We start from the raw sequence: 144,179 nt of genomic DNA on the forward strand, positions 1-144,179 counted from the left end.
GGAGAATGGCCTGTTACTCGTTCAATGATATTCAGAGTAAGAGCTTCTTCCAATTTTAATGTTAATTTATCCTCCAGTGCAATTGGTATTCGCCTCATTGGTTGCTGAATTGGCTTAACGTTCGAATTTATCGATAACTTCACCGGTAATGCTTTCCACTTTGGAAACAGCGCAAATTTTTCTATTTGCCTGACTATGAGCCCGAGACTTAAAACATTTAGTTTGAATGCTGAGACCTTTCCAAGTAGTAATAGCGTTCCGTTTTTCATTACGAAAAATTGAGCAAACACCTCAGGATTCTGATTTATTGATATAAGATCTTCGAAAACGCAAATTACAATTAAATTAAATTGCAGCAACTCACGTGAAGCATATCCTCTGAACTGATTCGTTGAATTTGGCCGAACATTGAGTACGGTTGCTTTATTCATCTGAAGATGTGACCATTCTTTTGGGCTTATTAGGTTATAACGGGATCGCGCCCACCCACTCGACATTTAATAAACTCATTCTCATCATCGCTTTGGATTTTACACCAATTTTACTTACATTACCTGATTTGTTGATCCTGCAGATCCACAGCTTATATGGCCCAGCACCCCAGCACTATATTGCCCCAGAAACATTTTCCAGCGCCGCCGGAGCATTACCTGCTCAGTTGATCCTGCAGATCCACAGCTTTTTCACTGTAATAAAGTTAACCAATAGTAGTAGTACCGAATCTTCTCGAGAGTCGTTTGGACTCCACCGTATGTTGCCAAGGGGTCATTATGTGAGCTCCTCAGAAAAAACATTACTAGCCCGCAAGACCTTTCAACAGAAGGTGTCTTGTAGTCTTTTACCAACTCGTGGCTCATTCCACGTTAAACCAAGTTATCTACCACTTTCAAATCCGATATTTTATCTTGGTTAGCTTTGACAGTTTATCCATTTGTCAACTGGACATAGAAAGACCTTGGCTAGCGCCCACATATAGTCTTCCACTACGGTGCTTCCACTATCTTAAACTGAAAGACTTTTATATTAACGGCCTACCGAGCTAACCGGGAAAGACAATCTGTTTGGGACATGAGCCGTGACCGTGAATTCATGCCCCACAATGTACGGCCCAAATAATTGCCGCTTACGAATAATTGCCGCTTACGAATAATTGCCGCTTACGAATAATTGCCGCTTACGAATAGTTGCATGCATCACATTGCACCAAAAATGGCTTTAAGAAATCGGAACTTACTTCTTTTCCAACTATGTGATCCAAATACCGGATGGACCTTATCATCATGGGATATAGGTTTAGTTTATCCCAGACCTGATACTACAATGGAAGAAAACCCTGATATCCTCACCTCCGTGAAGAAAATCTTCACTCAAATCCAAAACTGCCAACTTCGAAGCAGCGCATTATCAGGAGAGACCGATTTCCATCCATAATTCAAACACTGGCTCGCCTAATTTCTCCATACACTCCAGCAAAGGCTTCCTCCACGACGCTTTTCCACCAGTCTTGACGAGGTACAGCAGGGTCACAAAACGAAGGCCCATCGACGAATTGACTCCTGTCTGCGGCACCAGTATTCCAGTAACAGTATTCTCCGGCTCTATCAGGAAACTCTCAAAGACGTGCTCTTTCGTCGCCACTTCCTTCACTGTGTGACAGAGCAACCTCTTCACGCCCTGCACCTTTTGCTCCCAGACTCCGCCCTCTGATAGATTCGATGGGCAATTAAAGATCTATACAATCGAACACCTTCGGAAATATCTTCGCCTTCCTGTCCTGTGCCTTCCTTCCTGCAACGAAGTTCTTGCCGTTGTCGCTGCACAGTCTATGTACTGGCCCTCGACGGCAGATGAAATTCCTGATCACAATAATACAGGACAGGATAGGTCTGGCTTATAATCAGATGAATCACCCTGATCGTCAGATACGTAAACCCATCGCTTCTCCTGGTGCCTGGCTACGGTGACTAGGTCGCCACAAAGGTCGCTTCCTTTAGGGAGTTCTATTCTTTCCATTCCGTTTTTTGTGGACCGCATCTCATTTGGGAAATCTTCACATTGCGCTCTGCGGATCAACAAACTCTCTGCTGATCTGTTTCGTCGCGGGTACAGATCCTGGCCAGCTGATTTCTGGACTCCTTAGGAATGCCGGTCCTCCTAACTAGCGTGACTCCTCACTTAGGTCCATTTTGCATTGCGACCAAGTCGCATCATCCGCTACGTTGTCGGTGGACTGTAGCCATCTTTATTAGGCCACCTTCGTTGAATCCAAAATTTCGGCTACCTACGAACTGTTTAAAGCGCCTATGCGTGCTGCCAATCCAACACTGCACTGCCTTCGAGTCTGTGCATAACACGACTTCTCCAAGCGGCACTGGGTAGTGGTGTCCATAAATCTTATTTCTAGAATGCTAATAACTTTTCTGTTATCATTAGGCAACATAGGACTCCCAATGAATCAAACGTCAAAAAAACCGTGGTCATGAATTCCGCTTACATGTACTCTATTCTCATCTAGCATGATTATAGCCCCTTTATGGTACTTAACTCCAAACCTGTATTCGCCAAAATCTTCTGCTCGGCCTCGCCCCATCCAATACTCTGGGCGGGTTCACAGGGTCCAAGCCTCTTCTCTACAGTGGGCGAACTAGACGAAAACTTTCACAGCTCGATTCTGCCTTCCACATTTATCTCACCTACTCTGGTAGATACTTTAATCGCCTCGATCTCCGTGGCGAAACTGTCCACAACGTCGTCTACCTAGTGGTAATCCGCGATGCCCTTGAACGCTCTTGGGTCTGATTCTAAAAATCGCCTGATATTGTCATCAAGCACATCTCATAAACTTTGGGATATCGTTGGTCATCTGCGTTTCTCCACAAGAATCGTTGCGCATATCTATCTTCAGGTCGGATCAGTACCGGATCAGAACATCTCCTTGATGTTAGTTTAAAATCGGACAGCACTTTCCGTAAAATGGAAGGGAATATATGCCAAGGGCCCTTAGTGTTGTGGCCGTTTGGCCCTCAGCGCCGAATTCAATGAAACTTCTCCAACTCGTGCCACCTCCCGGCTTGTTGGCATTCTCCACTACAAAATGAGGCAAGTAAAAAGACTTATAGCGATCTCTAGTCGTTTAAAAAGCATAGCGAATCTTTTGACGACGTAGCTTCATTTTCAATCAATATTGATCAGCCCATTGTACGCCACATCATGGCTATGTGGCATTACAATGTCATCCGATGTCAAAATTCTCGATCTCTAAGTACTCCTCGTCGTTCCACGTTATCATCCAACGACGTGGCTAGCAGGCTTGTTTTCGTCGGTTGATCATCCATAGATGACAATGCTTCTTCTTTTACTGGGCCGCTGTGTTGGTCTCACAGCTTGCTTCATGAAGAAGTCATTAATGCTTCCTCCTGCATCCACTGACAGGGCATTCTCTCAACACAGCGCAGGATCCAGTCATATGCCCACTTCGCAAGCACATAAAGCATAATCGTGTTCTCATAAGCCTCCCCCTCTCTGTAGGTGTGACTCCGAGGAAGCGTTGGCGGTCCCAAACGGTATGCTGTCCCAATCTGGTGGCTGAATGGTAGGCTGAATCGCTGCAGCATGATTTGCCTATTCCACTCGTTTGCTTATGGCTTGGCCACCAGCTCCTCCGTAATGGTGGATTTACCCAAATGCTGTTCTGCCTTTGCTGAGTGCGACGAGCTTTCCCAACATGCTTCATTATTGAAGACACATCTCGGATGCTGCTGAGCTGGAGCCATTTAAGTTGTTCCGGTTGGCCGTATCTGAAACGCAGCTGCTTCATTACTGCATTCGCATTGCTGGGGTGAATTAACAGCGACTTCACCGTCTCACGCGCGTCATCCTTCAACGCTTTCAGTAACTTCTGGAAGTTCTCTAGATCCGTACAACCATACGCTTGCGTCGTCTCCGTAAGAGCACAGTAGAAGATTTCCTAGTCTTCCGGCTTCCCTCTTTTTTTTTTTTTTAACGTTGCTTTAATTTCTTGAATCTTCTCTTTGTGAGACTAACAAGAGGTGTATCATATTGACTAATACGGAGTTAGACGGCCCTAAAAATCGATTGCTGAGTTGGGTCGTTGCGTCTAAGGGGGGATACGCTAGAAACCCGAGTCAATCCCCGAGCGAGAAAATTTGGGTGCGAAGACAGTTTTTCTTTGCATGACTCTTTTTGCTTCTGGATTTCGTCTTTCACTGCGAAGATGCCCAGATCCCGGTGGATGTTTTCGTTGCGAACATACCAAGGTGCCCCTGTGATAGTTCTCATGATTTTTGATTGTGCGCGCTGTATGATGTCTATGTTGCTGCTGCTCGCGTTCCCCCACAGCTGGGAGCCATACGTCCAGATTGGCTTTAGGACTGAATTGTACAGTAGTAACTTGTAGTCCAGGCACAGTGGCGATCGTGAGTTTATGATCCAGTGGAGGCTGCTGGCTTTTAGTTTTAGGTGCGTCTTTTTGCATTCGATGTGCTTGCGCCAGGTAAGTCGTCTATCAACGTGAACGCCAAGGTACATTACTTCGTTAGCTTGAGGGATCTGCATACCGTTTAGTAAAAGCAGAGGGCATGTTTGTCTATTAAGAGTAAACGTTATATGTTTACACTTTTGTTCGTTTATTTTAATGCGCCAGTCGGACAGCCACCTTTCCACTATTGTGAGATGATTAGCCAGTTGGGTTGTTCCCTGCGTTGGGCATCTGGAGCGACTAAGGATAGCGGTATCATCGGCGAACGTTGAGATTGTTAGTTGTGCGCTCGTAGGAATATCCGCAGTATATAAAACATATAGACACGGGCCGAGTGCGCTTCCTTGTGGAACTCCAGCTTCGATGGTGTAGTCGCCCGAAGTAGTTGCGTCTCACATCTCACTGAGAATACCCTATTGTAGAGGTATGATTCCAGTAGCTTGTGGGTGTATGTTGGCAAATACGTTTTAATTTTGTGCATGAGTCCGATGAGCCAAACTCGGTCGAAAGCTTGAGATACATGGAGGAAAATAGCGCTGCAGTATTCTCGCTGTTCGAAGGCTGAGCGTATTTCGGATGTTAATCTGTTTACTTGTTCGATGGTTCCATGGTTTCTTCGAAAGCCAAATTGGTTTGCCGGGATAATATTGCAAGCTTCCAGATGTGGTATTATGCGAGTTAACAAGCATTTTTCAAACAATTTAGACAAACAAGATAGAAGGCTTATTGGTCTGTATGATGACGGAATTGTGTGGTCTTTTCCAGGCTTCGGTGTCATTATAATGATGGATTTCTTCCACTTTTTTGGGAAATAGCCAAGATTAATGATTCCATTAAATAGTTTGCAGACGACCTCTATAGCGCATTTTGGAAGTTCGATCAGCATCTTTGGGGTCAATAGGTCACCACCGGGAGCCTTTTTTGGTTTTAGCCCTCTTGTGACTTTGTCGATTTCGTTCGGCCGGAATGAAGGTCCGGCTGGCTGAGGGGAGGACTCTGGCTGAATTTCTGGCAGGAGGGATGAATTTGAACCTGGGTTTGGCTGAAAGACACTTTGGAGATGTGTGGCGAATGTTTGAGCTCGGTCTTCGTCGCTGCGAGCCCTGCATCCCGAAGAGTTTCTTATCGGGGTGGTCGTTTCAATTGGGGCGCTAAGATTTGGGTGGGCCCTCCACAGGGGGTACTTTGTGCTTGTTGGCGAGAGATTCTGGATGTACCTCAGCTGTGCATTTTCTTCCTGTTGGTGAAGAGCCTGGTCGAGTGATCGGGTGGCTTCCTTAAGGCGTTGTTTTGAAGCTGGTGATCTGCTGTTTTGCCAATCACGACGCGGGCGCCTCTTTTCTCGCACGAGCTATTTCATTTGCTGATTTGATTTGAAGTATAATATTTGTTTCGGTCTACTTCTTTCCCATGAGGAGTAGAGATTTTAGCTGTCGCAACGAGTACTTCTTCAGGGGCGCTCATAGTGTATTCGATGTCCGATTCCAAGTTGAATTCCGAGGCGAGTTCTATGAGTGCACTCACGTACTTTTTGTATTTTAGCCAGCTAGTTTTTGGCGTCGTCAGGCTGAAGAGGTGTTCGGTTATTTCTGGGCTTTGAAGAAGCGTAAGAAGCACAGGCGAGTGGTCTGATGATAAGTCCAAGACAGCTTTGGCACTTTTTAGATTGCGAGGTGTCACTGCAAAATCAATAAGGTCTAAGAGCTTTCGTGAGTCTGTTGGCCAGGATTTGGGACTTCCAGGGGAAGGGTAGTCCAGTTTATTTTTCACATTTATAATTGCATTGTACAATTGTCTTCCTTTGGGAGTCACTAGACGTGATCACCAGTGCGTATGTTTGGCGTTGTAGTCTCCTGCGGCTATAAATCGATCCCCAAGTGAATTGTAGAAGTCCATTAATTGTCCTTCCAAGATTGAAAAACGAGGAGGGCAGAAAACTGCAGCGATTGAAAGGATTCCGTTGTTTGACTGAATTTGTATCGATGTGGCCTGCAAGAAGTTTGTTGCAAACCTTTTGTGAAAGTAGTGTTTAATGCGTTCTCTGATTAGAGCTCCAGTTCCGCCGTGGGCTTTCCCATCTGGATGATCTGTGCGGTAGATTGTGTAGCCTCTTATATGAAAGTTGTATTTGCTTGTAAGATGCGTTTCCACCAGTAGCATAACGTCAATATGGTTTTCGGTCAAGAATTGTGACAATTCTAGTTTATGCCGTGAGACACCATTGGCGTTCCACATTGATATTCGTAGCACCTGCAAAGATTATTTAGACTGTTGTTCTACGAGCAGCTGTATCACCATGTTCTGGTTTTGAACAAGCGTTTGCATGGTCGTTTTCATGAATGACATAAGCTCCATCATACTTTGTTGAAGGGTAAGCATCATAGTTTCCGTTCTGCTGTGTGGCTGTTCTGGGGCCTGTTGAGCGCTTTGAGAGTTAGGCTGAATTGGAATTTCCCTTCCAGATCGTAGAGCATCGGCATAGGAGAAGCCGTTGGTGGTGTTTAGTGGACCGAATGAGGATCTCGCAGCTTTGGCGAAGAAGACGTCTGGCGTAGTTTTTGACGCAATGTACGCATTCTGTGGATTTTGGTTGCGCGTTGCGGTCGCATGACGCATGCGACTCTTTTACTCCTTATACACCATACATCCTCTATAGTTTGCCGTATGGCTGCCTCCGTAGTTTCCACATTTCTTCACGGTACTGTCCTTGTTTGTAGTGCAGCAAGCGGACTTGTGGGCGTCTCCGCAGACTACACAGACAGCCCGAAGTGTGCAGTAAGACCTCGTGTGTCCATACTCTTGACAGTTAGTACATTGCACTGGACCGTTGCGTTTATGTGGCTGTTCAACAGTGATTTTCCGATGAAAAAGATTTTGCAGGTTGTAGATTGGGTGGACTTCGTTCTTCTTCAGCGACCTGCTTTCTGGCTCGAGCTCGACCTTGAGGAGGTGTTGTGGTGTTTTATCTTTATTTAGAATGTTAATAAAATTCTTGGCGGCGAAGCCCTTTTCTTTAAGGGCGGTTTTTATTTCCGAGGTAACATCAGGTTCTATTCCCTTTACTACCAGATATTTCAACACGATTCGGAAGTGCTCTTCAGACTTGGTTTGCAACTTTGTTTCTTGGATGTTCCCTTTGATAAGCGGAACAACATGAAAGTTGTCACCGTTCCCGATCAACGACGCAATTTTGTTGACCAGGGCACTCGAGCTTTTTTCCCTAATATAGATTGGAGGGAGCTTGGGTTTTTTTGCGGTGTCTTGGGCTGGTTGGTTTTCCTCAACCTCCGCCAGTAGGGCAAATCTGTTAGTAGTGGATCTGTCTGGTTCTTTATCGATACTCAGGACACGGTTAATTTTTGTTTTGTTGCCTGCCGGATTACTCTGCGGGCTAAGCTTGCGCTTAATTTGGATGTAGCGATCCATTCCAGTCTGTGTGGCCGTTACCGCTTTGGCACTTTCCGAGGTTGTTGTTTTTGTACTCGCTGTAGTCGTTGACGTCGCGATACTTTGAGTTGCTGTTGTTGCAGAAGTTGTAGCACTGCTAGTTGTTGGTGCGAAATTTGTTTCCGATATTGGAAGGGGGGTTTTACACTGCGAACTCCATGACGCGGGAGTCGGAGTGAGCAGAGCGGGTGAGCAAGACCGTGCCCTTTGGGTTTCAACGGTCAGTAAAGCCGGGTTGCTTATTATCGCCGATTTTTCCACTTCGGTATCGCGGGTTGAAAAGTAAGAGTAGAAGCCGTTTCTTTGGTTTACTGAACTTCTACGCTCGTTCTTTTGATCGTTGCTCAATGAGCTCATTGCGTGGCTCTTACTTTTTTTTTTGGACAATGCAATAGTTTTGGTTTAGCACATCACAACTGTTATAAAAAGCTTGTCTGTCGCTTTTAGTAAATTGTAGTTCAGCGTCTTTTCGCTTATATTGGGTTACCCCAGTTTTTTTGATTAGCTGTATTTTTCACATTTCCCGAAGCTCGGACAAAGCACGTCCGCTCAGTTCGGAAGTTCGTATACGTATCCCTCTGAACGTAGGAAGCTCGGGAAGCTTCATGGATTACTGCACTTTCGCCATTTAAGTTGTTTCGGTATGCCGTATCTGAAACGCAGCTACTTCATTGCTGCATTCTCATTGCTGGGGTGAATTAACAGCGACTTCACCGTCTCACGCGCGTCATCCTTCAACGCTTTTAGTAACTTCTGGAGGTTCTCTAGATCCGTACAACCATACGCTTGCGTCGTCTCCGTAAGAGCACAGTAGAAGATTGCCCAGTCTTCCGGCTTCCCTCTGAACGTAGCAGCTCGGGAAGCTTCGTGGATTACTGCTCCATTACTGCATGGAGTCATTAATGCTTCCTCCTGCATCCACTGACAGGGCATTCTCTCAACACAGCGCAGGATCCAGTCATATGCCCACTTCGCAAGCACATAAAGCATAATCGTCTTCTCATAAGCCTCCCCCTCTCTGTAGGTGAGACTCCGAGGAAGCGTTGGCGGTCCCAAATGGTATGCTGTCCCGATTTGGTGGCTGAATGGTAGGCTGAATCGCTGCAGCATGACTTGCCCATTCCACTCGTTTGTTTATTGCTTGGCCTTCAGCTCCTCCGTAAGGGTGGAGTTACCCAAATGCGGTTCTGCCTCTGCTGAATACGACGAGCTTCCCAAATGTTGCTCCATTATTGAAGACACATCTCGGATGCTGCTGAGCTGGCGCCATTTAAGTTGTTCCGGTTGGCCGTATCTGAAACGCAGCTGCTTCATTACTGCATTCGCATTGCTGGGGTGAATTAACAGCGACTTCACCGTCTCACGCGCGTCATCTTTCAACGCTTTCAGTAACTTCTGGAGATTCGCTAGGTCCGTACAACCATACGCTTGCGTCGTCTCCGTAAGAGCACAGTAGAAGGTTGCCCAGTCTTCCGGCTTCCCTCTGAACGTAGGAAGCTCGGGAAGCTTCGTGGATTACCGCTCCATTACTGCATTCGCATTGCTGGGGTGAATTAACAGTGACTTCACCGTCTAACGCGCGTCATCCTTGAATGCCTTCAGTAACCTCTGGTTACTCTAGTTACAACCATAAGCTTGCGTCGTCTCCGTAAACGTGAATTCTCTTCCAGCTTCCCTCCGAACGTAAGCTGCTTTTTCACCGGTCACCGGATATTCTTCATGGTACAGCTATGCGAATCTGGACGAGGTACAGGTTCACTCCAAAATGGCCGTATCTCTGACGCCAAACAAGCACTTGTTGGATTAGGTGCGGCCAGCCGCCATTGCAAATGAAGGGCGTTTCTTTGTTTCCCTAAATTCATGTCGATCTCAAGCCTTAAGAAATCAGAACTGTACAAATATATTAAAAGAATAAAAATAAAATCACGATACCCGGTACCCCGTGTACTACCCGGTACTCATCTCTTCAATTTAATTTACCTTTGAAGCTTAAACTTTAACGGTATGGATTCTGAGCAACATATTGCATATTTTTGTTGCATATTTATGCGCTTGGGCAAAACAACAACAACAAACCTACGGCCATACTACCATTCAGTAGAGAAACAGACTAAAATGTTTACAACTCCTCTAAAAATTATCCGATTTGGCTGGTTTTTATGGGCTGGAATTGTGGGTGTAGATTTGCCATTCAAACAGTCTAGCATCGAAAAATTTTCAAAAAAAACCCTTACAAACTGGGGCTTAAGGACATTTGTGTTTTCGGGTCGGGAGTGGGAGTGGCAAAATTTTGGCATAAACTTGATCTGCGAGGATATCATACAAGTTCAAGTTTCAAATCGGAATGCTCTATCTCTTATAGTCTTGAAGATCCACGCGTTAAAAATTTAAGCCCGTTTTTATGGAAAATTGTATATTTACATACATAGGTATACCTCCTCTAAAAATTGGCCAAAACCTTCCACTACTAGTTCACCAGAATTTCTGCAGAAACAAACATGAACTGCATGGAAATTGTAGAAGTTTCCATGCCAAATGGAAATTAAATGTACTTACGGACAGTCGGACGGTCCTACATACTGACATGGGTATGTTGAATCGGCTATTGATGCTGATCAAAATAAATATACTTTTTGGGGTCAGAGATAAGATTATATAAATATTGATAATTTCATGGAAACTTATTTGAATAAATTCCCAGTATAAAGATGGAACCTTTCTTTTCGTTCCTTTCCTATCTTTTGATCTTCTTTTTCCGTCGTGGCAGCTTTCTTTTTTCGGTGCTGGCCTCCTCAAGGGAGAAACTTTGCAATTCTTTTGAACTTGCCAAACCTTCTAGGAAGGAAGTCGATGGCTGGCGAGGCTCTTGGTCGATTTCCTTGCTTGTATTACGGTCATGTTCCGAAGGATTTTCCAAAATTAAAACAAGAGAGGACTGCTATATTCGAGTTTCCCGGTGCTCATCTCTTCCACCCACAATTAAAATTATCTTTAAAGTTGCACCTTTTTGTTGCATACTCTTGCGCTTGGGTATAAAAAACAAATGCATCCCCCCACACAAATCGGCCGATTTGTATGAAATTTATTATACCCTTGCAGAGGGTATTATAATTTTGGTCAAAAGTGTGCAACGCAGTGAAGGAGACATCTCCGACCCTATAAAGTATATATATTCTTGATCAGGATCACCTCCTGAGTTGATATGAGCATGTCCGTCTGTCCGTCTGTCCGTCTGTCCGTCTGTCTGTCTGTTTCTACGCGAACTAGTCTCTCAGTTTTAAAGCTATCGACTTGAAACTTTGCACACACCCTTCTTTCCTTTGCACGCAGTATATAAGTCGGAACGGCCCGGATCGGCCGACCATATCCTATAGCTGCCATATAACTGATTGATCGGAAATGGTATAACTTTGGTGTTTTTAGAGTTAGAGAGTTCAAATTTGACATGAGAGCTATTTTTGGCAAAATAATACGACATGCCAAATTTCATAAGGATCGGCCGACTATATCCTATAGCTGCCATATAACTGAACGATCGGAAATGACCCAACTTTCGTGTTTTTGAAGATAGAAAGCTGGAACTTAGTACAGATTTAATTCTTGGTCAGTTGATCCAACCTACCAAATTTCATTAGGATCGGCCGACTATATCCCATAGCTGCCATATAACTGAACGATCGGAAATGGTATTTGGTAGAAATATCAACTTTCGTAGTTTTGAAGATAGAAGTTTGGGACTTTTTTTAGATTTTGTATTGTAATAAATTGGATTATATATTCCTATTCCCATAAGGATCGGCCAACTATATCCGATGTTTGCGATATATATCCGGTTTTAACTGCAAGGGTATATAAACTTCGGCTCCGCCCGAAGTTAGCTTTCCTTTCTTGTTTTTAGATAAATATTATTTTTTTTATTTATTCATTATAATGATTATATACAATGACCTGTTATTCTAGAATATTATAACTAAAACTAAGGATAAATAAATCTAAGAGAGATTCCATCATTTTAGATTTAATTACATCTAGGGATAGTTCAGGAGATAATAAATGGTACAATGAGATGTCATTTTTACAAAAAATAAAAAAAATTTAATTTTTTCGCGCAAATAACGCGAAATGGATCGTTTTTAAGCAAAATTAGACCTAGAAATTGGTAACCAAAGTCCACCTTTGAGTCCACCTGTCTAAGTATAAACACATAAAGTAGTATAACCCCTGCAAAAGTAAGGCGCTCTTGTAATGGAGGTAGGTTTAATAGTTTTAACCGGCAACGATACGATGTAAGGCAAATGACAGTATCCCAGATTAAACTTTTTAATGCAAATAACAGAAACTGCTTTTGAACAGATTCAATCCTCCTTTGATGAGAAAAGTATTGCGGACTCCAAACGCACGAACAGTATTCCAAGATAAAACAAACCAAAAATACATATAGAGTTTTAGTTCTTAAAGTATCATCAAATTTTTTTGACCAACGTTTGATAAAAACTAGCACAACCCTGGTTTTATTAACTGTCAATGATATATGTTTATTAACCGACAGCTTATTGTCAAAAAGGAGTCCAAGATCATTTATTAAGGAAACACGATCTAAGACGTTATTCCCAAGTGACTTTGAGACGATGTGAGCAGTTAAATAAGAGATGATTGTTTGAACACCAAATGAGGTCTTTAAGGTCTTTTTGCAAACGTCTATGAAAAAATTTGTCTGAGAAAGAAACACATAACTTGCCATCAACATACATAAATGAAGGAGTGAATCGTTAACAAAAAGAACAAAAAAAAAAACAAAACAAAAAAAAAGAGGTCCAAAGTGACTGCCTTGTGGGACACCAATTAAAACGTTAAAGTATGTGATTTAATGTTTTTAAACAAAACACTCTTCATGCAGCTCGATATATAGGAGGTCAACCACTGCACGATTTTTGGAGAAAACCCCATAAGATATAGCTTTTGAAGGAAGAGATTATGGTTCAAAGAATCGAATGCTTTGCTAAAATCAGTGTATGCCACATCAGTTTGCGTGCCGCTCAGAAAACTCCTGTGAATGATCGAAGTGAATTCAAGAAGGTTGGTAGTAGAGAAGTGTAGTAAGTAGATCGATGGTTGGCAAAACCATGCTGTGAAGTGGAAATGATGTTTTTACAAAAATGGTGCAGTTGGGAAGTAACAAATTTCTCCAGAATTTTGGGAATCGCAGATAGCTTAGCCATTCCGCTGTAGTTTTCAATAAGTTCTTTTGACCCTTTCTCTTATGAAGCGGAATAATAAATGATTAATTCCATCGCTTTGGAAGACATGCAAGAAAAATTAAATAAGATAGTACGAGGATAGCAATAGAATGACGCAAATAGATTAACAATACCTAGCTCAGAAGAATATTTTAATATGATAGGGATAGGAGAAAAATAATTTGTTTTCCGTTTCATATTGACAAATGAGTAGAAGGAACTCGGATGATTACGAATGTGTACCTTACAATTCATAATAGTATACCGCTTATACAGTTGATTGTTGAGAATGATAAACTGGATGCGAATATACAGAAAGTTTGAGTAATGAAACAAGCAATGAAACGGGAAGCAACCGTTCTCAGCGTAAGTCCAGATATATTAATTACTGTTTTGGCGATACAGAAATTCCAGAATTGTTCAGCCGGTAAGGGATGAGGCCAAAATGTAGAAGAATCTTGAACTACGTGGGCATTAAAGGAGTCTTCTTGCCAAATCCTATGGCTCTATCTTTTATAGTCTCTGAGATCCACGTGTTCATACGGATAGACGGATGGACGGACACGCGTAAATGGCTATATCCACTCGGCTATTAATGCTGATAAGGAATTAACATGCTTTATGGTGTCGGAGATAATTTCTTCTCTATGTTAAATACATTCACACGACTACAATATATGTACCCTTGCATTCTATAAATACTGGAAATTAAAACTATGTCAGCTGCCACCAGCCTGCACCAAAGCATGTAAAACCGCATATGCAGAGGTTCCGCAAGAGGTCCTACCTGCTAAAGTGTCCAAGCTTTTTCCTTCCTGAGGCGGCTCGCAAACCCATCCAGCTTTCCGGATGAAGACAAAGAGTCCGCGGGGAGCGATCTCTGTGAGGTCTGTTAGGTCCGTAAGGATTTTGAGTCGACTGCGTGACTGTCTCCTCCTCTTCTACATCCCCGCAGCTCCTACAGTAATCATAGTGTGGCACCGCTAGTCTAGCCGCGTTCGTTACTATTAACCAGTGCCTCGTGATGGCCTGGACCGTTAGACTGCAATCCTGCCTATTGAGGGCGATAAGCTTCATTGATCTTTTTCTACAGCGGGTGTTCCATGTAAGGCGTGAGTTTCTGCAGCTCTGGAAACTACTGCATTTCCGTAGTGCTATGCGGTCAAAGTGATCCCTGTATTTTAGCCTTCACGTTGTTAAAGGAATTCCTACTAGTTCTTTCTCCTGGAGGAGAGGCTTGGTAGTACCTGCCCTTGCTATTTCATCAGCGGCGCACTTTTCCTAGTGGTCCCTATGTTGATGGTAATCATGCTAAGAGATCTGCGTTAAGAGATCATTCACTGTTCACCTTCACGGATGAAAATCCGTCAAGAGATCTAAGTGTCGCTTGACTATCTGAGAAGATACAAATAGTTTCTTGATTGCCAGCGCGGGCTGGGGATCAAAGTGCTTCCATGATAGCTATTACTTCAGCATGGAACACACTTCAGTGATCGGGGAATCTGAAGTACTTATTTAGATACAGCGCTCGCAGTGGAAACCGCCTCCCACCTGGCGACAACATATATTTTGATACAAACATACTTCATTTACGTCCAATGGTCTAGCGGCAAGTTTAAGGGCGATAGCCGCCTTATTTGCTCTATCAATAGTATTTAGCTTCCAGTCCAGTTTTCTGTCTAGGCTAATTCCTAGGTGCTTGACGTTACCACTGAGGGTAAGAGTTTCCACTGATATCTTTGGAAGCCTTAAAAATTATAAATGATACTTCCTAGTCAAGAGGACATGTTTGGTCTTAGATGGATTCACTTGTAGCCCGTTCTTATCTGCCAATGCTGAGAAAACTTTCAGTTTGCCAGTCATGCGGCCAATGAAGGCAATTGAGACATCATCTGCATAAGCGATAACTTTACTTTCACCACCTGCTAGGGATCCCAGAAGGTTGTTAGCCGCCACGTTCCAGAGAAGGGGGAGAGTACACCTCCTTGCGGAGTGCCTCTCCTGACGAATCTTTGAATAGACTCTCCTCTTTAAATAAATCAATAAGCGCTTATTCCTTTTGCCTTTTCGACGAACGTAATAATATCGTGGAAAGCCGTCTCCTTGTAATGGCGCTTCCTATACGCGTGCTGTAATCCCAAAATACATTTGGGCTGATGATAAGTTTGATAAGTCTCTCCATTGTCTTGTAGAGGAAGGACGACCGACTTATTGGTCTGAAGTCCTTCGGGGAGCAGTGGTGGTTTTCCTTCTTTGGGTATGAAGACAACCTTCGTCCGCAACTACGTCTTGGGCACGGTACTTTCTCTGAATATTGCTGTGAAGATTTTCCTATTCCATAGCCACAGATTAAGCCAGGCTTAGTTAGTTGGATCGAAAAGGTGCCATGTGGGCCTGGAGATTTAAAGCGTTTGAAACAGTTTATCGCCAACTCAGATTTCTATGGCTCGGGATGGGAAGCTTTCCCCCGGGCTCTGCGTTTCCTAGATTGTTTTCTCCTGAAAATACCCTGGAAAATGTGCATTTGTGAGAGCGTCTAGGGTTTCCTTGCTGGAAAATGTCCAGCTGCCATACGAGGTTTTAGTGTATGGTGGGTTCTGTGCCGCTTTTACCCACCAGAAGATTTGAGTTTAGGATGAAATCGAAGACTCACCCCTCGTTAGTATTAGTGCTTCCCTACTGATGATGGGCTTTGGCATTGCACCCTATGATTGGGTCGATCTTGTGCTTCCCGCTGTCTTCCACCAGCTGTTTGACTAGCGGGAATCCTGATCGTGGTCCATGTCAGCCGAGCATACCCTTAGAGGTCTCTTTGGTCTTTCTATTGCTGAGGCTATAGACTCTTTATTGCTGAAATTAGGTAGCAAGAAGAGGTTAGGATTCTTCTTTTCGCGGATACAGGCTCGAGACTACAAAGCCTCTACTCCGACGCTCCCAACGCAAGAATCCTGTCTCCAGGGATCCACGGCTCCTTTATGAGGGTCACATCAGTTGGAGGTGGAGTAGGAGGGCAGCTGACGCCGCCTTACTGTGGTGGCTCATCTTCAAGATTTTCAGAGACATCCTCGAGATTCTCTACCACAGTAAACTTTGCTTCCGTCTTGGAGCTCAGCAGAGAGTCCTCCTCCATCCCGACGCCTCTAAGGGCCCTTGCCAAGTTGCTCTCCTAGAAGATGTATCCATCCAGGATTTCCTCCTCCTCATCCGAGGAGGAGCTCCTCCGAGCTTTTTTTAGTTTCTTGAAAAAAAAGTCTATGCCTTATCCTCCTCCTCATCCAGCCCGTTTTTCTTCCATCTCATTGTACTCAAAATGGCATTAAAAATTTAGAACTCCGAATAACTGGCGCCGAACATAACATTTTCAACTCGCTCGAAAGGTTTCTTTTTTTCCCTCTAGGTTCGTTGCAAATTGTTGCCTGGGATTTTCCCAAACATTTTTGCTGGTCTGTGCCAGAATATTAAACCCGTTACAGCTATAATCTCATTAAAAATATAATTATTAAAAATACTGCGCCCATCGTGTAGGCCAAGTGACATAAAAATAATTTTTTAAGATGTTTTTGTTTGATATTGGTAAATCTTCTCGCAGAGATTACTTTTTTCCCAACCATATATTCCCCAAATATCTCATACGGAGGTTGTCTCATACCCATAGGAAGTACTAAGATTGGGGCTTAAAAAGCTGTCCCCTGGCCACGAATGAGGAAGCCGTTGTAGGTGGGGAAACTTTTACTTTCTTTCCTAGGATCATGTTAGTCGCGCTAGGCATTTAGCCAAAGAATTATCATAAAGACATGTGGCCCTGCTTGGTCCCTCTCCTGTACGGTTTCACAATGCCCCCACAATAAGCCCTTAAGCCCTTATGGCTAGATAATAAATTGAATAATTACAGCGTTATTTGGAGTTAATTGATGAGCTATGTGCTCTTTATTGTAATCTAAATAAAGCCGAACATTTTTAACGGCTGCCAAGCCAACCGAGACATACAGCTGCACAATAGTAGTAATGCTCATTCAGGCTATCGAAAAAAATGTCTACGTCTGTTCGTCTGTTCGTCTGTCCGTCTGTCTGTTTCTACGCAAACTAGTCTCTCAGTTTTGAAGCTATCGACTTGAAACACCCTTCTCTTTTTTGCACGCAGTATATAAGTCGGAACGATTGGAATCGGCCGACTATATCCTATAGCTGCCATATAACTGATTTATCGGAAATGGTATAGCTTCGGTGTTTTTAGAGTTAGAAAGTTCAAATGAGCGCTATTTTTAACAACATGCCAAATTTCGTAAGGATCGGCCGACTATATCCTCTAGCTGCCATATAACTGAACGATCGGAAATGGCCCAACGTCTGTTTTCGTGTTTTTGAAGATAGAAATCTGGAACTTGGTAAAGATTATATTTTTGGTCAGTTAATCCGACCTACCAAATTTCATAACGATCGGCCGACTATATGTTATAGCTGCCATATAACTGAACGATCGGAAATGGTAGAACTGAACGATTTTTGGTAGAAATACCAACTTTGGTATTTTTGAAGATAAAGTTTGGGACTTTTTTTAGATTTTTTATTGTAATAAATTGGGTTATATATTCATATTCCCATAAGGATCGGCCAACTATATCCGATGTTTGCAATATATATCCGGTTTTAACTGCAGGGGTATATAAACTTCGGCTTCGCCCGAAGTTAGCTTTCCTTTCTTGTTTTTAGATATTTTATTGTAATTGGTTTATTAATAAATAATAATAGTATTATTAAGTAATTAATTGGTTTGTAGTTAATTAATCTAATTGGAGAACCTTGTAACACACATCTTAAAGAATGGCTTAAGAAACTAGAAAAAGTAAGACTTTTCCATACTCATTAAATCATATTATCCATACCCATACTCATTCCACACTCGCTACACATTAAAAGTTATGTGGATATAAGTAGTGGATGCAGTGCGTGCATGCATTTCTCACTTAAAAGCTTCATAATAGATATTCACTATATTAAAAGAAATGCATTTTTTATACCCTTGCAGAGGGTATTATAATTTTGGTCAAAAGTGTGCAACGCAGTGAAGGAGACATCTCCGACCCTATAAAGTATATATATTCTTGATCAGGATCACCTCCTGAGTTGATATGAGCATGTCCGTCTGTCCGTCTGTCCGTCTGTCCGTCTGTCTGTCTGTTTCTACGCGAACTAGTCTCTCAGTTTTAAAGCTATCGACTTGAAACTTTGCACACACCCTTCTTTCCTTTGCACGCAGTATATAAGTCGGAACGGCCCGGATCGGCCGACTATATCCTATAGCTGCCATATAACTGATTGATCGGAAATGGTATAACTTTGGTGTTTTTAGAGTTAGAGAGTTCAAATTTGACATGAGAGCTATTTTTGGCAAAATAATACGACATGCCAAATTTCATAAGGATCGGCCGACTATATCCTATAGCTGCCATATAACTGAACGATCGGAAATGACCCAACTTTCGTGTTTTTGAAGATAGAAAGCTGGAACTTAGTACAGATTTAATTCTTGGTCAGTTGATCCAACCTACCAAATTTCATTAGGATCGGCCGACTATATCCCATAGCTGCCATATAACTGAACGATCGGAAATGGTATTTGGTAGAAATATCAACTTTCGTAGTTTTGAAGATAGAAGTTTGGGACTTTTTTTAGATTTTGTATTGTAATAAATTGGATTATATATTCCTATTCCCATAAGGATCGGCCAACTATATCCGATGTTTGCGATATATATCCGGTTTTAACTGCAAGGGTATATAAACTTCGGCTCCGCCCGAAGTTAGCTTTCCTTTCTTGTTTTTTAGAAAAAAACAGTCTTTGACTATTCACTTGGATTGGATTTGCTTTAATCATCGCCAATAGAAACAGTATGTTTCTAATTGGGGCTAGGGGTAAAAAAAGCCAAATAATAAAAAACCAACCAAAGAAATGCATTTTCTTTAAAAACATTCTAATATGCGTCGATTGACACCTCAATCATCGCGATCCGACAATCCGTTCAAAAGTTATGTATCATATTCAAGAAAATAAAAAAAATTGGTTTAGTTTGTCCATTTGTTTGTGCGTTTGGCTTTTTGTCTCGAAATCTTATTTTTTTCCAAAAAAAAAATCAGAAAATTTAAGTATGTTAATTTTTATTGAGCAAAAATTTTTTTAAAGTTTGTTTTGTATAACACAAAACCGTGTTTAAAAAAATCGCTTTTTGGGACTTTTTAGCGCTTGAAAATTCCTAAACGCGTAATTGTAAACCAATTTTAAAATGCCGTCTTTTTTCAATAGTTTAATGTTGTAGCTTTTAAAAAAACAACAACTTTTTTTCTAGAAATATATAGATGCCGTCTTTTTTCAATAGTTTAATGTTGTAGCTTAAAAAAAAAAACAACAAGCTTTTTTTCTAGAAAATAGAGAAATAGATCTAGAAAAATAGACCAAATTTATTAATAAATTATGAAAATTGTTGAAGCTATAACGCTTTTTCCAAAACAAGACAATGCAATCTTGCGAGCGCTCCGGTTTGTAAAAGATTAGTTTGTAAAAAAAGGAATGAACTCCATAGAAGGCCACAGTGTTACTCCGGAGTAACCGCAAGATTACATTGATATGTTTAGCTTATATAGCGAAAAGCGTATAATTTGGCAAAAATATCATTCATGCTACATCCGAACTCTCTAACGCTAAAAACACCAAAGTTATATCATTATACCCTTGCAGAGGGTATTATAATTTTGGTCAAAAGTGTGCAACGCAGTGAAGGAGACATCTCCGACCCTATAAAGTATATATATTCTTGATCAGGATCACCTCCTGAGTTGATATGAGCATGTCCGTCTGTCCGTCTGTCCGTCTGTCTGTCTGTTTCTACGCGAACTAGTCTCTCAGTTTTAAAGCTATCGACTTGAAACTTTGCACACACCCTTCTTTCCTTTGCACGCAGTATATAAGTCGGAACGGCCCGGATCGGCCGACTATATCCTATAGCTGCCATATAACTGATTGATCGGAAATGGTATAACTTTGGTGTTTTTAGAGTTAGAGAGTTCAAATTTGACATGAGAGCTATTTTTGGCAAAATAATACGACATGCCAAATTTCATAAGGATCGGCCGACTATATCCTATAGCTGCCATATAACTGAACGATCGGAAATGACCCAACTTTCGTGTTTTTGAAGATAGAAAGCTGGAACTTAGTACAGATTTAATTCTTGGTCAGTTGATCCAACCTACCAAATTTCATTAGGATCGGCCGACTATATCCCATAGCTGCCATATAACTGAACGATGGGAAATGGTATTTGGTAGAAATATCAACTTTCGTAGTTTTGAAGATAGAAGTTTGGGACTTTTTTTAGATTTTGTATTGTAATAAATTGGATTATATATTCCTATTCCCATAAGGATCGGCCAACTATATCCGATGTTTGCGATATATATCCGGTTTTAACTGCAAGGGTATATAAACTTCGGCTCCGCCCGAAGTTAGCTTTCCTTTCTTGTTTTCTATCAATCAGTATATGGCAGCTATAGGATATAGTCGACCGATCCCGACTTTTCCAAAGAAAAGAAAGGTGTATGCAAAGTTTCAAGTTAATAGCTTTGAAACTGAGAGACTAGTTTGCGTAGAAACAGACAGACGGATATGCTCATATCAACTCAGGAGGTGATCCTGAGCATGAGTGTATATACTTTATAGGGTCGGGGATGTGTCCATCACTGCGAAAATAATTTCTTGTTAAAATGTTAGAGAGTTGAGATTTTCTATGAACTTTATTTTTGACCAATTGATTCGTTATACAACAATTTATAAGGATTGGCCGACTATATCCTACCATATGACTGGTCGCTAAGAAATGTCTTAAGGGGGGACATCTGAGTAACAGGACAAAAAAAAACGGATTTTCTGGAATTTAATTTGGCCAAATCAAAACAGCTAATCGAAAATTTGTACATGAGGTTTTATTATATTATATTTAAAGTACACAATAAAATTTTTTTTAATAAATCGAAAACAAAATGGCGGCCCTGCAGCCCTTATTCGTAGGCCCTATTTTTTTAAAGGGGGTCCATGGCCGAACACCTAACGTCCTTAATTTTTTATCTAGAACAAAAAATCAAAATTGGTTAGTTTTTGTATCTCAACGGCTATCGACACACGTAGGATTTTTTCGATATATTGATTTTTTGCAAAATAGTGAGTGATTGAACAAAATTTTCAATTTTCACGAACAAAAAACGTCACAAAATTGTTGATAAAAAAAAAAAGTATCCTACGTGTGTCGATAGACATAGGTATTCTGAGTATACTGTCAAAATTTTAGAACGATAGGTTAAGAGTTGTTCGAGTTATGTGTTCGGCCAACTTAAAAAAAGCGGTTTCGAGAAAAACGCGTTTAAAGTTTTAAGTACTGTGGGATATACCTGTGAGGCATCGCCGCAGAATGAAAAATTTCGACACTTTAACACTTTTGCCGGACTCTATCTTTTGATACGTCATTTTTAAAACCCTAAAGAATTTTTTAAGCGAAAAAAAAAAATTTCGATTTTTTCAAAATTCTACTCAGATGTCCCCCCTTAATACTCGTGTTTTTGAAGATAGGAGGTGAGGACTTCCTAAAGATTCTACTTTTGGAAAACTAATTCGATCTACTCGATATTGTAAGGATCGGCCAACTATATCCTATAGCTCCCATACAACTGAACAATCTAAAAAATCACATATATGGTACTTTTGAGGATAAAAGCTTGGGACTTTTGGAAATACATAAACGTCGGCCAACTAAATTGGAAATTTTCAATACATTTCCGATCTTAACTGCAAGGTTTTATAAACATCGGATCCGCCAGAAGTTACATTTCTTTTCTTTTTTTAGCTAAAATTTTTAAGTCAACCCTTATTGTATCAACAAGAATTTTGTATTATTATCAAATGAATTGAATTTTAAGACTGAAATAAAAAAACTCTTACGAGGTAAAATTAAAGGCTGCTCTAATTCGAAAACATTAAATAACATACAGACTCGTGTCGTGAAGAATACTTTTAAATACTAGCCTTTTAGGCGTGGCTTGCGCGTTCGTCACCGTTAAACCGATTTTTTTTCTATATTAACCTAGTGCAAACAGACAAACTGAAGACACACTATGTTTCTTTGTGAAGGATAATAGCTTCTAAACAAAAAGTCGGATTTTGATAGTCAATCGATGTGTATTCAAAATTCAAATGTTATTAGTAAAATATTTTGTTTTGAAACTCCAACGTTCCCACTCCAATGTACTCCAATTTAGTCAATCAAAATCATTTTAAATTTACGAAAATTTATCCGATACTGATAAACTTTTGTCAATGTTTTGAAAACACGGCGTATTTAATTGAAGCAATACTTTTATATTGGTATATGATTCATTCAGATCAGAAGCGCACTAATGCTTCGCCTATGTACATATATGTACATATATAGTGTTTTCATTCGCAAGCTAAGCGCCACCTACATCGCACTATAGGAAGTTTGACCACTTTTTCTGGCCAAAAATCGTTTTTCGGAAGTTAAAGAATTTAAATAATTTTAACTGCATATCATTCACAATAGACTAATTTTTAATGGTGCTCACCAGAAATTTCAATAGATGGCACCACTGCGAAAAAATCAGCTGTTGAGAATTATGTATTTGTGTATGTGAAGTGTCCAAAAAACTTGTGTTATCCTTTTAATAACGAGAAAATGTAAACATAGTCTAAAAAATGGTGTATAGCTGTCATATAACTTATTGATAGAAAAAGCCATAACTTTAAGGTTTTTAGAGTTTGAGAGTTGGGATTTTCTATGGGACTTGTTATTTTTTTTTTTAGGATCGGCCGACTATATCCTATAACTGCCTTATTACTTATCTACCCAAAGATGGATGGAGCTACCCAAGTTTTTAAAAAAGCGACCAACTATATCCAATAGCTGCCATATAACATATTTTTTAAAGATAGAAGCTTGAGACTTCTTTCTTTGATATATTCTAACAAATTGTTTTCATAATGAAATTCTCATAAGGATCGGCCAACTGTATCCGATTTTTGCGATACATATCCAGATCTTAATTGTAAGGGCATTTCAGCTTCTTGTTCTATAGTAGTTGCACATTTTAGTTGCACAATCGAAAAAACAAAGTAATGGCGTAATGGAATGCCAAGTGTTTTATTGGGCATAAAGCAAGAAAAAAAATATTATAATTCAATTTAACTTTACTTCACAAAGTACTATTAATAGTACTAAAATATAAATGTGTAAAATATATATAGCTTATAGGTTTTATTTTTGATGCGTAAAACAAAAATAAAGAATATTTTTAAAATTTTTTTGAGAATAGCATATTTTTTAAGCTCATTATAATTTTTTTTAGATGTATAATTTTATACATGGGTTATACTTACATACATACAAGATATGCATACATACACATATCGGATATAATTAACAGACCCATGTAGAAATTGAAGTAGTATATAATGTAAATTTTAATAATAGTCCCATGTTTATATCTGCTTTATCAGGAAAGGTATAGCATTTCCGATTTTCAATTATATGAAAGCTAAATGATATAGTAACTTTACAACTTTATGTCTCAACAATAAAAATTTTGTTCCATACTTTTGTATGTTTTGGAAATAACAACTGAGGAAGCCGATTAAAGAACCTGAAGCATAATAAGAAGAATTTTGTTGCATACTTTTGTATTTTTTGGAAATACTAACTGCTAGAGTAGACTACTTCAAATAGTCATTTTCACTATTCACTATTTTATTGGATAGTTCTATATCTTTGAGTTACCCAGGTTGAATTTTGTTTGGAAGAATTTTGTTTTCATATATGTATAAATTGGCCACATACACTTGCCAGAAAAAATCTGCGTACAAACATGTTCGCTCACTTTGGCTTCGAAAAAAAAGTGCTAATAGTATACATAGAAAATTCATTTTTTTTCTAAAAAGTAGTACATTTTACAAAAGTAGTACAGTAGTACAGCTTTGATGGTATGTAACTTCCTAGTTCCTAGCTTTTAAACTTTAGATACTATATAGAAAAAATAAAAAAAATATTCGGATTTTCAGTCAGAAAAAGTGTGCGTAAAAAATTTAAAATATCGAAAAAAAATTTTTTTTTTAATATATTGGTACGAAGAAAGGATATCCCTTTTAGCTTAATAACTTCAGCCAACCAATTTGCCATTGAGTGGACCAATTTCGCCGTATCCTTTGCCGTTATTTTACTCCATTCTTCTATTCTATCCTTGGATGTTATGGTGTTTTGGCGAGTCCTGAGCTCCAATAGGTCCCATAGATGATTAATAGGATTTAGATTTAAGGATTGAGGTGGCGAATTTAAGTGATTTTCCACATTTTAAAGCATCTACAGCTTGGTATTGTGGGCACAATGTTTCGGATCATTGTCCTGTTGAAACCAAAAATCATTCTCGAGTCCTAATTTTGAGCCCTTTGAAATAAATTTGGTTTTAAAATGTTGATATACTTCTTGTGATCCTTTCTGGATTCAAAAAATTCCGGATTCCCGACTCTACTAGCCGCTACACATACCCGAACCATTGTACCACCGCCACCGTGTTTTACGGTTGGGGCAATATGTTGGATATATGTATAGGGTTTTAGCCTTTTTTCGCCATATCAGGTGACGAGATTTTATTCCAAATATACAAAATTTGTATATAATAATTCGATCTACTCGATATTGTAAGGATCGGCCAACTATATCCTATAGCTCCCATACAACTGAACAATCTAAAAAATCACATATATGGTACTTTTGAGGATAAAAGCTTGGGACTTTTGGAAATACATAAACGTCGGCCAACTAAATTGGAAATTTTCAATACATTTCCGATCTTAACTGCAAGGTTTTATAAACATCGGATCCGCCAGAAGTTACATTTCTTTTCTTTTTTTAGCTAAAATTTTTAAGTCAACCCTTATTGTATCAACAAGAATTTTGTATTATTATCAAATGAATTGAATTTTAAGACTGAAATAAAAAAAACTCTTACGAGGTAAAATTAAAGGCTGCTCTAATTCGAAAACATTAAATAACATACAGACTCGTGTCGTGAAGAATACTTTTAAATACTAGCCTTTTAGGCGTGGCTTGCGCGTTCGTCACCGTTAAACCGATTTTTTTTCTATATTAACCTAGTGCAAACAGACAAACTGAAGACACACTATGTTTCTTTGTGAAGGATAATAGCTTCTAAACAAAAAGTCGGATTTTGATAGTCAATCGATGTGTATTCAAAATTCAAATGTTATTAGTAAAATATTTTTTTTTGAAACTCCAACGTTCCCACTCCAATGTACTCCAATTTAGTCAATCAAAATCATTTTAAATTTACGAAAATTTATCCGATACTGATAAACTTTTGTCAATGTTTTGAAAACACGGCGTATTTAATTGAAGCAATACTTTTATATTGGTATATGATTCATTCAGATCAGAAGCGCACTAATGCTTCGCCTATGTACATATATGTACATATATAGTGTTTTCATTCGCAAGCTAAGCGCCACCTACATCGCACTATAGGAAGTTTGACCACTTTTTCTGGCCAAAAATCGTTTTTCGGAAGTTAAAGAATTTAAATAATTTTAACTGCATATCATTCACAATAGACTAATTTTTAATGGTGCTCACCAGAAATTTCAATAGATGGCACCACTGCGAAAAAATCAGCTGTTGAGAATTATGTATTTGTGTATGTGAAGTGTTATCCTTTTAATAACGAGAAAATGTAAACATAGTCTAAAAAATGGTGTATAGCTGTCATATAACTTATTGATAGAAAAAGCCATAACTTTAAGGTTTTTAGAGTTTGAGAGTTGGGATTTTCTATGGGACTTGTTATTTTTTTTTTTAGGATCGGCCGACTATATCCTATAACTGCCTTATTACTTATCTACCCAAAGATGGATGGAGCTACCCAAGTTTTTAAAAAAGCGACCAACTATATCCAATAGCTGCCATATAACATATTTTTTAAAGATAGAAGCTTGAGACTTCTTTCTTTGATATATTCTAACAAATTGTTTTCATAATGAAATTCTCATAAGGATCGGCCAACTGTATCCGATTTTTGCGATACATATCCAGATCTTAATTGTAAGGGCATTTCAGCTTCTTGTTCTATAGTAGTTGCACATTTTAGTTGCACAATCGAAAAAACAAAGTAATGGCGTAATGGAATGCCAAGTGTTTTATTGGGCATAAAGCAAGAAAAAAAATATTATAATTCAATTTAACTTTACTTCACAAAGTACTATTAATAGTACTAAAATATAAATGTGTAAAATATATATAGCTTATAGGTTTTATTTTTGATGCGTAAAACAAAAATAAAGAATATTTTTAAAATTTTTTTGAGAATAGCATATTTTTTAAGCTCATTATAATTTTTTTTAGATGTATAATTTTATACATGGGTTATACTTACATACATACAAGATATGCATACATACACATATCGGATATAATTAACAGACCCATGTAGAAATTGAAGTAGTATATAATGTAAATTTTAATAATAGTCCCATGTTTATATCTGCTTTATCAGGAAAGGTATAGCATTTCCGATTTTCAATTATATGAAAGCTAAATGATATAGTAACTTTACAACTTTATGTCTCAACAATAAAAATTTTGTTCCATACTTTTGTATGTTTTGGAAATAACAACTGAGGAAGCCGATTAAAGAACCTGAAGCATAATAAGAAGAATTTTGTTGCATACTTTTGTATTTTTTGGAAATACTAACTGCTAGAGTAGACTACTTCAAATAGTCATTTTCACTATTCACTATTTTATTGGATAGTTCTATATCTTTGAGTTACCCAGGTTGAATTTTGTTTGGAAGAATTTTGTTTTCATATATGTATAAATTGGCCACATACACTTGCCAGAAAAAATCTGCGTACAAACATGTTCGCTCACTTTGGCTTCGAAAAAAAAGTGCTAATAGTATACATAGAAAATTCATTTTTTTTCTAAAAAGTAGTACATTTTACAAAAGTAGTACAGTAGTACAGCTTTGATGGTATGTAACTTCCTAGTTCCTAGCTTTTAAACTTTAGATACTATATAGAAAAAATAAAAAAAATATTCGGATTTTCAGTCAGAAAAAGTGTGCGTAAAAAATTTAAAATATCGAAAAAAAATTTTTTTTTTAATATATTGGTACGAAGAAAGGATATCCCTTTTAGCTTAATAACTTCAGCCAACCAATTTGCCATTGAGTGGACCAATTTCGCCGTATCCTTTGCCGTTATTTTACTCCATTCTTCTATTCTATCCTTGGATGTTATGGTGTTTTGGCGAGTCCTGAGCTCCAATAGGTCCCATAGATGATTAATAGGATTTAGATTTAAGGATTGAGGTGGCGAATTTAAGTGATTTTCCACATTTTAAAGCATCTACAGCTTGGTATTGTGGGCACAATGTTTCGGATCATTGTCCTGTTGAAACCAAAAATCATTCTCGAGTCCTAATTTTGAGCCCTTTGAAATAAATTTGGTTTTAAAATGTTGATATACTTCTTGTGATCCTTTCTGGATTCAAAAAATTCCGGATTCCCGACTCTACTAGCCGCTACACATACCCGAACCATTGTACCACCGCCACCGTGTTTTACGGTTGGGGCAATATGTTGGATATATGTATAGGGTTTTAGCCTTTTTTCGCCATATCAGGTGACGAGATTTTATTCCAAATATACAAAATTTGTATATAATAATTCGATCTACTCGATATTGTAAGGATCGGCCAACTATATCCTATAGCTCCCATACAACTGAACAATCTAAAAAATCACATATATGGTACTTTTGAGGATAAAAGCTTGGGACTTTTGGAAATACATAAACGTCGGCCAACTAAATTGGAAATTTTCAATACATTTCCGATCTTAACTGCAAGGTTTTATAAACATCGGATCCGCCAGAAGTTACATTTCTTTTCTTTTTTTAGCTAAAATTTTTAAGTCAACCCTTATTGTATCAACAAGAATTTTGTATTATTATCAAATGAATTGAATTTTAAGACTGAAATAAAAAAAACTCTTACGAGGTAAAATTAAAGGCTGCTCTAATTCGAAAACATTAAATAACATACAGACTCGTGTCGTGAAGAATACTTTTAAATACTAGCCTTTTAGGCGTGGCTTGCGCGTTCGTCACCGTTAAACCGATTTTTTTTCTATATTAACCTAGTGCAAACAGACAAACTGAAGACACACTATGTTTCTTTGTGAAGGATAATAGCTTCTAAACAAAAAGTCGGATTTTGATAGTCAATCGATGTGTATTCAAAATTCAAATGTTATTAGTAAAATATTTTTTTTTGAAACTCCAACGTTCCCACTCCAATGTACTCCAATTTAGTCAATCAAAATCATTTTAAATTTACGAAAATTTATCCGATACTGATAAACTTTTGTCAATGTTTTGAAAACACGGCGTATTTAATTGAAGCAATACTTTTATATTGGTATATGATTCATTCAGATCAGAAGCGCACTAATGCTTCGCCTATGTACATATATGTACATATATAGTGTTTTCATTCGCAAGCTAAGCGCCACCTACATCGCACTATAGGAAGTTTGACCACTTTTTCTGGCCAAAAATCGTTTTTCGGAAGTTAAAGAATTTAAATAATTTTAACTGCATATCATTCACAATAGACTAATTTTTAATGGTGCTCACCAGAAATTTCAATAGATGGCACCACTGCGAAAAAATCAGCTGTTGAGAATTATGTATTTGTGTATGTGAAGTGTCCAAAAAACTTGTGTTATCCTTTTAATAACGAGAAAATGTAAACATAGTCTAAAAAATGGTGTATAGCTGTCATATAACTTATTGATAGAAAAAGCCATAACTTTAAGGTTTTTAGAGTTTGAGAGTTGGGATTTTCTATGGGACTTGTTATTTTTTTTTTTAGGATCGGCCGACTATATCCTATAACTGCCTTATTACTTATCTACCCAAAGATGGATGGAGCTACCCAAGTTTTTAAAAAAGCGACCAACTATATCCAATAGCTGCCATATAACATATTTTTTAAAGATAGAAGCTTGAGACTTCTTTCTTTGATATATTCTAACAAATTGTTTTCATAATGAAATTCTCATAAGGATCGGCCAACTGTATCCGATTTTTGCGATACATATCCAGATCTTAATTGTAAGGGCATTTCAGCTTCTTGTTCTATAGTAGTTGCACATTTTAGTTGCACAATCGAAGAAACAAAGTAATGGCGTAATGGAATGCCAAGTGTTTTATTGGGCATAAAGCAAGAAAAAAAATATTATAATTCAATTTAACTTTACTTCACAAAGTACTATTAATAGTACTAAAATATAAATGTGTAAAATATATATAGCTTATAGGTTTTATTTTTGATGCGTAAAACAAAAATAAAGAATATTTTTAAAATTTTTTTGAGAATAGCATATTTTTTAAGCTCATTATAATTTTTTTTAGATGTATAATTTTATACATGGGTTATACTTACATACATACAAGATATGCATACATACACATATCGGATATAATTAACAGACCCATGTAGAAATTGAAGTAGTATATAATGTAAATTTTAATAATAGTCCCATGTTTATATCTGCTTTATCAGGAAAGGTATAGCATTTCCGATTTTCAATTATATGAAAGCTAAATGATATAGTAACTTTACAACTTTATGTCTCAACAATAAAAATTTTGTTCCATACTTTTGTATGTTTTGGAAATAACAACTGAGGAAGCCGATTAAAGAACCTGAAGCATAATAAGAAGAATTTTGTTGCATACTTTTGTATTTTTTGGAAATACTAACTGCTAGAGTAGACTACTTCAAATAGTCATTTTCACTATTCACTATTTTATTGTATAGTTCTATATCTTTGAGTTACCCAGGTTGAATTTTGTTTGGAAGAATTTTGTTTTCATATATGTATAAATTGGCCACATACACTTGCCAGAAAAAATCTGCGTACAAACATGTTCGCTCACTTTGGCTTCGAAAAAAAAGTGCTAATAGTATACATAGAAAATTCATTTTTTTTCTAAAAAGTAGTACATTTTACAAAAGTAGTACAGTAGTACAGCTTTGATGGTATGTAACTTCCTAGTTCCTAGCTTTTAAACTTTAGATACTATATAGAAAAAATAAAAAAAATATTCGGATTTTCAGTCAGAAAAAGTGTGCGTAAAAAATTTAAAATATCGAAAAAAAATTTTTTTTTTAATATATTGGTACGAAGAAAGGATATCCCTTTTAGCTTAATAACTTCAGCCAACCAATTTGCCATTGAGTGGACCAATTTCGCCGTATCCTTTGCCGTTATTTTACTCCATTCTTCTATTCTATCCTTGGATGTTATGGTGTTTTGGCGAGTCCTGAGCTCCAATAGGTCCCATAGATGATTAATAGGATTTAGATTTAAGGATTGAGGTGGCGAATTTAAGTGATTTTCCACATTTTAAAGCATCTACAGCTTGGTATTGTGGGCACAATGTTTCGGATCATTGTCCTGTTGAAACCAAAAATCATTCTCGAGTCCTAATTTTGAGCCCTTTGAAATAAATTTGGTTTTAAAATGTTGATATACTTCTTGTGATCCTTTCTGGATTCAAAAAATTCCGGATTCCCGACTCTACTAGCCGCTACACATACCCGAACCATTGTACCACCGCCACCGTGTTTTACGGTTGGGGCAATATGTTGGATATATGTATAGGGTTTTAGCCTTTTTTCGCCATATCAGGTGACGAGATTTTATTCCAAATATACAAAATTTGCTTTTTTCACTGAAAATAATTTATATTTGGGATAAAAGGACGTAAAATTCAAAAAATACCTAAACCTCGACCCAACCGTAAAACACGTACTACTTTTTAGAAAAAAAGTGAATTTTCTATGTATACTATTAGCACTTTTTTTCGAAGCCAGTGAGCGAACATGTTTGTACGCAGACTTTTTCTGGTTAGTGTAAATAGTTTGGCATAGTTTGACCGGCGCTACAGAAACATAACATTTTTTTGGCGGGAAAGGGTGTGAAAAAAATTTGAAATAAACATTACCCGCGCTTCTATCATATGAGTTTGCAAGCAATATCTTGCGTATTGATAAGTTAAATTAAGCATTTTTTGATTATTTTCTTTTTTTTTATAGCTAAGTACTTATACTTATACTTGTATTCACAAATTTGCCTCGTCGCTTTCTTTACGGTTCGCGGTTCGTTTTTACGAATTGAATAGAATATTGTTGAATATTGAATATTGTTCAAGACACTTTAAAAACTGTGATTTAATGGAATTTTATTGAATAAGAAATATAACTAACACGAAAATAAATCGTCAATCCACCAGTTGATTTAGTTTTTGTAAACTATTACTTTAATGATTCTTTCTTTCTTAGAATTTGTATACCTTTGCAGTTGGTATTATAATTTTATTCTAAATATATTCTAAATATATAAATATATTATTGATCAGGATCTCTTGACCTCCTGAGTTAATATAGGCATGTCTGTCTGTCCGGCTCTCTATTCGTGTTTTTCCGCGAACTAGTCTCTCAGTATTAAAGCTATAGACTTGAAACTTTGCACACATCCAAATGAATGTGCACGCAGAATATAAGTCGAAACGCCAGGCTATATATCCTATAGCTATAACTTTGGTGTTTTTAGAGTTAGAGAGTTGACATTTTTATCAAAATAATGCGAAAAATTTCAGTTCGGCCAACTGTATCCTATAGCTGCCATATAACTGATTGATCGGAAATGCTATAACTTTCCTTTTTTAAGAAATAGAGTTTGGAATTTTATGAATGCAGTTTTTGCAAATTTTATACCAAATTTTATAAGGATCGGCCGACTAACTGCAACAAAACGATCGAAAATGACGCAACGTTCGTGTTTTTGAAGCTAGATAGTTTTAATTCCCTTTTGGTCAGTTGATCCGAATTACCAAATTTCATAACGATCGGCCGAATATATTTAATAGCGACCATATAACTGATCGATTGGAAAACTTTGGTGTTTTTGAAGACAGAAGCTTGGGACTTTTTTTTAGATTTTTTGTTGCAATAAATTGGTTTTGTTATGATATTCTCAAAAGGATCTGCAACTATATCCGATGTTTGCGGTATATATCCGGTTTTAAATGAAAGGGTAAATTAACTTCGGCTCTGCCCGAAGTTAGGTTTCCTTTCTTGTTTGTACAGATATCGATTCTCTTTATAGAGAGTTTGCTTAGGGAATCAAATAGAGATCGTTGTACTACTCACACTCATGTAACCTTTAACAATGGTTTTGACACCGAAAATGCTCGATCCCAGGGCATTAAGGTAAGCATCGTTATTGGTTAAGCAAAGCTAAGTCTGGATCAAGAAAAGTAGTGAGCTACAGAATCCACAGTGATTGAGGTGGGATCTAACAAAAAAAAAGATTTATAACAATTGAAGTTGATAGTGAGCGTACTGGTCCAAAACGTAGCTTAGATAACAAATTTTCTGGGTCTTCAGATTAAAAACCGCAGTCGATGCCGAAAAGGTTTTGTAACAAACAAAAGAGGTCAACATTGTTACACTAAACACCCAACCCAATGGCGGGCATTCAATGGTTCGTCAGTCAACCCTACTTAGGGGTGCGAGGAGCTCAGTCTACCCTTGAAGTAAACAATGAAAAGATGCATTGTGTGTGTATTTGGGCATGATTAAAATTGCCTGCCTTTGTAATGCATAGTAAATAGGCGGGATGTGTGTCCCTTTGCTTAGACATTTACAGCATACATATGTACATACATACATACATATGTAGACTAAAACATTTATGTGCAAACAATAATGCTTATGGGTTAGATCTCCAATTTTTAAACTCGGTACTCCAATTTTTAAACAAATGTATGTAAATGGGAGGAAAAAATTGTTTGACTTCATTAAGTATCGACAAGTTAGACATACATATATTTATTATAAAGAATATAGACGTACTATTGGAATAATAAGCGCAGGACATTTTAAATTTTTCGCGATAAACAGTAGCCTTCTTAAGGATTCTTCATATTTTTAGATTGAGAATATCTAAAGATAAAGTCTTTTCTCATTACTACATATAAATACAAACAATACAAATTGTTTACAAATAACTTTAAAGTAGTCGCGTCGAAAAATGGAGTCCTATAACAACTAACAAGTGTGTTGTTAACCCTTAAGCTTGGTTTTAATTTTATTTCTATACTAAAGTCACACAATTTGTTCTATAATTGTTCCCTTTAAGTTTCTATAACTTAATTTTTAATTTTTTTAAATTCAAACTTTTCGCTGTTTTTATTTTTGATATGTGTTAAATATTGGTTATTTTGGTTTAAATGTTAAATACAAAATATGATATATCTTATCAAACCCTATTTGCAAAAATAACGTAAGCTCCAAAAAGCAAATCTTGACAGACCGATACCTCAGTAAATAGATGCAATTAGTTTTTCATATTTTGGGAGCAAATACGTTACGTTACGCTTACGTTATTTTCGCAAATAGGGCTCGTTATGTTAATAAATTTTGGTAGATAGCAACTGCAGGAATATTTTTACTACATATAATCGATGGTACATCGAGACCAGGCTACATATATTGCTCCACTTCCATTAAATAAAATAAATTGCGCAATTGATCTTGCAATTAAAATTTAAAAAGTTAAAAATATTTTATTAATTCGTATGTCAAATAAATCATTTTGCGGCTTAGAACATTGGATGTCAAATACTACCTGATAGTTATTTTATCATAGTTCCAAGTAGGTACAATGCACGCCAAATAAAAAAATCATTTAAAAACCAAAAAATCAAAAAAATCAAATCATTTTTTCTACATGTATGTATTTGCCGTTGGGATTTCAGGGTCCATCGTACGATACACGCGTTTCGTATTATTATCCGGATACGGAAATATTATTTTAAATAACTGCGTACCATCACGAAGGAGGTGTTGTCGCAATCCCCAGTCAGTCTGTTCTCAAAGGGCCGATAGATCTTATTCGGCTACGGCTTTAGTCCTTAATCAGTGGCAACAGTAAGGGTAAAACGAGCGTGTGCACGGGAAATTAACAAAGGAGCATGCAGAATCTGATTCGTAATATTTGCTTATAAAGAGCAATTTTTGCTTTTTAAATAATTGCATCGATTGTGTACATAAATATGTAGGTTAATTTCTTAATATCATAATATATTAATACGAAATATAAATTTGTTTATATATAATTGAATAAACAAATATATACACTTGTTTACACATTTGTTTACAGATTGAACATTTTGTTACAGCACTAATTAGACATTTAAAAATTATAAAATAAACCTTACATTTTTATCATTGTTTATTTGTTTTAAACATTTATGTTTAATTAATTATTGAAGTTTAATAAATTCCTACAGCAATCTTTATGTGATTGCATAGTATTAGGTCTCCTTGACATCAAGCGGCAAAGTGGCCAACTGGGGCGCGCGTTTAAATCTGTATTTACTGCACTTCGTATCCAGCCGCGAGAGCGTGTGGTGGGTGGTGGATGGAGTTGCTGTTTTTGAATACCCCTGACGTTTTACATCATCATTGCCACACGGCCTTCATCCTCTTTTATAATCGTTGTTACTGCTCTCGTTCAGTTAACGATATCGTCTGGTCACCGCCTGCTGCTGCCAGCTAGCTCAAAAGGCCGCCTTGAACCGCCGTTCGCCACGTGCCGCTGACAAACTGCTTAAACACGCCATAGATGAATTCAAATATGGTCTGGTTTCTGTTCCTGCCGTCAACCGTTGAAGCATTCCCTGTTTTTGCGCTCGAGAAATTACACACTTTGCGGCGTTTTGCGCTTTTAACAACTTTATTGTTATCGATCGTTTGTCGCTAGGTTGCCAATTATCAATTTTTGGACTAGACGCACACTGGTTAGTTCTAATAGAACAAATACACAATAACTAATAATTTTTTTTTTTTTTATAATTTAGATATATGCAAAATTAGGAATTTTTTTATTAGTTATCTTTTAATTTATCTTTTTAGTTTTAAAGTTAAAAAATACATTACTAGTTATAATTAAATGTATGCATATTGGTCAGTCATTTTGGGGCATATTATCTGAAAGACGGATTAATATTTTTCCATCCAAGATAAGTCTCTCACATGTAAGCCACCCTAAATTTTAACAGTACACCTTTTACTTTTAAATTTTAAATCGGGTCGGACCAAGAAAATTTAAAAAGTTTTTGCTCAAAAATGGGTTTTCTCAGAGCAAAAAATTGCTTTGCACGCAGTCTTTGAGACGATGTTGTCGACTATATCCCATAGCTTCCATGTAACTGATTGATTTGAAATGTCATAACTTTGGTGTATATAGAGTTAGAGGGGTTAAGGTTTTCTATGGATTATATTTTTGGCTAATGGATCCAACCTACCAAATATTATAAGAATCTTCCGACTATATATTATAGGTGCCACATATCTGAACGTTCGAAAATTACACATCTTTTGTGTGAGTTTTTCACTTTTTCACTATCGTAGAAATGATTATATATTATACATAACTGTAAGAACAATCCTAAGGTACAAAAAACTATGTTTCATCTTATGGAAGTTTTGGTATAGTTACGAAATTCTAGTTAATGTCAGATAGTTGGCCTCTACTAATATTGGCCTCTACATCTTCTGCAATGCCTTTTTAATGATGTAGTATTTCGCTATGTAAGCCGAACCATTTATAGCAAGTGTAAAGTCTCCCATGATTAATTTTATATATGTAAAATAAGCTAATTGGAATAAATATGTCGGTTAAGATAGGAAATAAATTAGGCTTTAAATGTAAATTATAAATATTATTTAGATATTAAAAATAATAATAAATCCTGAATCCAATTAAATTATTTCAGAACAAACGCCTAAGAATCTAAATAAAAAAATTTTCATCATGCCTTTTAAATTATATTACTATATACATACATACATACTCTCACTTTGCTGAAAAATTATTATATGTTGCCATTTAGTTCCAGCTTAAATAAGCATATCGGGTACAAAAGAGAAATGGAAAGATAGATCAGCTGTTACTTTTCACAATGCTGTTGCTTTGACTCCAAAATTAATGACACTCGTGACATGCGGAAAGTGACGCTGTCAACAACACTTGTTGGATTGAATTAAAGTAACAATACGACGGCAAGGAGTTCAAACTGAAAATGGTGTATTAAAATGGTACTATAAAAATATAAAAGCATAAATAACAAGAAAAGAAAGCTAACTTCGGGCGGAGCCGAAGTTAATATGCCCTTGCAGTTAAAACCAGATATATATCGTAAAAATCGGATATAAATGGCCGATCCTTATTAGAATATCATAATATGAACAATTTATTACAATACAAAATTTAAAAACAAGTCGTCCGATCATTATGAAATTTGGTTCGTCGTATTATTTTGTCAAAAATAGAATTCATGCAAAAATAGCATTTCGAACTCTCTAACTCTAAAATCACCAAAGTTATACCATTTCCTATCAATCAGTTATATGACAGCTATAGGATATAGTCGGCCGACCCCAGCCGTTCAGACTTACAGATATACTGTGTGCAAAGAAAAGAAGTGTGTGTGCGAAGTTTCAAATCAATAGCTTTAAAACTTAATGGACACACAGATGGACATGCTCATATCAACTCAGGAGGTGATACTGGTCAAGAATATATATACTTTATAGAGGCGGCGATGTCTCCTTCACTGCGTTGCACAGTTTTGACCAAATTTATAACACCCTCTGCAGGGGTATAATTTGAATGATGATATAATTTATTTGAAATAATTGACGGACATGCTCATATTAACTCTGGAGGTGATCCTGATCAAGAATATATATACTTTATAGGGTAGGAGATGTCTCCTTCACTGCGTTGCACACTTTTGACCAAAATTATAATACCCTCTGCAAGGGTATAATGATCCTCCGATCATAAAGAATTCTTATGAGAATTTTAATATAGGATCAATTTATTTAATATTTAATAATTTAAAACAAGAAAGGAAAGCTAACTTCGGGCGGAGCCGAAGTCAATATACCCTTGCAGTTAAAACCGGATGTATATCGCAAACATCGGATATAGTTGGCCGATCCTTATGGGAATATGAATATATAATCCAATTTATTACAATAAAAAATCTAAAAAATGCCCGAAACTTCTATCTTTAAACATACCAAAGCCGATCAATCAGTTATATGGCAGCTATAGGATATAGTCGGCCGATCCCGGTCGTTCCGACTTATATACTGCGTGCAAAGGAAAGAAGTGTGTGTGTGCAAAGTTTCAAGTCGATAGCTTTAAAACTGAGAGACTAGTTTGCGTAGAAACAGACAGACGGACATTCTCATATCAACTCAGGAGGTGATCCTGATCAAGACTTTATAGGGTCGGAGATGTCTCCTTCACTGCGTTGCACACTTTTGACCAAAATTATAATACCCTCTGCAAGGGTATAAAACCATTATTATTATTATTATAAATTATTATAAATAAAGGGTATTATTATAAATTGGGTTATGTTATCATATTCTCATAAGGATCGGCCAACTTTATCCGATGTTTGCGATATATATCCGGTTTTAACTGTAAGGGTATATCAACGCCCGAAGTTAGCTTTCTTGTTCGTAATGGGATCCACTGAAAATGGGGTTTTCCCATATGGGGTCCACTGTGGTGGCTATATCTTCCCCATCCTGAGACTAAACATTTTTTAAAATTTTTGTAAATTTTTTTGTGATGAAAAATGAGGTTTTCCCCTATAGGGTTCACAGTGATGGCTATATCTTCCCCAACTCTCATCCGATTCTCAAGCGGAGTTCCTTAAACGATTTCTAGATCAATTCTGCACCATTCTGCATAAAATTCCTAATATATTATTATATTAGGCAAAATATTTTTTACATTTTTTGTTTTTTTACAATTTTTCGTGTCGGGATCCCTGAAAATGGGGTTTTCCCCTATATAAACCACAGTGAACTTGCAAATGAGCGTCACTTGCAAGCATTGCAAACAAAAAATAAAAACACGTGTAGACATTAACGCAATTTATTGCACGAAATAGCCAAAAGTTTGAGTGCAAAACAAAAATTGATTGAAGCAAGAAATTTTCTTGCAATATTTGCATAGGTGTAAACATTTGTGCAAACTTTTGCTGCAAATTATTTTCAACTTGCTGCAAATTGTTTGCATTGTGTGTACCTAGCTTTACATCCCCAAAATCTTTAATTATTTAGAAAAAACGGTTTTTTGGGACTTTTTTGCTCTTAAAAATTCCTGAACGCCTAATTTTAAGCCGATTTTAAAATTCCAACGTTTTTCAATAGGTAAATGTTGTAGCTTTTGAGAAAAAATATATCTTACATTTTTTTAAACAAAAAGGATCAAATTTTAACACAAGAAACATTTCGAATTTTTGTCGTTTTTTCCGACTTTGACGCCATTTTTTCGGTACAACTTCCAAAAAATGGTATCATTTTTGACATAAATCAATATTGTCTCATTAATCCTGAATAAAACGAGACCAATTTTATTAAAAAATTATGAAAACTGTTGAAGTTATAACTCTTTTCCCAAAACTAGTCAGTGTAATCTTACTAGCGTTTCGGAGCAATAGTGTGCCCTTCCATTTCGCTTATTCCTTTCTTTTACACACTTTTACTCCGAAGCGCTAGTAAAATTGCACTGACTTGTTTTGGGAAAAGCGTTATAAGTTCAACCAATTTCTTAATTTTGTAATGAAATTGGTCTCGTTTTATACAGGATTAATGAGACAATATTGATATGTATAAAAAGCAAGAAAGGAAAGCTAACTTCGGGCGGAGCCAAAGTTAATATGCCCTTGCAGTTAAAACCAGATAAATATCGTAAAAATCGGATATAAATGGCCGATCCTTATTAGAATATCATAATATGAACAATTTATTACAATACAAAATTTAAAAACAAGTCGTCCGATCATTATGAAATTTGGTTCGTCGTATTATTTTGTCAAAAATAGAATTCATGCAAAAATAGCATTCCGAACTCTCTAACTCTAAAAACACCAAAGTTATACCATTTCCTATCAATCAGCCGTTCAGACTTACAGATATACTGTGTGCAAAGAAAAGAAGTGTGTGTGCGAAGTTTCAAATCAATAGCTTTAAAACTTAATGGACACACAGATGGACATGCTCATATCAACTCAGGAAGTGATACTGGTCAAAAATATATGTACTTTATAGAGGCGGCGATGTCTCCTTCACTGCGTTGCACAGTTTTGACCAAATTTGTAACACCCTCTGCAAGGGTATAATTTGAATGATGATATAATTTATTTGAAATAATTGAAATGTAAGTTATATATGTAAATAATTTGAATCATGTTGGTTTTTTTTAGTGCGGATTTGACTTAATTTTTGGGAACTTTGTGTAAAAATTTATCCACGCCCTCAATGGAAATCTTGTTATAGCGCCAGTTCCAACCATTTTTTGGAAAATGTTTTGATGTTAAACTATTTCAAAGCCTAATGCCTTTCATACAAATAAAAATTCATCCCAATCGGGCTTAGAAATTTTTAAAACATTTTTTGCTGAGAATCCTGATTCTCAGAGAAATCCTGATCCCTATTTAAGCATGTGCACGGTATTTGCTAAATTTAAAACTGATGGAAATAATTTATATTTAGCCGTGAAATTTTTATTATGTTTTTGCAACGCTGAATCAATTTTAAAGCCATTTTTTACCTTATTTCTCTTCTCCATATATTATTATGAGCAATATATATGAGAATTTCCCCGAACGTACGTTCGTACGCACTTAATCAAAAAAAAAATATAAACCTTTAACATTTTTTGTTTGTTTTCTATAGTTTTTTATTAGTTCTATTAGCTTTTGATGCAAATGTTAAGGTTCAACGAATTTTCGTCATGAAAAGTGAAAAAAGCATGGTAGCAAACGAACGAAAAATAGAAGACAATTTGAGTTTGAAATAGTAAAATTCAAAAATCTGCGAAACACGACGCAATATTCTAAAGCGGCAAATTTACGTTTGAACAGGATACGTGTATATAGCTTTCCATTGAGTGTATAACCAAGAAAATATCATGGTAAAATGTCATACATTTTTCTACAGTTTCTTCGATTTTTCTACAGTTGATTGTTTAGTTAATACGAACCAAGGACCGAAAAAATGGATGTCCTTGGTCGCTGACTTACTATTAGAACATAGATATTTCGTAATATTAAAATAACCCTTGTCATACAAGAATAAACATATTAGTTATAAAGTCTGCAATTATACATATGCGGCAGTTATTAAAATGAAATCTCCAAGCAAAAAACAAGAGTGGACGGTTAAAGTCGAGTTTCCCGACTCAACCCGACTTATACCCGGTACTTATCTTCCTACCCACAATTTAACTAACCTGTAAAGTTTCAGCTTTAACGGTATGGATTGTCAGCAACAAATTTTTGTTGCATTATTTTGCGCTTGGGCAAGACACAACAACAAACCTGCGGCCTTACAACCGATTCAGTAAGGAAAGTGACTAAAAAGTCTAAAATTCCTCTACAAATTATCCCATTTGGCTGCTTTTCGGCTGCTTTTCGATTCATAGGTGTAGATTAGCTATTGGAAAAGTTTGGTATCAAAACATTTTTCTGTTTCGGGGGCGGGAGTATACGCAAATATGATACTTGCGGATACCATACGAGTTCAAGTTCCAAATCGGATAGCTCTACCTAGTCTTCAAGATCCACGGGTTAAAAATTGTACCCTCGTTTGTATGGGAAATTGTTTATACCTATATGCGTATATTTCCTCTAAAAATCGGCCGATTTGGATGAAATTTGTTTTTTAAATATAAATATATTGACTATAGTAATACTGGCATCAAAAGTTTTTTAAAAAACCTTTTAGTACTTGCGCTAGAGAAATTCGAGATTTGTGTGTGCGGGAGGGAGAGTGACAAAATGTTTAAATAAACTTGAAATGCGGGGGCATTGTAGGAGTCTGCATGCCAAATCCTATAGCTCTATCTCTTATAATCTCCGAGATCCACGTGTTTGTATGGACAGACGGACATGGCTATGTCGACTCGGCTGTTAATGTTGATCAAAAATATATGTATATACTTTATTGTGTCAGAGATGATTCCTTCTCTATGTTACATATATATGTACACTCACACGACTACAATATACTCTTGTACTGTACGAGTACCGGATAAAAATAGCATCGGCCCGGTATTGGGCCAAGACTGGCAGCAGAGTAATAAAAGCGGCCGACCATTGGCATATGTACTTATGTTTATCGGTCAGACAATAAATCGGAAAGCATCAGATGTTAACATTATAAACATATAATATATGTTAGGATGTTAGTATGGATGTTAGCATACATACTATTTCCTTCCATTCGTGCTTTACACTTGACATGATGATGTGAAATGATTCTCAGTACTGCAGCAGGGTACACACTGATATATATCGTATACATATAAAATATATATTTATACCCCTGCAGAGGGTATAATTTTGGTCAAAAGTGTGCAACGCAGTGAAGGTGTCTCCGACCCTATAAAGCATATATATTCTTGATTAGAATCACCTCCAGATAAGCAGGTCCGTCTGTCTGTCCAACTTTGGTGTTTTTAAAGATGGATGGTTGGTCTTCTAAAGGTCACCCTACAACCTCTATTTGTGATATTTATCCGATCTTTACTACAAGGGTATATCAACTTCAGCTTTGTCCGAAGTTAGCTTTCCTTTCTTGTTTATTGATGGTTTACTACTTATTCTGATGGGTTACTATGATATGCTGTGATCACAAACACGGCACCTGTCGTTTGATGGAATACATATGTATTAACAATGATACGATCACAACTGTTTACCTTAACGAAGAAGTAGGTACAAAATTCATCACACAAGAAAAATATCATTACGATGGGTCTGGTTATCAAAATATGTAATCCAAAAACATGTACCATTGACAGGTATAAGACCAAACTAAAGAAAGAAATTGAATGTAAATATTTGGCTTGGATTTTACATTCTTTGGATTTTAATTAGCGCCATCTATTCCGACTACCAGATTTCATAAGAATCAAGTGTCTGTATCTTAAAGCCGCCAGTTTTTATTCTAAAGTTCTGAAGGCCAATTGTAACAAAAATTAACTATGTGTATGTACATATATAACTATTTTTATATTAATATACATTAAAAGGTATAATATATCAACTTTGTGTCCGCCCGAAGTTAGCTTTTCTTTCTAATTAGTATTTTGTATATTTACGTTGTACATACATATGTATATGTTGTACAAACAGTATTGTTATATAAATCTAAATTTTGTTAAAAAGTGACATACAATACTTTTACGAAAATGCGCCGATCTATTTAGCTTATGCATTGAATAATCAAGAAACTTTACTATAATTTAAACCTTATCTTAATTTGGAACGGAAAGCAAATTAAATTATTGTATAACAAATGTTTCGGCAATTTTTGTGAATTCAAAACCATTGAGATGAAATAATGAAAATCCCAAAAAACAATCAAAGGGATACCCATACCCAGCATTCAACCCTGCTTCATCTATCTCCTTGTCGTCCTTTATGCAGTCAACATCCCTAGAGCTACAAATTTATTTTGATTCTACCCCTGATCCTGACCCTTTTTGTGTGTTGACTTGGGCTGGGGTATCTTCAGTGGACGCGTGCGTGATTGTTGGTGAGCCACACACATTTGTGTCACTTCAACATCAATATGAAAAGTGGGCGTGTCTATACTGATGAAGTTAAATTAGCGAGTTCGCTATTATTTACTAGTCTATTTAGGTTTCTCTGTTCTGCCCCTTGAAAATTTGAGACATGTATTTAGGTTCCTGTTGAACGGGTTTTCTCGAAACAGTGTACTCAGATTTTTTTTTATATATGCATTTCTAACTTAGATGAAAGCATTTTCCATTGCTTTATATTGATTTCGACCAAAATAAAGTCGGACCGATAATGTTCAATAATATATACATACAAATATATTAAAGTTTCCTAAAATCCAGAAAAAAATTTTTTCTTTCATAGCATTTGATCAGTGTTACTCTTAATGCAAATGAAAGAGTTCATTTATTTTTTATGTTCTTAAAGAGAATATTGTAATTTTGGCCAAAACTGTGCAACGCTGTGAAAGAGACTTCTTCGATTGTATGTACATATATATTATTGATCAGTTTCTGAATCGATATAAGGATGTCCGTTTGACTGTCAGACGGTGTTCAAATAGTTTCAAAAAGGTATTCAAAGTTTAAATTCGATATCTTTCCTTTATCTTTTATATATCACCATGTTTTTGTTTTAATTTGTGTTGTAAGAAACTGATTTTATTATAAAAATTCTTTTAAATTTAGGAACAATATCAAAAATTTGCGATTGTTTTCCGATGTTAACTGCAATGGTATACATATAATTTTCGCCTCTATATTATACCATATAACTAAAAGATACTGAAGTCTAATAAAGATCGACTAATTTTGTATGTCGGGTATTTCCGATATAAATCCGATATGTATATATATTTCTTTGTATTTATTATTATTTTATCTACCATTGTTTAGCTATCCGTATAAATTAGTAAAATTCCTTCTTTTATTATATTTACACCAAGAGCAACAAAAAACATGAACGAATTAACAAATTTTACGAAACAAAGTGATGCGCCCTAGCTTAACGGATCCAGACGACGACAATTACAATGAGGATTTAGTGGTGGATGGTCGACGTAGTCATCAGGGGCTGAAGCTGAAGCACGAATCTTTTAGATTTTAGTCAGGACAGACACTTCACTGAGCAATTATCTACTCAACCGGAAAAGAAAAAGGGAAGCTTAAGCAGCACTACCACGCAAAATGTTCCTCCTAAATTTGTGGGCTCTGAACCCTACCATTACCAATTGGTTTTAATATTACATTTTCATTGCTGCCGTTAACGTTGTATATATCCGATCAGATGTTTAACTAATATCATAAGCATTCACTTAACAGAAAGGGTATATTAATGAAGTTGGAAGCTAGCTTTCCTTTTTATACTCTTACAGACCGTATTATAATGTTGGTCAAAAATACATACAAACAGTATATAGAAACTTTTGTGCCAAATGGTGTATATATGGTGTATAAATTTAACCTGCTCTAGAACCTCTATATTCCCCTGAACCAATGTACAGAACAAACATAGGTTCCATCACTCACAGTTTCCGCGGTACACCTCAGAGAAGAACTTAATAAAATTTTGCGATAATTGAAATATTTAGGCCGTGCAATTACGTTTACCATCACTGCTTTAATTGTATATCATTTTTTAAATGTATGTATGTATACCACCATATCTTTGGAATACACATGGAATACACAGTTAAAATCTTCAATTTTCCAAACATTTCTAAAAATTTCCCTATGAAAAAGTTTTTTTGTTTAATTCAATAAGTTACATGATGATATAATTACAGAAGAGCACGACAAAAATTTATTGATTTTACTTAATTTTTTTTGTTTTTGAAATCAGTAGACTAGCAAAAAATCGTCCCGATTAAATTAAACTGCTCCATAACCTTTAAGCTCCTCTGAGCCAAAGTCGATTGTCGAACCTAAAAAACATACATCACGGTCACCAACAATCATGGTTCCAGTTTCCGCGGTTCTTTCCTAAGAGAAGAAATTTATCAAATTTGTTCATATATTAAATTATTTGGCCGTGTAATTGCGTTGACTATAGTTGTTTTTATACCCTTGCAGAGGGTATTATAATTTTGTCCAAAAGTGTGCAACACACAGTGGCCGAGTTGGGTAATTTAGGAATATCATTAAAAATAATGATAATTTTTAAATGTTTGAAATTTTTATGGGTTTTTTACCCAATAAAAAATAAAATTTTGTAATTTTATTGAATTAAAATTTTTCATTTCTTATTTTTTTTAATTAAATTTTTTTTTTTTTTTTTTTTTTTATTAAAGATGCAGTTTTAAAAAATAAACTATTTTTTATTGTCCTAGTTAGAATGTAAATTTTTTTTCTGAGTCAGAATCCGAATTTTCCTCTTGAGCATTGTAGTCCAGAAGAATATTTTGGCCTTCAATCTCAAAGGAAACTGCTATGCTGGAGTTATTGGCCGAACTTTTGGAAAAGCTTGTACTTAGTGGATCTGACGATACTAACAATAAATGCAAAAGATCCTCCATTGTGTTTTGGCAAGACTTTTTACGTGTATGGCTTAAGCAAAAATTTCAAAAATTTTTGTTTTGGGCTTGTAAGGCTTCTTTGTACATCATTCCCATCGGAAGTGCTACTTTTTCTATAAGCCCAGTGAATCTATAATATAATATCTATAATATGCCATGTTCATCCAAAAGAACCAAATGTTCGGTTAACGAACCCGAGTTCTTCCTTACGAAACGCTCCTTACGCTTATCTATTCGATTTTTTCCATTTTTTAGAAGCAGCGTTGCAACAATTTTTAATGATACATTCTATAAATGTAAAGTCCATCTCGGAACATTTGCCGGAACACATATACCTCTAAAAGTGTGATCAAACACTGCAGAACTCTGCAGTAAACGAAGCATAGTTTACCCCAAATATACGCTTTTTGCGGGCCGAGGCGACCTTCATAAAGTTTTCCTCTACAGAAGTTGAAATTTGTTATAAACAAGAAAGGAAAGCTAACTTCGGGCGGAGCCGAAGTTTATATACCCTTGCAGTTTAAACCGGATATATGTCGCAAACATCGGATATAGTTGGCCGATCCTTATGGGAATATGAATATATAATCCAATTTATTACAATACAAAATCTAAAAAAAGTCTCAAGCTTCTATCTTCAAAAGTACCAAAGTTGGTATTTCTACCAAAAACCATTTCCGATCGTTCAGTTATATGGCAGCTATAGGATATAGTCGGCCGATCCTAATGAAATTTGGTAGGTTGGATCAACTGGCCAAAACTAGAATCTGTATTAAGTTTCAACTTTCTATCTTCAAAAACACGAAAGTTGGGTCATTTCCGATCGTTCAGTTATATGGCAGCCATAAGATATAGTCGGCCGATCCTTATGAAATTTGACATGTCGTAATGGTTTGCCAAAAATAGCTCTCGTGTCAAATTTGAACTCTCTAACTCTAAAAACACCAAAGTTATACCATTTCCGATCAATCAGTTATATGGCAACTATAGGATATAGTTGGCCGATCCGGGCCGTTCCGACTTATATACTGCGTGCAAAGAAAAGAAGGGTGTGTCCAAAGTTTCAAGACGATAGCTTCAAAACTGAGAGACTAGTTCGCGTAGAAACAGACAGACAGACGGACAGACAGACGGACAGACAGACGGACAGACAGACGGACAGACGGACATGCTCATATCAACTCAGGAGGTGATCCTGATCAAGAATATATATACTTTATAGGGTCGGAGATGTCTCCTTCATTGCGTTGCACTTTTTTGGACAAATATAGTATAAAATGCTCATCCAAAGTTGCAATCTCCGATTTTATACATTTAATTATTTATAGTAGTAATTATAATAAATTATATAAAAACAATAATTCGTTAATTAAATTTGAGTTTGTAATTTCACTTTTTTTTTAATGTCGTGGATACCTAAAACGCTAAGCTATTAATAAATCTACTAAGCCTTATTAAAATTTAAGTTCAGGTGTTAACATTTAAAAGAGAAGCCATGACATTTAAAAGAAATGAGATTTGGTCAACGTAATGATGGTCTAAAAACATTGATAGGTAACGGAATTACACGGCCTACATAATTTAATATATGTATGTATGACATTTTATAAATTTTTCTCTAAGGTGTACCGCGGAAACTGCGGGTGATGAAACCTATATTTGTTTCAGACTTTGGTTCAGATTAGCCTAAAGGTTATGGAGCAGTTTAAATTATTGCGTGGAGGAAACAAATTTAAATTGTTAGAGTGTGTTCTTTGAAAGTTTAAAGGTTTTCTGATTTAATTTTGAAAAATTCACACCCTTTATAATTAAAAATGCACAATTCTTCACACATTCCAGAAAAATACGATTCGCCACCTTTACAATGCTCCATGAAATTTTTGACACACGCAATAGGAATGACAAAACTCTGTTCCGAAATATTCTCTTTTGAAGAATCAAACCGACTGGATGCCGGCACTATAATAATGGGAAACGGCTGCGGTGGAAAGGGGTGTTTGTTGGTCCGTGTGAGTTCAAAAATCCCAAAAACGTGTCGAGCAGCATGTTGAGTGCGAGTAAGCTTATTGCCAGCATTTTGAGGGTGGTTGTAAGAACCTGCGTACTTATACTTGGTGGTGGGAACCGTCTCCTGCAAGTATGGAAAGTTCATCCTTGTGTAAGAGTATAAAAGAAATAAAAAAAATAATTTTAACCATATAAAGTTTACAATAAAACCTTTTTGGTATTAAAATGTATAATATTATTATATTTGGAAGTCATATTATTAATATTCATATTATATAGATATTGTTGTAAATACATAGTATTTACTAGTATAGTATAAATACAAATATACTATATACTATGTGTATGTATACATATCTATGTATATGTACACATTTATTGTAATACATTCAATTGTTAATTATTCACATACATACATACATTTACAAATGTATTTAATTGTAATACTAATCTTTTGAACTGTTTATTTTTGAGTATTATTATGACTATTATATTTTTTTTTGTTAGAGTGAGTTTACTTAAAAAAATTTTTTTCCACAATTTATCTCTAACTAATAAAAATATTTACGTTTATATATGTATCTATATATGGATTCTCATACGGATAAATATATGTGTATCATATTATGTAAGGCGTATGTTCATATCTAAATCTATATGAAACTCGGGACTCATAAAGTTAAAGTTTCCTTCATTTTATTAACCAACCAACGAACTCTTTAAAGTGTTTTCACAGGATGGGGAGGAGTTTTTCCTCATAAACACACTACAGTCGTCTCTTTTCTGCCTTATGCTCATTCGTCAACTGCAGCGCCAAGCGGTGTACTTCTATTTCTTTATTTTTTTTTTTTAGCAGATACAGTCATCTCGTTTTAATACATGAATAAAGACTTCATGTCTTAATAGCTCTTGCTAGAAAGAAAGGGACAAACATAACATCCCTGTAAAATGGCTGACCGACGTTTCGCCGTTGCTCTTGCCAGTATTTTTTCGCATGAGAGCTCATTAACGTTTCGCTTGGCTAAGTGCGCGCCTCGCCACTGAAACCAGTTTGCAAAAGGAAATTTTCTTTAGACCAAACTAAAACCGATAGGATCGTTACGATTTGATCATTTTGAATGCAATTTATTCTGGAATTAATAAACTAGGTCGGAGCCCGCGCACATGTTTTCCCTCCAGATGATGTTTGCTATCAATACGCTATGTGTTATTTATTATTTTTAATTATAATTTGGATTGACCGAAACTAACATTCAAAGTGAAAGTTAATAAACATAACGGTACAAATAATGGGATAACATTCAGATCCCGCCGAAATCGATAACACTCACGTCAAAATCAACGGAAACACATTTTATTTGTGATAATTTAGTGATTAATATCTAAGTGACAAATAAAAACACAAGTACAAAAATCTGACAACGAAATAAAATTTTATAGTTTTAAATCGGTCAATATTAAATTCAAATTTTAATAATGATGCTAACTACTGAACACATTATGCACGGGCATCCGCATTCATCGGTTAGCCAGAGTACAATTTTTGGTTGCTCCACGGCGGGTCACAGTGGCATTAATCAACTAGGCGGTGTCTATGTCAATGGCCGACCATTGCCTGATTCTACCCGTCAAAAAATTGTGGAATTGGCACATTCCGGCGCTCGTCCATGTGATATTTCAAGAATACTGCAAGTTTCAAATGGTTGCGTAAGCAAAATTTTGGGAAGGTGAGATACACTCAAACAACTCGTAACCTGTGTAGACTTTAACCGGTACTCGTAGAATTTAAGGGTATATTGTAGTCGTGTGTATGAATTTAACATAGAGAAGGAATCATTGCCGACCCCACAAAGTATACATTTTCTTAATCAGCATCAACAGCCGAGCCGATATAGCCATGTCCGTCTATCCATCCGTCCGTATGAACGCGTAGACTATAGAATTATAGAATCTCAGAGACTATAATAAATAGGGCTTTAGGATTTGGCATGAAGACTCCTACAATGCCCCCGCAGTTCAATTTTCTTTCTATATTTTTCCACGCCCCCTTCCCGTTCACAAAAATTGCGAAATTCTGTAGCGCCAGTACTGGAAGGTTTTTTAAAACTTTTGATGGCCAACTATTTCTTTAGTTAATTTATATCTGAAGAACAAATTTCATCCGAATCGGTCGATTTTAAGAGACGATACCCATATACATATATACCATTTCCCATACCAACTGGCTAATATTTTAAACGCATAGATCTCGAAGACTATAAAACATAGAGCTATCCGATTTGAAACTTCAACTCGTAAGGTAATCGCGCACATTAAATTTGTGTCAAAATTTTGCCACGACCACTCCCGCCTACAAAACAGAAATTTTTTTTTTAATGTTTTTGGAAACTGTTTTGGTACCAAACTTTTTCAATAGCGAATCTACACCTATAACTTGCATATAGTCGACTGATCCTTATAAAATGTAGTATGTCGTACTATTTTGCCAAAAAAAAAAGATTTCGTATGAAATCTAAACTCTCTAACTCTAAAAACACCACCAAGCATTCAAAAAGCAGCCAAATTGGATAATTTGTGGAGGAATTTTAGACTTTTTAGTCTCTTTCCTCACTGAATCGCTAGTATGCTGCTTAGAATCCATACCGTAGAAGATTCAACTTTAAAAGTTAATTAATTCGTTGGTAGAAGAGATAAGTACCGGTTATAATATCCCTCTACATGTCATTTTATGGCACCCTGATTTTCCGGATTATATTTTTTTTTTTTGGTAGTTATAAAGTTAAACATATGAGCACGTATGTAAAAAAAAGGTATGTTGGTAGTTATATGTATGTAAAAAAAAAAATACACTTTCTTTTATTTTTTAAATTTATTTACCTTTTGTAAAAAAATAGAAGTAGTGATGCATTTTGGCTTTTTTACTTGTTTGCAAAATTATTTGCAAAAACTGGACAACATATTTAATTCTATGGAAGTGGAACAACTCTATGGAACTTTTACTATTTATATGTATTTTAATCAGAAACTCAACAATTAATTTAGTTTACCACATTCACAAAATTTTCGGAAAAAGTGATCAGCTGTTGAGTTATATAAATAACACAGTGCGACAGTGATTTGGAACTTTTGAAGAGACCTAGTAGGAATTGTTTATTAGGTCGAATATAGACCAAACCGTGTTTGAAATATTTCTAACACCCTCAAAATCTTTAATTATTTAGAAAAATCTGTTTTTCGGGACTTTTTTGCTCTTAAAAATTCCTTTACGCGTAATTTTAAGCGAATTTTAAAATTTCCGACGTTTTTTAATATTTAAATGTTGTAGCTTTTGATAAAAATAGATCTTAAATTAATTAAAACAAAAAGGGTAACAATTTTACACAAAAAACTGACATTTTTGAATTTTTGTCGTGTTTGTCGGACTTTGACGCCATTTTTTGGTACAACTTCCAAAAAATGGTATCATTATAACCTTGCAGAGGGTATTATAATTTGTCCAAAAGTGTGCAACGCAGTGAAGGAGACATCTCCGAACCTATAAAGTATATATGTATATTCTTGATCAGAATCACCTCCTGAGTTGATATGAGTATGTCCGTCTGTCTGTTTCTACGCGAACTAGTCTGTCAGTTTTGAAGCTATCTTGAAACTTTGCACACACCCTTCCTTCCTTTGCACGCAGTATATATGTAAGTCGGAACGGCCGGGATTGGTCGACTATATTCTATATCCCAATGTTCATTGTATTAATTGACACGCTAAGCCTCCACTACGCCCAAAAAAGCTTGGCTCCCAAATTTAATATATAATAAAAAAAAATTTTATGTTCGAATTTCTCCAAAAATTTGTAGGCTAAAGATTTTTTTTAAACAAAATGCTTATTATATTTTTTATATTACTATTTATTATAATTATTTATACTTTATATTATTATTTGCTATGTTTTATATTTTGTTAATTTTGCCCCGATTTGATCAAAAACATTTAAGTAGTTCAAGATAAAGTTTTTATGGGTGAAAAACGTTACCACTGAAGCTGGAATTGTTCTACTCTGAAAACCTTGAGGTTGCGTGGGAAAATGCGTATTGCTCCTTTAGTGCGGAAAAAAGAAAAAAAAGGGAAACTGCTGTAGATTCAGAATTGAACCAGCTATGAACGTCATACATGTACGTAGACCTAAACACTGATATATATTCACAATATATTCACACAGACATCGATATAAATTATTTCCATCAGTTTTAAATTTAGCAAGTGCCGTGCACCTGCTTAAATAGTCAGGATTCTCAGCAAAAAATGTTTTAAAAATTTATAAGCCCGATTGGGATGAATTTTTATTTGTATGAAAGGCATTAGGCTTTGAAATAGTTTAACATCAAAACATTTTCCAAAAAATGGTTGGAACTGGCGCTATAACAAGATTTCCATTGAGGGCGTGGATAAATTTTTACACAAAGTTCCCAAAAATTAAGTTAAATCCGCACTAAAAAAAACCAACATGATTCAAATTATTTACATATATAACTTACATTTCAATTATTTCAAATAAATTATATCATCATTCAAATTATACCCTTGCAGAGGGTGTTACAAATTTGGTCAAAACTGTGCAACGCAGTGAAGGAGACATCGCCGCCTCTATAAAGTATATATATTCTTGACCAGTATCACCTCCTGAGTTGATATGAGCATGTCCATCTGTGTGTCCATTAAGTTTTAAAGCTATTGATTTGAAACTTCGCACACACACTTCTTTTCTTTGCACACAGTATATCTGTAAGTCTGAACGGCTGGGGTCGGCCACTATATCCTATAGCTGCCATGTAACTGATTGATAGGAAATGGTATAACTTTGGTGTTTTTAGAGTTAGAGAGTTCGAAATGCTATTTTTGCATGAATTCTATTTTTGACAAAATAATACGACGAACCAAATTTCATAATGATCGGACGACTTGTTTTTAAATTTTGTATTGTAATAAATTGTTCATATTATGATATACTAATAAGGATCGATACGATACGATATATATCTGGTTTTAACTGCAAGGGCATATTAACTTTGGCTCCGCCCGAAGTTAGCTTTCCTTTCTTGCTTTTTATACATATCAATATTGTCTCATTAATCTTGTATAAAACGAGACCAATTTCATTACAAAATTAAGAAATTGGTTGAACTTATAACGCTTTTCCCAAAACAAGTCAGTGCAATTTTACTAGCGCTCCGGAGTAAAAGTGTGTAAAAGAAAGGAATAAGCGAAATGGAAGGGCACACTATTGCTCCGAAACGCTAGTAAGATTACACTAACTAGTTTTGGGAAAAGAGTTATAACTTCAACAGTTTTCATAATTTTTTAATAAAATTGGTCTCGTTTTATTCAGGATTAATGAGACAATATTGATTTGTGTCAAAAATTATACCATTTTTTGTACCGAAAAAATGGCGTCAAAGTCGGAAAAAACGACAAAAATTCGAAATGTTTCTTGTGTTAAAATTTGATCCTTTTTGTTTAAAAAAATGTAAGATATATTTTTTCTCAAAAGCTACAACATTTACCTATTGAAAAACGTCGGAATTTTAAAATCGGCTTAAAATTAGGCGTTCAGGAATTTTTAAGAGCAAAAAAGTCCCAAAAAACCGTTTTTTCTAAATAATTAAAGATTTTGGGGATGTAAAGCTAGGTACACACGATGCAAACAATTTGCAGCAAGTTGAAAATAATTTGCAGCAAAAGTTTGCACAAATGTTTACACCTATGCAAATATTGCAAGAAAATTTCTTGCTTCAATCAATTTTTGTTTTGCACTCAAACTTTTGGCTATTTCGTGCAATAAATTGCGTTAATGTCTACACGTGTTTTTATTTTTTGTTTGCAATGCTTGCAAGTGACGCTCATTTGCAAGTTCACTGTGGTTTATATAGGGGAAAACCCCATTTTCAGGGATCCCGACACGAAAAATTGTAAAAAAACAAAAAATGTAAAAAATATTTTGCCTAATATAATAATATATTAGGAATTTTATGCAGAATGGTGCAGAATTGATCTAGAAATCGTTTAAGGAACTCCGCTTGAGAATCGGATGAGAGTTGGGGAAGATATAGCCATCACTGTGAACCCTATAGGGGAAAACCTCATTTTTCATCACAAAAAAATGTACAAAAATTTTAAAAAATATTTAATCTCAGGATGGGGAAGATATAGCCACCACAGTGGACCCCATATGGGAAAACCCCATTTTCAGTGGATCCAATTACGAACAAGAAAGGAAATCTAACTTCGGGCGTTGATATACCCTTACAGTTAAAACCGGATATATATCGCAAACATCGGATAAAGTTGGCCGATCCTTATGAGAATATGATAATATAACCCAATTTATAATAATACCCTTTATTTATAATAATTTATAATAATAATAATAATGGTTTTATACCCTTGCAGAGGGTATTATAATTTTGGTCAAAAGTGTGCAACGCAGTGAAGGAGACATCTCCGACCCTATAAAGTCTTGATCAAGATCACCTCCTGAGTTGATATGAGAATGTCCGTCTGTCTGTTTCTACGCAAACTAGTCTCTCAGTTTTAAAGCTATCGACTTGAAACTTTGCACACACACACTTCTTTCCTTTGCACGCAGTATATAAGTCGGAACGACCGGGATCGGCCGACTATATCCTATAGCTGCCATATAACTGATTGATCGGCTTTGGTATGTTTGAAGATAAAAGTTTCGGGCATTTTTTAGATTTTTTATTGTAATAAATTGGATTATATATTCATATTCCCATAAGGATCGGCCAACTATATCCGATGTTTGCGATATATATCCGGTTTTAACTGCAAGGGTATATTGACTTCGGCTCCGCCCGAAGTTAGCTTTCCTTTCTTGTTTTAAATTATTAAATATTAAATAAATTGATCCTATATTAAAATTCTCATAAGAATTCTTTATGATCGGAGGATCATTATACCCTTGCAGAGGGTATTATAATTTTGGTCAAAAGTGTGCAAAGCAGTGAAGGAGACATCTCCGACCCTATAAAGTATATATATTCTTGATCAGGATCACCTCCTGAGTTAATATGAGCATGTCCGTCTGTCCTTCTGTCCGTCTGTCTGTCTGTCTGTCCGTCTGTCTGTTTCTACGCGAACTAGTCTGTCAGTTTTGAAGCTATCTTGAAACTTTGCACACACCCTTCCTTCCTTTGCACGCAGTATATATGTAAGTCGGAACGGCCGGGATTGGTCGACTATATTCTATATCCCAATGTTCATTGTATTAATTGACACGCCAAGCCTCCACTACGCCCAAAAAAGCTTGGCTCCCAAATTTAATATATAATAAAAAAAAATTTTATGTTCGAATTTCTCCAAAAATTTGTAGGCTAAAGATTTTTTTTAAACAAAATGCTTATTATATTTTTTATATTACTATTTATTATAATTATTTATACTTTATATTATTATTTGCTATGTTTTATATTTTGTTAATTTTGCCCCGATTTGATCAAAAACATTTAAGTAGTTCAAGATAAAGTTTTTATGGGTGAAAAACGTTACCACTGAAGCTGGAATTGTTCTACTCTGAAAACCTTGAGGTTGCGTGGGAAAATGCGTATTGCTCCTTTAGTGCGGAAAAAAGAAAAAAAAGGGAAACTGCTGTAGATTCAGAATTGAACCAGCTATGAACGTCATACATGTACGTAGACCTAAACACTGATATATATTCACAATATATTCACACAGACATCGATATAAATTATTTCCATCAGTTTTAAATTTAGCAAGTGCCGTGCACATGCTTAAATAGTCAGGATTCTCAGCAAAAAATGTTTTAAAAATTTATAAGCCCGATTGGGATGAATTTTTATTTGTATGAAAGGCATTAGGCTTTGAAATAGTTTAACATCAAAACATTTTCCAAAAAATGGTTGGAACTGGCGCTATAACAAGATTTCCATTGAGGGCGTGGATAAATTTTTACACAAAGTTCCCAAAAATTAAGTTAAATCCGCACTAAAAAAAACCACCATGATTCAAATTATTTAAATATATAACTTACATTTCAATTATTTTAAATAAATTATATCATCATTCAAATTATACCCTTGCAGAGGGTGTTACAAATTTGGTCAAAACTGTGCAACGCAGTGAAGGAGACATCGCCGCCTCTATAAAGTATATATATTCTTGACCAGTATCACCTCCTGAGTTGATATGAGCATGTCCGTCTGTCCTTCTGTCCATCTGTCTGTTTCTACGCAAACTAGTCTCTCAGTTTTAAAGCTAACGACTGCACACACCCTTCTTTCCTTTGAACGCAGTATATAAGTCGGAACGACCGGAATCGGCCGACTATATCCTTTAGCTGCCATATAACTGATTGATCGGAAATGGTATAACTTCGGTGTTTTCACAAGGATCGGACGACTATATCCTATAGCTGCCATATAAGTGAACGATCGGAAATGACCCAACTTTCGTGTTTTTGAAGATAGAAAGCTGGAACTTGGTACAGATTAAATTTTTCAGTTAATCAGTTAGTTAATCAGGTCAGTTAATCCAACCTACCAAATTTCATAACGATCGGCTGACTATATCTTATAGTTGACATATAACTGAACGATCGGAAATGTTTTTTGGTAGAAATACCAACTTTGGTATTGTTAGAGATAGAAGTTTGGGACTTTTTTTAGATTTTATATTTTTATGAATTGGGTTATATTATCATATACTCATAAGGATCGGCCAACTATATCCGATGTTTGCGATAAATATCCGGTTTTAACTGCAGGGGTATATCAACTTCGGCTCCGCCCGAAGTTAGCTTTCCTTTTTTTTTTTTTTTGGTTTTTTTTTTCATAAAACAAGAAAAAAATAAGAAAGGAAAGCTAACTTTGGGCTATTGGATATAGTCGGCCGATCCTTATGAAAGTTGGCACGTCAAAAAATTTTGCCAAAAATATTTTTCGTTCCAAATTTGAAATCTCTAACTCTAAAAACACCGAAGTTATACCATTTCCGATTAATCAAGTTCCGAATTATATACTGCTTGCAAAGGAAAGAAGGGTGTGTGCAAAGTTTCAAGTCGATAGCTTTAAAACTGAGAGACTAGTTTGCGTACAAACAGACAGACGGACAGACAGACAGACGGACAGACAGACAGACGGACATGCTCATATGAACTCAGGAGGTGATCCTGATCAAGAATAGGAGTTTAAATAGTTGAGCCTTGCCAGATTATTGTTATCGCGATTATTATTGTATCGTTCTTGTACTATTATAACTTGGTTATATATATATATGGAAATATACACAAACATATATTAAGTTTCGGACTTATTATTAAAACGGAATTTTAGACCTATTTTGCAGTTACTGTAAACCATCGCTATGAAAAACAAAAACTTAAATTTGTCTCTTGGCCTGTGTAATCATTTATCGTAATACTAGCATATGTTAGTCATAATTTTTTATATTTACATACTTGAAAATCCCCTTTCAAAACCTTTTATATTTTTAGATATTATGAAACAGGATCAATTAAGCCCCGTGCGATAGGTGGTTCAAAACCGCGGGTAGCCACGACACCAGTCGTTCAGAAAATTGCTGATTATAAAAGGGAATGCCCCAGCATATTTGCCTGGGAAATTCGGGATCGGCTTCTATCGGAACAAGTTTGCAATAGCGATAACATTCCCAGTGTAAGTTATTTTCTTTCCTTAGATAATTACGTAATTTAACATACATTAATGGAATTAATAGAGAAGACCCATAAGTACTTAGCATCCTGCCCGGAATCTTTCCTGCTGTTTTTCTAAGGGCAAAAAAATATTTGTTCAAAAAGCAAAAAGCAAATTTAATGGTATTTGACCAACAAAAGTCGAATCCGAGCAGACAGTCTGTCTGTCTGTCGCGAACTAGTCTCTTAGTTTTTAAGCTTTCGCCTTGAACCTATGCACACACCCTACTTTCCTTTGCACGTAGTATATAAGTCGGAACGGCCGGGATTAACCGGCTATATCCTATAGTTGTCATATTACTCCTTATGAAATTTGGAAGGTTGGATCAACTGACCAAAAATAGAATCTGTACTAAGTTTCAGCTTTCTATCTTCAAAAACACGAAAGCAGCTATAGGATATAGTCCGCCGATCCCGGCCGTTCCGAATTATATGCTGCGTGCAATATATACTGCGGAAAGAAGGGTGTGTGAAAAGTTTCAAGTCGATAGCTTTAAAACTGAGAGACAAGTTTGCGTAGAAAAAGACAGACAGACGAAAATGCTTTAAGTCTAACTTTAAAAAAAATTGTTTTCGCCCAGAAAAAGTGGTTAAATTTCCTATAGTGCGGCCCTTTGATGCATGTCCTATGCATATTGGTTTTTTCTTTCGACTAACAGGAACGCTTAATACGATGAAAGATCGGAGATCAGAAAGAGAGGGAAAAGTGTTGGTCGGGAGCGAAAAAATGGACTATTGACTCATAAACACCGTTTTTATAATAAGACTATATTAAATAATTATATGTGTGTATAATTCCAAAATGGTTCATACATATTCGTCATGTTGCTATGATTAACCCCAATGCGTTGATGAAAACTATCTGCCTTTTATTGCTTAAATAAGTTGTATGCTTTGGTCGGTCGGTTTTGGCTTCTCGATTCGTTTTCTTGTGACTCTTGTGAGTTTTCTTGTGAGTATTTTTATGTACATAAATAAATATCTGGTAAGTTCAGGTATCTATCTGGAAGGTTTTAAATTGTGAAATAACAATATAGTGTAGATAGTTTTAATTAAATTGGTACATCTTCTATGGCGTAAATAAGAAGAATCAAATTAAGGAAATTCAAAATGTTAACGCTAACTAATAAGTATGTATTTTTCCAAAAATACATTTTTATGATTTTCCAATGGATTTTAGTTGCAGATGATTTAAAATTGCCAGCCTCCGGATAAACCTGAAGCACAAAACATCACGTAAATTAAAAAAAAAAAACTTTAAAAAATTATATTATGGCAAAAATTATTAATAAAATATACATATAAAGTTATGTAAATTATTACGGCCCCTTATTTGTGAGGTATTTTACATACATTACTTATGTACATATATGTATGTATAACATAGCTGAAAAATTGAAACACATTTGGTTATTTTAAAGAAAGAAGCTTTGAATTTTTTCAGAAATCCGACGGGGTAAATTTGTATTGTTTAAAACATAGCCCGCAAATAACTGTTAACCGATTGGTGGGGTCTTAAAATACATAAGTGTTGTGTCTTTGACCAAAAATTCTAAAACCAACCATTTGCATTGTTCGTATAAAAATTTTGCTTTCGCCCGAATCACGAGCAATATTTCCTGTTGCCTTTTGCTCTACTCCTCCCAGGACCGTTTGCCTTTGGGAGACTATTAAAAAAGTCTAAAAAGTCTTTTTTCCATGTGCAAGTAAGTTGGTTTCAAATTGATTGAGGGCAAAAGTGTTGGTAATATTAATCAGGATCCAGGATGAAATAAGAATAAAGGTTTCTACGAAAGCTCAAGTTTTAAAGCTACCGACTTTAACTGCACATTTCATTGACCGTAGTATATGTATATGTAAATCTAAATGCCTGAGTTTTAAAGTTATCACATTCAAAATTTATCTATCAGGGCTTTGTCAAAATTTCAATTATGTAGCTTTTAAAAAAGGTATGCCAACTCCATTGCTCTCGTTCCTCCTTTGTTGTTGGATTTCTCTTTGATATAAGAAAAGAAAAATCGTCTTGCTCGCAGCTTAGGCAAAGGTTAATTACAAGAGCAATTTTGTATGTTTTGTTTATTCTTCTCAATCGCGCTATTCTATATTAATTTTGTTGTTGCGATGCATTTTTGTTGAGTTTTATACGCTTTCAGAGGGTATTTTATTTTTGGTCAAAAGAGTGCACCTAAGTTAAGGAAACATTTCCGACCCTACATATACTATCTTCCTAATAAGTGTCACGTGAGTTAATATACGGCCAGTCTCAGTCTCTGTCTGCTTCGACCCGAACTTTTAATTTTAAAGCTACTGACTTTAATCTTTGTACACATCCTTCTTTCTTTCGCACGCAGCATATAACACGGAACGGCCGGCCATCGATAGCTTTAAAACTGAGAGACTAGTTTTCGTAGAAACAGACAGACAGACATCCAAATATCAACTCAGGAGGTGATTCTGATAAAGAATGTATATACTTTATGGGGTCGGAGATGTCGCCTTCCTTCATCCTCTGCAGGGGTATAAATGTGAAATTTTCAAACTTTCTTTGATCTTTTTCTTAAAAAATACGAAGGTACTACCATTCCTTAAAGTCAGAAGACCAAAAATTTTATTCAGTGTTAACAAAGAATGAACAAATTTACAGCATATGGCAGGCACACGTGGCGACACTTAAACATACTGTTAAAGTGGCATTTTCCATGTTCCTTAATTACTGTGTTCGCTTACCCACGTATACAAGTATACATATGTAGTATATAGATTTAACAATAAAGGAAAGCTAACTTCCGGCGGAGCCGAAGTGGATATGCTCTTGCAGTTAAGATCGGATATATATCGCAAATATTGGATATAGTTCGACGATTACTAATTAAATGTTACTAATTAGTTAAATGTTATAGCTTTTGAAAAAAAAATGTCTTACATGTCTTAAAAAAGACATTTTGGAATTTTGTTCGTGTTTGTTTGGACTTTGACGCCATTTTTTCGGTACAACTTACAAGAAACGGTACCATTTTTGAAACATGTCAATATTGTCTCGTTAATCCTTAATACTTTAGTATTTTTTCCAACAGTCTTTTCACTCTTTAGATTCTTTCTTATCATTTGGTCCTGGCAATAAATTACGTGTTGAAAACTATCTTGCCGAGAGACAAAATGTGATTTAAAAGTATTACAGGAAGGAAGAACGTCAGCCCAAGTGAAAAATATTATTTGTTGATCTCCTATAGTAATTACAAGTGAAAGAAAAATATGATCCAGCATAAAAAATGCGAGCTCCACTTAAGACATGTCGAAAAGGATAGTGAAAGTCTAGTGGAGCAGGCGAAATGTCAGTTAATTATGTCCCCTATCGCTTTACAACCAACTTTTACGGAATTTACGTACCAAATCAGATAGCTCTGTCTAGTATAGTTTTTATACCCTTGCAGAGGGTATTATAATTTTGGTCAAAAGTGTACAACGCAGTAAAGGAGACATCTCCGACCCTATAAAGTATATATATTCTTGATCAGGATCACCTCCTGAGTTGATATGAGCATGTCCGTCTGTCCGTCTGTCTGTTTCTACGCAAACTAGTCTCTCAGTTTTAAAGCTATCGACTTGAAACTTTGCACACACCCTTCTTTCCTTTGCACGCAGTATATAAGTTGGAACGGCCGGGATCGGCCGACTATATCCTATAGCTGCCATATAACTGATTGATCGGAAATGGTATAACTTTGGTGTTTTAAGAGTTAGAGACTTCAAATTTAACATGAGAGCTATTTTTGGCAACACATTACGACATGCCAAATTTCATAGGGATCGGCCGACTATATCTTAAAGCTGCCATTTAACTGAACGGAAATGACCCAACTTTCGTGTTTTTGAAGATAGAAAGCTGGAACTTGGTACAGATTATATATTTGGTCAGTTGATTTCCACCAAATTTCATTAGGATCGGCCGACTATATCCTATAGCTGCCATATAAATGAACGATCGGAAATGGTATTTGGTAGAAATATCAACTTTCGTATTTTTGAAGATAGAAGTTTGGGACTTTTTTTAGATTTTGTATTGTAATAAATTGGATTATATATTCCTATTCCCATAAGGATCGGCCAACTATATCCGATGTTTGCGATATATATCCGGTTTTATCTGCAAGGGTATATAAACTTCGACTCCGCCCGAAGTTAGCTTTCCTTTCTTGTTTTTTATTCATATTTTTTAGATCCTAGTTCTAACATTTTTTGTTTATATAAATAAGCCACAGAAATAGTTTGGCATCAACCCTTTTTTAAAACTTTTTTCTATGCTGGCGATACAATAATGTAATTTCTTGTGCCGATAGGGGCGTGGTCAAAATTAGAAACGAATTTGAGCTGCGTGAATATCATAAAAGTCTTTATGCAAAATAAAAAGGTATGTTTTTGGAAAACATGTCACAATTTGACCAATATGTAAAAAATTGTGCAAGTTGAACACTTTTGCCCTATCTGTTATATGAATCATTTCAAATTTGATTGCCCCCTGCATATTTAACTCACCCTTTTAATTCGTTACAGAAGCATGATTGGCTAACGACCAACTCACCCAATCCACAAAATGGAGCCCGACAACTGAACCAAAAATGAGTAAAAAACTAGAAAAGAAAGCTAACTTCGGGCGGATTCGAAGTTTATATATGTACCTTTACAGTTAAGATCGATGATTCTTTTTTAAATCAATTTGTCTGGACACAAAATTTAAAAAGAGTTCCAAACTTCCAAAAAACTTGTTTGAAATGACGAGTGGGCGCTACAAAATGTTTACATAAACTGGAACTACGTGAATACCATAGGAGTCCAAGTTCCAATTGGGATAGTTCTATCTCTAATAGGCTCCACGGGATCACAACTTTAACCCGTTTGTATGTACACTTTTATGTGTATGTACGTGTGTACGTATGCCCAGAGAGATATTTAAACGAATGCTCGTGACTTACTTATGATGTAAATCAGCGAGAAATGACAAAAATCTCGGAAAATGTTCGGAAACGGTCTCGAAAAAGAGCGTTTAGTAACAGTATATCCCACTTTATGTGACTAGTTTTCACTCATTTTTATACCCTTGCAGAGGGTATTATAATTTTGTCCAAAAGTGTGCAACGCAGTGAAGGAGTCATCTGCGACCCTATAAAGTATATATATTCTTGATCAGGATCACCTCCTAAGTTGATATGAGCATGTCCGTCTGCCTGTCTGTTTCTAAGCGAACTAGTCTCTCAGTTTTAAAGCTATCGACTTGAAACTTTGCACACACCCTTTTTTCCGCAGTATAGATTGCACGCAGCATAAATTGGCGAAAATTCGAATTTTGATTGATCGATAACTGATTGATCGAAAATTCGAATTTTGTATGAATGCTATTTTAGCTAATAATACGTCATGTCAAATTTCATAAGGATCTGTCGACTTTATCCTATAGATACCATATAACTGAATAATTGGAAATGACCCAACTTTCGTGTTTTTGAAGATAGAAAGTTTGAACTTTGTACAGATTATATTTTTGGTCAGGTGATCCTAAAAAAAAGTTATACCATTTTCGATCAATCAGTTATATGGCAGCTATAGGATATAGTCGGCCGATCCGGGCCGTTCCGACTTATATACTGCGTGCAAAGGAAAGAAGGGTGTGTGCAAAGTTTCAAGACGATAGCTTTAAAACTGAGAGACTAGTTCGCGTAGAAACAGACAGACGGACAGACAGATTGACAGACGGACATGCTCATATCAACACAGGAGGTGATCCTGATCAAGAATATATATACTTTATAGGGTCGGAGATGTCTCCTTCACTGCGTTGCACACTTTTGACCAAAATTAAAATACCCTCTGCAAGGGTATAAAAAGCCCCAAGCTTCTATCTTCAAAAATACAAAAGTTGGTATTTCTACCAAAAACTATTTCCGATCGTTCAGTTTTATGGCAGCTATAGGATATAGCTCGGGTCGATCCCGGTCGTTCCGACTTATATACTGCGTGCAAAGGAAAGAAGGGTGTGTGCAAAGTTTCAAGTCGATAGCTTTAAAACTGAGAGACTAGTTTGCGTAGAAACAGACAGACGGACAACTCAGGAGGTGATCCTGATCAAGAATATGCCAAAATTTCACTTTTATAGGGTCGGAGATGTCTCCTTCACTGCGTTGTACACTTTTGGACAACATTATTATACCCTCTGCAAGGGTATAAAAAAGAACAAGCAACGCGTTGAATAAGCTGAAATTTTTAATTTACACCTGATTTGTATAGCGATCAGTTGGTTGCGCATCACTAAGTCATGCTTTGGGGCTTAAATCGAAGTTTTAAACACAGTATATTTTTTATAGCTGCCATATAACTGATTGATTGGAAATGCCATGACTTTGTTGTTTTTAGAGTTAAGAAGTTCTCACTTTTTTGATTTTTGTAATTTTATATGTTATACCTTTGATGGATTCTTCAAATTGTTCCTACCAAACAAATTTCATAAGACTCTGCCGACTATATCCTATAGCTGCCTTACAATTGAAACGATTGATTGAAACGATTGAAAATGACCCAACTTTGGCATCTTTAGGGATAGAAGCTTGGTATGTTTTTTAACCCAACCATTCCATTTAACGCTATTTAATGCAAACGCTTCAACGGGATTACATAGTTATGTAGCCAAGTTGGCTACAGAACCGAAAAAAAATTTAAAAAATGTATCATTATAATGATTTTAAAACGTGGTCAAGACCGAATTAGTCTAATGCAGAAAACAAGATAGCAAAAGTCAAGTCAACGGAAAAGAGCAGAAATACAGAAACTCCCAAATAATGCACTACGATATTTCTTCGTTCGATCTATATTGAGTTCCACAGGGAAGCGCACTCGGGCCGTGTCTATATGTTTTGTATACTGCGGATATTCCTACGAGCGCACAACTAACAACGTCAACGTTCGCCGATGATACCGCTATTCTTAGTCGCTCCAGATGCCCAACGCAGGCAACAACCCAACTGGCTAATCATCTCACAATAGTGGAAAGGTGGCTGTCCGACTGGCGCATTAAAATAAACGAACAAAAGTGTAAACATATAACGTTTACTCTTAATAGACAAACATGCCCTCCGCTTTTACTAAACGGTATGCAGATCCCTCAAGCTAACGACGTAACGTACCTTGGCGTTCACCTTGATAGACGACTTACCTGGCGTAAGCACATCGAATGCAAAAAGATGCATCTAAAACTGAAAGCCAGCAGCCTCCACTGGATCATAAACTCACGATCGCCACTGTGCCTAGACTACAAGTTACTACTGTACAATTCAGTCCTAAAGCCAATCTGGACGTATGGCTCCCAGCTGTGGGGGAACGCGAGCAGCAGCAACATAGACATCATACAGCGCGCACAATCAAAAATCCTGAGAACTATCACAGGGGCACCTTGGTATGTTCGCAACGAAAACATCCACCGGGATCTGGGCATCCTCGCAGTGAAAGACGAAATCCAGAAGCAAAAAGAGTCATACAAAGAAAAACTGTCTTCGCACCCAAATTTTCTCGCTCGGGGATTGACTCGGGTTTCTAGCGTATCCCGCCTTAGACGCAACGACCTCCCAACCCAGCAATCGATTTTTAGGGCCGTCTAACTCCGTATCAGTCAATATGACTGTTAGTTAAGTTAAAAATATAAGATTTGATACACCTCTTGTTAGTCTCGCAAAGAGAAGATTCAAGAAATAAAAGCAACGTTAAAATAAAATAAAAAAAAAAAAAAAAAAATCTATAAAATACAAGATACAAATACAAACAATCTATTTGTATTGTATTAAAAAATACAAAAAATTACGTTAAAAAACTTTTTATTTTATTGTTTAAGTAAGACGTTGACTCTATGATAAAATAATTCATGGGTAAACTAGTATGAACCAATCACGCTCAATAATTTTTAAGCATCTGAGGCTTAAGACATTAATTTTTTATGTGTATTTAAGCTCACATAACTGGGATTGATTTCAGGTGTCGTCTATTAACCGAGTCTTGCGCAACTTGGCCTCTCAGAAGGAGCAGCAAGCCCAGCAACAAAATGAATCTGTATATGAAAAGCTTCGAATGTTTAATGGTCAAACTGGGGGATGGGCTTGGTATCCCAGCAATTCAACGACCACTCACTTATCTTTACCACCAGCGTCAGCGACTGTAGCGACACCAACTAATTTGTCTGAACAAATAATTCGAGAAGATGTTCAAAAACGTGGTAAGAACTATAATTTTGATAACTTGTGTAAAATTATATATTTTTTTTGGTAACAAGTTATTTTTTTAAAAATAAAAATAACCTTATTTTATAATTTTAAAAATGGGGTATTTTAGTGTTGGTTAAAAAGTCCAAAAAGACCCCTGCCGTGAGGCTATATTACTACTATATTCTTTTATAGTAGTAAAAAGAATTTTTTTACAAGGACACATCTACAACCTTATAAACTATATAAGCTGATCCTAAATGCGTAGACCTTTTTTTGTAGTAGACTGTATATTTTATTGTTCTTTATTGTTTGCTATCTAATTTGTACTGAGAAAAATTTGAATTGTTGCCGTATGTGGTACTTATCCAAAATGTGTATACATTGAAAGTGGATCTTAAGTCTAATAAGTATAGAAAGTATAAAGGTGGCAATGTGAGTCCACCATGAAACACAGTTTCTGAATGAGGTAGTTCTTCAATTATCGTTATTGGCTGGGTCGATTCTCCTGATGCCATCTTGAGCCTTACTGCTCGCACGACGTTGCCCTTTCCTGGGTAGGTTTCGATCACCCTCGTTGGGTGCCATGATGCTGTTGGTGTGTTGGACTCCATACCGAGCACAACGCTGCCGATCCAGGTGTTGGGTGTTTCCTTGCTGCACTTTGGTAGCTGATGAAGACTTGTCAGGTACTCGTGGTTGTTTCATTGTTTCCAGAAGCCTTGGTACATAGATTGGATACTCTGCCAGTATCCCAAATGGTGCACTGAAAGGTGGCCAAGATCCGCCCGATTAGGAATTGGGCTGGTGACAGATAATTGGTATCTGTATCCGACGTGAAGTATAAGGGTCGTGAGTCCTATCCTATTAAATTTGTTCCGTTGTCGCTAGATTTAGTTCAAGATGGATCACCGAAGTGACCATACATACGAATAGGCATATGTTGTCCTTGCTGATGCGCAGCTTACGCACCTTAGCGTACTTTAGATGGATCGGTTCTGCATAGTCGCATTCAGAGTTTACGAATGGAAAAGCGTGTTACGTACGATGGGTTGATCTGCCATACGTTGATGCATTGTGTGTTGCCTCTGTCGAAAGAACGCCAAAAAGTTGTATGTGATTTTGGGTATTAGATTCCGTGCGCCGAAAATCCAGTACAGTTGCCGGTATCCAGTAAAATAACGAAGAGAGATTTGACTCAAGGATGCAGGTTGACTCGGTGCTCGAGTTCTATGATTAAGTAAGTGATCCGATAATCCTTTGAAAGGAAAATGGGACCTCTTTGCCTCTGCCGACCACTGTGAGTGTTGGATTTGTCGTACCACTCTGCGGTTGTTTTCCTAGAGGCTTGTTAGCGAGTAATAGCTGGAAGTCCTGTTGGAAACCACCTTGCGCATGTTCCAGCCTTCGAATTCGATGATGTTCGTTGATGTTTCTTTCGAAGATGGGTATTTCATGCTGTGAATAAATCGAAAAACAAAACCAAGGTAATATAAGTATATATAAGCTGTGTATAAGCTTCAGCAAAAATAAGTTGCGACTGATAACCTTATCCAAAGAATTGTCCGTGGTGACAATTACCTGCACAGCTAGGCAGTTGGTTTTGACTTCGCTTTGTATGCGTTTGTCTGAAAGAGAAGAACAGTTGTGTAAATTGTTCAACTTAACCAAGAATTAATCCTTGCCCATCAGCCATGAAGGACCCTTCCACCATAATTGGAAGTTAATGAGCTCGTGTACTCCCAAGCCCTAGATGCACAATCTGCTGGGTTTGATTTTGAGTCCACATGCCGCCATGCATGCTTAGATTTGAGAGACATGGTTGGTGTTTCCGGATGGTTTCCAAGATCTCTGCGGAGCGGTTCCCAATAAAAGTCTTTAGTTGGGCGGGTGAGTACGATAAACGCAGTATCTAGAACTGTGGAAGATTGTCTAAATCAGCTCGCCATTTCAGCCACTTGACAGCTAAGTTGTTCGGCAGTTAGTGGTCCCAATTCAAATTTAACAGACAGAGTTTTTGAAATAGTACTTTTAATTGAACTACGATTGATGCCACTAGAGCCAATCCGACAACACTTCCCCTCTTAGTCCAGCTAGGACTCTTTGCTAGATTCACTGTTTATGACAATGTGTCCTTCTTAGTGTGCCAATACAGCCCTTGATACAATACCTTTACCGATGATTGTAAGGGATCCGTGTTATCCTCTCCTTTGGTATTCGATACCCATTTTCCGAGCTCTAGCTTAGCACAGGACATCAGTTGGATTAGTTTGCCCCGATTGAGCCTCAGCTCATCCTCACTATTAGATCTAGTGAAAACGTCATCAACATAGAAATCTTCCATTAAGATTATAGCTGCAGTTGGAAACTCGAACTTATAGGAATGGTGCGCATGATGTTCCATAAGTCACCGTGATTGGACGGATCCTCTTGCTATGTCCTATGTCCGCTAAAAATACAATTAAACAATTACACAAACAATTACAATTAAAAAAAAAAAAAAATTAAACGACAAAAAAGCCTTTGTGTGGAGTGGAAAAAGGACACACATACCATTTTTTAACGGTGAATCCAGAAACACAATAAACTTTTATTTCAATTTCTATTGCTAAAATTGAAATATAACTCTTATTTTCCATGTTTATACCCTTGCAGAGGGTATTATAATTTTGGTCAAAAGTGTGCGACGCAGTGAAGGAGACATCTCCGACCCTATAAAGTATATATATTCTGGATCAGGATCACCTCCTGAGTTGATATGAGCATGTCCGTCTGTCTGTCTGTCTGTTTCTACGCGAACTAGTCTCTCAGTTTTAAAGCTATCGACTTGAAACTTTGCACAAACCCTTCTTTCCTTTGCACGCATTATATAAGTCGAAACGGCCGGGATCGGCCGACTATATCCTATAGCTGCCATATAACTGATTGATCGGAAATGGTATAACTTTGGTGTTTTTTGATTTAGAGAGTTCAAATTTAACATGAGAGCTGTTTGGCAAAACATTACGACATGCCAAATTTCATAAGGATCGGCCGACCATATCCTATAGCTGGCATATAAGTGATTGATCGGAAATGACCCAACTTTCGTGTTTTGGAAGATAGAAAGCTGGAACTTAGTACTGCTTATATTTTTGGTCAGATAATCCGACCTACTCAATTTCATAAGGATCGGTTAACTATATCCTATAGCTGCCATATAACTGAACGATCGGATATGTTTTTTGGTAGAAATACCAACTTTGGTATTTTTGAAGATAGAAGTTTGGGACTTTTTTTTAGATTTTATACTATAGTAAATTGGGCTATATTATTATATTCTCATAAGGATCGGCCAACTATATCCGATGTTTGCGATATATATCCGGTTTTAACTGCAAGGGTATATCAACTTCGGCTCCGCTTGAAGTAAGCTTTCCTTTCTTGTTATAATAATAATTAGGTAAAAGAATTATTTTTAAATTTTTATAAAAAAATAAAAATAAAAATTATGATTTAATTTTTATTAAAAAACTTGAAAATAAGTTTTACTATTCAATTTTTATTATAAAACTTGAATATAAAAATTGAATGCAAATAACTTCTGAACTGAGTGGACTATTAAAAAACCGCTTACATTTTTATGATCTGTGGCGCAGTACCTTTCAAATGATGTATCGAATGTCCTTAAAGGACATAATCAAGGATACCTCAATTATGTAATTTATTTAGTTATATTTCTAGTGTGGGTCAACAGGGGTATATTGGGAATCAATGTCCAATACTATCGGTACCACCGCATTGAAGTAAAGACGCTTGGCGTGATTGAGCTGAATGAAGCATGAAAATTTAAAATGTGCTGAACCAGTTTTTAATAAGAAAGGAGCAAGTCTACACTGTCTTTTCAGACAATGCACAGTAGGCCGGATTGCCAAATAAGTGGCATAAAATCGAAAATTGTATATATCGAGCAAAAACTTAGCATATTTTAAGAATACACCACTATAAATGTTTAAGCAATGTTTTTAGTAAGTTTGGCCACGCCTACCTTAACTGCCCATGGAAGACAACATAACGTATACGTGATCTGAAGTTAGATTTCGTTTTTTATACTTATATTTATTATTATCTTACATATTATACTGATTTTTATTATTTATAATAAACATGGATTTCATTTTTGCTTAAATAGGAATAAAAGGATATACATTAAGATTTTATGCTTACATATGTATACTAAGTGTTAAAACATTGTGCTTTGGCAAAGACGCGTTCCTCCTTCCTCATAAGATAGCTTTGGTCTTCCCTTTGTTAAATTTGGAATATCCGCTTGGTTATCCAAAACTATTTTTAAAGACTTTGATAGCCACTCTGAATGTTTTTTTTTTGAACGTTCGCATATTACGGCTACACTTTTGCAGATTTGATTTTATATAAATTTCAAAGCTTTTAATTTTTTTGTAAAGTTCGCCCTTCTGGTCGACTGTCAGTCTACCCTCATTAATCTGGCCAAATATCCATTCAGCAAGCGCATTAGAGTCGCGAGCGCTGTCAATTCATACGTCTAGCAAGGTTGCATGACAGAACTCATGCACATCTTGAAAATGTCATCATCGAAAAAGCCGCAAAAAGCCGCAAATGAGATTTTTTTTATATTTTTCTAAATAGTTTCTTCTTTTGTTAAAGATACATTACACATTGCAGAAATACGCAGAAGACTTTTTTTTTCTCCACAGAAGACGAACATAAAGGTTAGGTTTTTTCTTTTTGGACAACACAAAACAATACACATATAATACACATAAAATAATTTTACACAAAATGCTTTCATTAAACTCAATTTTCTTACCTCGAGGTTTAAAATTCATTTTAAATAATGTTAAATTCTTTTTTCGTGTGTGATTGCCAAGCGCACAAAGTCAACAAAAGTTTCCCGCCAACTTAATCACAAAAATCAGCTGTTCAATCACTTGACTTTGAAGCTAAATAAAAATTGAAAGGTTGCATTTCAACCAAAAATACTTTCTAATACTTATTATACAGGGAATTTAATATTGATAAGTTTAAAAAAAATTAAGATTTATTTAAATAAAATTTTCGATTTTATTCCGCTTATTTGGCAATCCGGCCTACTGTGCAATGGCAAGAATGTCATTGAAGCGATCGACTTCATGAACAAGAAATTGAATTCTGAATTTTGTGACGAGTTTGACGATGATATTTCAATTTTTGTCATAAAAATCAACAAAAATTTTTTTTTTTATAATTTTTGTTTTAAAAATTATAACAATTACGGTCCTTGGTTTTAATTCATAATATAACATTCTTTCTTCAAAACTGTCTTTTAATGACAACAATGGCACTACTAAAACTTTTTGACATAAGTATTATTATTTTGTAAAAAACTAAATAAAAGAAGAAATGGAAAGCAAACTTTGAGCGGAAGCGAAGTTGATATATCTTTGCAGATAAAATCAAATATATACCGCAAATATCGGAAACAGTTTGCCGAGAATATCATAACAAAATCTAAAAAAAAAATTCCAAGCTTCTATCTTTAAAAATATCAACCGTGGTATATTTACCAATCCGTCCAATCTCTATAAAACTTGTATCAGATCAGTTGTAAAAAAGTACAACATTTAAGAAATCCTATTTTTCAACACGAATAAAATCAATGGTACTATAAAATATTTTAGAGATTCATCTCTTCAAGTCGACCATTCTGGCAGAAACAAAAACAAGAATGAATTTCTTGCAGTAAAAAGTGAAAGAAACATAAAAAATTGTTATTGTAATTTCCCTTTCCCTGGACTTTGCATTTTCCATATGAAAGAGCAAAAGTATGTCAAAAGTCGGATCGGTTTACTGATTGATCAGAAATGTCATAACTTTGGTGTATTTAGAGTAAGAGAGTCTGGATTTTCTATGGTTACTTTTTATGGGAAACTGATACGAAATACCAATTAGTCCTTTCATAGGGTCGACCAACAATATCCTATAGATCCCATATGACTGAAAGATCGGCTGAAAATTATCCAACTTTTGTATTTTTGAAGATAGAACTTTACAACTTATTACTTCTCTAAAAATCCGATACATATCCGATCCTAACTTCGAGGGTATATCAACTTTGACTACAAGCTTATATCTTAAACAAGAAAGGAAAGCTAACTTCGGGCGGAGCCGAAGTTGATATACCCTTGCAGTTAAAACCGGATATATATCGCAAACATCGGATATAGTTGACCGATCCTTATGATTACATCATAATAAAACCAATTAACTAAAATAAAAAATCTAAAAAAATGTCCCAAGCTTCTATGTTCAAAAACACAAAAGTTTATATTTCTACCAAATACCATTTCCGATCGTTCAGTTATATGGCAGCTATAGGATATAGTCGGGCGATCCTAATCGGCTTTCTATCTTCAAAAACACGAAAGTTGGGTCATTTTCGATCGTTCAGTTATATGATAGCTATAAGATATAGTCGGCCGATCCTTATGAAATTTGGCATGTTGTAATGTTTTGTCAAAAATAGCTTTCCTGTAAAATTTGAACTCTGTAACTCTAAAAACACCAAAGTTGTACCATTTCCGATCAATCAGTTATATGGCAGCTATAGGATATGGTCGGCCGATCCGGGCCGTTCCGACTTATATACTGCGTGCAAAGGAAAGAAGGGTGTGTGCAAAGTTTCAAGACGATAGCTTCAAAACTGAGAGACTAGTTCGCGTAGAAACAGACAGACAGACGGACAGACAGACGGACAGACAGACGGACAGACGGACAGACGGACAGACGGACATGCTCATATCAACTCAAGAGGTGATCCTGATCAAGAATATATATACTTTATAGGGTCGGAGATGTCTCCTTCACTGCGTTGCACACTTTTGGACAAAATTATAATACCCTCTGCAAGGGTATAAAAATAGCAAAGTTTGGTAATTGGGAGTGGGAGAAGGCGTGGAAAATTTTTAAAAGAAACTTGAACTGGGTGGATATTGTAGAAGTCTCCCTGCCAAATCCTATAGCTCTATTTCTTATAGTCTCTGAGATTCTATATTTCTAAAGTCCACGCCTCGGCTCTTGATTCTGATCTATAAGATCTATAATATATATACTTTATAGGGTCGGAGATGTCTCTTTCTCTGCGTTGTACAATTTTGACCAAAATTATAATACCTCTGCAAGGGTATAAAAATGACAACGGCAGGATTAAAATATTTTCAATACGACAGTAATAAATGGTGGAGGTTATGAAGCAATACAACATATGTTCGTTTTATTCATCAATATTAAACAAAAAAAAATAATCAAAGCAAACAGAAAATAAATCTAATAGCATCTTCAATTAGATTTTATTGCAAATAACAAATGACCAACAAATTAGGGCAAATAGTTTATATGTTTGATCATCTGTGACAAAATATATTCGATTGGGCGATTGGCTTAATGTTAGAGGGTTGAAAATAATTTAGAAAACAGCTTTCAAAAGCGGAAGTGTACGTTTGCATTCACCTAGGTAAAGGAGTCTGATCTTGGAAGTCTTCCATTAAACACATTTATTTATTATTCGAATTCTTAAATAAAAAAATATCTTAATTATTGTACCAAAAAATATTTATTTTTAAAATCTTTATTTTTAACTTAAATTATAGTTCATTAGATTATAAAAGGATTTTAATGACCATCTGGGCAATCCCACAATCCCACAATCGTCCCACAATATATTGCCATTTTTTCGAACTAATACACATTTTTTTTATTCGAAATTTTTTGTTAGGTTTTGAATGTGAATGTGCCGGGCGAGGCTGAGGAGAAAAGTTGAATGAATCACAAGTCCCAGATGTGACGATTTAGCGTTATAAAGTTATATTTATATTTATTTTATTTTACCCGGTACTGGTAGAGTACAATGGTTTATTGTAGTCGTGTAAATGTATATAACATAGAGGAATACTCCTACACCGAAAAGTATGAGCAAAGATTATAAAGTACATAGATGGGACATCAGGGCCCAAAACGGTCAACTTTTTGCGTCGAGCTTGTTGGTGAGGGGGGAACGCACATGCATACGATTCTATTTTTAGAACTCTTCACATGTATCCGTCAACAAAAATGTGAACCTATGTGTGTATGTGTGACTGCTCGCACGACGGCGTAAAAAGGTTTTGGCTTCCAAATTTCAATTTCAATTTCAATTTCTCGTTTCTGTTTTCGATGCGCCGATGTGGTAGTTGGTAGAACCAATAGTATTTTTGATCGCCGCAGATCGAGACAGGATGGTGGCGTAATGCATAGAGTAGTTACTCTATGTGTAATTTTTCTGTGTTCAAATCCTCGTAAGGACTATGAACTTTTTCTTTCTTTTATAATTATTATTATTTTTTTTTCTTTAATTGTAATATTTTTCTTTAATTTTACAATTGTAAAATTGTTTTATTCTTCATTATGTCCCGCTAATAAAATGCTAACAAAATTTTAAAGGGAGTCCTTCCGGCATTTTGTCATCCGACACATCCGTCACTTATTTTTACAACAATTGTAATAGAATAATAATAACGTAAAAATTAAAAGTAAAAAAAAAAAAAATAAAACAAGAAAGGAAAGCTAACTTCAGGCGGAGCCGAAGTTTATATACCCTTGCTGTTAAAACCGGATATATATCGCAAACATCGGATATAGTTGGCCGATCCTTATGATTACATCATAATAAAACTAATTAACCAAAATAAAAAATCTAAAAAAAGTCCCAAACTTCTATCTTCAAAAATACGAAAGTTGATATTTCTACCAAGTACCATTTCCGATCGTTCAGTTATATGGCAGCTATAGGATATAGTCGGCCGATCCTAATGAAATTTGGTAGGTTGGATAAACTGGCCAAAAATAGAATCTGTATTAAGTTTCAGCTTTTTATCTTCAAAAACACGAAAGTTGGATCATTTCCGATCGTTCAGTTATATGGCAGCTATATGATATAGTCGGCCGATCCTTATGAAATTTGGCATGTCGTAATGGTTTGCCAAAAACTGTTTTCGTGTCAAATTTGAACTCTCTAACTCTAAAAACACCAAAGTTATACCATTTCCGATCAATCAATTATATGGCAGCTATAGGATATAGTCGGCCGATTCCGACTTATATACTGCGTGCAAAGGAAAGAAGGGTGTGTGCAAAGTTTCAAGACGATAGCTTCAAAACTGAGAGACTAGTTCGCGTAGAAACGGACAGACAGACGGACAGACGGACAGACGGACATGCTCATATCAACTCAGGAGGTGATCCTGATCAAGAATATATATACTTTATAGGGTCGGAGATGTCTCCTTCACTGCGTTGCACACTTTTGGACAAAATTATAATACCCTCTGCAAGGGTATAATGATCGGATCTATTATAAAAGATCTTTAAAACAATTTTTAGGCAGGCTCCGGTGTTTACTTTTTGGAAGTGAATTACTTTTATCCGACAAAAAGAAAAAATTAAGTGCCCCAGTGTTTAAACTCATATTTTACCTTTACTTTTTAAAACGACAGCTCTCGTTCAAGTGAAATGAAAAGAGAACGGCTATTTTATTTAAACAAGAAAGGAAAGCTAACTTCGGGCGGAGCCGAAGTTAATATACCCTTGCAGGTAAAACCGGATATATATCGCAAACATCGTATATAGTTGGCCGATCCTTATGAGAATATGATAATATAACTCAAGTTATTATTAAATAGAATCTAAAAAAACCCCAAATTTCTATTTCCAAAATACCAGAGTTGGTATTTCTACCAAAAACCATTTCCGATCGTTCAATTATATGGCAGCTATAAGATAAGCCGGTCGTTATAAAATTTGGTAGGTCGGATTAACTGACCAAAAATATAATCTGTACCAAGTTCCAGCTTTCTATATTCAAAAACACAAAAGTTGGGTCAATTCCGATCGGTCAGTTGTATGGCAGCTATAGGATATAGTCGGCCGATCCTTATGAAATTTGGTAGGTCTGATTATCTGACCAAAAGTAGTATTTGTACGAAGTTTAAGATATCTATCTTCAAAAACACGAAAGTTGGGTTATTTCCGATCGTTCAGTTATATGACAGCTATGGGATATAGTCGGCCGATCCTTATGAAATTTGGCATGTCGTATTATTTTGCCAAAAATAGCACTCATGTCAAATTTGAACTCTCTAACTTTAAAAACACCAAAGTTATACCATTTCCGATCAATCAGTTATATGGCAGCTATAGGATATAGTCGGCCGATCCCGGCCGTTCCGACTTATATACTGCGTGCAAAGGAAAGAAGGGTGTGTGCAAAGTTTCAAGACGATAGCTTTAAAACTGGGAGACTAGTTCGCGTAGAAACAGACAGACAGACGGACAGACGGACAGACGGACCGACGGACAGACGGACAGACGGACAGACGGACAGACGGACATGCTCATATCAACTCAGGAGGTGATCCTGATCAAGAATATATATACTTTATAGGGTCGGAGATGTCTCCTTCACTGCGTTGCACACTTTTGGACAAAATTATAATACCCTCTGCAAGGGTATAAAAATATAGCTAACTTCAGACGGACGAAGTTAATATACACTTGCAGGTAAAACCGGATATATGTACATCGCAAGTATCGAATAAAGTTGGTCGATCCTTATGAGAATATCATAATAAAAACAATTTATTTAGGAATTCGGAAGTTAGGAATTCCTTCCTAAACTTCAACAATTTTCTTTGAAAATTTTGAAGAAAATTTTTCATATTTAAAAAAATTGATAAGTTTAAAGGCGCTATACAAATATTATTGAATACATGTTAAGTCTAATACTCAGATCAGAAAACATGTTTGACGAGCAAAAATGTTTATTATTTCCAATGTGAACGAATATTTTTAAGTTACGCACCACGGTCCTACCCACTTAATGATTTGAATTTGAATTTAAACAAGAAAGGAAAGCTAACTTCGGGCGGAGCCGAAGCTTATATACCCTTGCAGTTTAAACCGGATATATATCGCAAACATCGGATATAGTTGGCCGATCCTTATGGGAATATGAATATATAATCCAATTTATTACAATACAATATCTAAAAAAAAGTCTCAAGCTTCTATCTTCAAAAATACCAAAGTTGGTATTTCTACCTAAAACCATTTCCGATCGTTCAGTTATATGGTAGCTATAAGATATAGTCGGCCGACCCAACTTTCGTGTTTTTGAAGATAGAAAGCTGAAATTTAATAAAGATTTTTTGGTCAGTTCATCTAACCTACCAAATTTCATAAGGATCGGCCAACTATATCCGATGTTTGCGATATATATCCGGTTTTAATTGCTTTTAAAACCGGTTTTAATTAATTTAATTTAATTAGTGGGAATGTATTAACAAAACATGAAACTGTTATGCCTCGTACTCAAAATATTTATTTACACCATATGTTAGCATAACAACTGCAAAGTCAGCTGTTGCATCCGAAAGCACGTGCGCTAAGTTTGTAATTTTCACATAGTGATTTGTTAAATTAGATTAATCGTGTAAAACACCATTGAAAAGAAAAATAGTAATGGACACTGATTTCATAGGTTTGTACTACATGTTAAATGTATTAACTGTTTAAATTGTGCAGTGTCTATACTAACATTTTGTCATTTTATAAATGCACCTTAAACTGAATTTGGGAAACAATTTTCAACTTTGGAAAGAGTTTTGAAATAGAAGAAATAGATAGTTTTTGTTGTTGTAGCGTTGTCAATACTGAACAATAGGCTGTTAGTCTTATTGAGCACTTTTCCCCACTATTGGTGCAATTTGAATTTTTCTTAGATAACCTAACTTTCCCCAACGCCGAGTTGGTCGCTGCTTGGAACAGCGAAAAGGGTCGGGCTGAGCAACAAATAGCTGTTCAATGTTTTTTTGAACGCCATGCAAATAACAATGTGGATTTCAAAAGAAAAAAGCCACCCATTTTTATGGGAAGTAATGGAAAATACGGTGCTTCCAGTCGACCACTCAAGAAAGCACAGCCGATTACATTCCTTTGCTGATGTGTTCAACAGAGCTATGGATACATCAGATCCAATTATTTCGTCCCTGAATTTATCGAGAGCCATAAAAAACAAAAGATTCTTTCGCTTCCAATTGAGGTAATTGAGATGCTTTCGTGCGAATACGAAAATAATGTTTGTCTCGAAGATGACGAAATTGACGTTCTTGGAGATTCAAAATTTTAGCCCGTTTGTATGGGATACCATTTCCCATTCATGAGTTGGCTAAAAAAAAATGGGCAGAAGGGGGCGTGGGAAAAATGTGAAAAAAGCAGTATACAATCATATTAGCACTCAATATAATTGTATATGTCGGGAAATGGTCGTCGTTTCCCTCTGCCATTTTGTATTTCACAACGCGCAGCGAGTCTTGTACGTCCGTTCACTTCAGAGGGCTATTCTTGATTGCCTTCCCTCTTCTCTTCCTCCTTTCCTCCTTTTTGCGCCACGCTAAGCAGGGCTTTACTCTCCTTCCCCACCGCGCTCTCATTCTCAAAGCTTGTCTCTCTTCATTCTCTCTTCATTTGCAATGTTTATTTATTTCCTCTTAGACTATACACTTAACTTATAATTAATCAGTAAATACGGTATTTGAACTTATCTAACTTATCTCCGACTCGGCCTTCCTGACTATAACACGTCCTCGAGTTGTTCTGCATAGTACAAGACTTATCATAACACATCATTATCAATATCCTATATTACTTATCTTATTTCTATGATTACAAAGCTTACTTATTCTTTAAGACAAATTTAATTGCACTTCTTGTGCCTTCACAAGAGTTTGACGGGATAACACTTCTCAAATTCTCTAGAGTACAAGCTCTCTTCCGTTCAAACCCAACCACTTGGAGGTCCATCAAACTTTCCTTTCTTTTACATGTTTTAGAGTACACGCTCTCTTCCGCTCAAGCTCAATCATCTGGTTACCAATTCAATCATCATCAAAACATCATTTTAGCAGGCTTCTCACACACAAACCAGAGTACTACGCTATCTTCTGCATAAAAATCTCTCTGCACCCCTCTTAGGTCATAGATCTCTTGCTTACACGCACTACTTTTTGCCGTTATCAAGCTCTTTCGCTAATTCTGTCTCTCGATCTTTAGACACACTACGCACACTATCATGTGGATATTTGTACACTCGTTTAGTTGTCAATGATTTTAACAAGTATCGGTCACCATCTAGCAATTGCACAATTTCGAATGGTCCCTTGAAAATTTTGGATCCAACTTCGTTTGGTGCCGCCCTTTGTTTTTCAGTAGTACATGATCGCCAATTTTATGCCTTAGGACCTGCGCATGCTTTTCATCTACTCTTGCCTTATCATACTGAGCATTCTTGCTTATACCTTCCTTTCTAGCCTTATTTAGGTCTACTCGCTCTTCCTCATTTACAGTAAGCATTCCCAGGGGCTCGCTTCTTTGCCAATCATCAACTCTAATGGACTATGGTTAGTTACACGGTTCATGGTTCAGTTTATTGCCAATTGTACTTCACCAAATGCCTCGTGAAGAAAAAAATTTCCCACTAATATCTATGTGTACCGTATGCCACGGTATCTCTAACTTGGGAATGGGATGTAACTCCGATTGTATTTTACCTGACACTGATTTTGACAATTTACATGTCACACAATTTTCTACAAATCGCACGTATTTCGACATTTCATCGAACCAATATGGCTTTTTTTTTTTGTTTTTTGCCACCCCAAGTGCATTATGGCTTCGTGAACATGATTAACGACTGACCACCTAAATTCCCTGGCACCTAATACGACTGGCAAGCATCGTGTCTTCCTATTTCTTTGAATTTTACGATGCAGCAAACTATTCCTGATTTCATAAGAACTTACTATTTATTTCTGCATTTCATCACTATTTAAATCGGACATATTGCGATATGTCTTCATCACGCTTCTGTTCGGATATAAGCCAGTTGTGGGTTATAGTTGCCAAGTCAAGCCGTACCTCCACTACCTTACTCAAACTTTTCTGCTCTACTATAGTGACGGGATTCCTAGACAAGCAGTCAACGTGAGCCATTTGACTCCCTTTCTTGTATTCGTGGTTAATTCGTATGCGTGCAGAAATGACCACCAAAGATGAACCCGCGGTGTCAATACCGCTTTCTTTTGACTTGCTGTAACAGAATTACAATCAGTATGTACTGTAAACTTTCTGCCGCTTAAATAATGTCGGAAATTTCTGATCGCGTTGTACACCGCCTTGAGTTCATACGAGTGATATTTTGATTCAGGTATTGTGGTGCATTTACTGTAGTACTCAATTACACGGCGCTGACCATCTACCATGTGTAATAGCATAGCGCCATACCCATTGGCGCTAGCATCCGTATGCAGCTATATTCGTAGGTTGGGATCGAATATGGTCAACACGGGGTCACTAGTTAGCAACTTAATAATCTTTTTACGAATTTCCTCATGCTTTTCTTTCCAGTCAAATTCGTTCTTTTTTGATGTTAGCAAATTAAGAGGCTTCATTACTTCTGAGAAATGTGGAACAAATTTCCTAAAGTAAGATACTAAACCTATAAACTGTCTAGTTGGTGTGACTGATTCTGGTTTGGGCATTTGGGTTAGTGCTTGTATTTTTCAAGGATTGGGTTTAAGCTCGCCATCTCTTATAAGAAAACTAAAGAACTCTATCTATGTTTGCAGAAATTTGCACTTTCTAATGTTAAAGGAAAAGCCTGACTTTGATAATACGCTTAGAACTGTTTCCAATCTGTCAAATGCTTCCTCTTAGTACTAGATACAATTAATTCGTCATCAATGTAAACTACTGCGTGTTTATTAACCAAGTCTCCTAAAGCTATGAACTATGACACGTTGAAAGACAGAAGAAGCGTTTTTGAGGCCGAAGGGCATGCCTAAAAATTCATATTGACCCTCTGGGATCACGAATGCAGTTGATAACCTGATAGATAGAAGCCGAACCTGATAGAAGCCACTGGCCATGTCTAGACTAGAGAAATATTTACCGCCTCGTAGGCGATCTATTTTGTCTGATATTAATGGCAAGGGGTATCTATCTGACACAGTATTTGTGTTGAGTTCTCGATAATCTATGCATAGTCTATCACTGCCGTCCTTCTTTTTTACTAGTAACATTGGTCTAGAGAAAGGAGCTACTTGGTCGAATTACGTTGGATTCTAGCATTTGCTGAATCTTTTCTCTCACTATTTCTTTCTCACCCTCGCTAAGACGATGGTCGTCTCTGTACCGTTTTTTTTACGTCTACTTAAAGTATTTCTATAGAACCTGTCTATTTGGAATGCCATCAATGAGAAATTTGGAATATTTTGCCAGTATGTCGTTTAATTTTAACTTATCACTATTACTTAATTCCACATTAACATTACTTTTATGATCTATCGCATTTACATTTTTGTCGTTGTTTAAGGATAATAGGGTTTGAGTTCTGTAGATATCGAATCTATCTCTTTCTAAAGTTACTCCAAAACCAAGCTCAAAAATGTCTTGTCCAATTACCATATCATATTTTAGGCACTTATTATCTACTACGTGATATAACAATTCAAAATTAAATTCAGAGACTTCCATGGTGGACAGAATTTGCATATTGCTCTTGACAACGTTGTCGCCTATGACTTTCAAAACAACCATGTTATGGATTCTTTTACCGGCCAGCTTCGCGCCGACTGTTTCTTTTAACAAAGAGCATTCTGATCCCGAATCGAAGAAAAATGGAAACTTCTCACCAAATTGAATTGCAGTCCCGTTAGGCTGATGTACTGCGCACATGTCTACCCTTTTTTCGGTGCTGCTGCGGCTCGCTGTTGCTGTTCCCCTCGTAAACACTAACGCGATATGTCCAACGCCGCCACACTTGAAACAAGTTAGTGTTGATCTCTCTCTCATCGTTGTTCTGTTGTTGCTATGGCTCGGTCTAGTCTCGTTTCGCTCTTCTGTTCTCCTCTTGCGACACTCCATTGCCTTATGTCCAAGTTTCCCGCAATTATGACATCTAATCGGCGTCTGCATTTTGAACCTTTTCTTTTCGGGTCCCTCTGATCCAGAAAATTCTACATTTCTGCTGAAAGTGTGTGCCTTAAGTTGTTGTTGCAGTTCAGCACGCGTTTTTATGTTTGTGGTGAACGCTACACGCTGCAGTCTAGAGTCAATTTGGGATGCATGAGCCAAGACTAGGGATATGGCAGTCTCCTCATGGGTCATTGATTTCCACTTGGTCAATAATCCGAGATCAATAATCACCGAGAGGCATTCATTTGCATTCGGGCGTCCTTTGAGCATGTTGAGCAATACTGCTGCCGGCTTCTCGTTGCCTTCGTAGCGTTCCATGAACAATTCTCGGAATTGCGACCAGCTCATTCCAGGAAAACAAATTTGCGACAGCCACTGAGATGCACTACCGAGCAGCAATACTATACACTTAACTTATAATTAATCAGTAAAAACGGTATTTGAAATTAAATCTAACTTATCTCCGACATATACCATCCATAAGGTCCATCCAAATTTATTGTGGAAATTTATTTATTTATTTATTGTAATGTTTTACATTATCAATTCAATATATATACATTTCAATTTCAATTTCTCGTTCCTGTTTTCGATGCGCCGATGTGGTAGTTGGTAGAATAAATAGTATTTTTAATCGCCGCAGATCGTGACAGGATGGTAGCGTAATGCATAGAGTAGTTACTCTATGTGTAATTTTTCTGTGTTCAAATCCTCGTAAGGACTTTGAACTTTTTCCTTCTTTTATAATTATTATTTTTTTTTTATTTTTCTTTTATTGTAATATTTTTCTTTAATTTTACAATTGTAAAATTGTTTTATTCTTCCTTATGTCCCGCTAATAAAATGCTAATAAAATTTCAAGGTAGTCTTTCCGGCATTTTGTCATCCGACACGTCCGTCACTTAGTTTTACAACAATTGTAAAAGAATACAATTAAAAATAATAATAATAACGTAAAAATTAAAAGTAAATATAATAAGAATTAAAACTTTATCAAAAATTGAAAAAACCGCCCGCTAATGAAATCGAACCCAGGACCCCATGAATAAGGACCGCGCACTATCCATCTAGGCTACCCTCGAAGTTGATTTTATGATACTTAAAAGTCACTTAGTTTTACAACAATTGTAAAAGAATACAATTAAAAATAATAATAATAACGTAAAAATTAAAAGTAAATATAATAAGAATCATAAAATTAAAACTTTATCAAAAATTGAAAAAACCGCCCGCTAATGAAATCGAACCCAGGACCCCATGAATAAGGACCGCGCACTATCCATCTAGGCTACCCTCGAAGTTGATTTTATGATACTTAAAATTGGTGTTAAAGGAGGCGCTAGAATCCATACCAAAAACAGAGCTGACGAGTAAGGATAGTAAAAGATATTTCTGATCTCTTTACTCTTACATTGGTTCGATTACAAAGTTTCAAACTTTCATCGTTCCAAAGATGTTACGATCTAAAAATAGAATTCTCTCTTTCCCTCTCTTATCTGCCAGCCGTTTGTCGTGGAACCCGTTCTCCAATGTTTTCATTATTACAGCGGGTTCCACGACGGAAAAAATTAACAAATTTTAGAGCGGGTTCCACGATGCGGCTTGCCAAAATGCCGTAGAACCCGCACCTTTAGACATTTTTACAGCGGGTTCCACTACAAACTGAGACAATGTTAAGGGTTTTTTACAATTTTGTATTTTTTTTATTGGATTATAAATTTGGATTATAAGGAAAACACATTAAAAGAATAAAAATATAATATAAATAGATTTAAAATTAAAAAAAATGGATTTCCCGAGCCTGGTTTGAACTCGTTTTACTTTGCACACCAGCCAAGCACTCTACCAGTCGGCTATTCCTCATTCGTTGTCGCGCGAAAAATTTCTAAAACTTAACTTGTCGCGCAATGGAACCCGCTCGTTCCAGCGGGTTCCACTGCTGGAACCCGCCATAGAAAATTTTTCTTTGTATGAGATGTCCCATCTATGTACTTTATAATCTTTGCTATTAGTAATAATTCATATTACAAGATCTCGTGTCTACCTCAAAAATATTATTCTCTTTAAATTCTTAAATTATTAAAAATTCTAAAATTTGTAAGAAAACTTAAACTACGTTATTAGCGACAAAAAATGAAATCACTTCTTTCCCTAAGTATCGCTTAGACTAAGTATTGTTAAAAATTGTGCGCTAATCTTAAGAATAAAATTTCCACATTCAATTCAAAATTCAAACAAAAAAAAAGAAAGGAAAGCTAACTTCGGGCGGAGCCGAAGTTTATATACCCTTGCAGTTAAAACCGGATATATATCGCAAACATCGGATATAGTTGGCCGATCCTTATGAAAATATGATAATATAACCCAATTTAATATAATACAAAAACCAAACCTAAAAATATCCCAAACTTCTATCTTCAAAAACACAAAAGTTGGGTCATTTCCGATCGTTCAGTTATATGGCAGCTATAGGATATAGTCGGCCGATCCTTATGAAATTTGGCATGTCGTAATGTTTTGCCAAAAAATGCTCTCATGTCAAATTTGAACTCTCTAACTTTAAAAACGTCAAAGTTATACCATTTCCGATCAATCAGTTATATGGCAGCTATAGGATATAGTCGGCCGATCCGGGCGTTCCGACCTTTATACTGCGTGCAAAAGAAAGAAGGGTGTGTGCAAAGTTTCAAGACGATAGCTTTAAAACTGAGAGACTAGTTCGCTTAGAAACGGACAGACAGACAGACAGACAGACAGACAGACAGACGGACAGACGGACATGCTCATATCAACTCAGGAGGTGATCCTGATCAAGAATATATATACTTTATAGGGTCGGAGATGTCTCCTTCACTGCGTTGCACACTTTTGGACAAAATTATAATACCCTCTGCAAGGGTATAAAAAGCGGAAAAAACCGGAGAGAATTATTTAAATTAAATTACGTGCTTAAGATACATTTAAAACATTTCAATATTCACAACGGCTAATCTGATGTACATATTGTAGGCCCCTTGAGATTTTTATATTCTTTTATATATCTAAATTTTTTAAATATTTCAGACTTACAATATTCAGCTGATGTTTCTCACACTAACTCTCATGACAGTACATCAGACGGAAACTCTGATCACAATTCATCTGGAGACGAGGATTCCCAAATGCGATTGAGACTTAAACGGAAATTACAGCGTAATCGAACTTCTTTTACCAATGAACAAATTGATAGCCTGGAAAAAGGTAAAACATTTTTAGACTCATTGTCAAAAGAAAAATATCTATAAAAATATTTTATTTCAAAATTCTCATACCCAATATTGTAATTCTCACTGTGGTGAGGAGGTGAGAAACTGTATGGCTTCGCGTGCGCAAGAGAACACTTTAAATACCAATTGCAACCAATTTTTATAAAAATATAAAAAAAAAATTAAAAAAACAAGAAAGGAAAGCTAACTTTGGGCGGAGCCGAAGTTGATATACCCTTGCAGTTACCGGATATATATCGAAAACATCGGATATAGTTGGCCGATACTTATGAGAATATCATAATAAAACTAATTAATTACAAAAAAATATCTAAAAAAAAGTCCCAAGCTTCCATCTTCAAAAATTTGGTATTTCTACCAAATACCATTTCCGATCGTTCAGTTATATGTCAGCTGTAAGATGCCATAAGTCAGTTTATGGCAGCTATAGGATATAGTCGGCCGATCCCGGTCGTTCCGACTTATATACTGCGTGCAAAGATAGAGACTAGTTTGCGTAGAAACAGACAGTCGGACATGCTCATATAAACTCAGGAGGTGATCCTGATGAAGAATATATATACTTTATAAGGTCGGAGATGTCTCCGTCACTGCGTTGCACACTTTTGGAAAAAATTATAATACCCTCTGCAAGGGTATATAGTAAAAGGGAAAAAGACTCTAGATCAGTCTATGCTTGGCCTTAATAATATAAAGGTTAAGAGATGTTAAGATAATAACCTAAATAAAAAAGGTTAAGAGGGATACTAGCATCGTATTCTGAAAGCTATATAATGGAATCCCACAAAAATGCATAAGTACGGGAATAGTGAAGATTCTTTTATGGTGGCGACAAAACAGTTTAAAGGTGTCCATCTCGATTGAGTGTAGATGAAAAATAAATAGTCCGAGATAAAATACAACAAATGCGGCTGGTGTCATAAGGCCAAGTAGCTCACCCTTTGCTAGTCCAATACATATTTAGGTTGAAAAATGCCAGTTCCGTTTTCCACCGCGCCGTTGTACAGGCCTTAGGCAAATTAGCAAACACATATACAATGGTTTACATTGATAATGTATTGATCGTGGCTGACTCAAAAGAGCAAGCCTTTCAAAGATTATATGTTGTCCTAAAAGCTTTATCAGTTGCAGTATCTTAGCTTGGCTTTTATATTAAAAATGGAACAATTGAGCTAAATAATCGAAAAATAAAAGCGTAGTCCGAATTACCACAACCAACGACGGTCAATCAACTCAGGAAGTTTATTGGTCTTGCGTCATAATTTAGGCAATTCGTGTCGCGATTTTCGGAACAAATGAAGCCGTTGTATCAATTGACATCCAAAAACAATGAATTCAATTGGAAGTATTAGCACGAGCACATACACCAACAAATAATGAAAGTACTGATAAATAGCCCAGTATTAATCATTTTCAATCTTGATCTTTCTATTTAACTGCACACCGATGCAACGTTGATTTTTTTGTCGCGAAACCCAATAAGGAAACTGTTGAGAACACAATAGGGTGTCGGAACAGGAATTGCAAGAAGAGACCGCAAAGACATAAGAAATGAGAGGCAAGGTTTTATATCGCAAGATTCTAAGAAATGGGAAAACACGCTGCTTACCAGTATTTCCGAGTGCTTTTAGGTGGTCTGTGATTAATCATATACACGGTGGCTTAATGCATTTGGGTTGGCAGAAAACCTTAGATAATGTCTATCATAACAGTACTGGTTCCAGAAACTCTCAAAGTATGTCAGAAAATTCGTTGAAAACGGCATAATCTGTAAATTATCAAAGACCTCCTCAGGTAAGATACAAATGGAAATGCATCCCATACCAAAAGCTCACATTCCACATACAGTCCAAGGAATTTTTTATAGATCGAGTAAACGCATTTACTAAATATGTTTTTCTACATTGTACCTTTGGTTTAGACACCGAAAACTGTATAAATTCCGTTAAGCCTGGTATTTCTATCTTTGGTGTGCCAAACCACATAATGGCCGATCAGGGCAGAAGTTTTTCTAGCGTTAGGTTCCGGGATTTTTGAACGGAAAATAAAGTTGACTTGCATTTTGTAGGGACAAGAGCAAGACCTGCGAATGGGCAGGTAGAACGTGTCATAAGATGTTAATAGAAGTAGAAACCAGCGAACGTTTTTGGCAAGATCCATTGAAAGAAAGCCAGTTGGCCATAAATCGTACAAGCCATTTAGTGCCCTAGAGTTATTAATGGGCAATGGGCGCATTGCCAATGGATGAGGAAAAAGAAGTTAATGTTAAACAAATAAGTGCAAAGGCCAAAGAAAATGTTGATAAAAATGATGTATATGATAAGAACCGTAAAGATAAAAATAGGGCTTAGATAAAGAAATACCATGTTGATGATCATGTGTTATTGAAAAGTGAGGAACGACACCAAACGAAATTGGATCCGAATTTTAAAGGACTATTTAAGATTTTTGAGTTACTTGATGGTGATCGATACATGTTAAAGTCTTTAACTAGTAAGAGAACTTATAAGTATAAGTATGCTTGCGAGCATTGCCATATGAGCGAGATGAGCGACGTGGGTCGGAAAGGTATTCCTGCTAGCAAGTGAGTTGAGGGAAACACACACCATACACAGGGGCTATGTCCAAAAGCTAATGGACATGCTAGTGATAGATGACATTGTGTGAGGCGGACGGTGGATCTGAGATTGTTGAGGAGGATCAACTAAGGAGGTGATCCTGATCAAGATATATATACTTTATAGGGTTGAAGATGCCTTCTTCACTGCGTTGCAGTAAGAACTTGGACTCGTTTAATTTCCGCGCAGATCAAGTTTGTGTCAAAATCTTTCCACGCCAAACCCTGCCCCCCGAAACAGAAATCTCGTTGTAGCTCGTTTATGTTGGAAAATGATAATATTAAGAGGAGTTATAGCCTTTTTAGTCTACTTCACTACTGTTTTAATAGTAGGCGGCTGCCGTGGTTGTTTTGCACAAGCGAAAAAGTATGTAACAAAAATTTGTTTCTGAGTTTAAATTTTAAAGGTTAGTTAAATTGTGGGTGGAAGAGATGAGTAGCGGGTATAATATAGTCGGGAGCTATAGGATGTCGGGATATAAATACATATGTCCGATCTTACCATAACTAACAATAGAAACCTCCATCCATCTGCAAGCGCAGATAAGCGTCGTCTTTGCCTGAAGTAAAAGTTATTTTCATGAATAAAGTTTTTTAACATATTTATTTTCAATTAATAATAATTAATAATTATTTTATAAAATTTACCTTGCAGAATTTGAGAGAACACACTATCCTGATGTTTTTGCACGAGAGAGACTTGCGGATAAAATTGGTTTGCCAGAGGCACGTATTCAGGTTTGTCTTTCTGTTTTGTTCAATTGTATTCTGTTTTAATACTCTTGCAGAGACTATTATAATTTTTTTTTTCTAAATTTGGCAAAATGGTAAAGAAAATTCAAGAAATTCTGGATCAAAAGCAAGGTGTTTTATTCAAAAACTAGCTTCCCTAGCTTTAACGAAGTTTTATCACACATTTTTTTTGTGTCCGACTGTCAAGTTGAATTGACAAAGATCATTACCTTATATCTGAATGTAAAAGAACGTACCGACTACCATACATATATATTTTTGTAGATACATACAAACTTAACTTTTATTTTTTAGATTTTTATTTAAACGACTATATATAATTTTTCTACATATCAGCCCTACGCATATAACATTCAATCAGCAAACCTAATTTTCTGTCCGTCTTTCTCCGAGAAAAGCTTATTATCAGATTTTCTAAGGGTCAAACCCATTTATTTGCCAGGTCCCGATAGAGTACCAGGCTGTGTGCTAAAATACTGTGCCAGGGCTCCCTGTTCTTTGATCATCACTTCGACCATGTCAGCATGGCTTCATTAAGGGTCGCTCCTCCGGCTAAGACGGACTATAAACTTTAGTTTATAGGGTCTTATGTTCAAACTGCCCTATCATTTATCTTTCCTGTCCGTGAAACTTAACAATATGTATTTTATATTTTCATTTTTGAGTTATCTTTCACACTTTACTATTTAAATACATAACTTGTTTCCCTAGCGCCCCTCGGCCGTCTGGGCTTCTGTGATAAATGCAGGGATGCTAGCTGATGCTAATAATTGGTGCACGAGCCATTCCCTAAATTCCAAAAAACCTCCAAGCAAATGTTTTGCTGAGTGTTGGTACTTGCAACCCAATAGGGAAGAATAATGAAAAGTATTTAACCCTAAAAGTCGTGCGATTTGGTTAAATTTTGTTTTGTAGATATATATTGGAATTTGACATGCATTAGAATAGCTTAGCATCAAAACATTACCGAAAGGCTTTTGTGAACTGGCGCTATATTGACGCCTTTGAATTAAACTTAAATCGCGTATGTACCAAAAAGGTCTAAATGCCAAAATGCCAAATCGGATACATATATCTCTTATTTTTTTCAAGATTGAAAAATAAAAATTGGTATGTCAAATTGGTTTATAAAACGTGTTTTATTTGACAAAATGTTTTACGTGAATGGCAGACTCAAGCACTTGACTTAAACTTGAACTTGGGGCGTGTCGTATTGTTTAATAAAAATAAAACAGTTTCTATCTTGCCTGTATTTGATCAATTATATTTGACTGTGGATGTTAATGTTTTCACACATCATCGTATGGTGTATGGTGAGCCAACACCAATGTAAGCAAGGACGAAGCGCTAATAATTCGGCTTATTAAAAGGCATGTCAATAAAAAAAATTATTTGTTCTTTACTTCTCGCATTTTCCCCCAAAACTGCCTGTTACGATAGATAGTAAAACTGCTCCCGCGGCATCCGGCAACGCCGAAGTTGCAGAACCGATAATTTAAGCGCTGTTGAATCTCTGTTAAGTCAACCGGTAACCATGTGCCTTAACTTTCTTTTCTATTTGAAACTCGAGAGAAGCGGACGAAAAGTTGGAACATAGAATTAAGATTTGATTATGAATTGTACAACTATTAATTTACTATGAATTTAAAGTTCTTATCACTGCTTAGTTAGAGTGGTTAGTTTACACAGGCGTCTTTACTGGGGAAGCGCTACAAACTTTGAATACCCACAACGTTTCTTTAAATTCTTATCCGGTTTATTCTTGGAGAATACTTGAATCACAGTGCGAAATGAACATGGAGATGCCTACTGGATCCGGTGGAGAGGCAAGATTGGTGGCGACATGCTTTCTCTGTGAAGTGGAGGACGAGCACGTTACGGTTGGCTGTATCGGCGCCGGCTGCGTAGCATGCATTTCCTAAGTGTGCTGCTTTAGAGGATGGCGGCGTAGGATGGATTTGTGCAGAGTGTGACGTAGACGTCCATGCACAAAGCTCGACGTTGATCAGGACAGAAAAGATGACCAGCCTGACGGCTGGGGACAATTAACAGAGTTACTCAGGTGGCGACCAGAAGAGGATCGGGACTAATGACGTCAACGAGGCCTCGAAGGAAGCGCAGGACCTGCAGACGGAGCTAATGTTGTTGGAGGAAGAAGATCAGTTGCTGCAGTTGCGACAACAACTTCTACATAGGCGAAAGGCGCTCATGGGCAAGCTCCAAGGGGGGAGGGGATCGGAGACTGGCCACGCAGAGAAGATACCTGGAGCATCTAGTACACGGTACCAGAATGCAGGTACGGATACAAATTGGTAAAGTTGCCGTTGTGGAAGAAAACGACAGTACGCAGAGGGCCCACGCTGGGCCCCCCAGATAATCGCCACGCTTTGAATGCGATTTGAACGACTCGAAATTAACATTGACTTGTTACTGACAAGGATTAAACAATTTCCTCAAGTGAGGGAGAATAAGCTTGAAATGCTGGTTGACTTCTCGGTGGAGGTGCAAAATGTTTGCGCTACGATGAAATCCTTCAAGTTGGACCACTACTTAAGCAACCCAGCGCTCACGCAGAAGCTAGTGAGCAAGTTGCCATAGATGGTGCAGACGTTTTGGGGGAATGCACAAAGCCTCTCTAACAGTGTTTACTTTGGCAGAGTTTAGTCCGTGGCTATCGCAGATGGCAGAAGAAGCGAGCCATGTGATAGTCCCAAGCTCGTGAAGAACGGAGAGAAGGAGCACGGTACATACACACACTGTGCGCCAAGGATGACGGCTGTGCACCCCCAATGGCAGAACCCTGCGGGATTGTCCAGCATTCCTGGAAATGTCGATCAACGATCGCTGGCGATGTGGCTTGTACTGGAGATGTTTTCAGATCCATAAGGTGGAAAGATGCGGCGTCCCCAATCCTTGTGGAATAGATAGATGTCTAGAACGCCATCACCCCCTGTTGCATCGCGGCAGCACAGATCCCGTCCAAGCCAGATGCCATGCACACCGACAAGAGGGTGTGGAATGGTAGGTAGGCAAGTCAACACGTATGCCTTCATCGACGACGGGTCATCTCTAAGCTTGATCGACGCCCCATTGCTAGAGACCCTTGGAGTGAACGGACAACTCGACTTAAGGATCTCCGCATTGGCCAAAAGAAGCTATATCATCTTCGCGACGTTCACACAATGCTCATACAATGCTCCTGAATGGACCTGACCAACTAGCGCAGCTGGTACCAATACTTCGCAGGTTTAGAGAGAAACGTATTGCGATCGGCGGCGAAATCGCCGGTCAGAAGATGTTTCATCAGGTCAGAATGCACTCAGAAGATTAGAGATACCACCGCTTTGTATTTATAGACCCATACACACAACGGAGAGAGAACTACGCCATGCAGGTAATGACGTTTGGGGCTAGTTGCTCCCAGTAAGTGAAGAACAGAAATGCAGAGTCATTCAAGATAAAATACCCACGCGCTGTAAAGTGCATCCTGGAGAATCACTATGTAGACGACATGCTGGACAGCGTCGACACGGAGGAAGAAACCATAAGCCTCGGGCGTCGCGTCCACTACATTCATCTTCAGGGCGGATTCCTCATTCGAAACTGCGCCCAAGCTAGTGAGACTAGACGAAACAACGAATGGTCAGACCGAGAAGGTTCTGGGAATGTGGTGGGACACGAAAGAAGATCTCATCCGCTACCAAGTATCCCCAAGATATCGCCATAGAGAACTTCTCCAAGGAAAGCAATGAGTCACCAAACGAGAGTTTCTCAGTGTGTTGATGTCTATATATGATCCTTTAGGGCTCATATCCTTCTACGTGATGTATGCACAAATAATATTTCAGGAAATATGGCGAAGTGGGATCCTGGGATGACTGGGATGACCTAATACCTAAGGCAGAATGAATTAAATGGAAGCGATGGCTTCGGTATATCCCTGAAATTGAAAATTACCATCCCAAGATGCCACATGAAGGAGTGGCTGATGGATTCAGAAACGGAGATGCACACCTTCGTGGACGCAAGCGAGAATGGATTTACCGACGTGAGTTATATAAGATTTCAAAACGAGGCAGGTATCCACTGCAGTCTACTGGGCAGCAAACCAAGGTAGCCCCTCTAAGACCGACATACCAATGCTTGAACTCATGGGAGCAGTGCTTGGAGCGATGTTAGCTCAAACTCTGGAGCTCTCACTTGGCGCGAAGCTAAGCACACGGTCATTCTGGACCGACTTGAGGACCGTCTTGAATTGGCTGCGATCGGACCAGTGAAGTACAAACAATTTATAGCATTCCGTGTGAACGAGATTTTAGACCAGTGTGGGGCAAACTCTCATTTTCCATAGCATAGGGTATGCATGTGCATAGGGTAGGAAATTTACCGCAGCGCTGCCGACACACTGGCAGCGTGAGAATTTTAAAATTTTTTTAGAAATTCTCTCATTTGCACTCATTTTGACTCATTTGACAACCCAAACTTAAAAATCAAAATTTTTCCTCTGAGAAAAATGTTCTGAGAAATTGGGTTGGAACAAGTTTTCTCCATAGTAAATCTACACAGGGAAGCGTAGTTTTTCATTTGTTTAAGAACTCTTTCTGGCAAAGCTTTCTTTAAAATAAAATACCCCATTTTAGTGCCCATTTCAACTTTTGAATAATGAAAAATGATATAAAAAACTACGTTTTTTTCGCCCAGTTAATATGTCTGGAAAAATATCTGGCAATTTCATATAAAGCGGCCGGCAATATAAGGTAAAATTAGAGCTATCCGATTTGGAACTTGGACTCGTATGGTATCCTCTGAGATCAGTTTGTTTCAAAATTTTGCCACGCCCACACGGCTCTCAAAACAGAAATCTGGTTGTAGCGTCAGTAATGGTTGGGCAAAATTGTTTTGATGCCAAACGATGCCAAACGATGCCATTGGCTAATCTACACTTACAAACTAAAAATCGAAACCAAATATTTTTAGGGGTTGTAGACTTCTGGCTTCCCTACTGAATAGGTAGTATATTTTTATTTTTTATTAATTATTCTGTTTTTATAAGAAAAAAACTTTAATTAATGGGTTATTGGATGTTAGTACTTTTATTTATACATTACTTATATATAACGATTGTGTCGGGTCAGGCAGCAGCCGCAAAATTAGTTATAGATTATTTATTAAGCTAAAGTGTGGATATATCGCCTTAGTTGGTCGCAAGCCGTCTCTTTCTCGGCCGCTCGACTTCAACGGGCCTACTTTAAGAGAGCTTTAGCTTCGCAATCAATATGTCGGGCCGCCCTCTCCGCTATCGAGAGCTTTAGCTTCGCGTATATCTAGTCTCTGTTCATATTAAAAGTCACTTCTTAGCACCATAAACTTTTACACATTTGAGCGATGTAGAGCGGGCAAGAATATTGGCGCTCCGAGATACGGGGATGTTAATACGCAAAATTGTGGGATACTGCAGAATGTGGGAGGACGGTGGAAAACTTTTTAAAAGACCCCGAAAACCATGCGAAAAAACCCCGTTCTGGCCGCCCACCCCTTGTTAATGAGCGGGACAAGCGACGTATTAAATTTTTAGCAGTCAATGAAAACGTCAGTGCATCCCAAATACGATTTAATTTGTCACTGCCAATATCCACTCGACGATTCCAAAAAATTTTGAGAGAATCGGACAATGTTTTATACGAAAAAAAACTGCTCAAACCTGAACTACTACTCAGGCACAAAATAGCCCGATTGCAGTTTCCAATATAAAAAAATTTTGGGATATAGAGTGGAAAAATGTAATATTTAGCGATGAGAAGTTTAATTTAGATGGCCCTGATGGCTACCGCTATTACTATCGCGACATTAGAAGTCCCAAAAAAGTGCTCGTCTCCAGGAACTTTCAGGGTCGCTCATGGTATGGGCTGCCTTTGGCTATAATGGAAAGTCTCCTATTTGCTTCATATAGCATAAAATGAATGCAAAAACATATGTAGAGCTCTTAGATAAAGTTCTAGTCCAATTTGGAGAAAACTATTTCGGTGAAGAATGGACTTTTCAACAGGATAATGCACCTATCCACTGTGCAAAGCTTACAAAGAGCTTCCTGTCGTCATCGCAAATCCCAATTTCGGAATGGCCTGCTCGCAGCCCGGATTTAAATCCAATTAAAAAACTTTGGGGCATATTATCTCAAAGGGTTTATGCTAATGGAAATGGTCCTTACTTATTTCGTTTGAAAGTTTTTTTTTTATTTTCTATAATGTGTTGTGAAGTTTAATTTTATTTCTTTAATTTGACAAGTGTTACCAATTTAATAAACAATATTTACAAATTTGTTTTTTTGAAAAATTTTCAAGCGTTTTTTTGTAAAACAAAAAAATTGGGTGTCCTACTTACTTATTTCGGGCACTTTAGTCTAAGCTCGTTTTGTGTCAGTCTTACTACCTTTCCTACATATAAGTAAATTATGAAAATTGTGATCTTGTATTTAATTCTCGAACTCAGAGGCGGAAAGAAAGCTTTTTTACTGTGACAACTTGGCTTTTGAAAAAAACAACGGTTTCCTCATATACTAAAAATTCTAAAAGAAATAGCTTAAATGGTTTAAAGTACACATGTGCCTATTCCACAATGTAATTTATTTTTGTATAAGTCACTTTTACCGCACTTACCATTTTAAGCATGAAAATCAGCTAGCGATAACTAATTCATACTCATTTTAGAAGTCAACCCTCAACCTTTCATCCCCCAAGGCCACTGTCCTATTTGTAATAAATCGTGGGGTGAGAAAAATATTTTGGGACTTGGACTTAATTATTTATAGAAGTGAATAAAAACAATTTCACTGTGAAAACACTTGAAACTCCTTGCGATTTTTCTCATACAGTTTTATATTGGGAGCAAAATCAAACTACGTTTAAGAATTGAAGTGGAAACATGTTGGTTCAAGTGGCACCGGAAACAATACCGCTCCGACATAAATGTCATCATGGCAATATTAAAGCTTACAAATATTGTAATCCCTTTTCACCCCTTTTGTCATTATGCTTAAGTTTCGATTTTCACAGAAGGGTGCTTGACAGCTTGACGGCATGACTAAAGTAATAGCTTTGTTATGCCTTAAATATTATTTTATATGTTGATATTTGAACATAGCTTTAAAGAGGACATAATCCCAATTCCAACGAAAGCATTTTTTGTATGGTTTATTTTTTTTTATACACAAAACTCTTCAAGAAAATATATTTAAAAAGATATGGCTTTGACACTAGTTCCGGTAAAAACTCAAAAAATGCCCAAAAAACTATCTATGTAAGGATGTGATAATAAATAAAACAAGAAAGGAAAGCTAACTTCGGGCGGAGCCAAAGTTGATATACTCTTGCAGTTAAAACCGGATTGTATACCAAAAACATCGGAAATAGTAGGCCGATCCCTATGACAATATTATATGAAAACCAATTAATTACAATAAAACATCTAAAAAACAAGATATAGTCGGCCGAACCCGGTCGTTCCGTACAAAGAAAAGAAGGGTGTGTGCGAAATTTCATTCGATAATTTCAAGCCGATAGCTTTAAAACTGAGAGACTAGTTTGCGTAGAAACAGACAGACGGACATGCTCATATCAACTCAGGAGGTGATCCTGATGAAGAATATATATACTTTATAGGGTCGGAGATGTCTTATTCACTGCGTTGCACACCTTTGACCAAAATTATAATACCCTCTGCAACGGTATGAAAAGTGGAAAAAAAAAGAAAAGACGGCTATAGTCGAGTTTCTGACTATATTATACCCGGTACTCATCTCTTTCACCAACAATTTCAATACCTTTAAAGTTTAAATTTTAAAGGTATGGATTCTCAAATATGGTATGGATTCAACAAATTTTTGTGGCACACTTTTACGCTTGGACGAGACAACTTCAGCCCCCTTACGGGCATACTACCGACTCAGTAGGGAAGTAGTAAGAAAGGCCTATAATTCCATTAAAAATTATCCAATTTTGCTGCTTTTTGATTTGTAGGTGTAGATTAGCCATTTGAACAATGTTGCGTGGCATCATATTAAAATAAACTTAAAGAAGTTTATTTTAATATGATGCCACGCAAGTTTAGGTGTGTTTAATGTTCCTTATTTGGCATAGCGCGTTGTGGGTTGGAAATGTCTCCTTTCCTGCAATGCACACTTTTGACAAAAACTATAATACATTCTGCTAAGGTTTAAAAACGAAATTATGTCATATCGGACGATATTTAGAGCTATAAGTTTTTTATTCTGCTTTCATTTGTGGATCTTTTGATTATATTTTTATCTTTATGTACACATATGTTTAAAATTATTTTTTTATTTTCAATAGAAACATAAATTTTAAGTAGAAATAAAACACATCTTTTAAAACTTGAATTTATTTTAGGTTTGGTTTTCAAATCGCCGAGCCAAGTGGCGCCGGGAGGAAAAAATAAGAACACAGAGACGGTCAGTGGATAACATTGGTAATAACAGTGGTCGATCTAGTACTGTAGCGAATAACACTTCCGGAGGCGCTACGTCCTCTGTTACAACTTCTAACAATTCTACACCCGGTATTATAAACCCTTCAGCTTCCGGTTCGGAAAGACCATCATCAGATGTAATTACCACAAACAACCTTACTGAGACACCTAATGGAACAAGCGTATGTTAAATATAGATTTTAATTAGTATTTAGTGATTAATTAACTTATTTCTTCATAGGTTCTTGGCGGGGATACAAACCCTGCACATACAAGATCTGAAAGTCCACCAATCCAAGCGGTAGCACCACGAATTCCCCTTAACACTGGTTTCAATACAATGTACCCATCTATCCCGCAACCCATTGCTACAATGGCAGAAAACTATAAGTATGTTTGTAAATATTAAAAATGTTATTTTTAACAGATTTTGTAAAATATGTTATTTGAAGGCAACTACATAGTTGGTAGGTAGTAAAAACAAGAAAGGAAAGGAATCCAGAATTCAAGTCTTAGAATTCTATCTTTAAAAATATCAAAGTTGGTATTTTTACCAAATACCATTTCCGATCGTTCAGTTAAATGGCAGTCTATAAAATATAGATATTTGAATTATTTGTAATTATAAAATTTGACTTATGACATTTGGCATGACGTATTATTTGGCCAAAAATATTATACATTGTACATAGCATATAGATAGATGGCCGATCCTTATGAAATTTGTTAGGTCAGATCAATTGGCAAAAAATGGAATCCATAGAAAATCCCAACACTTTAACGCGTAAAGTATCAAAGTTAAAACATCAAGTATGGCATTTCTTAAAAATCAGTTATATAGAAGCTATAGAATATAGTCGGCCTATGCCGGCCGTTCCGGTAAAGTTATAAGTTGATAGGTTGAAAACAGAGAGACTTGTTTGCGTAGAAACAGATAAAAGGACGGACAGACGATCATGGCTATAACGAGTCGCCTAAAAAGCACGAGATAAAGCACAAGCATTGAAACATAGCTTGGCCCTGGCCCAGTGGAAAAAGGCCCAGTGGGCAACATTTTTTCAGGGCAAACAGGGCCAATTTCAATTTGATTGGCGACTTGTTGTTCAATGAAAAGTATGCTGAAATCGTCCAATGCTTTTGCACTCATTGTAGAACGTTGCCGATCTTTGACTCTCTTCAATGATCTCATTGTTCGTTCGGCACTGGCCGTGCTGACGGGAAGGGTCAAGAATAAACGCAATAAACTGCAGCACTCCGGGAAACTGCTGATCCAATTTTTTTCAACGATGAAATTCAAATATTGCAATGGACTATGCTTGGTAAAATCTTGTTCTTGTGAGAAATATATGTCCGCAAAACTGATTAACTCATACTTCAAGGCAGTTGTAAAAAAAGTTGGATATTTCTCCATCAAATTGCACACATTTTTTTCGAATTCTTTTTCTTCCATGTTTTTGAAGAATTCATGTTTGAGAAATCCGAAAAGTGAGTTTATCTCATCTAAACCTTTGGCCCTTTCTTGTAATTCGCTGCACATTCTGTCCAGAACTTCTAAGTATCCAATGCGATGTTTCGTTGCCATATCCAGAGAACTGTCCTCTGCTTTCTCGACTGGCATTTTTTTCGTTCGTCGTTGTCTAATGATCGGAAAATCCGGATTCTTCCATCCCATCTTCTCCCATTGACATTTAGCTTTCGAAACGAAAGAATCATACTTGCTCTCCTCACGCAAGTTTTGCAAGTTCTTCATTACATTTTAGAGACAATTTTGAATGCCACCATGTCAGGTTTAGTAATGATGGTTTAGTAATTTACCATGAATGAAAATTGAACTTGTGCTGTCCACAAGAGACTCACCAAAACATTTTTTCAACAAAAAAATAAAAAAAGAAATCGAAGGTGCAACTTTCAGCAAGATTTCGTCGGGGGGGCCCAGTGGGCAAGCGCGTCTTTGCCCACCTGTTAAATCCGCCACTGCTTGTAAATAACAATAACCCCTACTTGTCAAAAAATTAGTTTTTCTTGCACGTGCCGAATAAAAGTAGTTTTTATACCCTTGCAGAGGGTATTATAATTTTTATTATTATAATAACTTGCAACGCGGTGAAGGAAACATCTCCGACCCTAGAAAGTATATATATTCTAGATTAGGATCACCTCCTGAGTTTATATAAGCATCACCGTCTGTCCGTCTGTCTGTTTCTACGCAAACTAGTCTCTCTGTTTTAAAGGTATCGTCTTGAAACTTTGCACACACCCATACTGCGTGCAAAGGAAAGACGCAGTATATAAGTCGGAAGGGCCGGGATCGACTATATCCTACAGCTGCCATATAACTGATTAATCGGAAATGGTATGTATAACTTTTCATACAATTTTTTTTTTGTTTTTGAGAGTTTAAATTTTATATGAAGGCTATTTTTGGCAAAATATTGTTACCCGTCAAATTTTATTCATGTCATTGTATATCTTCTATTACAAATTTTTTGATGAAGTGGGATGTCTGGTGAATTTAACTTGGTATTTGTGTTTTTTCTCACTCACTTTGTGAGTAAGTTTTCTATGTATTGAAAAAAATGGTTAAACTACCCAGTAGTGGTCTCTTCCACGCTCACCCGTTCTGTACACTTTTTAATTAGCGATGTCCAAAACCGTATCACGTGTGCGCTTGTCTTTGCCCGGTTTTTGCTCGCTTACCTACAGTGCACATTGGGATGTTTAAAGCTAGAAAGTTGAAACTTGAAGAATTTGCTGCTTATAATATTTGTGAATTTCGAACCTTGCTTTCTTGGCCGCTCACATAATAGAACTGCAGTATATATAAAAATCATATTAATGTTGTTATATTTCTTGTTTAATTTTTTTTATCCACAATTGGTTGAAAATTTTTATATTTTTGATATTTTTGCATATTATATTTAACATAGCTTAATTAACGAAAACTTAAAAATAAGTACATAAACTATATTAAGCTCATCTTTAACATCATATACTTGGTCTGCATCTTCCGGTTAACGAGAAACTAAAAACGCAATAACTTCACTTGGCAATAAGTGTAATTTTGAACTCTTTTTTGAAGCGATGCTTGATAAGTAAGGATCAGAAGAATCCAAATCTCGGTGAAATACGTCGGTTAAATTGTTCACTCCGCTTTTTTTGCAAGCCTCGGATGCGTTTTTGCCTAAGCAACCAACAGGAAGTACAAATGATTTAATTATTTTTGGACCACGAACTAAAATTGTGAACCACATTAGTCATTAAATACCACGAATATTTAATTAAATGCAAACGAAGCGTTTCTTCACAAAATTTCTTTAAATCATTTAAACAAACGTCATATTCGTCACATAAACTACATGTATTAAAATGATATGTATTTTGTTTAAAATGCTAACTTAATCCGGAGACAACTAACTCCATACTGATAAGAATTGTGTAATTGTTCCGTCTTATACACAAATGGCTTTAAGTCTTTTATTTGCGAATCCAAAAGAAATTTGGAATTTTTTGGATCACATGGTCAATGCCTTTTTTAGCACTTTCAATTTTTAGTTCTTCTATTTTTATCCACCATTTTTATTGTAGTGACAAACAAAGATTGGTCCAGGCAACTGGGTTCGGGTTCATTACGCCTTTGCTTATAAAAGCTCTGTCCTGTTGAATTGGCACTTCGGAAACAGTATACTTCATACGCTTCCTGATTTCCTATTTCCTTAGCTTCTCTCCCCTTTTCGTAGCTTGGATTTACGAGTTGTGTTCAAAAAGAAAGGTGACTTTTCAAATTTCGCGGGCAACATATTTTCGATGATCTATTTTTTTGTTTTGTTATGCTGGTACCCTCTTCCCTAACATCTGTACCAAGTTTCAATTAAATCCCTTTTTTTGTTTGGTTGTGAGAGGCGTAAAGGTTACAAGTTGTTTTGCGTGCTCGGCGTATTTTGCTATCGAAAAATATGGATCAAAGGTTTAGCATCAAATTTTGTGTAAAAATAAAATAAGGTGCTCCGAAACACTTGAAATGTTGACAAGTGTTACAAACTTCCAAGAAGGCCGGGACGAGCCTCGCTCTGGATGCTCAAGCACGTCAACAACTGATGAAAATGTTTAAGCAGTGAAGAAAATTGTTTTGGAAAATCGTCGAATCACTATCAGAGAAATGGAGAAAATGAAGATGTCGGGATATCGCTGGATACGTGCCATGAAATTGTTTCAAACGTTTTGGGCATGAGTCGTACGACAGCGAAGTATGTTCTGAAATTGCTGAATTGCCGTCGCATATGCATCGCTCAAGAGCGGTTGAATGACGTCAACGACGACCCAGATTAACTCAAAAGGATCATAGCTGGTGACGAATCATGGATATATGGTTATGATATCGAAACCAAAGCCCAATCGTCCCAATGGAAGAGCCTAGGTGAGCCAAGACCGAAACTGCACGCCAAGTTCGATCAAATGTCAAATTTTTTTTTTTTTTTTTTTTTTTTTTAACGTTGCTTTTATTTCTTGAATCTTCTCTTTGCGAGACTAACAAGAGTTGTATCAAATCTTATATTTTTAACTTAACTAACAGTCATATTGACTGATACGGAGTTAGACGGCCCTAAAAATCGATTGCTGGGTTGGGAGGTCGTTGCGTCTAAGGCGGGATACGCTAGAAACCCGAGTCAATCCCCGAGCGAGAAAATTTGGGTGCGAAGACAGTTTTTTCTTTGTACGACTCTTTTTGCTTCTGGATTTCGTCTTTCACTGCGAGGATGCCCAGATCCCGGTGGATGTTTTTGTTGCGAACATACCAAGGTGCCCCTGTGATAGTTCTCAAGATTTTTGATTGTGCGCGCAGTATGATGTCTAGCCTATGTTGCTGCTGCTCGCGTTCCCCCACAGCTGGGAGCCATACGTCCAGATTGGCTTTAGGACTGAATTGTACAGTAGTAACTTGTAGTCCAGGCACAGTGGCGATTGTGAGTTTATGATCCAGTGGAGGCTGCTGGCTTTCAGTTTTAGGTGCACCTTTTTGCATTCGATGTGCTTGCGCCAGGTAAGTCGTCAATCAAGGTGAACGCCAAGGTACGTTACGTCGTTAGCTTGAGGGATCTGCATACCGTTTAGTAAAAGCGGAGGGCATGTTTGTCTATTAAGAGTAAACGTTAAATGTTTACACTTTTGTTCGTTTAAAATCGCATCGTTCGCATTAAAATACGCCAGTCGGACAGCCATTTTTCCACTATTGTGAGATGATTAGCCAGTTGGGTTGTTGCCTGCGTTGGAGCGACTAAGGATAGCGGTATCATCGGCGAACGTTGAGGTTGTTAGTTGTGCGCTCGTAGGAATATCCGCAGTATACAAAACATATAGACACGGGCCGAGTGCGCTTCCTTGTGGAACCCCCACTTCGATGGTGTAGTCGCCCGAAGTAGCTGCGTTGCATCTCACTGAGAATACCCTATTGTAGAGGTATGATTCCAGTAGCTTATGGGTGTATGTTGGCAAATACGTTTTAATTTTGTGCATGAGTCCGATGAGCCAAACTCGGTCGAAAGCTTAAGATACGTCGAAGAAAATAGCGCTGCAGTATTCTCGCTGTTCGAAGGCTGAGCGTATTTCGAATGTTAATCTGTTCACTTGTTCGATGGTTCCATGGTTTCTTCGAAAGCCAAATTGGTTTGCCGGGATAATATTGCAAGCTTCCGGATGTGGTATTATGCGAGTTAACAAGCATTTTTCAAACAATTTAGACAAACAAGATAGAAAGCTTATTGGTCTGTATGATGACGGAATTGTGTGGTCTTTTCCAGGCTTCGGTATCATTATAATGATGGATTTCCTCCACTTTTTTGGGAAATAGCCAAGATTAATGATTCCATTAAATAGTTTGCAGACGACCTCTATAGCGCATTTTGGAAGTTCGATCAGCATCTTTGGGGTCAATAGGTCACCACCGGGAGCCTTTTTTGGTTTTAGCCCTCTTGTGACTTTGTCGATTTCGTTCGGCCGGAATGAAGGTGCTGCTGGCTGAGGGGAGGACTCTGGCTGAATTTCTGGCAGGAGGAATGAATTTGAGGCTGGGTTTGGCTGGAAGACACTTTGGAGATGTGTGGCGAATGTTTAAGCTCGGTCTTCGTCGCGGCGAGCCCTGCATCCCGAAGAGTTTCTTATCGGGGTGGCCGTTCCAATTGGGGCGCTAAGATTTGGGTGGGCCCTCCACAGGGGGTACTTTGTGCTTGTTGGCGAGAGATTCTGGATGTACCTCAGCTGTGCATTTTCTTCCTGTTGGTGAAGAGCCTGGTCGAGTGATCGGGTTGCTTCCTTAAGGCGTTGTTTTGAAGCTGGTGATCTGCTGTTTTGCCAATCACGACGCGGGCGCCTCTTTTCTCGCACGAGCTGTTCGATTTGCTGATTAGATTTGAAGTGTTTGTTTCGGTCTACATCTTTCCTATGAGGAGTAGAGATTTTAGCTGCCGCAACGAGTACTTCTTCCAGGGCGCTCGTAGTGTAGTCGATGTCCGATTCCATGTTAAATTCCGGGGCGAGTTCTATGTGGGCACTTACGTACTTTTTGTATTTTAGCCAGTTCGTTTTTGCGTCGTCAGGCTGAAGGGGTGTTCGGTTGTTTCTGCGCTTTGAAGAAGCGTTAGAAGCACAGGCGAGTGGTCTGATGATAAGTCCGAGACTGCTTTGGCACTTATTAGATTGCGAGGTATGTTTTTTGTCACTGCAAAATCAATAAGGTTTGGGAGCTTTCGTGAGTCTGTTGGCCAGTATGTGGGACTTCCAGGGGAAGCGTAGTCCAGTTTATTTTTCACATTTATAATTGCATTGTACAATTGTCTTCCTTTGGGAGTCACTAGACGTGATCCCCAGTGCGTATGTTTGGCGTTGTAGTCTCCTGCGGCTATAAATCGATCCCCAAGTGATTTGTAGAAGTCCCTAAATTGTCCTTCCGAGATTGAGAAACGAGGAGGGCATTAAACGGCAGCGATTGAAAGGATTCCGTTGTTTGACTGAATTTGTATCGATGTGGCCTGCAAGAAGTTTGTTGCAAACCTTTTGTGAATGTGGTGTTTAATGCGTTCTCTGATTAGAACTCCAGTTCCGCCGTGGGCTTTCCCATCTGGATGATCTGTGCGGTAGATTGTGTAGCCTCTTATATGAAAGTTGTATTTGCTTGTAAGATGCGTTTCCACCAGTAGCATAACGTCAATATGGTTTTCGGTTAAGAATTGTGAAAATTCTAGTTTATGCCGTGAGACACCATTGGCGTTCCACATTGATATTCGTAGCACCTGCATAGATTATTTAGACTGTTGTGCTACGAGCAGCTGTATCACCATGTACTGGTTTTGAACAAGCGTTTCAAAAAACTACACAGACAGCCCGAAGTGTGCAGTAAGATCTTGTGTGTCCATACTCTTGACAGTTAGTGCATTGCACTGGACCGTTGCGTTTATGTGGCTCTTCAACAGTGATTTTCCGATGCAAAAGATATTGCAGGTTGTAGATTGGGTGGACTTCGTTCTTCTTCAGCGACCTGCTTTCTGGCTCGAGCTCGACCTTGAAGAGGTGTTGTGGTGTTTTATCTTTATTTAGAATGTTAATAACATTCTTGGCGGCGAAGCCCTTTTCTTTAAGGGCGGTTTTTATTTCCTCTGCGGTAATATCAGGTTCTATTCCCTTTACTACCCCTTGTAGGCCCTTACTGCTTTTCAGCTGGTACGTGTAATAGTTTTTCTGTACAGTGTCCAGATATTTGGACACGATTCGGAAGTGCTCTTCAGTCTTGGTTTGCACCTTTGTTTCATGGATGTTCCCTATGATAAGCGGAACAACATGAAAGTTGTCACCGTTCCCGATCAACGACGCAATTTTGTTGACCAGGGCACTTGAGCTTTTTTCCCTAATATAGATTGGAGGGGGCTTGGGTTTTTTTGCGGTGTCTTGGGCTGGTTGGTTTTTCTTCAGCCTCCGCCAGTAGGGCAAATCTGTTGGTAGTGGATCTGTCTGGTTCTTTATCGATATTCAGGACACGGTTAATTTTTGTTTTGTTGCCTGCCGGATTACTCTGCGGGCTAAGCTTGCGTTAATTTGGATGTAGCGATCCATTCCAGTCTGTGTGGCCGTTACCGCTTTGGCACTTTCCGAGGTTGTTGTTTTTGTATTCGCTGTAGTCGTTGACGTCGCGGTACTTTGAGTTGCAGAGGTTTTTGCTGTTGTTGCAGAAGTTGTAGCGCTGCAAGTTGTTGGTGCGAAATTTGTTTCCGATATTGGAGGGGGGGTTTTACACTGCGAACTCCATAACGCGGGAGTCGGAGTGAGCAGTGCGGGTGAGCAAGACCGTGCCCTTTGGATTTCAACGGTCAGTAAAGCCGGGTTGCTTATAATCACTGATTTTTCCACTTCGGTATCGCGGGTTGAAAAGTAAGAGTAGAAGCCGTTTCTTTGGTTTACTGAACTTCTACGCTCGTTCTTTTGATCGTTGCTCAATGAGCTCATTGCGTGGCTCTTACTTTTTTTTTTAACAATGCACTAGTTTTGGTTTAGCACATCACAACTGTTATAAAAAGCTTGTCTGTCGCTTTAAGTAAATTGTAGTTTAGCGTCTGGATTGGGTTACCCCAGTTTTGTTGATTAGCTGTATTTTTCAGTTTTCTCGGAGCTCGGACAAAGCACGTCCGCTCAGTTCGGTAGTTCGTATACGTATCCCAAGTTTTTATCACTATTTTCTTTGATTGATGCATGGCGTGGTGCATCAGGAGTTCTTACTATATGGTCGTGCGGTCAATAAACAGTATTATCTGGAAGTTATGCGACGTTTGCGAGAAGCAATACGAAAGAAACGTCCGGAATTGTGGAAAAAGAATTCATGGCTTTTGCATCACGATATTGCCCCTGTTAACTCATCTTTGCTTGTGAGATATTTTTTGGCCAAAAACAACACCACAATAATGCTTCAGACACCATATTCACCGGATTTGGTCCCATGTGACTTTTTCTTGTTCCCAAAACTAAAGAGACATGTGAAAGGATGGAGATTTGAAACGATTGAAGAGATAAGACTGCATCGCTGGATGAGCTCAAGGCTATACCGAAAAGTGCTTAGGCAAAGTGCTTTGAGGATTAAAAAAACCGTTGGCATAAATGTATTGTATCTGAGGGGGTCTACTTTGAAGGGGACAACATAAATATTGATGAATAAATTAATAGTTTTTTTTGAATCTACAAAGTGACCTTACTTTTTGAACACACCTTGTATATTGAAGTTTTTTTCGATTTTCTTTTAGTGTATGTTAATACATTGCTGCTTGGAAAACGAGTTTTCTATAATAAATTCTAAGGCCTCATCAGGTGATGATGGTAAAGGGCCTTTCAATGAAAGTTGTTGACTTAATTTTGAACTGTCAGGACTTATTGTCGTGTTTTAAATGTGAGAAATATCTGTGTTTTTTTGCCTTCTTAGCAGACATAGCAGCTGCTTCAATAAGTAGAAGTGTTGCATTTTTCTTTGCAAGTTCGGAAGCAAACGATTACAATCATCTTTTGAATAAAATATTATCTCCGAAGAAAGCCAGATAGCATTTTCTTCTGTGAAGAATATTTCTGTGTTCTTTGTTCAGAAGTCTCTCAATTTAAACTATAAAGTTTTTTATAAAGCAACCCTGCTCGCGTCTATTAAAATATTTATTATTTAAATGATACCTGATTACCGCAAATTATTTAAATGATACCTGAATATACACATACTAACACATACTACCACATAAGTTGTTATTTGAATCTTAGTTTTATCTTGCTAGATATGCTCCACGATACACCAATATTTCAAGGTTAAAATAAAAAAGACTACTGTTTACGTATTTCATTAAAAACATGACAACACAAATCACATATAATTAAACACTTATTCTAATATTTTCATTATACCATGCGAAACATTTTCCCTTTTAAGGTATTTTTATTGGTCAAACAGTTTAAAAATACGAAATCCCAAAATTAAGAAATGTGTCTAATCAGCAAGCTTGCACGCACCACGTAGCAAGAACATCTGACTTTTAAGGGCTGTTAGAAGACAAGGGCTGCACAATAAAATACCAATTAAATATTTTTGATGTCTTCGGACTTTTCTTAGCTTGAAATAATCATAGATATATCAGCACGAACTTTTTAGGTTTTGGCCCAAGTCTCATCCTAATATGCAGTGTAAACAACATTTATCGGTCATGTGCTTATGGTATAAGTTTTTTATTCGAACCCAAACCAAGTCTCACAATGCCATTCAATGTTAATAAAATCATAGATCATTTTGTTTTTATACCCGGTGCTTTTAAAGTTCTAAGTAATAATTTTATTTTATAAGCGGTGTACTTCAAGTGTACTTTATGAAATGGCAAGCTCTTTAAAAATATTCATATTGTCTTTACCTTAATACAGTTATATGACGTAGTCCTTTTTCATTGCTCCACAGCTCATCTTTAGGATCAATGACACCCACATGCTTGCAGCAACGGGACGCATATCCTTACATGTTTCATGATCCATTATCTTTAGGATCTCCATATGCTCCAACCCATCACAGGAATCCCACATGTAATCCGGCAGCTGCGCATCAACAGCCTCCTCAGCATGCCGTTTATTCAAACAGCTCATCAATGGTCTCATCAAATACAGGTATGAATAGCGAAATATATGATATCAAGAAACTAACATGTTCTCTTTAAAGGTGTCATATCTGCAGGGGTTTCGGTGCCTGTTCAAATTTCGACGCAGAATGTATCGGATCTAACGGGAACTAATTATTGGCCACGTCTCCAGTGATCTTCAATTTTTAATTTTTCTTCCGACCTTTTCTCAAAAGCGGCAGCTGCAGCCATAGCTGTTACAAATAGAACTGATCAAAACCCACAGAATTATAAGAATAAAGGATGTTCAGTTGTTAGTAAAAGTGCTTCAAATAGCAACGATATCCCACCGAATTTAAACAGTCAGCCACGAGCATCTAGATTTCTTAACATAAACATGGGAAAGGAAAAAGCTTCGTGTTTGAGAACAGGTCTTGATGTTGTCATACGTCAAGGCCGTATATTTCCGGTATCGCCATCCCCCTCAAGCTCGTCTGAACGTATTAACATCAATATTCATCCTGATTATCAAATAATCTAACATTTTTTGTGTAAATGCCATTTTTTATCAGTTTCGTTTCCAAGAAATTTGAAAATTTTCTAGTGTTAATATCCGAATGTCGCCGTATAAATAAAACTACCTAATTTATGCATTTTCACTTAAATTATTGACGATTGTACTGACCAACGTTAAAACGTTCGCGAACGTCGGCGAATGCAGACGTGCTTTCTTTTTGTCTTCTTATCGTGCAACAAAAATTAAACTAAATTAAACTTAAATTAAATAAAAACTAAGCATAGTGCAGTGCAAGCTCTAAACAAAAATATACAGTGGGCGAAAAGACGCTTAGTGCGATGAACTTCGTACTTTTTGTGTAAATAAAAAAATAAGAAAATCTCATACCGTCAACGTCAGCAAGACGAGCGTTGACTCTCTTTGCTACGTAACAACGCATACCAGTCATTCGTGTCAACGCAAGACAACGCGACCGCGAACCCAACAAAAAATAACCAACCGCGATCAATAACCCCAAGCCCGAGTAATGAACTCTATCCAAAATCGCAAGGCAGGGCGCATTCTTGCTTTCCTGCGCTCTCGTTGGATAAAACCCCTTCCCTCATTCCTGCCTGCATAGCCACGGTCACCAGTACAGTGACGTCATTAGCAACTGCAACGGCAACTATTACAACAACTACAATGGTATCGACTGCTCGCGCAATACCATCTACTGTAATAACGGAAACTGCTGTGCAAGCAAATAATGCAGCACCTTACACCAGCGTGCCCTCATCAAAAAAACGTTCGGCCGTACAGACTGGTATGGATCGCTACATACAAATAAAACGAAAGCTTATCCCGCAGAACTCTAGACTTGTTAACCCTGCTAAAATAACTCGAGGCACCTCAAAACAATCTACAATAGAGAAGCCCATAGAAGCGAACAGATTTGCTATTTTGGCAGATAAATCCGATGATACACCTCCTGAAGTCATCGTAGGGGCAACAAAAAGCCCAAGCCGCCGCCGATTTACATCCGAGAGAAAAGTTCGAATGCTCTCGTAAACTAGATACTGAATCTAATAGGACCAGACAATTTCCACATAATTCCATTAACAAAGGGAAATATTCATGAAACTAAAGTTCAGACTGATACGGAAGAAAACTACAGAATTTTGTCGAAGTATTTAAACGACAATAATAAAAACTTCTACGTAGTACTAAAAGGTATTGAGCCGGAAGTAAAACCAGATGAAGTTACAAGAGCATTGATGGAGAAAGGTTTTAATGTAAAAAATTTTAAAATAGAGAAAGAAAGCTTCAACCTCTTTTCAAGGTAGAACTTCAACCCGAAACCAAATCCAAGCCTCTGAAAAAAAAATTAAGTGCATCCAATCTTTACTCTCCAGTTCCTACTACACCGCAAAATTACGGTAGAGGAGCCGCATAAAAGAAATGGACCGGTGCAGTGTAATAATTGTCAGGAATATGACCACACAAGGTCTTATTGCACGCTTCGTCCAGTATGCGTTGCTTGTGGAGACCTTCATAAATCTCACAAATGGCCAAAAAATAAAGAGGATCACAGCAGCAAAAAGTGCGGAAACTGTGGAAACAGTTTCCCCTTATCAACCAGAAGAACAGTCTACGAACAAACTTGAAACAATGATATGTTATCTTAAACAAAGTATGGTGGAGTTCATGTAGTTCATTCATGCAGACAACTATGCAAGATCTTATGCGATGGAAAAGATGGAAAAACCTGGCAGAGACCGCACAATCGCTTCATCATATAGACCAATTAGTTTACTAACGTGTCTATCAAAACTCTTTGAAAAGTGCTTCTTGGCACACATTACCCCATATCTCAGAACACACAACAAAATCCCGATTCATCAATTCGGTTTTCGAGAAAAACACGGAACCATTAAGCAAGTCAACCGCATAACCTCAGAAATCCGAAATACATTCGAACAAAGGGAGTACTGCACTGCGATATTTCTGGACGTATCACAAGCTTTCGCAGAGTATGGTTAGAAGGTCTAATGGACAAAATTTAGAAATGCTCCCAACCAACACTCACAAACTTCTGAAGTCATACTTATACAACAGGAAATTCTCAGTAAGATGTAATTCAGCCATGTCCGATGACTACATCATTAGAGCCGGAGTTCCTCAAGGCAGCATGCTTGGACCAACACTCTACCTTATCTACACTGCGGACATCCCAACGAGCAGGAATCACATCCACTTTTGCAGATGACACAGCGATCCTAAGCCGCGCGAGATGCCCCAAGCAAGCAACGGCGCAACTTGCTATACACCTGATGGCAGTGGAGAAATGGCTATCCGACTGGCGAATCAAAGTAAACGAACAAAAATGCAAACACGTAACGTTCACTCTTAACAGGCAAGACTGCCCTCCACTTATTCTTAACAACACAGTGGTTCCGATAGCAAATGTAGTAACATATCTTGGCGTACACCTCGATAGACGGCTTACCTGGCGCAGCCACATTGAAGCCAAAAGAACGCATTTAAAGCTCAAAGTCAACAGCCTTCACTGGCTTATCAATAGCCGCTCGCCCCTTAGCTTGGACTACAAGGTACTCCTATATAACACCGTCTTGAAACCAATCTGGATGGACGGCTCCCAGTTGTGGAGGAATGCCAGTAACAGCAATGTGGATATAATGCAACGAACTCAATCAAAAATTCTCAGAACCATCACCGGGGCACCGTGGTACGTTCGGAATGAAAACATTCACAGGGACCTTCACATACCACTCGTCAGAGAAGAGATAGCACAAATCAAAACAAAGTACTACAACAGGCTATTAGTACATCCGAATCATCTCGCGAGAGCCCTCACGCGAGTTTCCAGTTCTCGTCTTCGCCGCAACGACCTCCCAATCCAGCGCTAATTATTAGGACCACGGTAGTCTCTATTCAGTTCAAAACAATATGTTAGATATTGTATTATTTTAAGATTTACAACAAAAAAGATTGTACTGACCATAATCGTCAATGTATATATTTACCCATTGCGATAATTAACGATTTAAGGATGGAGAGCTAGCGTTTGGAGAAGCCGAACACACAGCCGAGTACATCATTGTGTATCGAACTGCTTTAGCTCTGCTAAAGAATGATGTGATATTCATAAATGTACATACTTGTATTTACCCACTGCGATAATTACCGATTTAATTCTGTTTCTACGCAAACTAGTCTCTCAGTTTTAAAGCTATCGTCTTGAAACTTTGCACACTTCCTTCTTTCCTTTGAACGCTGTCGGGTCAAGCAGCAGCACGGCGTTCAATGTTTATGTTTAAATAATGTTTATGTAATGTTTAGTGTAATGTTTATTTATTAGGCTTAAGTTTGTACAAAGGCTTTGTTGATCGCAAGCCGACTCTCTCTCGGCCGCTCGACTCAACAAGCTTTCCATAGAGAGTTTTAGCTCGGTAATGTCTAAGTCGGGCCGCCCTCTCCACTTTCGAGAGCTTTAGCTCGAGGTGACTTGTCGGGCCGCCCTCTCTCTGAATTGACTTGAGTCCCTGCATGCACCATAGCTGGTCTATCTGCGGATCATCCGGCTTGATCTTCATGCAGAAATAAACATTTATAACGTTCAATTTAAATACAAAATCGACTATATCCTATAGCTGCCATATAACTGAACGATCGGAATTGGTATTTGGTAGAAAAATCAATTTTCGTATTTTTGAAAATAGAAGCTTGGAACTTTTTTTTAGATTTTTTATTTTAATTAATTGGTTTTATTATGATGTAATCATAAGGATCGGCCAATTATATCTGATGTTTGCGATATATATCTGGTTTTAAATGCATCTGGTATATCAACTTCGGCTCCGCCCGAAGTAAGCTTTCCTTTCTTGTTTCATCCACGTCGTAAAATTCAGGATCCAGGAGCATCGCATCATCACCAGGATCACCAACGAGCTCCATGTCCTGGACCTGCATCGACGGCATCGTCTTGTACTGAAATATTACACCCTCCTTTTAATTATTGGCTCATACGTACCTGAACATTAGTAGAGCTAACCTGTTTTGAACATACTTATGTTAACTAACAAATTGCCTGTGGACAAAATTAATAAGCATCAAAATGTATCCACATCACTGTCGCCCCCCTTTAACCCTCTTTTGTGTTTTTCGCAAAAAAAAATTTTATTATTTAATATTAAATTTTAAATAAACATTTAATTATGTATATACAAATATTTGTATGTACATATATCTATATATATAAAAGAACAACGTGTTTTATGTTACAACACTTATAAATCAAGAACGGAAGAACAGATTTGAGTGAAAATTGGTAGGGAGGTAGCTTAGAGCCAGGAGAAGGACATAGGATACTTTTTGTCCCGTTCGACAGCGTTCCTCCCTGGCCCATACTTTTTTATTTAGGCAGACAGCTAAGAAGAAAATGTCAAATGAAAATGTCAAATGTCAAAATGTCAGTTAGAAACGAAGTCAAATTCATAGTCAGGCTCTCAAATTTAACAACGAACCAAAAAGATTGTGTTGCGCTTCCGGGAAAGTGAAATTGCCTCAACTTGAAGCACCACTAGAGCCTCTGCACTCTCTATTGATATTTGTAAGAAATCAATATTAAAACTATTTCTATTAAATAAATAATTAACAAGTGGATTGAAGTGAAGTGAAGTTTAATTAATAATGCCGCGACCAAGACGATCGAATCTTTCCCGACAAAGCCGTAATGCAAGAAGAATACAAAATACTGCATATGAAAGGACTGAAGAAGAACGAGAAAGTGCACGTGAACAGAGCCGCAATAGTAAGGCTCGACTTCGTGCTTCTCAAATAGATTTTAATTTGCGACGAAAAATTTTAGCTGATTTGAATCGAGCTGCGTTTCGATACGATTGCAGCAATGATTACAGCTTGAATCCTAGCGTTTGCATTGGGCAAATGGACGTTGTTTGCGAGTATTGTGGTGCATTAAAGTTTTCCGGAGAAACGCCTGGATTATGCTGCGTTAATGATAAAGTGAAGTTGCCAGTAATTCCAAGATCTGCGGCTGCCGACGAAATAAACGCTTGCCTCAAATCGTCAAATCTATGGCGCTATGTGAAGAAACTGCAGCTGATAACAAACATGAGAGTTACATTGCTTAATGATACATCTGCTGAAGATTTCTCGGAGCAATTTCTGACTATCGGTAATGGTCAAGTACCTGTCGATGAATCGGGCGGATTAATATCATTTCCAAATAATTTTTGTAATTTTGTCTCATCAAAAGACGAACTTATCAACAATGTATTTCCAAATATTATTTCTAACTACAAAAATAATGAATGGTTGAGTGAGCGAGCAATTTTAGCGGCTAAGAATAAAGATGTAGATGACCTGAACTACATAATTCAAAATAAGATCATTGGAACAATGCATTCATTCAAATCTATTGACTGCGTCACAAATGAAGATGAAGCCACCAACTATCCAATTGAATTTTTAAACTCTTTGGACGTGCCTGGCTTACCACCGCACAATTTACGCCTAAAGGTTGGCTCCGTAGTAATCATGCTTCGAAACATAAACCAACCAAAACTGTGCAACGGTACGCGTTTGGTGGTTAGTAAATTGATGAACAATGTAATTTACGCTACGATAATGATAGGAAAATTCAAAGGTGAGGAAGTTCTAATTCCGAGGATCCCGATGATCCCAACCGATATGCCGTTTGAATTTAAAAGACTTCAATTTCCGATACGTCTTGCATTTGCCATGACAATCAACAAATCACAAGCCCAATCCTTAAAAGTTTGTGGTTTAAATCTAGAACATTCATGTTTTTCCCATGGTCAATTATACGTGGCATGTTCACGGGTCGGAAAACCATCTGCGTTGTTTGTTTTTGCGCCTGATAATAAAAAAAAAAAAAATGTCGTGTATCACAAGGTGCTTGAGTGAAGAGCAACCTATATACTAAAATACAGAAATAATAATGAATGATTAAGGAGGAGAAACAAAGAATATTGTATACCCACAAGTATTACAGAATTTAATTAATTTGAAAATTATTCTTTTTTCTTTGACTTATTTTTTATGCGTGCAACAACAATATGCCACAGCGAAACGTGGCAGGGTACTGCTAGTGTATGTATAAAACATCTTCACAAGTATAAATAATTTGGCGTACATACATATATATGCAGCTTTAAACTTCTCGCTTCAAACATTGTCCGCCACTATATATGTATGTAAATTAAGTTAATACCAAAGTTTACTTTAAAAAAAATTTTGTATTAATTTTTTATTTTTAAAAAACTATTTTATTATTTCTTATTTATTTCACAAACTTTGTTTAATCACTTAAGGCTAGACCAATTGATGATGACTGGCTTGCTCCAAAAATAAGACTTATAATAAACAGATAACACAGTGCGACAGTGATTTGGAACTTTTGAAGAGACCTAGTAGGAGTTGTTTATTAGGTCGAATATAGTACAAAAAACGGTTTTTCGGGACTTATTTGCTCTTAAAAATTCCTTAACGCGTAATTTTAAGAGGGTTTAAAATTTCCGACGTTTTTCAATAGTTAAATGTTGAAGCTTTTGAAAAAAAATACATTAAGATTTAAAATTAATTAAAACAAAAAGAATAAAATTTTTACAACAGAAACTGACATTTTTGAATTTTTGTCGTGTTTTTCGGACTTTGACGCCATTTTTTCGGTACAACTTCCAAGAAATGGTATCATTTTTGACACATATTATTATTGTCTCACTAATCCTTTTCTGGAGTCGTACCTGAAGGAGCGCAAATTTGCGGTCAGATGCGGAGAGGACTCAGGGAGGCCGATCTCCCAGTCTTGCATAATGGCAGCCACCTATGCGGACGATACCTCCTTCCTTACCGCTGCTGGCAACGCTACAGAGACAGCTGCTGTCATGCAGGAGCAACTAGACCTTCTCGGAAATTGGCAGAGAAGGTGGAATATTCAAGTGAATAACGATAAATCTACTGCCACCACATTTTCTCTCCTTCCAGGAAATTGCCACCGGTTCAGCTCAACAGCTCCCCCTCCCGCAGGTAGAAAACCCAAGATACCTGGACTTCACGCTGGAAGGAGGCTTACTTGGAAGCCTCACCTAGTCAAAAAGCGAAAGCAGTGTGATATAAGGCGTACTATTGGCTGATAAATAGGATGTCGAAGCTGAGGACCTCTTCGAAAATCCTAATCTACAAGGCGATTATTAGGCCACGGACGTCAAGGCTAATATTCGGACTATCCAAACATTTGAAAATAGACCCCTTCGTATCGCCACTGAGGCCATCGTCTACACGAGGTCCTTAGCTTCCCATGGGTGAAAGAGGAGATACAGAGAAGCAGCAGCAAGTACATTCAGAGGAACCACCCCAACGGGTTGGCGACCACTCTCCTCGACAACAGTGGACAGATGCGGAGGCTGCGCAGAACTCACCCGTTGGACCTCACCCAGAATAACTCTTAGACATTCTTATGCTTATTCTTCTTATCCCACCTGTCACAATATTTAATGGTTGTCCCTGTTGGACAGTTTTAAATAAATTCACCCCTGCCATAACAAAAAACAAAAAAATATTGTCTCAATAATCCTGAATAAAACGAGGCCAATTTTATTAGGAAATTATGAAAATTGTTGAAGTTATAACGCTTTTCCCAAAACAAGTCAGAGCAATCCTGTTAGCATAGACACTACAGGGTCAAGCTGTAGCCACTAGCCATAATAGACACTCCGCTGCTCCAGAACACTTGTTATAGAAAGGAGACTCTGCTACCCATCCAGACGATTAAAGTTGAGGGCAGTGAGGTCTGATTCGATGAATGTTGAAGGAGGACGGCCATTTAGCAAATGAGCCAGATTTACGACATCTAGGTCAGCGTCTATTTTGAAATCGATACAAGAGGTCTAGATTTTACGATAGAGCCTATGTGGCATAACAAGGTCCTCTATTCCCCAAACCCATGAATCGCGGGACCAACTGCCCGATGTAGGTAGTGTTTCGCCGTATTTACTGCTCCTTCTTACGGACTGCCAAAATGGGGAGAACGTGGTGGAATACACCGCCACTCGATAGCTTCGGACAGCCAAAACTCATGAAGAGACGTCTGGTGATCCTGGCTTAACAATCTTCGCATTAACTCTACCAGATTATTCTTGGCACCCACAACATTTGTAGCATTATCCGACGATATCTGCCGGGGCTTACGTCGCGCTCAAATAAATCGTTTTGAGTGAACCTTCGTACTAAAGCAGGTTTATTTATAGTTTATTTATTTATTTCGCCAACGGACAAATCCTTACATGGCTACATAACATGCCTTAATAACTTGCGTTTTAACACACCCTTATCAGAGCCCCACTCAATTCGGAGGCTAGGCGGCAAAGAATTAAAATAAGAAAGAGCCCGCTCTATCGGCTCATTTAAAAGATAATTGGCCCTATGACACTTCACCTGAAAGGGGGCAAAGGTACGAAGATCCCTTTGAGGAACATTAAAATTAACGAGTCCCAACAAAAAAGGACAATCAATGTTATCGACGATTAAATTATTTAAAAAAGTTAACGCTGCCAGTTTACGCCGATCCTCCAACGTGCAAACGTTCAGAAGAAGGCAACGGCTCTGGTATGAAGGAACAGGATCCTGAAACCTTAGAGGCAGAAGTGCAAATTTTAAAAATTTTTTCTGGAGTCGCTCAATTCTGTTGGAACGAACTTTACACTCCGGGTTCCAAATGATTGAGGCATATTCCAGCCTCGACCGAATGAATGCAGAATGAATCGAATGAATGAATCACGTGCCTCTTAACAAAGCCCAGCATAGCATACGCTTTAGGTAAAATATAGTCTAAGTGACCCGAAAATTTAAATTTGCTGTCGAATAAGACACCAAGGTCTAACACCTCTTCTTTAGCTGCCAAATTATAATTATTGATGGAATAACCCGTACAGATTTCAAGAGACCGCCTACTGTAACGGGTAAACATACACTTAGATAAGTTTAATGGAAGAAGATTGCGGGAGCACCATGAGTAAACTCTGGATATATCCTCCTGTAACAAGTAACTATCACTAATGCAGCTAATCGCTTTGTAGATTTTAAGGTCATCCGCATACATTAAAAAGTACGAATGACGAAAGCATGACGAGATGTCATTAATGAAAATGATAAATAGAAGAGGTCCAAGAGAGCTGCCTTGTGGAAGACCAGAGGAGGTGACAAATGGACTTGAGATAGCGTCTCCAATAGTAACGTGGCAAGGTCGGTCAGCCAGATAAGACTCGAACCAACTTAATAGGCAGGAATGAATACCTAACTTATATAATTTGGCCAGAAGGGCAGCATGACAGACTTTGTCGAAGGCTTTGGAGAAGTCGGTGTAAATGGCATCAACCTGAAATCGGTTTTCAAAAGCTTCAAAGCAGTGCTTAGAGAAGACCGCTAAGTTAGTGGTAGTGGACCTCCCAGGCAAAAAACCATGCTGGTTGGGGGATATAAAATTGCGAGCCAGAAAAGTCAATTTTTTAGTTACTATCCGCTCTAGTATCTTAGCGACGTTGCTATATTTTGGCTACAGGTCGATAGTTGGTAACATCACACCTACTGCCACCTTTGTGAATAGGCGTTATAGAAGTAATCTTCCACCGGTGGGGGAATCTACCAGAAGAGAGCGAAAAGCAGAACAGCAGTTGAAGGGGAGTAGAAAGAGAAGCGATACTCCTCTTAAGAAAGAATGGGGAGATACCGTCCACGTCAGGTGTGAGCGACTCGGTCAGATGTCCAGTGGCTTCAACTAGGTCACCGTCCAAAACGTCCATGTTACTCACATTAAGAAAAGGCTCAATGCTAAGAAGAGTTTCAGGTTCCAAGGAACCTTCGGCTCCAAGTTAGAGGCAAAGTATTTTGCAAAAAGATCAGAAACGCCCTGATCCGAGTCGGCTGCTAAATTACCATAACATATGGATGAAGGTATGACCGATTTTGACTTTTTGCTGTTAACAAACCGCCAAAAAGCTTTAGGATTGGATTGAAGGCTAGCTTCGACATCGGATATATACTGATTGTAAAGGAACTTATTAAGGAAATCAAATTCCCGCTTAAATTGCCGGTACAGCTCTCCTGCTCGAGTCTCACCTGTCAATACAAATCGTTTGTAGTGCTCTTCTTCTCCTTCTATTCTTTAAGTTTTTTATACCTTTTGTACCTTTTGTTTATACCTTCCCTGGTAAGCCTATAGGATCTTCGTACCCTCACAGGGGCATAAGTATCAATAATATTAAAAAGGGCAACCAAGAACTTAGTATAACAATCATCGATTGAGCCATCCGAAAAAAGGGAAACCCAATCAAAGGCTGAAATAGAGGCGTTAATAAGTGACAAGTTAGTATCATTCACATGATAATATGGAATGGGGGAAGCAGAAGGCAAAAAACTATAAAACTCAATATTAATTACCAACGGCTTGTGGTGCATATCACAAGGACTTAATGGTACATTGCATAATTCTACTTTACTATTAATCAAATTATTTAAAAATATAAGATCAAGAATTTTGGATAAATCATTAAAAATATTATTTACTTGGGAGAGGCCCAGACTAAAAATATCATCTAAAACTACAATTTCATGACTCTGGTGAACGTTGCTAGGTAGCATGCAGGGAGATTCCGGGTCCCAAGACCAGACAATGGAGCTCAGGTTGAAATCGCCAGCTACCATCAAAGCGGTAGGGTCCAACGTTCTAGCACAGACACTGGTGATGTTTTCCATATGCGCATGATATATACTAAATGCGCTGTTCGGAGGGATGTATGATGCAATGATGACGAACGGGCCATGGCAGCCCTGGATTGAAACAGCAAGCTGATCCAGTATAGGGTCGGCCACCGGAAGGCGCAGTGGTGTAGCCTGAAGAGATCGACGGATAGCGATGATCACACCTCCACCTCGCTCACACTGGGTACTGAATGCATCTCGGTCCTTTCGAAATACATGGTACAAATTAGGCTCGAAGAACTCAGAGGAGCTGAATTTGTCATTGAGCCAGGTTTCCACAAGGATGATTACATCAAAATCGCAGGCAGAAGAATTGAGGAATACCATCCGGGTCTTGGTTCTCATTCCCGATATATTCCCGAGGCACATCCAAACGCAGCAAAGATTCACCCACGGGTCCAAAACGTAAATAAACATCTTCCATCGCCGAAAAGAAAGCACCAGCGAGTGGCCCAGCGAAAAGAGATAAGATAAGCGATGCGCTGCCAACGTCTCGATTACCAACGTCTTGTTGTTGCTGGGCATCCACAAGTGAAGATAAGAAATAAACAACTCGCCTTGAAAAAAGTTGTTGTTATTGAAGAATATCGATCAGCAAACGAAGCCAATTATTGGAGGAATTGAAGACAGCGTCAACCGTTACCATGAACGCCCACGCCGATTGTTGTTGGTAGCGCAGGAGAGAGCAATCGGGGTGACGAACTGCAGCTTGAGAAGAATAAGATGTAACGGCGACAGCGGCGCCGCTTACTGGGGGTTTTTTGAAGATTGCAAATGCGGTAAAGGTAGAATCGCCGGGAGGTCAATAACCTTAGCCGGCTCTCTATGAACAAACCGGCTGACTTTTACCGACATAGGCCAAAAATCGTCATTAAAGACTGTTTGGAAATTTTGCTCCGGAACTCCCAATTTAAAATTGACGAACTTGAGGGCGTTGATGTCAGCATCCTTTTTGATCAACCTAGCACAGACTAAATCATTGGGCTCCACGTTCAGCTTATCTGCGACAAATTTGCACAGTGCATCCGGTTGGGTAGACGTCGCTAATTTACCCACATGAAGATATTTCAAGGTGGGAAGCACTTGAAGTTGAGTGCAACTTGGAGCTTGTCCCACAATGCGCCTTTTAGGGTTGATCCGCTTCTTCTTCGGGACAGCCCCCTTAGATGCCGTTGGGGCCTGCCCCAGAGTAGCCTTTATGCTCCCAGTGCTGGTGGGCATAGCAGGGGGAGCAACAACTTGCACCCCAGCCGAGGAGGCGCGTCCAGCGGGCACAGCCGCTCCATTTACCAGGGCTAGGTCAACTTTGGCATTAAGGCTTTCGAAGCGGGACTCCAGATCTAGAACTTTATGATTTAGCTCATCAATTTTGGAATGCGAATCATTTCCAATGACGCAGCTATCACATTGCCACATTAAGTTCGGAATGTTAATAAGTAGTTTTATAGCCTCCGAGGGCAAATCAACACAAGCGGTGTGATAGGCACGCCGGCAGATCGACGCGCACCTAACGGCCTCACACCCATGAAGTTGGGTAGCAGTAACTTCTGCACTGCACTCGGTGCAAACGAGAGGCGACATGAGCGAAAAAGTAGACGTCCGAACTCAAAGAAAGCAGGTGAATATGATCACGTAACATTTAATGGCCCTTATTCCGAGACTCTGCCGAGACTCTCTCGGTCGGTAGATCAGTCATGATATGCTCCAGAAGACAAGGCTTAGTGTGACCCAATTGAGCCAGAGTGCAGGTTCTTCTCATAAAAGTGAGCCATTACAGCCGAAGTGACAGAATGGCCTCTTGGAAGAATACTTGGATGGCGTCCATCAAAATTCAACGAGAGTTCTGCAGTTCCCCGTCAACGCGAAGAAAACCAGCATAATCTACAATGCACAATGTCTGCAGGCCAAAAATAAAAAAAACCAAAGTTGAAATTTTGACTTTAAATGTTCCAATTCTTATTTATAATTGAATTTATTCATCTTTTTGTTTTGCTCTATCTGTCCTCTTCAAGAATAGCATCAAAAGAGTTAGCATGGTATTCATTGTATATTGCAGCGTAAGCAACGTGTAAGGGAAGCTCAATGCAAAAAAATTTGTTTAACTTATTTATACCAAGTATTGGGCAATGGAATTGATTAATATTTTAAATAAAGGTATTAAATTTCTTTTTACAACAAAAAGTATATGTAGTATTTCTTGTGTTTTGTGTAAATCATTATTGTGTGTAGTACATAATTGTGAATGTCTTCGTTTGTCTTATCTGTGTTTGGTTAGAGTTTTAGTTGTGATGACACTCTTTGGCATTAACAAATCTTTTTGTATAACATTCTTAAGCATTTTAAGAATATAAGAAAAGTGCCGTAAGGTGCCGTGCGGCTTGCAATATACGAAATGAAACCTAACCTCAATTTACAAAAAGCACGGTCTTCTGCTGTGTAAATGCAAAATTAAAAACATTTATTTATTTTATGGTCTTTTTTGTTCAATTTTTTGTCATTATTATTTTAAGGCGAAATAGTTTCCCGGAAAAACCTCGTTTTACACTGATTGTTTCTATGGCTGATAACCTATAGTATCCAGATTTTCAATGAAGCTTCCCAAGTTATATACGAAAATTTCCAAAGTATTGTTGCATAAAAATGAAAATCAATCCCACTTAATATCAGACCGATTGTTCATATGGCAGCTATATGATTTTACCATAGTATTTAAGGATAAATATTTAAATATTTTGTGCCATGTTTTAAAGCCCTACCTCAACTAGAAGAATTTTTGGCCGCTCTCTCCATACAAGCCGGACCACTGTGCAATGGAAGCAAGTGAGGCATGCGAGCTTACAAGTTTATCCCTTCCTAAAATTAAGTACGCTGGGAGGTCTCCCTGGAGATACTGAACAGAAATGCCTTCGTGACCGATATGGTGGCACAATTTTTAAACATAGCCGAACACTCTTTGTAACTCTCGAAGAAATGAAGGCCCATGTACTCCTGTATGGAAGGGACGGGATTTTATTATTATTATTAATAATTAGGTTATAATTAAAATTATAAGCTAATTTATGACTTAAGCATAGCAGCAAAACCTTCGGCTTACTTATTGTGATAGGAATAATGTGCTTATGTAGATATTAGATTTGTTTTTTGTAGAATAGAATATGTAGGTAGAATATGTTTCTTATTAATGTACAGATTAAACTAGAAACAAGAAAGCAAAGCTAACTTCGGGCGGAGCCGAAGTTGATATACCCTTGCAGTTAAAACCGGATATATATAGCAAACATCGGATATAGTTGGCCGATCCTTATGATTACATCGTAATAAAACCAATTAATTACAATAAAAATTCTAAAAAAAAGTTCCAAGCTTCTATCTTCAAAAATACGAAAGTTGATATTTCTACCAAATACCATTTCCGATCGTTCAGTTATATGGCAGCTATAAGATATAGTCGGCCGATCCTTATGAAATATGGCATGTCGTAATGTTTTGCCAAAAATAGCTCTCATGTCAAATTTGAAATTTCTAACTCTAAAAACACAAAAGTTATACCATTTCCGATCAATCAGTTATATGGCAGCTATAGGATATAGTCGGCCGATCCCGGCCGTTCCGACTTATATACTGCGTGCAAAGGAAAGAAGGGTGTGTGCAAAGTTTCAAGTCGATAGCTTTAAAACTGAGAGACTAGTTCGCGTAGAAACGGACAGACAGACGGACAGACGGACATGCTCTTATCAACTCAGGAGGTGATCCTGATCAAGAATATATATACTTTATAGGGTCGGAGATGTCTCCTTCACTGCGTTGCACACTTTTGGACAAAATTATAATACCCTCTGCAAGGGTATAATTATATTAGGTTATATGTTCTTGTTTGCTTGAGATATTGGATGATTTTATCAAAGGATTCTATTGTGGGAAAGGATATTGATAATATAGGATCGGCGTTTTGGAAAATATTGTTTCTAATGGATGTGAACTTGCGAATGGATGTGAACAGTACGACTTACGTGTTGGTCGTACTGTTGCAGAACTGGCAATTTGGTACCAGATTACGGTTAAAAAGATGTACGTGTGTGAGTCTGGAGTAACCTAGGTGGATTCTGGTGAATTTTATTATATCGTTTCTGTTTTAGGTGTGTTTTTTGGCATTCAGGTCTATGAAGGTTTCATTTTTGTGTATTTATTTATACCAAGTTGAAGTTTTTGAAAAGGAATCATGGAAAATGTTTTTGAAAGTAGATTTTAGATATCTATTAATGTCTCGAAAGTTAAGATTTGATGTCATATGGAGGGGTCTAGAACAAGCCGCTTTTGCAGACGTATCTGCGAATTGATTACCTGTAATTTAGACATGTCCAGGTATCCAAATTAAATAGATTTTTCGGTTATTGTAAAGAGTGTTATGTAGATATTTAGCGTAGATGCATTGGGTGTTGGGGTTGGAGATATTTTTCAAAGAAGAAAGTGAGTCAGAGCAGATGGCTATTTTTTTTTAAATAGTTTTTGTGAAGGGTTATGGCTTGGAAAATTGCTGTTAACTCGGCTGAGTAGACTGATGTATAGTGTGGTACAATTCTGCTATTTATACATTTTTTAATAGAGGTGATGCAGAAGCTGGTTGTGTTCTCTGTTTTAGAAGCGTCTGTATAAATAAATTCGAAGTCCTTTAGAGTATTTTTAAATTCAGAGAATAGCTTTTGATATATTACTGGGCTGGTGTTGTGCTTATTGTAAGTAGTGAGAGTAAGATTTATTGAATTATCATTTAGTTGCCTAATTGGCGGTCGGGGCGGTCTTATTGTTAATGAATTTTGGTGGAGTAGAGGGTAAACTATGATCTATAGAGAAACGCACTATTCTGTTTTTTTCCTAAGGCAGATTGGAGTTTGTAAATAAAGAATAATTTGGATCTTTTTATTTGTTTAACCAGAGTCAAGATAGAAGAGTCATTGCTATTTAATAAAGACTTAAGTCGACATGAGGTTATAAGGTCACGTCTAATCTCCAGTGGATAGATACGAGATTCGTGTAATAAGTTGTAAATTGGCGTTGTGAAAAACGCCCCTAAGCTGGCTCTTATAGCTGCGTTGATGACTGTCTTGATTTTGTTGAGATTTTATTTTGTAGAGTATCTGTAAATAAAAATACCATAGTATATTTTAGAGATGATTAGCGCTTTGACTGCATTTAATAAAGTTTGTGGGCTGCAATTTGGTTTGTTGCTGGAGAGAGTTTTTATTATATTAAGTCTATTCTGTATTGAAGGAATAAGGGATTTTATGTGCGAGTTCCAGTTGTATTTTTTATTAATTGTGAGTCCGAGAATTTTTAGGGTGTCAACATATGATATATTGAATCCTAGTGGGTTTGCGTCTACCGTTATATTTCCTACATATGTGTATGAGCTTGCATTTCTCTACTGAGAGGCTAGCACCTGAGATGTTACACCAGTTTCGAATTTCAGTAAGTATGCTGCTAAAGTTAATATCGAGGTTTTTAGATTTACCAAGAGGGCGAATGATGTTGAAATCGTCAGCGTAGGAGCAGAACGATATTTCTTTGTGACTTTGGATTATTTCGCATAGTTTAAAAATAACGACGGATAGTGGTGATCCCTGAGGGATTCCATTATGGAGGTCTAACGTTCTGGAGAAAGCATTCCCTATTTTCACTTTTATTTTCCGGTTTGTCATGAAGTTTTTGATGTAACCTATAGTTTTGGGGCCGACGTGCCAGGAAACGAGTTGATTTAAAATTGTATGAATTCCAATTTTGTCAAAAGCTTTGTGGAAGTCGAGAGTTAAAATTGAGATATGGTTTTTTCTCTGTAAAGATTTAGTGATCAGATAATCTACCAAGAGTAGAGCTTCAGATACCGATTTACCTTTAATGAACCCAAACTGATTTTTATTCAATAGTTTTTTGCTAGTTAAAAGCCACCAAAGCTATAATTTTATCGAGAACTTTAGCAAAGCAAGAGTTTGGTGAAATGGGACGGTACGAATTAAGATATGTTTTGTCAGAGTTTAGTTTAGCAATTGGGATAACAATACTCAGTTTATAGTTTTGCGGTATGCCACTCTGAAAGATATTATTATACAATTGTAGTAGTCTATGTTTTACAATACTGGAGGAATTTTTAATCATGTCGTATGTAATCCTGTCATTCCCTGGAGCTTTGCCTTTTAGTTTGTTAAGAGCAGCGTGGAGTTCTAAAATTGAGAATTCTTCTTCAATAAGTGTTGCATTTTTGTCTATTGGATGAGTTAAGAGATAAATATTGTTTAATGTGGAGCTTTTATTTGCAAGAAAGCTACTATCGAAGTTACAGTCATCAGAGTTTTTAAACCAGAGGGAGCAAAATTCGTTTGCTATATCTCTTTTCTCTATAATGGGCTGATTGGTTTGATTAATTGGTAAAATGCAGTGAATGGATATAGAGGTTTTTAGGCCACAAAATCTTCTGATGTTATTAAAAATAATCTTGGGGTTGGAAGTTGGTTGTATATCTGATGTAAAGTCGTGCAAAGCTGCCGTTTTGGCTAATTTTAATTCTCTTTTGAAGAGTGAATTGGCTTTTTTGTAGTTAATTAAGTTTTCACTTGTAATATTGTTTTTTAATTTGAGCCATAGTTTTTGTTTTGATTTACGAAGAGGAGCTAGCTTAGGGTTCCACCAGGGGACATTGTGTTCAGAATTAGTAACCAAAGATTGGGGAATAGATTCATTGGCGCTTTGTAAAATTATTTTTTTTAAGTTGGCTGCTTCTTGGTTTATATTTGAACTGGGTTGAAGCTTTGAATTTAATGTTGCTGTTAATGTTCTCAAACTTGTCCCAGTTGGCATATTGTTGTAGGAATTTTCGGGTGCGACTTCGTGTTTTGGTTAGTGGTTGTTTGAAACAAAGAAGTGATAATAGGAAAGTAATCACTGCCATGGAGGTCTTGGTCAATTTTCCAGTTTGCATATGGAGCAAGGTTAGGAGAGCAGAGTAAAATGTCAATATGGGTAAAGGTGTTGTGAGTGCTAAAGTGAGTGGCAGAGACATCGTTCAGAACTACTAGACCGGAACTATCAATGATCTTGTTAATAGTGTTCCCTTTTTTGTTGCAATTCTTCGAGCCCCATTTAGAATGCCAGGCATTGAAATCACCGAAGGTTGGTATTGGTGGGCAGTTCATTCAATAAGTTGTTAAAATTGAAGTTTACTTGAGGTGGTATATATGCTGAGGTAATTGTGAATGATTGTCGACTAGTTATTTTGGTAGAAACAATATCAAAAATAGGACTTGTAGAAGTATTATGGAAGTGTATTGATTTGTGTATTAGCAGAGAGACTCCACCATATCTTGAAGAGTGGCTGTTATACTGAATTGGGATATAATTAATTGAGGTGGGGATATAAGTGGATGTTTTTATGTGGGTTTCTTGCAATGCTATTATTTTTGGATGATATTTTTTTATAAGAACTTGTAATTCTCTATAGTTATTCATGTAACCTTTTATGTTCCATTGTAATACCTTAAGTGTCATTTTTATATCTAGATTTAGTGACTATATAGATTTCACGATTAGTCTTTATTTAATTCAGCAATATTTTTAAACTTAGATCTTGTTACAATAGTGTTAGATTTTTCTTTTTTAATTAGATTTCTTTTGGTTCTTTTGCTTATATTTTGCTGATGGTTTAGGGAGAACATTACTTTACTAATTATCCTATCCTTACTGATATTTTCGTCGCTTGAGTCTGTTACCATATTTTCATCTTCCTTGTCGTCATATTCCATAATGGGTCTGCCGGTGTCTTTTACTGTCGGTGGGAGGTTGATGCTGATGTCGAAGGGGTATTCTGTGATAATCGATGAAGAATTGGTATGTTGTTTTGCGTTGAGCTAGCTACCGATGCATAAAGGGATCCGTCATGCTGGTTTCTCTTCCTGTGGATGGACCAGGCCGATTTGGTGTCTACTTTTTGGAGGGTTTCGATGGCTTGTTTATTATGTGTTTATTGTCCGGCATATTTTTTTCGCTGCAGTTGATGCAGCATATTCCACGCTCGCATTTTTCTCCCTTTATGATGTCAATATGGGCAGGTTGTCTGCATATAAAGCAGGTCTCTCTGCGGTTACTTTTTGGCTTTTTAGGTTTTCGAGGATCTCTTCTTCTTCAATACCTCGCAGGTCGTTGGAGTATATTATACCCTTTGAGTAGTTTAACGTTCGGTGTTCTGAGACTGATACGGGTATGTGAAGTATGTTCGTGAGTTTGAGAAGTTTTTCAGCTTGATTAATGTCTTTTGTTTGTAGGAGAAGGTTTCCGTCGCGTAACTTCTTACAGCTGACAACTACACCCCCGCATGTTATATCAATGACTTTTTTAATATTAAAGGGGGAGACTCCTGCAAAGGTAAAGGTTTTTCTTCCAAATGTCTGGTGGAACACGCATGATTTTTTGGGTTTTAAGTGTTTTATATTCGCCATAAGCTTGTCACAACAGGTGCACTAACTGATAAGCGATCTATTTATAGCACTGTGTGTATGTTTGTTTTAGTGTTTGTCACGTATACTTGACTAGCTTTCTAGTTCGCTTTGGGGGAGAAACACGAGTGTTCGGTTCGACTGCCAAACGTAAACTGAGGGACGCTATTTAAAACATATACGTTGAATCGAACAGGTTCGTCTTGAATCGGAGGAGTCAAACCAACAATAATAATCTCCGTTAAAGTTCTCAAGGTCAGCAACTTCAGCTATCAGCCTTGCTAGCATTTCAGCCCCAGATAGCTCCAGCTTCGGTATAGTCTGAGCCTTTATAGCCTTTATTTATCGACTCTTTGAGCGTAATAGTCGACAGTCAGACCAGGACAATACATAAACACAAGCTCTTTACGCATCCAAGCTGGCGGCACAGAATCCGTAGACTTCCAGCTTTCCTTGGCAGGGAATGACAAATCAACGAAACTTCATTCGCCGAGTTTGAACAAAACTGGAACAGAATTGCACCCACTCGGAGGAAAGGGAAGGCTTTCATGCCAAGACAAATTTTCCCTGAACAGCTTCTGCAATAAAATTTTTGCCCTGGTGACGACAGGACCTGCCAAGCCCATCGGGTCAATGAGTGACGGAAGATAGGATAGATCTCCGGGTTGGTTTGATGGTGGGCTGAAGGGCTTTAAAGGAAAACAGCCGAAGATCAACAGAAGGTTCCGTTCCCAGGCTAATCGAAGAGTTTTAGTAAACAGACTGCCATCGTCAATTTTAAATGCGACTCCTTGTGACTTTCGGGCACTGCTTCCAAAACCTATTTAATGTTGGAGCACTACTTTCTTAATTTCTTACAAAGCTTTGCTCAAAAGGCTTGGACTCCATTATCTCAAGAGCTTCAGACTTCAGTGGGGCACCAGATAAAAGGTCGTCCACATAAAAATCCTGATGGACAACTCGAGAGCCAATGGGAAGCCCGGCACCTTCATCCTTAGCTAGCTGGTGCATTAGATTAGCGAACAGATAGAAAAGGTACTGGCTTCATTCCATACGTCATAGTGTCGAGCTTGAAAATCTTCAGATCATCGAGGATTGAATGTCGCCATAGGATGCACTGCAGTAACCTGGAGCGACTCTTACCCAGCGGTGCATCTTGCAAATCTCTAGAGTTAAAGCGACAGGTGAGACCTAAACCGAAGCTAGGTATATGAGAGGTTAGGTTGAATCACAGGGTCTGACGTCAGGACATAATTAAGGGAATATCCAGAGGATGTAGCAGCCGAACCGTCAAATACATCTGTTACGTCATAAAGCTAATTGGCAATTGGCAAGGCCCGACCGATCGCCAGCTGACCGGTAACTCTGTGGAAACGGGAGTTTACCGAAAAATTGGCCACTCAGGGAAAAGGAAGGAAGGAGCAGAAAGGCGTACAAGTTTTTTAGTTGTTTTTGATAAATTTGTTCTTTCTAATTTTGCTTTACATAAATTTCCTTTGTTTAATTATTATTAAATTCATCATAATTAACTACATCTATCCTGGTTATCACCTTTTAAATTCACAGAAATAAACCTGAGGTATAACCGTAACTGCTACCTATAACTACTCAAAAAAGAAAGGAAAGCTAGCTTCCGGCGGAGGCGAAGTTTATATACCCTTGGAGTTGAAACCGGATATATATCGCAAACATCAGATATAGTTGGCCCATCCTTATGATTACATCATAATAAAACCAATTAACTAAAATAAAAAATCTAAAAAAATGTCCCAAGCTTCTATCTTCAAAAATACGAAAATAGATTTTTCTACCAAATACCATTTCCGATCGTTCACTTATATGGCAGCTATAGGATATAGTCGTCCGATCCTTGTGAAAACACCGAAGTTATACCATTTCCGATCAATCAGTTATATAGCAGCTATAGGATATAGTCGGCTGATCCCGGCCGTTCCAACTTATATACTGCGTGCAAAGGAAAGAAGGGTGTGTGCAAAGTTTCAAGTCGATAGCTTTAAAACTGAGAGACTAGTTTGAGTAGAAACAGACAGGCGGACAGACGGACATGCTTATATCAACTCAGGAGGTGATCCTGATCAAGAATATATATACTTTATAGGGTCGGAGATGTCTCCTTCACCGCGTTGATCAAAATTATAATACCCTCTGCAAGGGTATAAAAACGTACGGACTTCAACTTAACGATGTCATTTGCATGCTAGCCAATATTTTAAAAAACTTTTACATTTTAAATCAAAACAAAGTGGTTTCGACTCACGACCTCTGTGAGAGCCCTAACCTTAAGAACAGTTATCAAGCCACCACGAGATTTGTGTATAACCTCAAATTCGAGCTACCACGCTGTGTGACGTAACCATCGGTATCTGCAACATGGATGGAAGTCATCGGACCGAGAGTGAAGCTTCGGACGACACTGCAATAGCGAACAAAAGAAATCACAATGTAAGGAATACTTAGTTCGTTAGTGATTCGAACTTAGTCGCGAACTCTACAGCACCTTTGGCCGTAATTAGCGGGACTTCGGAAACCCTAGATAGAGAAGCTTCAGAGCACGTCGGGTGCACAGGATTAATGGATCAAGACATTTCGCCAGTAAGGAGACAAAACGACGGAAGAAATCTTAGATTTAATGAACAGCCGAGTATCTTCGAACACGCTTTGTACCCAGGATAGGTCACGAAGGCTAGAGAGTTACCAAGCAATCCAGGACAGTCTCTAGTTGGCGGAAGGGTGGAACCGAGCAACAGACAATTATCCTGCGATTTGAAACATGGATTTCGTGCATAACGACTAATATAAAGCTTAGTGGATCATTTTCGATGACAGCATCTAGCGTGCTACAAGAACCAGTAGCAACAATACCAATGAATAGCCTCGTGTACACCGTACACCAGAGAACTGCAACGAGTATGATTAAGTATGAGCGAATACTCATGCCCAAAAAGCAATCAAATCAATTCAAACCATTTGACAAAACGAGTTCGATTCAACTCAAGTATTTCCAACGTCAGCTGATTTGATTTTACATGAACCTATTTTCTCTAGGCAACCACAATCAAGTACAAGCTATGGGCGAAGCAGGCTTCGATCAAATCGTTTGATGCGATTGCTGCTAACAATTCATTGGGTTAAACTGGTAAGGTAATTCATTGGGTTGGTAAGTCAAAATTCAAGGCATTTTTACTCGAGTGTAATTATTTTGATGTTAATCATCTATTGTTTACTCGAGTGATTCGGCTATGATACGTGCGATAGAAAAACTATGTTCTCTGTCTGCCTATGTATATACATTGGGAGTTCAAATTAGTTTTAAGGGTTATTTTCGGCTTTTAGCATTTATCAGGAAAAATGGTACAATAAATTTTATTCAAAAGATGGTCCATCATTAGTCACCAAATTTTCCCATCTTTGTGGCAGCGTACGGATTCCGCGTCGAAAAAAAATCGGTTTCTTTTGAGGTGATCCTCGAATCGATATCCTCTAACGAAAAACGTGCTACTCGTCAGAAAACAGTAAAACTTTCTAAAATTTCATATGTACATATGTGTGCACAAATGCACGAACACAATGGGACCGAACACCAGTTAGCATTTAAATCAAACATGTTTGACTATTATTGAACTTCAGGTATTGGTTTCGACCGTAAGAAAAACATGCATGACCTTATTACTCGTGTTTGAAACTTGTTCGTCGACCTCGAGTTGAAAACGAAAAGTTCAATACTTTTACCCAAAGCAAACAGAATAAATCAAACAGAGTACTGAATCAGTACTCGAGTATGAACAAAAATTTTATACTTGTTGCAGTTCTCTGGCTTACAGTTCTACACCCCCAACCTACGTACCGAGCTTTGTGAAAAGTCAGTATACGTTTTCTTATTCCACCCATGAGCTAACCCACGTCAACACCTACGAAGACGGGTTCATGCCTCACAGCAGCACAGATTTTTACACGACAAGTTGTAAGCAAGGATATACAACACTTCATTGGCAATCCCGAAAAATGACCGATTTTCATCGGGTACTACGAGCAAAAAAACTTATGACTTCAGCCAAAGTCGGGCCAAATGCTGTATGCAAGCAAAACTAAATAAGCAAAACTAAGCTTATGGTCGCATAGCTCTGGCTGTTCAAAACTTCCGTGCCGCAGTCGAAGCGATGGGACTAAGCACCTATTTGAACCACCCGATGCTACTACTAGAGCTAGTGGAGAAGCTGCCATTTGACCTAAAGATGGATTGAGCGAAGACGACCGTAGGAACGCCAGGTGCGAATATCGCAATTTTAAATGTTTGGCTGTTCCAAGTATCGTCGAATGCGAGCGCAGTAATGCCAATGCTTACTGGTCAGACTTATGATACGCAATGAAAACAGTCACCAAGTTTGTCGCAAATGCGAACGCACGCAGAAGTTAGAAGACAGCGGCTAATTAAAGCAGCTAAGCCTACGAGAAAAGCAAGAGTTTATAAAAAAAATAAAGCTAATCTGGAGATGCCTAGGTAGACACTACCAAATCGTCACGAGTGTGTGGTGTGAACGAATGCACCAGAAAACACCATTGCCTTTTGTACCAAGATGTCCAGAGAGAGCCTTAAAGAAGGGAGGGCAATTCCGAAGGAAGTGCAAAACTTCTGCACACCGGACAGAAAGGGGCAACCCTGTTTAGATATGTTTCAGTCGGTCTTTACGGACAAAACGGCTCGGTACAAACGTTTGCGTTTTAGACGAAGCTAGAAGATAGCTAGCTGAAAAACTAGGCATTGACGTTTCATCAGACGATCTCTGCTTACGCTGGATAGGCAAAATACTTGTAATACAATGAGAACCGGAATCCAAGAGAATATACTTATCCATATCATCGACAGAGACATCGGGCAAGTACGAGATTTGCAACGTAAGAATCGTAAGAAACTTGGATTTACCAGAGCAGACTTTAGAGAAATCAGTTTCCAAAATCATCAGCACCTGAAAAAGCTACCAATACGCGCACACAAGGATGTAAGAGCTTCAATAATAATTGGCGTGGATAAATTTAAACAAGGCGCACTGTTGACGATCATAGAGTCAGTCGGTGCAGATGTTATTGCTGCCAGATCAAGACTTGCAACCATGTGCTACGACTAAAAGGCATTGTAAAAGAGTGCTATTCGTTAGACACAGTAGGTGTATGTGCCAACAACGGGACCATTTGATCCAAAGAAGATGAACGAGCTTACTCAATCCTGGACAAGACAACCAGATACATTCCAGTCGAAAAGAAGAGATGGCGAAGCCTCAACTTGGGTGCCTAGATTCGCGTATGAAAAGAGACCCAGAGCTTGGAAACTTCGTGAGCCAGCAGCTTAAGCGATACGAAAAAAATGGTTACCTACGTAAACATAAGAAGAACGACGCATAAGCATCAGCGGCAGATTAGATCGGAGGACCAGCAATTTCTTTGGAGGTACGGAGATAAAAGACGAGAGCCCGATATTAATAATATAACGGTCATGACTTTCGCTGCCTCTTGTTCCTCAGCGGCCACGAAATATGTCAGGGCCAAATTGCCAGGCGATTCACCTCACAGTATCCAGATGCAGTAGAAGCGATATTAGGAAATACTTTCGTAGACGAGCCAGGTAATGAGGGCGGTATCTTTTTTTCTTTTTATACCATTGCAGAGGGTATTATATTATAATTTTGTCCAAAAAGGTGCAACGCAGTGAAGGAGACATCTCCGACCCTATAAAGTATATATATTCTTGATCAGGATCAGCTCCTGAGTTGATATGAGCATGTCCGTCTGTCCATCTGTCTGTCTGTCTGTTTCTACGCGAACTAGACTCTCAGTTTTAAAGCTATCGACTTCAAACTTTGCACACACCCTTCTTTCCTTTGCACGCAGTATATAAGTCGGAACAACCGGGATCGGCCGACTATATCTTAAAGCTACTATCTTATAGGTATAACTTTCGTGTTTTTGAAGATAGAAAGCTGGAACTTAGTACAGATTACATTTTTGGTCAGTTTATCCGACCCACCATTTCATAACGATCGGTCGATTATATCTTGTAGCTGCCATATAACTGAACGATCGGAAATGGTTTTTGGTAGAAATACCAACTTTGTTATTTTTAAAGTTAGAAGTTTGGGGTTTTTTTTTAAGATTTTTTGTTTTAATTAATTGGTTTTATTGTGGTATTCTTATAAGGATCGGACAACTATATCCGATGTTTGCGATATATATACGGTTGAAACTGCAAGGGTTTGTCAACTTCGGCTGCACCCGAAGTTAGCTTTTCCTTCTTGTTTTTTTATATTTTTAACATGTTAAAAATTCTGTAAAAATTGTTGTCGCCGAAATCCTTCAGAACCATTTGATCATAACCTGGCGCTTAGAAATGAAGTAAGTATGATACATATGGAATATGTGCCTAAACTGTATACAATTAATTAAAATTATTTACTTTTGTTAACAATATTAGTGTACAACACGGTAAACCAGATCGCTGGGGTGGAATCTCTTTGAACGTCTAGGAGTTTGCGGGTCGGCAAGCCTGCCAGCCAGTGGATTTGGGTGACTAGTTAGCCTGTCCGACTACCGGTGGCTGTGTTGGTTTAGGAGGTCGCCCACCGGAACAAGGCGTAGGTACGTTTTGGATGGCCTGGTTTGTCACGTACCAGGGAAGTCCGGATGCCCGTCGAGCAGCACGTGCCTGCACTACCCTCAGCCTGTTAAGCTGGTGCTTGGATGCGGTGCCCCATACCTCGATTGCATACGTCCAGAGGATTGCTTTGAGCAGCAAAACTTTCGTCGAAAGCTGGAGGCTTTTGGATCCCAGGAGCCACTCGATCTTTTGTAGTTTGCGAACACATTTGGCTTTGATCGCCGTGATGTGGGTGTCCCATATGAGCCTGTGTTCTAGGTGTACACCTAAGTAGCAGTGAGAGGTGGCGTTATTAATAGCGTCACCATTGAAGGTATGTACGATGTCGATCACGAGTCTTAGGGAAAAAGTGACGCAAGCCGACTTGCTGCAATTTATGGCAATGTTCCATTGCTTGGTCCAGCGCTCCATTGCATTCAGCCAGTCCTAAACAGCAGCCGAGGCTGTCAGCTGAGACGAGTGGGATGCCAGTAAGGCCATGTCGTCGGCGTAAGTAGCCAGAAGCATACGAGCGTCTGTGGTGGGCGACGCAACTGGCGTATCACTTGTGTACATCGTGTATGGGAACGGATCAAGTACACTTACTTAGGGCACTCCTCCGTGAATGTGTGCCAAGCTGGATCGTGAGTCCCTTACTGCTACAACGAAGGTTCGATCGGCAATACAAGACCTCAGGATGGCGAAAAAGGGTGCAGGGAGAAGTTCCTTGATTTTGTAAAGAAGGCCCTCATGCCACACCTTGTGAAAGGCTTGTTTTACATCGAGGAAGACGCCTACAGTGTGCAGTTTATACTTGAGTTCGTGGGTGATGTGGTTAATCAGGCGATGGACTTGTTCTGGGCAGCCATGGGATTTTCTGAAGCCGAGCTGGTGTAAAGGAATATGGCCTGCTACTTGTGGTAGTTCCAACAGTCGACTGAGTAAAATCCGCTCGAACACTTTCGAGAAAGTGGATAGCAGGCTGATTGGGCCTGCGATTTGAGGAATCGATTTGAGATAGTGGCTTGCTTAGCTTTGGGATCATGATAATCCGGGCTTGCTTTCACTGTCGTGGAAAATGTCTCAGGCTTAGCATGGCGTTGAAAATTTTCACCAGCGCTTAGCACTCCATTGGGTAGAAGAGCCTTTGCCGCTTGATTGTCGATACCATCGGGCTCAGGAGCCTCTTTTAAATAAAGCGCCTTTAACTGCAGCGTGACTTCTTGCGGCGAGGTGTGTCTAATGGGGCGCGCTGGCTGAAAGGGAGCGCGTAAGAAGTTTTGCAACTTCATCGCGGTGTGAAGCGTCTGGAAATTCAAAAGGAGTGAACGTGGCAGACAGTTCAGCAAAAACTTTAGCTTTGTCGGAGTTGTTCTTAAGCCAGCGGCCAATGCGGCTTTGTCCCCAATCCCCAATTGGACAAGCGGCTGTCTTTTAATTCCTCTCGTTAGCTTTCATATCGAACAAGAAAGGAAAGCTAACTTCGGGCGGAGCCGAAGTTGATACACCTTGCAGTTAAAACCGAATATATAATTATTATATATCGCAAACATCCGATCCTTATGATTACATCATAATAAAACCAATTAATTAAATTTAAAAATCTACAAAAAAGTACCAAGCTTCTATCTTCAAAAATACGAAAATAGATTTTTCTACCAAATACCATTTCCGATCGTTCAGTTATATGGCACCTATATGATATAGTCGGCCGATCCTAATAAAATTTGATAGGTTGGATCAACTGACCAAAAATAGAATCTGTACTAAGCTATAAGATATAGTCAGCCGATCCTTATGAAATTTGACACGTCGTATTATTTTGCCAAAAATAGCTCTCGTGTCAAATTTGAACTCTCTAACTCTAAAAACTCCAAAGTTATACCATTTCCGATCAATCAGTTATATGGCAGCTACAGTCGGCCGGTCCGGGCTGTTCCGACTTATATACTGCGTGCAAAGAAAAGAAGTGTGTGTGTGCAAAGTTTCAAGTCGATAGCTTTAAAACTGAGAGACTAGTTTGCGTAGAAACAGACAGACGGACATGCTCATATCAACTCAGGAGGTGATACTGATCAAGAATATATATACTTTATAGGGTCGGAGATGTCTCCTTCACTGCGTTTTCGCTAAGAACCTGCGCTGTCTATTAGTAATGCTAGATAGACGCTGCTTAGTTGCAGGATCACCTGACACAATGAGTTGCCTTCTGAGGTGCCTTTTAAGATCCAGCAGTACCTTTGCCACCGGGGCTAGTAAAGGCGCCCTCTTATTATGTGGGAGACAAAATTGGTGCTGAGGTGGCGTAGCACTCTCTTCAGTAATTGTGGAGGTAAAGCTATTTACGTATGCATTCAGATCGCTGAAGGTTGTTATTGGTGTGTTGAGCACGGTGTGAGCATCGATGTAGGACTTAAAAGTGGCAACGTTTGCATATGCAAGTAGCATTTTGGGGTCTCCTTTGTGGAATTCTTCTTCATTAGCTTCTTCATTTATTCTTCAGCTTCTTCATGTATTTGGAAGAGCAACGGGAGGTGGTCAGAATATAGCTCGGTGAGTGCTCTGAGTACAGAGACCTGCTGAAGCCTTTTGAGATGCCAAAGTCAATTGCACTGGGAGTGGCGTTTGTACGATAGGGGTAGCATGTGGCTTCTCCAGTTGCTACAATATCGACATTGACATTGGCCAGGCCAAAGCTGAGAGTCCGGCCTCTGGCACACATTCTGTTGTTTCCCCTCCATCTGTGTTTGGCATTCCAATCACCTGCAGCAAGAAACTTATCTCCGAGATTGGAGTGCAAAGTCGTGAATTCTGTTTCCGTCCACCTGACAGCAGGAGGGCAATACACCGAAGAAACGTTAAACCTCTCTCTTCTTGAAGATGTCTCGATGGAGACGGCTTGAATATGCTCTTCCGAAAGAGTGAAAGAGAGTTGATGGGTTATGCCTGACTTGACGAAGATCGCTGCATCCCCATGTCTCCGGTCGTCTGGATGATCGGCTTTGTGCAAAGTGAAACCAGGAATCCTGAGGGTGGACCGCGAGCAAAAACGGACTTCTGACAACAAGAGGATGTCAATTTGCTCTATGAAAGCAATGAACTAATTTGCTTTTGAGCTTATCCGATTGGGCTTCCAGCAGGCTATTTTAAGCACTCCCACTGCGGATGGGCGCGTCTGCAGGATTGCTTGCATTAGAATCTCTACTAAAGCCATCATCATGTCGAGCCTCATAAAAAGCTGTTCCAGTTTTTTTCATCTCTATGCGAGGAATGGGTAGGTTGCTTCTGGCTACAACTGCAAATGATTCCTTACCAACGTTGGGTGAGAGATTGGTTGAAGGAAACGTGTTCGATTCTATAGCTGCTGTGAGCTTCGATTGGTTATTTTGCTTAAATGCGACTTGCAGATATTTGCGGCATCTCCTGAAGTGAGAGCTGCCGCAGTAAAAGCAAGACCTAGGGTCGTCTTTTCCAAGCTTGCACTCCAGGGTAGTGTGGTTTTCTCCGCATGCTCTGCAGATGGAATGCCGTGGGCAGTATGCTTTTGTATGTCCGTATTCCTGACATCTATGGCATTGTACAGGACCGGATTGGTTGCGTGGCTTCTCCTAGGTCACTATGTGTCTGCAAACAGCAGAGATGTTCTTAAGAAGATTGTTGTTGTCATCCTTCTTTATGTCCACAAACCTCATGTTAAGCGGAAGCTGTTTTGCCTTATTACGGGGGGTACAGATGCGCAGAACACAGTGACCCTCTTTCTGCAGGCACTCAATAAGGTCCTTCAATGGGATGTCATGATCAATGTTCCTCATTACCATGCCTTTTTCCTTTTCTTTTTCCGTCGGAGGCGTCGGAGGAGTTGCACTGAAAGGCATAGTCACCTGAGTTTCTAATAAGAGCATCCAGCTCTCTGCAGAAAGCAGAGTAGCTGACCACACCAGGTACCATAATCCTTGGGACCTTGGGAGATCGGTGCGGCTGTTGGGGCTTGTCCTGAACTGTTGGATTTCGTCGGCAGCAAAGTTGCGTCGCACTTCGTTGTGAAGGCTCGACGTTTATTTCTTTCTCGTCGCTTTGGGTTATGAAGCGGTTTGGCAGATTTGGCGATATAGCTTGTCTTCTTTTGGCTGACCTTGGGAGAGAGAGCGGTACCTGCTCTCTTCTTAACTGAAGCATCTGTTCCCGTAACCGAGCTTGAAACTCACAACTTGGAAAGGATTAACACCCATAATTTACAAGAGACAACTAAATGGAATATAGGAGCCCTTCTCCCAGATGTACATCGTTTCAGCAATGGGAGAGACTTAGAGGAACGTTGAAATGAGGGATGCGGTTTTTAGGACTCATCTGTAGTCAAAAGTTAAAGTTCGAGAACGCAAGGATAGCCGCACAACTCCAAAACCTAGACGACGTATAAAACATACTCTACCGAGCCGCTCAAAAGGACACATATCAAGAGGAGATCACTCTACTCAAGAATGGCGCTGCCATCGAAAGAAAGAGCATAATATTTAATTTTTCACCCTACTTAGACGACGACAACGTCCTACGAGTACGAGGGCGTATCAATCGAATCGGAGACACAACAGGTTCTGTGATTCTACCGAAATCACAAAAAATTACGAGCTTACGAGACTAATCGACTACTACCACCTCAAATTTCACCAAAAAATGAGTGATGACGTAGTCCACGAAATGCGACAACTTTAATGCATTCCTGGATTAAGAGCTAGTGTACAGAGGAAGAAAGCACACCAGAGAGCCCCGAGATGGGCGCCTTACCTAAGGATCGATTGGCGATAAACGAACTGCCGTTTACACACTGGAATCGACTTCTTTGGCCAGGGCTCAGTCAACGTAGGAAGGCGCCGCGAGAAACGATGGGGAGTGCTGTTCGCGTGCCTGACAGTTAGAGCAGTACACATCGAGCTTTCGTTTCCAGAAGAGGAGTACCCAAGCAAATCGTATCTGACAACGGAACGAACTTCACAGGAGCCAGTCGCCTTCTACAGGAAGAGATAAAGAAAATCTCTCAAAACGAATTAAAGAAAAAACTCCTAGAGACCATGTGGTCATTCATACCTCATATCATAGGAGCACCTCATATGAGAGGGGCCTTGGAACGAATGCTAAGATCCGCCAAATCCCTTCTAGAGGAAATACTGGAAGAAACACATGTTCAAGAGACAGTGCTAAGAGCAGCACTTGCTAAGATAGAGAACCTATTTAACAGCAGATCGCTAACCTTCTTTCCACTAGACACAGCACAAGCAGAAGCGTTGACCCCAAACCATTTTCTACGGAGTTGTACCAGTACTCTAGCTGCGAAGGATGACGACTACACGGGTATCCTACTTCGTAAGAGTTATCGAATTACAGGTCAAATCGCGGACAGGTTTAGGAAGAGATGGCTGAAGGAGTATCTACCTAGTCTCGTACAAAGACGCTAATGGCACAGTCAACTAGCGACCAACTAGGCGACCTAGTGATAATGGTGGACGAGACCCGCAAAAAGGGATTCTGGAGAAAGGGAATCATCTACTAGCTTCACACAAGAAAAGATTGACAGGCATGGACAATGTTACGTCGTAAAGCTGATTGGCAACGCCCGACCGATCGCTAGCTGACCGCTGAACCTGGGGAAACGAGAGCTTACCGAAAGATTGGCAACTCCCTTAAAAAAGAGAGCGTCCCAAGCAAAGGGTCGCCCAAATACGAAAATCCGACGGTGGATGGTGTCGTACGGATCAGGAAAGGGCCGATGCTTTTGCTGCTCACCTCGAAGCAGCCTTCAAGCCATTCAACATGTGCACGGAAGAGGACAGAGCAGAAACGGAGTTCGTACTGGCCCTACCACCCACGGACCTTAGCCAGATGGAGCCCGTATCGGAGGAAGAGGTCAAGGAGGAGGTGTCAGGCCTTAACGCCAAAAAATCTCCGGGTGCAGATGGGATAGAGGCACTCACGGTCAAGCTTCTCCCACCTTCAGGAATAAGAAGGCTCACAAGGATCTATAATGCGTGCCTAGAGAGTGGACACTTCCCCACTTGCTGGAAACAGGCGGAGGTCATCCTGATCCCTAAGCCTGGAAAGCCTGAAACTAATCTCGCCTCATATAGGCCGATTAGTTAACTGTCTGTAATCTCCAAAATACTCGAGAGAGTATTTTTGCGCAGATTGCAGACAGTACTGGACGAGGCTGGTTTGATCCCAGATCACCAGTTTGGTTTCAGGCGCTCCCACTCCACCCCCGAGCAATGCCACAGGATCGTGGCAAAAATCCTGGACAGCTTCGAAAGAAAACATTACTGCTGCGCTGTTTTCCTGGATGTGAAGCAGGCGTTTGACAGGGTCTGGCACCCTGGTCTAAAAGCGAAGCTCAAGTGGAACCTGCCACAACAGTATTACGATTTCCTTAACTCGTACTTGACCGACAGGAAGTTCAGGGTCAGAAGCGGAAATGCGACATCGGAGTACAGGCTCATTGAAGCTGGAGTTCCGCAGGGCAGTGTACTTGGTCCCATTCTGTACACCATGTACACAGCCGACATGCCTGTCGCTGAAGAGGAGGGCCGTGGCTTCGAAGGTGGAACATCGCCGTCAACCATGAGAAGTCAGGCCAAACGACGTTTACAATGAGGAGAGGCGACTGTCCTGGAGTCAGTCTCGAAGGCACCCCAATTCCAGCCAGCCCTACACCCAAATATCTGGGTATGACCCTGGATAGAAGGCTCACCTGGAGAACCCACCTGCAGCGCAAACGGACGCAAATCGGGATCAAGCTGCGTCAGCTCAACTGGCTCATTGGAAGGAGGTCCAGGCTGAAGCTAAGAATCAAGCTCCTTATATATAAGGCCATTGTAAAGCCAATCTGGACCTATGGTATCCAGCTATGGGGGACGGCGTGTCAAAGCAACCGAAGGATCATTCAGATCGCCCAAAACAAGGCCCTAAGAACTTTAACTGGAACTCATCCGTTCCACAACAATGCGACAATCCACGCCCAACTGAGAGTCCCATATGTGAGCGAAGAAGTTCAGCGATTCGCCAATAGGTACGTGGTAAAGCTGGACCGACATCCTAACCCTGAGGCCATCAATCTTCTGGACAACAGCTACACCACAAGGAGGCTGAAACGGACCCACCCACTGGACCTCTGCCACTCGGGCGAACGGGACTGAGCTGCAGTTGTAAAACTAACAAGGCCCACTAAAGGGCCCGACAAAAATTAACTTGAATTCTATCGCTAAGGTCTACTGTTAAAATTAGTTTCCTAGGATAAGCAAACATTGTACTACTCAATATTTCATTAAGTTAAGGTCCCATTATACAATTTAATTATTCGGACAAAACTTCGGACAGATTTTAAATATAACTATTAATTGATTGATAAAAAAAAAAAAAAAAAAAAGAGCTCAGAGCGTTAAGTCGAAAGCTGAGCAGGAAGGCGTACAAGTTTTTTAGTTCTGATAAATTTGTTCTTTCTAAATTTTCTTTACATAGATTTACATAAATTTCCTTTGTTTACTTATTTTTAAATTCGTCATCACCGTCGACGACTGGTCTTACCCCACCTTCGCGCATTCGCGCTACAGGATGCGTAACAGGTCCCAGGCTGGGCGCCGCACTGCCGCTACACCAAGGAAACACCGCGCATACGCAATAGAAAGCCTGGATCGGGAGTTGGCCGCTGGTCGTTGCACCTCCATTACAAAGTCTGGATCAGGATTTTGTCGACTGGTGGCCGGGGTGTCCCCGTTCGGTTTCCACACTCGAATGGGGTTGGGTTCATGAGTCGGCCTATACTTGTCTTGTAGTATCACGCTGTTTTGTTGCGATTCAGGGTTTGGTAAGACGTACGCCAAACCTGCCCGTTTACACGCTTCATGGCAGACTACCTGCCGTGGTCGGAAATGGAACGATTTAACACAGGAACGAATGGAACGCGCTTTTTAAATGTCAGACTTTTCATAGGCGGTCTACCAACTCAACGCTACAAGCTCCCTAAAAAGACTCAACTCGATTTGCCCTAATAGGCTTCATTATATACTGCTTGGAGCGCCCGTTAACATTTCTAAATTCAGCTCATTCCGCTAATCCTGCTTCCAAAATCACGCCACCTTCCCGTTGGCGGGTCGCCAACTATGCCTCCATGCCACTCCCGGCCACGGAGCTCTGCTGTTGCTATGCGGTGCAATGGTGGATTTCCAGGGCCCGCTACACTTTGCGTCCCCCGCCTCCATTCCTTGCTCCTCCGTTGATGCTTCTCGGCCGCCCCTGGAATCGTTACGCTCCACGCCGTCTCTGCTTTCTCACGTCGCGCTGCCCCCCTCACTGCTCCGTCTTTCCTCCCTCCTTCCCGCCGTACTGATCCTTGAGATACTCCAAGTGGTCGCCTGGTTATTAACCGGTGGTTGACAGCTTTCGCATCCCGTCGACCCTGCTTTGCCCCCGGCTACCTGTCTTGGCGTGTGGGAGACTAAACCTCCTAACACTTCCTTCTTTTTTGGGAAACGACAGAGATGGTTGTCGGACAATGTTCCCAAGGTCGCATCGCATGAAAAGAAAATTTGATACTCGCACGTTGATCCTCCTTGTTCTAGTGTGGATAATCCTCTCCACTTCCTCCTCTCTTCGAGATCGTCTCATCCTTCCCCTCCCCGTTTATATATTTTTCCCCATTTCCTTTATACCTGTTTTTGTTTTTATTTTTTTTTTACCTTAATTACTATTTTTATACCCTTGCAGAGGGTATTATAATTTTGATCAAAAATGTGCAACGCAGTGAAGGAGACATCTCCGACCCTATAAAGTATATATATTCTTGATCAGGATCACCTCCTGAGTTGGTATGAGCATGTCCGTCTGTCCGTCTGTCTGTCTGTTTCTACGCGAACTAGTCTCTCAGTTTTAAAGCTATCGTCTTGCACACACCCTTCTTTCCTTTGCACGCAGTATATAAGTCGGAACGGCCCGGATCGGCCGACTATATCCTATAGCTGCCATATAACTCATTGATTGGATATGGTATAACTTTGGTGAGTTTTTGAGTAAGAGCGTTAAAATTTGACATGAGAGCTATTTTTGGCGACATGTAATAAATAACATGTAATAAAATAATACGACATGCCAAATTTCATAAGGATCGGCCGAATATATCTTATAGCTGCCATATAACTGAACGATCGAAAATGAGTCAACTTTCGTGTTTTTGAAAATACTTGCTGGAACTTGGTACAGATTCTATTTTTATTTATTTATTTATTTCGCCAACGGACAAATCCTTACATGGCTACATAAAAACAACTTACACCTAATAAATGAAACTACAAAATTAACAAAAACTTAATAAATGCCTTATTACCTTGCGTTTTAACACACCCTTATCAGAGCCCCACTTAATTCGGAGGCTAGGCGGCAAAGAATTAAAATAAGAAAGAGCCCGCTCTATCGGCTCATTTAAAAGATAATTGGCCCTACGACACTTGACCCGAAAGGGGGCAAAGGTACGAAGATCCCTTTGAGGAGCATTAAAATTAATGAGTCCCAATAAAAAAGGACAATCAATGTTATCAAGGATTAAATTATTCAAAAAAGTTAAAGCTGCCGGTTTACGCCGATCCTCCAACGTGCAAACATTCAGAAGAAGGCAACGGCTCTGGTATGAAGGAACAGGATCCTGAAACCTTAGAGGCAGAAGTGCAAATTTTAAAAATTTTTTCTGGAGTCGCTCAATTCTGTTGGAACGAACTTTACAATCCGGATTCCAAATGTTTGAGGCATATTCCAGCCTCGACCGAATAAATGCAGCATAGACGCTGAGGCTCGAGTATGGACTTTTGAACTGGTTCACGTGCCTCTTAACAAAGCCCAGCATAGCATACGCTTTAGGTAGAATATAGTCTAAGTGACCAATGACTCACCTGTCATTATAAATCGTTTGTAGTGCTTTCCCTTCTATTCTTTAAGTTTTGTAAACCTTTTGTATACCAGGGAAGCAATTTTAAGATCAAGAATTTTGGATAAATCATTAAAAATATTATTTACTTGGGAGAGGCCCAGACTAAAAATATCATCTAAAACTACAATTTCATGACTCTGGTGAACGTTGCTAGGTAGCATGCAGGGAGATTCCGGGTCCCAAGACCAGACAATGGAGCTCAGGTTGAAATCGCCAGGTACCATCACAGCGGTAGGGTCCGACGTTCTAGCACAGACACTAGTGATGTTTTCCATATGCGCATGATACTAAATATACATATTAAATGCGCTGTTCGGAGGGATTTATGATGCAATGATGACGAACGGGCCATGGACGCCCTGGATTGAAACCGCAAGCTGATCCAGTAAAGGGTCGGCCACCGAAAGGCGCAGTGGTGTAGCCTGAAGAGATCGACGGATAGCGATGATCACACCTCCACCTTGCCCACACTGGGTACT

At 37.9% G+C, this 144,179-nt stretch overlaps 1 protein-coding gene across 3 annotated transcripts; it reads left to right on the plus strand.

Moving 5' to 3' along the window:
- The first annotated feature begins 48,768 nt into the window (after positions 1–48,768).
- On the plus strand, positions 48,769–108,479 carry toy (twin of eyeless). 3 transcript variants are annotated; one of them, XM_043213345.2, is made up of 9 exons: positions 48,769–49,252; positions 57,049–57,229; positions 65,281–65,518; positions 84,630–84,806; positions 88,105–88,175; positions 96,608–96,868; positions 96,928–97,076; positions 107,146–107,348; positions 107,401–108,478. In XM_043213345.2, the coding sequence occupies exons 1-9, from the start codon at positions 49,002–49,004 to the stop codon at positions 107,493–107,495; spliced, it is 1,626 nt and encodes a 541-aa protein (XP_043069280.1). In that variant the 5' UTR covers positions 48,769–49,001; the 3' UTR covers positions 107,496–108,478. The 3 variants fall into 3 exon arrangements, with proteins under 3 accessions (XP_043069280.1, XP_043069279.1, XP_070138521.1); XM_043213344.2 differs by having other exon boundaries at positions 48,770–49,252; positions 88,105–88,187; positions 107,401–108,476; XM_070282420.1 differs by lacking the exons at positions 48,769–49,252; positions 65,281–65,518 and having other exon boundaries at positions 57,076–57,229; positions 88,105–88,187; positions 107,401–108,479.
- Positions 108,480–144,179: the final 35,700 nt, after the last annotated feature.

This window comes from Drosophila bipectinata, chromosome 4 (assembly GCF_030179905.1).
Source record: "Drosophila bipectinata strain 14024-0381.07 chromosome 4, DbipHiC1v2, whole genome shotgun sequence".
Taxonomy (NCBI): Eukaryota; Metazoa; Arthropoda; class Insecta; order Diptera; family Drosophilidae; genus Drosophila; species Drosophila bipectinata.

Excerpts from the sequence above, each read along its gene's own strand:
- toy (XM_043213344.2), top strand. The coding sequence starts at position 49,002 with ATGATGCTAACTACTGAACACATTATGCACGGGCATCCGCATTCATCG. Across the intron at positions 65,519-84,629 it reads AGAAGATGTTCAAAAACGTG|ACTTACAATATTCAGCTGAT; the intron begins GTAAGAACTATA and ends TAAATATTTCAG. Across the intron at positions 88,188-96,607 it reads TGCCAGAGGCACGTATTCAG|GTTTGGTTTTCAAATCGCCG; the intron begins GTTTGTCTTTCT and ends AATTTATTTTAG.